This window comes from Phaethon aethereus (assembly GCF_964289735.1).
Source record: "Phaethon aethereus genome assembly, chromosome: 4".
NCBI classification, from domain to species: Eukaryota; Metazoa; Chordata; class Aves; order Phaethontiformes; family Phaethontidae; genus Phaethon; species Phaethon aethereus.
The window spans coordinates 49,544,997-49,689,175 of NC_138578.1; the positions used below are offsets into that span (position 1 = coordinate 49,544,997).

The 144,179-nt window shown below is 41.1% G+C and overlaps 4 protein-coding genes across 4 annotated transcripts; all 4 read left to right on the forward strand.

Moving 5' to 3' along the window:
* Positions 1-36,494: 36,494 nt before the first annotated feature.
* On the forward strand, positions 36,495-43,060 carry TLR3 (toll like receptor 3; the record flags this gene model as incomplete). The annotated part of the gene is made up of 4 exons (XM_081999289.1): positions 36,495-36,935; positions 38,744-38,935; positions 40,529-42,354; positions 42,832-43,060. The coding sequence occupies exons 1-4, from the start codon at positions 36,498-36,500 to the stop codon at positions 43,058-43,060; spliced, it is 2,685 nt and encodes an 894-aa protein (XP_081855415.1). The 5' UTR covers positions 36,495-36,497.
* Positions 43,061-58,265: 15,205 nt separating this feature from the next.
* Positions 58,266-76,458, forward strand: FAM149A (family with sequence similarity 149 member A; the record flags this gene model as incomplete). Its single annotated transcript, XM_081999319.1, has 14 exons — positions 58,266-58,333; positions 60,774-60,884; positions 62,670-62,802; positions 64,307-64,449; positions 66,490-66,615; positions 66,773-66,949; positions 68,806-68,996; positions 70,411-70,553; positions 72,581-72,684; positions 72,905-73,132; positions 73,449-73,569; positions 74,351-74,491; positions 74,882-74,960; positions 76,397-76,458. 14 exons carry the CDS (start codon positions 58,266-58,268, stop codon positions 76,456-76,458), a joined length of 1,827 nt encoding a protein of 608 aa, XP_081855445.1.
* Positions 76,459-83,347: 6,889 nt separating this feature from the next.
* On the forward strand, positions 83,348-96,107 carry CYP4V2 (cytochrome P450 family 4 subfamily V member 2; the record flags this gene model as incomplete). Its single annotated transcript, XM_081999025.1, has 11 exons — positions 83,348-83,558; positions 87,088-87,200; positions 88,071-88,156; positions 89,562-89,752; positions 90,140-90,209; positions 91,448-91,574; positions 93,384-93,575; positions 94,652-94,754; positions 95,108-95,242; positions 95,415-95,594; positions 95,801-96,107. 11 exons carry the CDS (start codon positions 83,348-83,350, stop codon positions 95,974-95,976), a joined length of 1,584 nt encoding a protein of 527 aa, XP_081855151.1. The 3' UTR covers positions 95,977-96,107.
* A 6,031-nt stretch (positions 96,108-102,138) lies between these two features.
* LOC309404867 (coagulation factor XI-like) lies at positions 102,139-118,742 on the forward strand (the record flags this gene model as incomplete). Its single annotated transcript, XM_081999492.1, has 16 exons — positions 102,139-102,232; positions 102,346-102,388; positions 102,960-103,018; positions 105,821-105,983; positions 106,657-106,763; positions 108,374-108,533; positions 109,090-109,199; positions 110,876-111,035; positions 111,825-111,934; positions 112,023-112,182; positions 112,310-112,425; positions 112,779-112,953; positions 114,891-115,066; positions 115,374-115,469; positions 116,805-116,944; positions 118,323-118,742. 16 exons carry the CDS (start codon positions 102,139-102,141, stop codon positions 118,476-118,478), a joined length of 2,025 nt encoding a protein of 674 aa, XP_081855618.1. The 3' UTR covers positions 118,479-118,742.
* Between the last annotated feature and the right edge of the window lie 25,437 nt (positions 118,743-144,179).

Sequence of the window (144,179 nt, forward strand, 5' to 3'; positions counted from 1 at the left end):
TAGTAGACTGGAACAGGTACTCTGTTTTAACACTGCAGCAACACCCATTAAGTTCTCACTGAGAAATTCCATTTCTCTAGGGGTTGTTTGACCTTTCCTTAGAGATACCAAAAGTTCACTTCCCTCATTCTGCAGAAAAGATAGTTAGATTATAGAAATTGGTGTGGCTCTATCTCAAGCAATAGCTGTACACCATCATTCTCCACACTATCTTAACCCCTCATATCACTACTAGAAACAAACTTTTAAGAAAAATGTAACAGGTTAGAAAATTAATGCTTTCTAACAGTAGCCAGTATTTTAGTCCTGGCACATGACTACTAAAGAAACAGTCAAAAAGTTGACAAAAGAAAATAAGCTGTCAAGTAAAGCAGTGTTGGAACCTTTCTATGAAGTAACAAAATACTCTCCAAAACAAGCCTTTACTGTCTATCATGATTGCTTCCTTAAAGCTATTATTATACCTAGTAAAGCAACAGCATAATAACAGTCATCAACAGGCTACTGATTCCACTCTGAAGTTCTTAGGTCTGTATTAAAAGTTTTGAAGTGGGAGGTGTGACACATTAAAAATTAATTATTAGTAACCCAAGAAACGGTGAGAATAAACAGCTGAATTGCTTGTTATGCTTTTTGGAACTACAGTTATTTTGCAACTGCACACAATGAAGGAAACAACAAGCCCTATGTAAATATTTTGCATTCAAGCAGCTCCTCAATCTCTTCAACAAGTTGGGTATTAAGATTCAAAACCCATTGGAAAAAAAAACATGGAAAACAGCTGCCTCTTTAACCAAAGAGTGTGGATTTTTAATTACAACTTTAAATTAGACCAGAGCTACAGTCATAGGGCTGTATGATTAAGGTAGCTACAAAAAGCATCTCTCCAACAACCATAAACATACTTTTACCAGAAATAGTTGGTCGTCTTTTCATATAAAAAAAAAAGTAGCAAGAGGAAAAAACCCAAACCAAGCTTTTTTAAATAAAAACACCTCAGACTGCCATACCTTTTACCACCCTGCTGTTGTGAACATAAAACACCCTACACCATTACAACCACATCACATACCAGCAAAAGCTCCCTGAGACTCCTGCAGCCGTGAAGAAGCCCACCCGAAGACAGACGCTAGCATAATGGCGGACCAAGCGACACCGACGACCAGCAGTAGTATGCAGCAGCAGCGACGAACACGCGCTGCCTTACGGCCTTTTAAAGGAGCGCGGAATCTCGCGAGAAGAGAGCCGTGGAGGCGGGGAGGCGGAGGCCGGATATAAAATGGCGGGCAGCTGTGTCCGTCTTTATTGCTTTGTGGGTGCATGTGGTGGTGCTGTGGCTGGCGGGCTTCTCGGAAACCGGTGGGGTAAGTCAAGCCCCACGCAGATGACTTTCTCCCAGGAAAGGAGTTGGGAGTATGTGGTAGGACTTTTGTTTGAGACCTGAGGAGAGTATCCTTTTTAGTGGGTTTAAACACCAAAGGTTGCAGTCTGTTAAGAGGGAGGTGTGGTGTTGGGGGTGGGGTGTGACATAAAAGTGGGAACATGTGATGCCATTTGCAGCTTGAATGCTTTGTGTATGGCAGTTGTCTGGGTGGCTTAGGGCCTTCTGGAAGGTGCCTTGAGGCACGAGGAGCCTCTGTGGAAGTGGTAGGTAACTTCAGGAGTGGTGCTGGCAGAAGGAGTGTGCAGTAGGGGTGTGGTGTGTGTGAGCAGAGGTTTTTGTGTTGGGAGGTGTTGGTGTGGGCTTGTGGCTCTTTGAGAAGCTGTCCTTGGTAGTAGCTGGTGGTGTGGGCACCTGTATCTGATCCTGCTTGGTGGGGGGAGCTGGGAGAGGGCCTCACTGTGGTTAAACCACAACATGTGGATAAATGAAGGATCTTCAGAAGGTCTTGTAATAATGCAAAAAAGTAATTTCTTCTGGTGGGTGCCGTAGAGCTCTGTCTCTGTTCACTGGGGTAAGTGGCAGAGTTGTATTTGGAAGGGCTTATTGTCATGACAGGAGGGTGCAGAGTTGCTTGTGAAACCTGCAGTTTGGCCTATGGAAGGCACCAGGTAGGGAGTGATATGAGGGTAGATCTCCTTATGGAGGGGCAGATGCATATAGGTATGTCCTATGTGCTGTGAGGGTGGTGGGGTACAGGGATTGTTTCGTAAGGGCGATGTTCACAAACAGCATGTCTTGTGATTGGGAGGTGTCTTAGCAGCTAGGATCTTTGCAAAAAGGGCCCTGTGGTGGGGGAGCCTTTCCCAGTGGTGGTCATCAACTTTGAGAGTGGTGCTGATAGAAATGGTGTGTGGCAGGGCTTGTGTTCTTGAGCTGAGGTTCTCTTGTTCGGATGTGTTGGCGTGGGCATGTGTTATGGGAGAAGGAAGCCCTAAGGGTGGAGGGCATTACCTAGGGCAGAGACCTGTGTGTTGCTTGAATCTGCTGTGGGGGTGGCAGGAAGGTGTGATGGTGTTCACAATTGAACTAAATTGTGGAATTACAGAAATAAGAAAAGGGAATGGAGAAAGGGAGGCTTGTCCAGGAGTTGTAGGTGTGTGAGGGTGATGCAAGAGGCAGGAGTGTGCACTGGTGGCAGTAAAGTCTTGGTGTTCTAGAAGGGAAGGTGGGGGAAATCTGTGAGCAGTGGTGCACACCTGTGCACACCTTGTGTGCTGTGGAAGGTGCAGGGTTAGGCAGTGGTATTCTAAGTGCTTCAAGTCTGGTGGGGCATGTAGTCTGGTGAAAGGGAATTTGTGGGGCAGCAGTGTCTTGCTGGATAGAAACAAATGCCTGTATGCTTTGTATGCTGTGCAGGTGGCAGGAGTGTCTAAATCCCCTTTGTCCGAAAGAGCTCATGGCCTTTTTAAAAGGAACCTCCTGGGTAGGGTGTAGCCTCCCCAGGGAGGAACAGTGCCTGTGTGCAGTTTCTATATGCTATGAAGGTGATGTGGAAAGGAGGAGTGTGTGATGGCAATGACCTTCATGAGCTTAAAAGCCTTGTCTTCAAGGGGAGCTTACAGTCTAGGGGAAAGTGATGTGTGGTGGAGGTGGGGGATATCTTAAGGATTGGCAGATACTTGTGTGGCTGTCACAGGTGGAAAGAGTGTATTGTGGTATTCATAAGGTAAGGGACTAGTTTTGGGCAGGCTTGCACTCTTGTGAGAATTGAGCTGCTAGTGAGGACTGCAGCCTTGCCCAAGAGTGCTTATGAGCAGTTTCTAGTTGCTGTGGGACCAGTAGGAGTGTGGCTGTAAGTGATGTTCAGAGGCTGAAAGTCTCCTGTTTGAGCAGACCTCTGGGCTGTGGAGAATGTTCCTGCTGGAGGAAGATGGGAAAGCTTTGCGGGAGGGGTGCACACAAGGTATATACCTTCTACTGGAGTGGGGTGGAGCAGAGTGTATGATGGTGTTTCCAAGTGAAGCTCCTCAAGTTTGAGAGGTATTTGGATGGGCTTAGTCTCCCAAGACAGGAACTGCCTGGGGCATGGGGAAAGCCTTTCCAAGGAATGGTAGATGCCTGCATGGTTTCCATGTTGTTGTGAGGGTGATGGAGTCAACAGGAGCATGCAGCTGCTTTTGCAGGCTGAATGTCTCATGTTCGGATGGCTTCATGTCAGAAGGGTACTGTTGCAGGGATTGGAGCCTTAGGTGGTGTGGGAGGCAGAAGCCTATCTGCTGCTATCATTTGTGGAAGTGGCAGGAGTTTGGCTGCAATCATGTTTGAACTAAATAGTGTTCGCATGGGTTTGTATTGTGAAGGTGTCCACTGCAGAAAAGATTAATTTCCCCAAGGAGGGTCAGGTGCCTGTGTGAGGCTTACATGGTCTGTGAGGGCAGCAGTGTTGACAGGAATGTGCAGTGGTGATGGTGTTTACTAGCAAAGTGCCTTGTACTAGAGGTATTTGTGTGGGCTTGCATCCTCTGGAAAAGGGATCTGTAGTGGGGAGAGGGAGATTTGCCTAGAAGGAGCAGAGGGTGGCAAGGTGAAGTGTGCTGTGGTGGCACAGGTTCATGGTCTGAGGTATTCAGGCAGGCTTGATTCTTTGTGAGAAGGCAGTTGTTCTGGGGGAGGGCAGCCTTCTGTAAGAATTGCACATGCACGTGTGCAGCTTCCATATGGTGTGAGGGTGGTGGGGGTGGCAGGAGAGCGTAGTGATGATATTCATGAGCCGAGTGCCTCATGTTTGGGTGGACTTGTCTTCTAAGACACTCCTGTGATGTGTGGAGTCCTTACCCATGAGCGAATTGCCTTTTTTGACAGGCTGTAATCTTGTGAAAAGTGGTTCTTTGGTGGGGGTAGGCACCCCTTAGTGGGGCAGGAGCCTGCATGTAGTTTCCATGTTCTGTGAAGGTGATATACGTGGCAGGAAAGTGTGGCAGCACTGGCACCAAGGGGCAAAGGGAGTGCTGTTTGTGAGAGCTTATACTCCTAACAGCAGACCTCCTGTCAAGGGCCAAATCTTTCTTCAGGAACAGTAAATCTCTGGAGGGTGATCTTAACAGTGGGGAATCCAGAGCATGTACTGGCAATGGTATTCACAAGCAAAGTGCTTCATGTCTGATTGTGTTTGAAGGTTTTTCTGAGAAGGGAGGGATCCTTGTCCAGCTGTAAATGCCACTGCACATCTTTCATTTGCTGTGGCCATGGTGTGGTAGCAACAGTGTTCATAAACTTGTATGCTTTCTATTTGAGCAGGCTTGTGGCTCTATGAAAAGGGGCCCTCAGGTGGGGATGGGGATAGCCACCTAAAGGAAGGGCTGCGGTTGTGTTGGGAGGAGCCTTGTCTAGCAGTGGCAGGGAGTTGTGAGGTGATATACAGAGGGCAAGAGATTGCTGTGATGATGGCATCATGAGCAAAGCAAAGCCTGTTTGGGTAGGCTTGTAGCTATTCAAGGCATGTTCTGTGGAGTAAGGAGAAAGCCTTATCCTGGAATGGCCACTGGCTTTGGGCAACTTTCATTTGCTGTGGGGGCCTTATAGGCAGGAGGAGTGTAATGAGTGCAGTGAGTTGTGTTTGAGGGAGTCATCTTGCAAAAAGACCATTCCAGCAAGTGGGGATGTGTGGTGGATGTACCCTTGCCTGTGAGTGGCAGATGCCTGCAATGATGGCATAAGCTGCAGGAGGGATGACTTGAACTTCTGTGCTCGACCTTCTTACTAAGGGGTAGTTAACTTCCCACTGGCCTTCCCACAGGTTTGTTTACATGGAGAAGCAAGCAACAACTTTAGCAACAGTTACCATCCCATATTATCTTACCCTCGAAGGGCTTTTTCAGTGCTGCTTTTCTTAGCTGCCTCTTAGACTGAGAGCTTAGACTGAGGCATCTTTCTCTGGAGCCTTCTACCCGCTTGAGCCTCTCCTTAAAATAAGCTTACAGCAAACTGCTGTAGCCCACCTCAGGCTTCAGCTTCTACTTGCCTATTCTCTTCTGACTCCCTGCTTCAGTGTGCCTGTTTTTTCAGCTGTTACACTTAATAATTTCTCTTTCTGATCCTTCTCTACTTTATTATTGCTTAGCAGAGGCACAAGCTCCACATTGCCCAGTCATCTTGCATCCCCTCTCAGCACCTACCTGTTTCCCGTCTCTTCAACTCAGCAGGGATTTTTGTTTGCTGTTGCCTTTAGGCCACATCCAGATGGAACCAGGAGGATGAACTTGAGCAGTTAGGCTTTTACAAGCTGATTGTTTGAAGCTGCAAGTACTTGTGGTGTCTGGAACGCTCTATTGGTGTTCTATGGCTGCAATTCCCAGTTTAGGAATCCCTGACTTTGTTCTGCTGAATTCTGGTGGACTTTCTAGAATTTGGACTGAGGTTAGTCTGGGTTATAATTTAACTTGATAGGAATGAAAATACTTTCATTCTAAACCTTGCCCACTGTGCCAAGCACCCTGTTACACTTAGGATATTCACAGTCAGGGCAAAGGTGACTGATTAATGTCCAAATTTTTGTTTGCTCTAGGGGAAAGAGGTGGTGGGCAAAAGCTAAAATGAAGGAGAAAAATCTGACAAGAAGGCCTGGTACTTTAACATCTAAATCCTCTTTACTTTAGACATGGGTTACAGGTTCATCCTTCTGAAAACCTACGCAAAATAATAGCACTGGAGTAACTGTCACAAAGTATCTTTACGCTGAAAGCTGCAATTCATAATTGTATGGATTTACTGGCTTTGAAAGATACTGTATGTGCTGTTATAACAGTTAGCTTAAAAGACAATTTTAAGTTACTTTTCATGGCTGTGTAGAAGTCTCTTGGATGTAACTACAGAAGTATGCTGCAGCAACAGGTAGGGATGTGACCTGTCTACTTTTACAGTCACTGATTTTAAGAAATGAGTTTCAGTGTTCTTGTCTTAACAGTACTATCTTGAAAACTTCTCTCAGCTATACTGTTACTCAGCTATGTTGGGTTTGTAGATCTACATTCTGAATTGCAAATAGTGACCCAGATTACTGAAGGCGACAACTGTCCTGTGAGGTGCTAAACTTGGTTCTGCCTGGTGTTGTGCAGTCTGGACTGCTGTGATTTTGGCATGCACTGCTAAATTTCTGTTCCACCAAAACCAGGTTTATCTTTAAATGCCTTAAGGTAATACTTCTGGGGCCTGTAATTGCCTTGGTAATTTTGCTCATATGGTAGGCCTGTGAATACACCTACACTCACATCTACTCAGGCAATTTTAGTGGCTGCAGATATAGTTCATGATATAGCAGTAAGTAGGAAGATATGCAATGGCTTTGTTAAAGTGAGAAATGTTCTTATGGGAACAGATTGTTTTCTTCATCTGGTGTTTTATATCCGATAAGGAGCAGAATGAACAATCTGTTGCCTTTATTAACTCTTAAGGTTTTCACTGAGTTGGGTAGAAAGCTGTGAGCCAGCTGTTGAGGGTCTACCCTTGCCTGTTAGGAAGATTGCAGTCTGTGAATGACTTGATTGGAACCACAGCAGAGAGGAGTTTATGAAAAGGAGGTATTGCTGCCATCAGCAGTCCTTGTCTCAGTGAACCGTTCAGAAGTGAGGTAAATCTGTAGTGCTGTAGATGCCTAAACGCTGCCTTAATCTGTTCCTAAATAGCAATCAATGACTTGCAACAAATACCTCTTCTCTCTGCCCCAACACAAAAATGTAGGAACTTTTACCTTTTTACTGTGCCTATGATGAGGCATAAGGTGCAGAGGACACCTTTTGAGGCAATTTAGAAATCTGCCATCTTTTAAAGGTATCTCTCTTTCCTTCTCAAAGCAGCATTTTCTTATTTTTCTTGTGCTACCATTGATTTTGTATTATAGTAGGCTCTGTTTTGTCTTTCTCTGTAGCTGTTTTGGTTTTGTTGATAACCACATAAGATCTAAAGAATCCTTTCTGAGTTGGGTGATATACACTGAGATTCTGTACATATGCAATAATATGGCTGCTACAGAAAGCTGCATTTGGGAAACTTCTGTTTTAACTGAAAGTCTCCTGTGTTCTGTCCTGCTTAATGTTTTAGCAGCATTTGGCTGAAAAGGATGAGTGCCCTCAAATGTATCATGTATTACTTTCAGCTTGATCTGTTTGTACCACAATTAGTGACTATCTAGTAACAATCTAGAGAGGAGTGACTGATTGTATTGCACTGTGACAGTTCTTGCTAGTCTAACCTTTCAGCAGGTACAGTGCCTTATACATACAGGATTTCAGGAGCCAATGGAATCAACAAGTGAGATTACATTTTGTGTTCATACTTACAAGTGTTTGTCCTTTATTAAAGATCTTATACAAATATTATTTAATTACAATGTAAAGTTTTATAACAAAGGAAGGATGCAGTGATGTGTTATAATTATAGATGAAATCTGTAGACTGTATTTAGTTACATGTTTAGAAAGTAATGGACCCTTTGCCTAGAATTCTAGATTCCTTTTCCTGCCTTTGCTACTAACTGTGACCTACTGTGAGCAGTAATAGGAGAGATACCAAAGGTACACAAGGGGAAAAGGTGAGTAAAGCACATGCTAATTTAAGCTTTGTGTTGCTATCACTTTTCTTTACCATGACTCCTTTAGTTGTACATTGCTTTTGAAAGACAGAGTAAACTCTAAAACAGACATGATGTTTGCCTAACAGCTGTAGTGCTGTGTTTTGATGAGGTATATCTGAAAATGTGGTACTTAGCAACAAAGTTCAGGGATTTTTAGACTAATAAGGTGAGTGACTAGTGGTGATGTATTTGAAGACAATTGACCTCACTGTGAAAGAGAAAGGTGACTTAAGTGTTTGTCTCAATAAAACCTTTCTATTGATAATGGATTAATCTTGAATGGTGGTTTGCAAATGTCCCGCTAAAGAACAATAGGACACTTTTAGTTCTTTTTTTTTGACGAGGTGAAGTTATAGTTTTATCTCTTGTCCACCTTGACTCAATTTAGCATCTCCTTTTGCTTTCTTTAGAAAACCTAGTGAGGCTTTCATATTTGACTTCTTCAATTTTATGAAGCATGCCCTTAGGCATGACTCAATACAATTTGAGAACAGTATCTTAAATTACCTAATAGGTAGCTTGACATATTATCCTCAAAATATTTTCCAGAATGATTGTTGGCACAGAACAATACCAGATGAATTGTTCACCATATGTTGCTTCAAAGCTGTTTTGACTCTTTCAAAGTGTTTTGTTGTGTTTTTCAAGTCACCTACCCAATGAGAACTGAGATGAGTTTCACTGAATAAAACAGTTCTTAAGACTTGCTTCTGGATGTAGTTGAATACCTTGAGACTTAGAGCAAGTATGTAAAGTTCTGGTAGAGTGAGATACCCTGTAATGTATATCTTTATGCATGAGCAATCTGTTTCCATGAAACTCTCCTTAGGCAAGATGTGATCTGACATCAAGCACTCTGAATTAAATACTGAATGAAATGTAGTGATCTTCAGAGATCGAAGTAGCAGGTGAAATATGACAATTCAGTAAATTTATGTTCATATGTTCTGGATAGGAAGCTATTTTTTGGTGGTTTTTGCACAAAACTTTTAGTTTGGTAGATGCTATTTTAGAAGGAAAAACTTGAAGTGCCTGAAGAGTAACAGAAAGCAAAAGCTTTTTAATAAGCTTCAGTACTAAAATCTGGAGTATTGTAAATAGTTTGGGTAATGGAAAAAACCAAAAGCTCTGAGTACAGCAAAAAGTGAAACATCTTGTTAGCTTTCACCAGGCTTTATGCACAGATACTTGCTTGCACTCCCTGCATCATGTTACACTTGCGTAAATATAGTGATGTGGGCCATATCTCAGGCTGCCAAGGCAATTCACCTGGCCTGCACCCTGCTTTTGACCATCCATGAATTTCTTGGCCTGGCAAAGGAATGAGCCACAGGCCAAATCAATATTGTGATGGTAGCTGTTTATTTTCAACTGCCATTTTGAGAGTATTGGTCTTCTCCCTGCTGAAGACCAAAAGGAAGTTGGAGTTCTGCGATCTGTGCAGTAAGTGCATTGCTTCTGAGAAGTATTATGCCTACTGTACCTACCTAGCAGTTTGTCATGATGGGAAACAAACTGAGGCGTATGACTGATCTCCATAAAAGGCAAATTTAGCAGGAAGGTGGGTGCTCTGATAGAACTCTTATCACATAAAAACTGTGTTCGGAGTAAGGGAATGTACCTACACAGTACCTTTGGGGTGGGGAGTTTATGCACATCTGACAGTGAAACAACTAATATTAAAAATTTCACGTTTTGACTAGAGTGTTATTCTGAAACCAATTTTTAACCTGCTTCTAACCCAACAGAAATCCATTTGAGTATCGGTGTCGGAATTCCACCATAAACTAGAAGCATTATTCTTAATGAGATTTAAAAAACATAGATGCCAGTGAAAACTGTTACACTAGTGAAGATAAGAAGCTGTAAGGCCAAGGAAGCTTCTACTGCCTTTCACCTAAATCCATGAGCCTAGCATGTTCTATTGGACATATCTAGAGTCTGGAAGCCAAACAGCAGGGAACACTAAACTACAGGAGTGGCAGTGAAATTTAGCCTGGGTGACATTGCTCACATATTAGAGCGACTGGAGAAAGTGCATAGAAAAACAAACTTCATCTTGTACCTTGTAGCAGCATTTTTCCTCATGGCATGGAAGCCGTCATGGTTTAGTCCCAGCCGGCAACTAAGCACCATGCAGCTGCTCACTCACTCCCCCTCCTGCAGTGGAATGGGGAAGAGAATTAGGAAAAAAAACCTTGTGGTTGAGATAAACATGGTTTAATAAGACAGAAAGAAAGCAGGAAACAACAATGATAATACCAACAAAATGTACAAGAACAAGTGATGCCCAATACAGCAATTGCTCACCACCCAGTGATCGACAGCCTGTCCCCGAGCAGCAATTTCCACCCCCTGGCCAACTCCAGTTTATGAACTGGGCATGATGTCGTATGGTAGGGAATAACTCTGGCCAGCCTGGGTCAGCTGTCCCGGCTGTGTCCCCTCCCAGCTCCCTGTGCACCCCCAGCCTGCTCGCTGGCAGGCCATCATGAGAAGCTGGACTGTCTTTGACTGCTCAGCAACAACTCAAAACATCAGCACATTATCAACAGTTTCTCATCCCAAATCCAGAACACAGTCTCACACTAGCCTCTGTGAAGAAAACCAGCTCTATCCTGGCTGAAACCAGGACAGAAGCCTATACTTAAAATATGGAGCAGGTGGTGCGTTTTGAGTTTTCAGCAGAAAATGCTATTAAAAAAATGGAAAGGGCTTTTCCCACAAATTTTGTTCTTCAGGGAGTGAGTGGCAAGGAAGAATGTCTGAGAGCCAAGATAGTACTGCAGTCAGAAATGAAATGATGGCTGATGAGGATATGAATCTAATTTCAAACTGTGTCCAGGAACCTGAGATGTCAAGGTCAAGTCATTCCTGCTGGGAATGTTTAGTAATGTGTACAGGGAAGTATAGTTCCAGGAAAAGACATGGGGGAGAAACCCTAGCCAAGTGTGGTGCATAGGATCATCCTCCTTTGTGGAAGGCACAGGTTGCTGTCCTAGGTGGTGCAAAAATTGAAGGAAGGCTGCTTCTCTCCATTTCTTCTGGTTTAAACCCTCTTTCCCAAAAAGACTGAAAGTCTGATTGATGCTTGTGCTTAATGAGAAGTTTTGGAATATGAAATATGAAGACATGACTTTGAGAGTTAAGGTTTGACAGCGTTCTTGGTTACTGAGAGGATTAGCATGAAAAATTACTTCTGAAATCCTCTGCAGTATTGTCTTTAAGCAGAAATTTGTCAATTTTTCAGACATACTTTTCATATCTGCCTGGCTTGTAATGTTGTACTTCATAACAGATACTGAAACATTTGTCAGGCTTATTGGGATCTTTAAACCAGTACAACTAAATATTTGTAAGCCTTCTTGCAAATAAAAAGCAAGTTGTGTGATATGTGCACTGTAATACCATAGCTGCATTGTTGGTTATCAGTTCTTTCTGTGTTTGGAAGTGTGTGAATTTCTTGAACATGCTGTAACTCATGGCTATTCTATATTGGTGCAAATTCCTGAAAGTCAAGCAAGCATGCTTTTTAAACAGAATCCTTGGCAACAAGAAGAAAGAAAAAAAAAAATCTGAAGGACTTATTTGTCTAAAGATCGACAGAGGCTTCAAGTTGAGAGGTGAATCAAGTAAGCTGAATAATGTCTAGAAAGTGAGATTAAGAAGAAAGGAAAGAATCTTAAGCTCAGGCAGCAGAATGATAGAGTAATTTTCTAGGACTTAATAGCTTGACACCAGTGAGCCTTTTAGTCCTGTCTGCGAGTGTATTTGTTATTTCCTTTCTAACTTAAGTTCAGTTAGCTTTACTTTTAATGCTGTCCCCAGCAAAAGAATGCATCACCTCTTGCAAGTTGATCCATGTTCCAGAGCAATGCAAGTTTTTATACATGAACTGAACAGTTCTCACAGTCAGGAGAACGCAGAACAAACAGGTTCTTTAGAGTATACTTGAACTGCTGTTGACAACTAAATAGTTGCAGACAGATCCTTTGCTGCTGCAAATAGACATAACCTACACTGATTCAAGTAGGGCTGTGTTGAGCTTTTACAATACAATAAGATACTGCATAGGGAACTGTTACCATTCTATTTCCATATTTTGTTGTAAAGGAGTGTTGCAGTATTTCCTGTTGAGTGTCTGTCACCATTGCTTGCAACAGCCTTTACATGCTGAATAAATGAAACTGTTTTAATTTTCCTCTGCTCAGTAAGTCTTGTCAGCCTGGTCAACACTGCCAGTCACTTGAAATAAGGTTCTTTATTTGCTGGAGAATCCATGAAGTTCTAGATCATCAGATCACACAAGGAAAGCTCTATTTCCTGTATTTTTATTCCCTGGTCTAGTGTACAGAGTTGGTAGCTAGTATCAACTCAGAAAAGATGGAACAGGAGATGTCCTAGCTGTAGGACTGAAGATAAAACAAATGTTAGATTTCTTATGTTCATGTTGGCTCCCTAGTCCTGTGTGGTAGACTGTTCAGAGTTAAAAATTCACTGTTGGCAAAGGCAGCACCATATTATGGTTGCCTGTGAAAGAGTTTATCACTTCACTCAGAATAAAAATTTACTTACTTGGAAGTAAGTAAAAATTTGAGACAGGTGTCTAAAGTTCAGTAATTTTTTTGGCTTTGTCAATATAGAGAGTGTTATTCAGTTACATGATTATATCCTACTTTTCCCATATGTGCGTCATTCAGTATGTATGATGGGCATAAGGAGGAATGTCAGAATTAAAGCTATTGCTCACAATTTATTTGAATACATTTGCAATGTAGCAATTTTCTAATTTTTTTTATTTTCACCTACCTAAAAGTAATAAAAATTCAAGAGTCTTCTAATTCTATAATGTTGATTTACAGTGGAGGAAACCTTCTTGCCCCTCACCTTCTCTAAGTACAAAAGCATTTAAAGCAAGACAATGACAGCAGTTATCTTCTACTGATATTAACTTGTGTGTCCCTAAACTTTTCATTGAATTTCTTTATTGATGAGTTTGAACACCTCTGCGTGGTGAACAGTATAAGGCAAAGAAAGTTAATGAGATCAGGCATTTGTACTCACAGCAATGTCCACTGAACAGAGCTCTTCTAGGCAAAGTAATCTTGGACCCAGCACTTCTGATAGATTAGTCAGCAGAAACCCTCATTTCATGGCTTTATGACTTTATGGTTAAGCCTCTTAAGATCTTTTGCTAATGAAACTCCAGCACTATATAACTTATTCTGTCTTCTAGTCCATATAGAGCTCTGTGAAGCAGAGGTCCTATTTCTGTTTCTTACCTGCTGATAAGCAGTGGAAGGAGTGCTTATTTTGCCACTGTAGGCCACTAGAACAGTTCAATACAAATGGTTACAGCAAAATGTCAGGCTCCTTTGGAGCATATGTTCACCCTTGATTTCAAAGGAACTGTTATACCTTGTTCATGCTGGAATATGACCAACTACATTGAAAGTCTAAAGTTTGGATATACAGAGACAGCATGCCTCAGCATCAATTCATTTTAGTCTGCTGCACTATTGCATAGTCTACACTATGTAAAGAGCTGCAGTTAAGGCTCGGGGCTTTCTAACAATATTATCAGTGAATGTTTTCTGGTATATATAATGTAAAGGGAAGCCAAAAATTTGCTTTCATTTTAAGTTGTACATTTAGTGCTTTCCTTTAATCGCTGAAATGTGACCAAGTGAAAACCCATTAAAAGGAAGGTAGGTTGGCCTGAGCTTTTCAAAATGGATTATGTGAAGTGTCATTGATTCTTTGTAGAATCATAAAATAGTTGAGGATGGAGGCAAGGACCTCTGGAGACTGTTTAGTCAACCCCCTGCACAAAGGAGGGTCACCTATAGCAGGTTGGTATGGGCCATGTCCAGATTGGTTTTGAATATCTCCAGGGATGGAGACTTTACAACCTCTGAGCAACCTGTTGCAGTGTTTCATTGCCCTAAGAGTAAAAAATTTTTTTGTCTAAAAACTTTCTGGTATTTCAGTTTGTGCCCATTGCCTCAACCTTTCACTAGATACTACTGAGAACAGTCTGGCTCAGATTCTTTACACTCTCCTATCAGATACTTATGCACACAGAGATCCTCCCTGATTATTCTCTTCTCCAGGCTGAACAATTGTAGTGCTTTCAGTCTTGTACAAAAAGCACTTCAATCCCTTAATTGCTTTCACTGACCTTCCTCTGGTATGTCTATATGTGTCTTGTGCTTGGGGAGCCCAGAGTTGTACACAGTGGTCCAGATGTGTTCTCAGCAGTGCTGACTGAAGGGAAGGAACTGCCTCTGTCAGCCTGCTGGCTAATGCAATGCAAGATGTTGGCTTTTTTCTGCAACGGTGCATTTCTGGTTTGTGTTCAGCTTGTTTTCCGTGAGGATCTCCAGGTTTTTCCCTACTGTGCCACTTGTCATCCAAATTGAGCCCTGTGTGTGGGTACATGAGTTTATTCCTCCTCAGGTGCAGGATTTTTGCACTTCACTTGGAACATGTTGGTTTGTCAGGATTAGCCTTAAAAAGTACTTCTGCTGACAACCTCTTTTTTTTTTGCATTTGCATTAGGTTTCATTGGCAAAATGGCTTGGATTTAGGTAAGACTGAGACTTAGAAAAATGGATCATGGCCTACCAACTCTAAGTACTGCAACCTTAAATCAAAGCTTGTGGGATAAGTACAGATGTAAAATGAGTTTGTATGGACTTCTAAACAGTTGCTTTGTCCCAATTTTGCCATGAATTTTCTTATTACTTCCTAGAAAATGCAGTTTTCATGTGAGGGCTGGTAGTTTTGTACTAAGTGTCTCTTCCAGATTTTATTTGCTGAAACTTTGTGCAGTGCTGTGAGTAGATAGCGTTGGTCGTATGTACTGTTGGATTCTTGCCTTGTCCCTGACAAAATCCATGTAAGCAATGGTCTTTGACTATTTCTTTCCAACCTGTATGATGGGCTTTTGGCTTCTGCAAAGGTTATATTTATCTAAACATCACCCTTAAAATTCCTTCCCCCAAAAAACAAATATCCTCTTTAGGATGTATAAAATCAATTTCTCGTGTAGGGTGTCTGCTTCCAAACAATGCTTTGAATAACTAGAAATGTACTGTTTGGGTATGCCCTAAGGACTCTTTCCTGTTAGGATTGACTGCAGAGGTTAGCTTCCTGTGTTACATTATATAACATAAAATGATGTAACTTCATAAAAAGGTTCATCAAACTTTTGTATAATCATGTTTTCTTTCCAAGCTGTTGATGGAACGATGTATGTTGTATTTAGACTTTTTCCTTTGGCACAGCCTGTTTTGTCATGCAGCTGTTGGTTATGAAGCTAGGCTATGCTTCTGGATTATTCGTTGGAATGTCACTCTTCTCCTATCTTCACTTGCTATATTTGTACTTAGGCCTGCTGGAAATTGTTCTTGCATACATGTATCTGTAGAGTTTTTTCCCCTTTACTAATGCTTGGTACAGGGTAGTGTTTCATTTGCCTAGTACGAAAAAAATCAGAAGTTACTTCAGTCATAAGTGAAAGCGTTCTTTGCTGTATGTCATTGCAAGAGCATCTACAGTGTCAAAATGAAAGTTAAGAGTTGAAATGCCAGCTAGTGAAGCAGGCTGCATTTGACACAACATGTATTTGTTGCAATGACATATTTGTGCAGGAATTTTGAGTAGATGGAGAAGACTTAATATGGCTGCATTGCTATTAAGAAATGGGATGGCTGTTCTTATCTAGGGCCCTAAATTCTTTTCAATGCGTTACCTATTGACAAGAGTATGTAAAGTTTGGTTAAGTAGCTATTCCTCTAGAAAAACTTACTGGTTGATTAAAAAAAATGCAGCCTCACTTACTGCAGTCCAACAAAACTCTGTAAAACACTGTACAAGCTGCATAGAAGTTGATTCTGTTACGTGGCTCTGTCATTGGCAGGCAAACATGGTCTCAACTTCTACGAAAGCATCTTTCTGGACACAATGCGAAGTCAACAATACCAATGGTACCAAGAAAATTGAAATGTTCAAGCAGTGTTTTAGATACAGAGGAAACTTTTGCGTTTCGAACAAGCTAGTGGTCTAGATTTACTTTAGTTATAAGCTCATTTACAGCATAAGGCTTACTATGATGGTTTTCCCAAGTAGACTAACTTAATGGTGCTGTGCTTTCAAGTTAAGGATGTGTAGTTCCATCCTTCTTGATCATCTGTAGTTCTAGAAGATTTGTTACAGCACAACAGGGTTGATAGAGGTGATAGCAGGGGTCTCTTTTCAGCCTGTCTCAGGGGCTTGCCAAAGATGATTGTATGCATTCCCCGCCACACTTGTGGGTACTAGAAAGGTTCAGTGCTCGGCAGGCCAGTGGGGTGAGGCAGCACTGAATGCCTGCAGGGCGTCTTTGCTGCAACTGTACACCCTGCAGTGTCCTGAACCCCTTTTTCCCCTTAGGCATGCTCAGTTGCCCCTTAGCCAAGGAGCATGTCTTCCACTCTCCTTCCAAAGGATTCTGATTTAGTCTGTATAAGGACTACAAACATAATTGCTCACACAAGAAGTAAAAAAGTATGTCAAAAGTAAACAAAAATCCCCATAAAATTACAAACACTGGAAGAAGATACATCTGGATATGTACATTGCAGTAAAAAATGAGTTATATCCAACAGTGTCTTTAGTGCCTAGCTTGTTTGCTTGTCTTTTACTGAACCTGAATAGCCACTGCATTGCATTAGCTTTCCCATTCAATATCATTTGACTTGGTCCAAGTGAACACTTTGGCCGTAATATATGTGTGTTCCTTAAACTAACATTGAAAAGTAATTTCATATTGATGAGTGATATAAGTTGATAGCTTAATGACTTTCCATGATTAAATTAATACATTTATTATGCAACAAAATAAGGAATATAATGTGAATATTGAAGTTTCACAGTCAAATTCTATTTTTGCTCAGTTCCAGCTACAAGAGCAGTACTGAGTGACAACTGTGTGCAGGGAGATGCCCAGGGCTGCCCTGCATTCTGTGCAGTGTCATTGCTATTTCCTATTTCACATGTATAAAGTCTGCTTTTGTCTTAGCAAATAAACATTTGGCTGGATTTAATTACTTACATTTATCAGAGCCCTTATACTTTTGCATAAATCATTAGGATTAATTTTTAATGTAACCTAGATAAACAGAATCTCATTGTACACTGTAAGAAATTTCAGGTTAATTTCCTGTTTCATGAATACCTGTATTCATAAGCTGCACAAATATAACACTGCTTGTCACAGTCATTACTTTCATGCTTTCAAAGACAAGTTTGGAAAGGTATGCATGAGAAACCTACTGCTGAGACTTGGGGTAGCAAGTTTCCCATAGCATTCCTGGAATACCGGAGGAAGAAATATGCAAATCACTTCAAACCCAGACACTTTGGGCACAGCTTACAAATTAGTCTTTTCGGCATAAATCCTAGTTCAATAGCTTAATTATTCAACTGTAGTTTTGCACTCCTGCTACAAAAGGAAGGAATTTCAAGCACATTGTTTGTGAGCTGCTTACAAGCCCTCCCCTGTGAACCTTGGACCTCTTTCTTAACTGCAGTAAAGCAGGCTGAGAACACACCACAGAGCAGTATGCTGGAATAGTTCTTAAATGTTAATGAATAATATGATCACTTTATTAGAGAACCCTTCTGTGATGTGTTTCCAGGCGCTGTACAAGAATGTATTTGTGCACACAATGTTTTATTTGCCTAAGAGAACAAATCACTTTTTTGATATCCTTTGACCTTCTTTTTTCCCCCTTTTCAACTTTTAAAGTTGTTGATGTAGAACTTCCGTGAAACAGGGCAGAGTAACTGGCAAAGAACTGTGTTCTAGTGTCTACTATAAGTATTTTTAAAGAGCCATGATGTATGCTGTATCTAAATGATTAAGGAGATCCTTTCTGTGCAGCAGCATTAATCATTCCTTCAATTATGTCCCGGAACTGCTTTCAGAGCTCTGATACCTCTTATTTCTTCATCTCGTATTACATGTGACAGGAATGAAAAGTGGCTGTCATTATATAAAAGTGGGCACTACTTCCCATTTTAGTTCACAGGATATAGAAAAGCATGATACTATTTGTATCTGGCACTAAAATTCTGGGCAACATTATATCCTCTCATGGAGAGGATATGACAGAATTGATGGGAATAATTAAGATGTTTTTCCTTAAAACAGGTTGGCAACTTGAAAATACGTGCTGTAAATTAAAACTGCTCATCCAAGTAGCTGTAAGTTGCATGACTACACTTACTCAGCAAATAACTTCCTGTGGACCTTGCTGACCCTGTCAATATTGTGAGGAGCATAGCTTCAGATGGAGAGAAATTGCTTTTTAATTGCTCTGAGAATGTACAAGCAGGCATCTCTGTAACAGGAGGCATGAGATAACTTAAAAACATGTGAGAAGTTTTAAAACATAGGAAAAACATACAAAAATTTTTTTGTGTATTTGTTCCTGTTTCACAGCGTTCTTGCTTGCCTCACTATTTTGTGTTTAAGGCTATAGCTTTAAGAATCATTCTTTTTAAAGCAATCCCAGCTTGTTTGGAGGGAAGGTCATTAGCTGTCATATTTATGTAAGAGCTTCCAGTTGTCAACTTAATTGGACTAAGATGGAAAAGTAATAAGGCTTTCTCACCCCATTTTTACTCTTGATGTAAGGTCAATTTAAAGCCAAGTTCAGGTTTTCTGGGAATCCAAATCATGTGTGCATGCATAATGGTTGCACTTGGGAAATACTGGTGAAATGTGCTGCTCTGCAGCAGCTTCTTTTTTGTACTTGTTTAACCTTATAGTAAAAATTGCCTATTGAAAAGATATTATTTCAAGGTGTAATGCGATTTAGTTTTAAATCCCTACATTCAGTGAAATTGATCCTTTTTTGCTGATCACTATTTGTAGGAAAAATCATTCAGGTGACTTAATAGACCATTCAAGTAAGATTTGAACCCCTTTACTTCATAAGTTTAAAATTTATATTTTTTATAAATTGATTTTATAAATTTTATTTTTATAAAGGCGCAGGAGCAGGCGGTCCCCATGTGCTGCAAGACGAGCTGGTGGGGAAGACGAATGGCCTGGCTGAACAGGGGCCTTCTGCTGTGACTCAGAAGTAGGAGAGTTTGTCACTTTTGGAAGAAGGGGCAGGCAACTTGGGAAGAGCACAAGGATCTCATTAGGTCAAGCAGAGACAAAATTAGAAAGGCAAAAGCCCAGCTAGAACTCAATCTGGCCGTAGCCATAAGGGACAGCAAAAAAATGTTTTTACAACTATCTTTACAACAAAGAGAGAGCCAAGGAGAATCTCCATCCCTTATTGGATATGGGGGGGAACACTGTCACCAAGGATGAGGAAAAGGCTCAGGTACTTAATGCCTTTGCCTCAGTCTTTAATAGCCAGACCAGGTATCCTCAGTGTATTCAACTCCCTGAGCTGAAAGACAGGGATGGAGAGCACAACAAACTCCTCATAATCCAGGATGAAGCGGTTAAGGACCTGCTAAGCCACCTGGACACCAACAAGTCTATAGGGCCTAGATGGGATCCACCCAAGAGTACTGAGGAGGAACTTGCCAAGCCACTCTCCAACATTTATCAGCAGTCCTGGCTAACAGGGGAGGTACCAGAAGACTGGAGGCTTGCCATATGATGCTTGTCTAGAAGAAGGGCTGGAAGGAGGATCCTGGGAACTACAGGCCTGCCAGCTTGACCTCTGTGCTGGGGAAGATGATGGAGAGGTTCATATTGAGAGTGCTCATAGAGCATGTGCAGTGCAACCGAGGGATCAGGCCCAGTCAGCATGGGTTCATGAGAAGCAGATCCTGCTTGACCAACCTGATCTCCTTCTATGGCCAGGTGACCTGTCTAGTGGATGAGGGGAAGGCTGTGGGTGTTGTCTACCTGGGCTTTAGCAAAGCCTTTGACAGTCTCCTACAGCATTCTCCTGGAGAAACTGGTGGCTTGTGGCTTAGGCAGGTTTACTCTTTGCTGGGTAAAGAACTGGCTGGATAGCCGAGCCCAGAGAGTTGTGGTGAACGGCATTAAATCCATTTGGTGGCCAGTCACAAGCGGTGTTCCCCAGGGCTCAGTTCTGGGGATGGTCTTGTTGAGTATCTTTATAGATGACCTGGATGAGGGGACTGAGTGCTCCCTCAGTAAGTTTGCAGATGACACCAAGTTGGGGGGTGGGAGTGTTGATCAGCAGGAGGGTAGGAGGGCTCTGCAGAGGGATCTGGACAGGCTGGATCAATGGGCAGAGGTCAACTGTATGAGGTTTAATAAGGCCAGGTGCTGGGTCCTGTACTTCAGTCACAACAAGAGGAGACTTAGGGGAGACCTTATCGTTCTCTACAGCTACCTGAAAGGGGGTTGTGGTGAGGTGGGTGTTGGTCTCTTCTCCCAAGTAACTAGTGATAGGATGAAAGGGCCTCAAGTTGTGCCAGGGGAGGTTTAGACTAGGTACCAGGAAGAATTTTTTACTGAGAGAGTGGTCCAACATTGTAACAGGCTGCCCAGGGAGGTGGTGCAGTCACCATTACTGGAAGTATTCAGAAAACATGGACATGTGGCACTTCAGGACATGGTTTTGTGGGCATGGTGGTGTTGGGTTGATGATTGGACTTGATCATCATAAAGGTCTTTTCCAACCTTAATGATTCTGTGATTTTTAAGTTTATAAACAGTTTGCCTCTTATTTTTTGCAATTCACCTCTGACTTGATCCACAAGGTAGACAAGTTAACTGAACTGTATTGTAAATTGTCTTGCTTTTTGATAGATGTGATTTTATTTGCAATTTCAAGGATTTGTTGTCTCTTCCTATTGATTCATGTGTATTTACAGTAATAGCCTCGGTAGCAGGACTGATTGGAGGTTAAACAGTATAGCTCAAAGCAGCACCATTTGCTTCAGACAGTTTTGCTATGGGCTTAGATATGTCCAACTATTATAACTTAGGTAAACCAGTGCAGTGCTTTGGATACCTTGAAGCGTTCTTGGGCTCAAGGACTATAGAATTTTCTTTCTGGACCTTTTGTGGATTTTTTTTTTTAATTTCAGATTTGAATCTTTCAACCAACATTAACACTATGGTAATGCCAGGAGTTTAATGTTGTCAGGTGCTGTATAATTTCAGATATTGTCTGTGCTAAAGGCCTTAACTTATTTCACACAATACCCAACTGCCTGTAACATCCATTTCAATGGAATGAGAGAGAATGGAGAAAATAGCAATACGGTAATCTGCTTAGGGATTTGTAGCCTGCTAAGGCTACAAATTTCATGGGCAGTTCATTTTCAGTACAGGTGGCAAAAAACTTAGAAAGAATTTATCTGAAAAACTAGTGATATTTTAGGCTGTTGATTCCTGATTGCATGCAGAGAGGCAGCTGATAATATGCAGTTTATTTCATCTGCAGATGCCCAAGTTTTCTCTACAAATGAAAAACAAGTTTTACCTCTGCCTACAGGGTAGGGAAAATGATAAAAGGGTAGTATAATAGCCTGGCTGCACTTACACTGTAGGGAAACATCAAAGGATAGAATTACTTCTGATTTGCATACTATTTGCAACACACTTTGCTCTTGCCTGCAGCTGCAATCAAACTAATAACATGAATCTCCTACTGGCATTGTTTGGGACGAAAGTATTAACCTAGAATTATTCACCACTGCTCCCTTCAATCCATGCCCTCTGAAATACAGAAATCTGTCTTGAAATCTAAGTCCAAAAAAAGTTCTACTAACTGTACTGCAAATTCAAAACAAATTACCATGTGTGAATCAATTCCATAACTTGCTTTGAGCACTGTAAAAGTCTAGATTCCAATACCAGTGTTCCTACATTGGGGACTTTCATATTTGGTGTTCAGACCTGCCTGCTTCTACAAATAAATGCAAGAATTCAGAAAGAAAACATGACAGAGGTGTTTTAGTAAGGCATTTGTCCCCATGGCAGTAAGCAGATGGAAGAGACACTTAACTGAATCAGGAGAGAAATTTTCAGCTACCTTGTCAGTTGCCAAAGACATCTTAAGTGCTTGCAGCTTTCTGTTTTTGCATAATTTTAATCAATCAGCCACCAGAAAATCCTGTGATAAATAACTTGTGGGCAGTCTTGGGGGAGGTTAAGGCTTGTATCTTAAGAGTAATGAGCCATGGTTGTCAGGTATCTTGCCACTGTCTTAATGATGCAATTCCATTTTATAGGAATTACTCTGTTATAAAACTGTTAAAATGCAGTTAGGTCCATATTTTACTAATACTATTTAGATAAAATTCTGGTAAATTCAGTAGCAGCAGCAGGCTTATAAGTAGTGATCACAGTACACATACCAGATTCTTTAAGGCTGTGGGCTTGGCTTTCTTAGCTGGAGATGAATAAAGTGATTCATCTTATGTGTATTAAATGTTCAGTTATTAAGAATATGAATGTGTAATTCCTTTGTAATCCTAAATTTAGTTCAACAAATTGAGCTGTGCCAGCCATGTAGTCCTGATGCTGAACCAATTGCAGGATCAATCTTTAGGTTAAATGTTTCCCTTAAGGAACTTTGGACTTCATGAGTTATCTTATGGGTTTGTGTTTACCCCTAAAGAGAAACTAACTGGTTCATTTGTATTTTGCAGAAAGTTAATGCTGTCATCTAGTGGTGGCTTTTTGCATGTACAAAAAACCTGACAAATTTTGTGGCTTGATGAGTGACTGCTAACCTGATACTTTGCTGCTGCCTTTTCAAAATTTAATAAAAGGTGGCTTTTTCTGTTATAAACTGCTTTATTGTGTTTGTGGGGGGGAAATAGTACTAATAACAATTCTATGCTTTTCAAATGTTTTTACTGTCTCATGTAGAAAAAATAAATTGGTGATTTAATGCATTACCCCTAACTTCCTTTTTATAAGTACCTAAAATATAATTTTTCTTAGTTCTGTTATTAGGTCAATTGCTAAGTAATGCAGTGCAAAAACATTTTAAAGTATTTGGGGAACATTTTGTATCAAGCTATTATAATTTCAGCTGTTTAGCCATGATAATGTAGTGACTGGTAGTCATAGCTCTCAAAAGCTACAGGAACTTCAACAAACCCATTCAGTATTTTACTTCTGTATTTGGCCATATAGTACCATATCTAATAATCTGCTGTCCTTGCCTCCTATAGTTTCTCCAAATGAAAGCTTCGCTTTTGTTTTCGCTTGTAATTGAAGTTGTTTTCAGTTGAGTCACACAAGGAATTCAAATCAGAAGAGATGCATAGTATCTACTGTCTGTTTAACAAAGTATAGTAAGGGAGATCACTTCAGAAGTAGATACTTCAGTTGTATAGTTTGGGGGCTATGAATAACTGGTTTTGAGACACTTAGGTTGATTCTGTATACACATGCATCTGTCTTCATTATAGATGCAGATAGATTAAAGGTGCTGAACTTCACTTGAAGAGAAATGAATTTGGCTTGTGGCCATGTTTCTGTAGTTAGGTGATGCTCATTTTACAAAGGGTTTCCCAGTGTGGTCAGGAACAACCTGGGACAAAGAATATCCTACAATATCAAACCTGTGTGGTGTAATTGAAAGGGAAGGTCACTGTGAGGCAATGCAACACACGTGCTTTACTTTCCCAATATGCATTATACCTTATGCTTGATATAAGCCATCCATGCTGAACTTAACTAGGTTACTCAAATGTACTGAAGTTTCATTTTTCACCTGAATTCCTAGATGTCCAAATAGTTGGAGCTATTAGCTAGACAAATGTATACAATGGCAGATTTATAACTGTGGACTCAATCTTTGGACAATCAAGCAGCAAAACAAGTCAGGAATTTTTTATTGGATTGGTGACTATTAAAGCAAAGATGTAAAATGCTCCTACTATCCAAGATAAAACTTTTAGAAGCTTAGCATATATTGTAAACTTAGATGGCCAATAATCTTGCATGCAATTAGTGCCTCAAAATCCCATTTTGATCAGAACCAGTACAAACATGGCAGCCCAGCATTGCAGAGAAACTGCACAGAAGTGAAGGTAAAGAAAAGGGCAGTATTCCAAATGGAGGGCCCAAGGAAGCTAGAACACAGGTCTGGTGCTTTGGCTAAACACCTGTTATGGAGTTTCTTTCCTTATCTTCAGTACTTATATTGTCTGATGTAAGAGCAGCGGGCTGTAGGGTGGTGAAAACCACTGTGTTCACACATCTTTCAGCATGCAAGATACATGTAGAATGTGCTACTTCAGAGGCTACTAGACAGTCCAGGACACATTGCTTGTGAACCTGCACTTCTTCCAATGTGATACTGTTTCTGTAGGCTGCCATGCGAACACTAATATGACCATTTTCCCCATAACTTTTAAATGTTGGAGTCATAATTTCCTGTTGCTGTCTGTCTCCTTATGTTTACTTTCTCAAGTGAATTCCAAATGAATGGCCTTGCTTTCATCACCAAATAGAAAACAGAATTGAAGCCTTAACACAAAAAAAACCCCACCCCAAACAACTAAATCTGTGGATTGAGAGCTTTTTTCAGGCTATCTTCACATCCAGGAAAATGAGTCCTAGTTTTTACTTGGTTTATATTGATCTGATTACAAGAAGCCTATAAAATTGTCTCTAAAAGGCAAGTTTAGACTGAGTATAATGTGAATAGCATGAATACAATCAGTAGGCTAATGTTTACATTTTCCTTTGGAGAAATAGCAGTATAGGTATGGTTATGCAAGTGTAGAAAATTATGATCTCCATTCTCAGTCGTGTTAAAAGATGTTGAGATGAAAATGAGAACCCACAGAAAGATTTCTGCATCTGAAGGGAATGGAAAACTAGCTAAGGCTACTGGCTAAGATTTGATGCAGAAATGGTTACTTTGTCCTGTGGTATGCAGCCTGACCTTTTAGTCATAATTTTTTTTGGAGAGGGGTTTTGGATTTAGACATAAGACTATGTAACTGTATATGTTGCATTTTTTATAAGCACTTGGAGTGACATGTTTCTTAAAAAAAATCCAACTCTAAAATGGGTTACCCCTGTTCCAGGTTACAATCATACTTCAGTTCTGCCTGAGGTCTGTGTGATACCAAGAAAAAACAGTTATACAAGTATCAACTTTTAATAAAATGAAATTCCTGATGAGCTGATAGAAATTACGTCCTTTGAGGCCAAATTTTTACCCACTGAATTTCTAATCAAACTCAGAACACTTCCTGGGTTTTTCTTTTATGTAGCAAAGTGGCAGTACTTCACATCAAAAGAGAACAATTTTCAAATTGGATTGCCCCCTTGCTATATATAGTTATATAGCAATATATAAAGTTAATAACTATGAATACATGCATAGGCATATTTGTTTAGATATGTAAATATCTTTCTAAAACCTGTTATTCTTATGTCAAAGAGACCTTTAGTTTTGGCTCAGAATTCATAGCTTTTAAATTTACATATTAATCTTTGTTAGGCAACCCAGCAATTCAGATTTCATCTGGTTTTGAGATCTGATGTGTATAAGCTTGTGGTGTGACATCTGTAAACCAAAAGAAGGCTGTACTACACAGGAGTCAATATCTTGTTCCATGTGACATTTTCTAATATTTTCATGTAGTTCAGAATAACTTTCAATAAGATATGTGTGGAAGCTTTTTACAAATTGAATGATTTTCAAGCATATCTTTAAACACTTGCAAACATTAGTTTTGTAGTAAATCAGGGTATGATTTAGTGATTCTTACTGTATTGCACATTTGTGAACAGTTGATAAACATAGTATGCAAGACTTAAACTGCTTTGAGCAAAGATTGCAAAACAGACTATTTTCCAGCAGTTATTCAGGTGACTTGAAACTGAATCTTTAAATAAAATAAACCACTTAATTCTCTGGTTACAAATGTTTCTACCAGTGAGCTTTAATGTTCACTGGAAGGAATGCAAAAGCAAGCTGCTCAGCAGCCACTGAGAGCTGAGGAATCTGAGGCCTCCTTTCTTCATTTTCTGGGTCATAACATGTGTATACTGAACTATGGGATCTTCTTGTTTCACTTTGGGGAGAAATATTTTAGTTTGAACTGAACATTAGGGCTTTTTCCTTCCTCTTGAAGCACTGTAGATATGTCACTCCTGGTGTTCAGACAGGATGCACTGTTTTCATTACATTATTAAGCCTTCTTGGGTATCAGGCTGGGGTGTCCCATTCATGTGCTCCAAGCTAAGCCATGTGGTAAGATGATTGGTGCTTTTGCCCTTGAGCCCTGTATGATAGTCCCATAACAAGTTTTCTTATCACAGGAAACTCCCACTGGCAATGTTCTCACTCCTGTACTTTTCCTGTGTAATGTTGTTAGTTTTTCAGTTTGTATTCCAGGTTTGAAGTTCACTGTGTGTAGTGGTTTGTGGTCTGTGACAGTGGCATGTGCAGATATTCTGCAGATCCTCCTGATGTAGACCATTTTTGAACAGACTGTAAAAGCAGGAAGCAGGTCTCAATGACATGGACTGTCACTTTCAGTTTTATTTGGCTGTGTTGCTTGGCAGGATTCTCTGCAGAATGTGAAATTATCTCTTGCAGAATCTTTCTAGCTCTCAGTATCTTTTTAAATTAACAATGATCAGCAATTGGTTGCATAATACAAAATTTCAAGTGGGTATTAACTCAGCCACATTAGATAGTCCCTGTGATGGTGTGCATTGTCCAGCCATCTCACATCTTCCCTGTGTTTCTATCTGTGAATGATAAATCATTATGTCTGGTAAACTAGGTCAGAATTCAGCAATGTAATCTGCTGTGGAGTAAAATGGCTGTCTTTGGGATTTTTCCATATGCTCCATTCTGATCCTTGGTCCTTAACGCTTCCTAGATTTGTCTGCCTGGGATGAAGCGTCATTACTGCACCATGGACCCATATTTTAAGTGTATAATTTGATATCATTTTCTGTTTGCATAAATGCATAACACAGGAGGATTTTTTCTTTCTCTACCCATTTATATCATCCTCAAGTACCCCTGATACTTGAGAATATAGAAACCTAACTGATAACCAGTTTCCAATGTCACAGGCATGCTGTTTTAGTTGTGCTGAACAGAGTGGTGACCCATACTTTCTTAACATTGTTCTGCAGTGTTAACTTTCCCTGATGCAAATCAGTCTATTTTTCTATTAAATTCCCCACTGGGTCAAAATTGTAGGCAAGTGACTGGTGCACAAGGTAATTAAATCCCTTTATGGGATGTCTAATGGAGAATAGTACAGCTATTACTGTGCGTGGGATCATATCATTTATGTGCAAATGTCTATTTGTATTGGCAAACAAATGTTTCCAAATGTATTTTGTATGCTCAAAGCATTAAGCTGTAGGCAAAGAGAAACTGGCCCCAGGGAATTTATTTTGTGCAATATCGAAAACATTGTAGTAGTCTCTAATTTCGATATGTTGAATCAGGCCTAGTGCTTTACATTTGCTTTATAAAATACTTTCTTGGATTTCAGCTTTTTGTACCCATAATTGGTGTCCAAAATTGTCATATTTCCAATACTTACATAAAACTTGCCTTACAAATTAAGTTAAATTGGAAATGAGTACCAACAGTTAAACCGTGTAATTTTTAGCTAGTTACAATATGACATACTTCTCTTTTCTGTGCCTTTGTTCTGGTTAGGAGAAGGAATTGAAAGACATTGTTCCACACTTTATTTATAGATAAAAGTTTTCACAATCTCAATTTTTGAATAGCAACAGATGTTTAAACTCTGTGGGTGCATTTAATAACAATCTAATGCACTGGTGTTGGGATTCAGTCCTCAGATTTTAATCTAACAAGGTTATAGTTAAAGCCTGATTGTTTTGATAGCAGATACAATTGACCTTTCTTGTTTTTTCTTTGTAAATGTTTATATAACTTTCACTGTACCTGTTGTAAAGAGTGTGGGCTACATAATGGCACTGTTGACAGTGGGCCTAAGAGCTGCTGATTGGATTCAAATGGCTGTTGTGTTCACTCCAATTTAGAATGAAAAATTGAAATTTAAAACACCTGTAGAACAGAATTTTTGTTTCAAGAACATTGAATCATGTTGCTTCATCCTATATGTTTATTCAGCCTCATTTTTGTTATTTGTTACATTTAAAATATATGGGTCATGTTTACTATTGCTAAAATAAATTACTTGCAGCATGTCAGCAGGTTTGCAAAAGACACCAAGCTGGTGCAGTGGACATGCCTGAGGAATGGGATGCCATCCAGAGGGACCTGGAAAAGCTCAAGGAATGGGCCTGTGTGAACCTCATGAGGTTCAACAAGACCATGTGCATGCTCCCTTACCTGGCTAGGGGCAACCCCTGGTATCAATACAGGCTGGGAGATGAAGGGACTGAGAGCAGCTCTGCCAAGAAGGACTTGGGGGTACCAGCTGGATGAGAAGCTGGATGTGAGCTGGCAATGTGTACTCACAACCCAGAAGGCCAACTGTATTCTGGGCTGCATCAAAAGTGTGGCCAGCAGGTGAAGGGATGTGATTCTGCCCCTCTATTCTTCTCTGGGGAGACCCCACCTGGAGCGCTGTGTCCAGCTCTGGAGCCCTCATCACAGGGAAGACAATGGACCTGTTGGAGCAGGTCCAGAGGATGGCCACAAAAATGATGAGAGGGATGGAACGCCTCTCCAATAAGGAAAGGCTGAGAGAGTTGGGGTTGTTCAGCCTAGAGAAGAGAAGGCTCTGGGGAGACCTTATTGCAGCCTTCCAGTACTTACAGGGAGTTTGAGAAAGATGGGGACAGACGTTTTAGCAGGGCTTGTAGTGATAGGACAAGGGGTGATGGTTTTAAACTAAAAGAGGGTAGATCTAGACTAGATAGAAGGAAGAAATTTTTCCCAGTGAGGGTGGTGAAAGACCAGTACAGGTTGCCCAGAGAGGTGGTAGATGCCCCATCCCTGGAAACATTCAAGGTCAGGTTGGATCTTGTTGAAGATGTCCCTGCTTGTTGCAGAGGGGGTGAACTAGATGACCTTTAAGGGTCCCTTTCAACCCAAGATTCTATGTGAAAATTAAGAAGGTTGAAATTATTTGATACTACTTCCTCAAAAGCATTGTCCAAGTAGTTGTTCCCCTAAAACATCTGCTTTTCTACAGACTGTTATAATTTCTTTGGCTATCTTGTGAAGCAAACCAAAAGCTATAGCTACTGAAAGCAACGTAATACAATTTTAGTTTATCTAAGGCAAGCTAAAAAAAAAATCCTCTTGGGAGCAATGCGTAACTAGCTTTGAATCCTTCACAATAAAACGAATCAGTGATATTTCTGTAAGGCTCACAATGAATATTCACTGCATTTAAAAGCATGTTCGTGGTTTGTCTGGTACCTTGTATGTAAAGTCAGATGCAGCAACTTGTGTATATGGATTTTGTGATACATCTTAGAAACTTTTAATATCTGGCAGCTGATGGGGTCATCTTTCATACCACTGAAATTTTGTAGGGTTGAAAATATTTACTTTGAGAATATAACCTGAAAAATAACTTATTTTTACAGGTTATCTCAAAAATAACGTATATTTTCAGGCCACTGTTTCCATAGTTTCATGAGAGACAATAGGGAATAGGTGTGGACAAGAGATGTACCAGGGGCCATGGTAAAGAAGTAATTTTGCATTTGAAGTCAGTTGTCAGCACAGCCAAATATTTCTTGAAGGTGGGGAAGAAAAAAGGGTGGACTGTGTGGGTGTGCTTATTCACTTCAGTGCATCTTGTCTTCTGTGAGCTCTAAATGAAACTAGGCGTTTAGGGCTCTCAGAACACATTGACTACTGAGGAAAATATGCAATGCAAGATATAACTATATAACTGAGTAGAGATTTTAGGAAATGGAAAGGTCAAATGCAGCTGTGATTGTTTTAAATACAGCTTACCTTTAGAAGCTTGAGATTACATTGCCTTCAAAGGCATAGTCTTTAGTGGGAAAATATTTGAGTGGTACACTTCTAGTGTTTGCTATCTGTGTTGCAAGCATGAATGTACATCAAATGCTGGCATTTCTACTCTGTCATTAAAGTTTGTGGTGAAATCACTTTGTATGGGGGTAGTTGTATATAATCTGCATTGGGATATAGATTTTCTATTGGAAATACACTGTCAAAACAAACAAGAAAATGTGCCAGAAAAAGGGGGAACAGCAAAAAAAGGAAGGGATTCTGAAACCAGACAAATACTGTGGAGAGATGCTGGCAAAGAGAAACTACTGCAAATCAAAAATGTTTAATATGCATGCTTAATTGAGAAAGCTGGATAAGAATAAGATTTTAAGGCTAACATCTTTTTGGGGAGAATTCTTAGAGGTAGAAATTGCTAAAAAAATTCCACAACATGAGAATACCCAAGTCCTAAATTCCAGTCTCTTTACTACTTAGTATATACAAAGCTAAAACATTTAATAGCAAAGTATATAAATACATAAATCCAGCAGTGCAAACATGAAACATTGTGAATACCTCTTCAAAAAAAAAGTTGAAATAATGAAATGAAGCATTTTGACTTTCTCTAACTGTGACTAAAGGGTTAACTTAAAAGTGACTGAGTTCTCTAGCTCCAGGGGTCTCTCCTTGGGATTAGAATTCTTGGGATGGGAATTAAAGGCATTAACATAGCACACATTGGTAGTGATGTATCCTTCTTGGTGGAGCAGCGGAAGATGCAGAGAAAAGGGTTGCAAGGGCTGCCTTTGTAACTATCCCTGTATAGAAAGGAGACATGGTTTTGAACAGGAATCCATCTTAGTTCTCTAAATTGCCTCCTGGCTAGGCTAAGTAAAGCAACCTAATTGTACTGAAATGAGTTTTTGTGAATGCTCTTACTGTGCCAGAATTTTTCAGATTATGTGACTTCTGCAGCTGTGCTTGATCTTTACAGTCAGTGCAACACATCAGCAAAGTGTATACCACAGTGTCAAAGCTGGTGAGCAAATGCTGTAGAGTTTATCTGTGCATGTCCAGTTGCATTTTTCATGTTATTTGCAGGTGACAAACAGTTTAGCCAGAGGCACTGCTTGTGGCTGGCTATTAGCTTAAATCCCGAACACTGGCTGGAGTACTCAGCTACCTGCCCTGGCCATGTTTTCAGCTAGGAATAAAAAAAATGCATAGAAGTGAATTCTCCTGTGTTTGAGCACCCAGAGGTTTGGGAGAACGCTAGTGAACATAGTCCACCTTACCATTGATCTGCCTGTCAGTCCTCAGATACCCTTCTCCACTTTTGTGCCCACAAAAAATGAATGTTGTAATTAAATTTTTACAATCTGTAAATTAGCAGTGATGAGTGAGCAGGAACTACAGAAACAATTGCACCCAAAAGGCACTGACCTGTTAGATTCCTCAACAGCACAATTAAACTTGGCTGGAGTCATGTAATTATAACAGAAGCAGCATGTATTCTCCTGTCTCAGGAGGTAAATATAAGCTTACTCTGCCACACTGTCCTCCCTTCTAGTAGCCTTGATGTTGCAGGATGTCCCTTGTCAAGACTTTCCTCTCATCTTAACTGTTCAGCTGTGTTCTTTCCTGCTTACTTTCTCCTGGTAGCTAGACTTACTTCCAGACATCTTTAAATTCTGTTTGCATGAACACATTCATTGCTGCATGGGGTGTCTGAATCCAACCACAACATACGGTGCTTTTTCCATTTGAGAGGCTGATAGTCATAGAAAGTGTCTGCATGTGTTCTGTCATTTTGGGTCTTCCCCCTGATGCTTGCAGTCTGAATTATGGTTTACAAAAACACTGTAATCCAATTAGCCATGTGCTAACTTAATATACTTCTGTGTATCTGAAGATCAGGTCAACATCGGTAGACTTCCTCTTTGCTTTCTCTTTTTTTTTTCTTTTTTCTACCTAAGTTTTGGTGGCATGTTTGCTCTGGGAGTGTTGTATGAGATACTGCACTTACATCCCCACCCTTCTGTGCTTATAGCCTGGATAAGCTTGAACTAGGTCTGTGCAGCAACTGGTCACTCTGCTCTTGGATACATGTGAAATGGCTACATCTCCAGAAATTTGCCTGACTGCCTTTAGTCACCATTCAGATCCAACTCAAGCTGCTTTCCTCAACCACCATGTGGGACCATTGCCTAGTTTTGCACTGTTTCCTAAATTATTCTCTGGACACATGGATTGCTTGATTTTCTCCTCCATTATGAGTTTGCTGTGTTCTTTCCAGCATTTGAAAAAATAAGTGTAAAATAAGCTACAGTGGACTTGGGGCAACTTGAGAGCCTGGTGTGATTTTACACCACTGAAATAAGCACAGATGTGTCTGCTTTGTCCTCTGCCTCAGAAATACCATACTTGCTGGACCTGCACTGGTTGTGCATGCCCTGGAGTCTACCTTGCACAGTGGTATCTGCTGGTTCTTGTAAATCACACTGCGGAATGTCTACGAGAGCTTTGTTGCTGAGAAATTCTCTGTAATAAATGTTCTTACCCCCAGTGCCAGTGCTCCACAAAAGAGTGGAGCTTTTGAGCACTTTTGTGCTCAGCACTCCCTGAGCCACTGACATTTTTTAAGGTGTTTGAAAGGCATTACTGATAGAATTAGCAGCTTCATCAGCATCAGATAGTTTTCCTCCATTGTGCCTGGACAACTCCAACAACTCCAACACCTCCAGCTTCCTAATAGTCCGTGATATCTATAGGGAAGAGATGATTGAAAGGGAATAAATTGAGGTGAGATCCAAGAGCACATTTTATCTGTAGTAGGAGTATGGTGTAGGGGGAGATAAGAGGCAAAATACCTGATGGTATTGCTATGCTGGAATAATCTGCAAGGATTGTTTATTATGCTTCTTTACCATCAATGTGATTTCTTCTGTTCCAGAGCAGCGGAGTTACAAAACACAAAGGGAAAACCCTCTTCAGAGTACCTTAATGTGACTTCAGGTGACTGTGCTTATGATCAACTTCCCTTATCCAGTGCACAAGCACACAGGGCAGCATGGAACACAAATTTGCTCTTCCCACAGCAAGATGAAAGGGAGGATCAAGGTTTAACTGTGAACTGTGAGCTTGGTTCTGGTCTCTGTGTACTAACTCCAAGAATAAATACTAATTTATATTAGGCAGTTGCTGAAAGAATTCAGAGAGCACGAGTAGGAAGAAAGGGCCCTGATGTCTTTGCTAGCCAGCCTACTTCCCCGGGCTCCACAGCAGATCTGTCAGTAATCTCAAATTTAATGAGATATAGGGTAGGAAACGGCACAGTCTCCTCCCCAGACCTCCTGGTGGGCAGGTGGTTAACACATTGCTACAGGCTGTAATTTCAAACATTTTAAATGAAGAATTAGAGCCCAGGTTGGCTCTTTTTCTGGGTGAGGCTGCAGCTTCCCATTCTCTACTTGAGGGATGGCATGACTACCTAAAAATGTGAAGTGAACTCAGTGGTGGTGGTGTGTCCGGAGTATGGCTGGATGAGCCCTGCAGAGGACCCGCCAGTGCCTATGTAGTTGAATAGTTGAAGCGGTAACACATTTTGTCACATCCAGAAGCTTGTAGCGAGGAAGTCCCCTCCAGGAAACTGATGGTTGTCGGGTCCCTGGGAAAGCAGGGATGCGAGTTCACAAATGGCGTTAAAAGAACATGCATCTAAAAGCTGTTCCTTGAACTTCGGAAAACAATTTATTGTTTTTAATACAGTAGAAAATATTTTATTATGTGTCAATTTTAATAAGTTACTCTCTCACATAAACTCCCTTGTAAAAAGGGATACTGTATGTGGCTCTGTAGGAACCCATTAGTGCTTCTGTCAGCGTCTCACAAGCCTCAGCCCGACTCTGAGCTTATGGGCGACCTCCACCCTCGGCGCCTCCGAAACGTTTCAGTGCCGGGACAGCCGCTGCGGAAGGGAGGAAGGACGGACGGACGGACAGCCGGTGCAGAAGGTAGAGCGGCGGCTGCCCCTGCTGGGAGGATGCTCACCCCGCCGGCTGGGGATGCACACCGCCCCCCCCCGCCGCCGCCGCCGCTCGCCCCGGTTTCGCGCGACGCGCCTCTCCGCTTTCGGTTTCACTTCTGCCGGCCCTGGCAGCGCGTTTCCCCACGGTTTTCGTGTGCTCAGAAACTTGTGCGGTCCCTGGATGCCCCCAAACTGAAGGTGATAAAGCCCACAGCGGTAAGTGTCTGCCTTTCTTCCTTCTTGGTAATACATGCGAATATCAGAGATACAAAGCCATAGTACTCTTCAGGAGTTTGGGCGATTTCCTTGGTCTTGGATTTCTCTGAACTTGCAAGTTAGCAAAGTCGGTGCCATTGCTGTTTGCTTAATGAGCGTACTTTGGTGCTTGTGCCTGGGTGTGGTGTCCCTACCTGGCAGGAGGTATTGCTGTGTTTAAATAAAAGGCACTATAAGTGAAGTGGAATGTTCCTCCCTGAGAGATGCTGGAGGATTCCCTGCTAAGTTCTCCATTTTTTTTAAAGTTCTTGCTAATAATACTAAAATTGTTGTTCGTTCTTTTGCAGTCCTTTAGTACCCCTTTGCAATGCTTTAGGTCCCTCTTGCGCTTGCTTGTATCCCTGCTCCCACTGGATTTTACTAATGTCTTTCCCTAGATGGCCAGGTTGCTCCCACAGAGGCACTTACAGGGTTCACCTCCAGCCACTCTAACGTTGCTTTTTGTCACTGGAGCAAGCAGTCCTTAATGTGTGCTCTCTGAAAAAGCAGGTCACCTACGAAGCCAAACTCTGCTGGTGTCTGACCAGCTGAATGCCTGTTTGGCTGCAGGTTGCAGTGTCAGTTCCTCAGAGTGTTTTGTTATGGTAGTGAAAACTCTTCTTTTTAAAAAATTGAAGTTTCGAAGGCTTTTTCTGTTTCTGTACAAATGTGCTGCTTAAATTTCTTGTTACATTGTTTGCTATTGAGCAATCTGATGTGCTCAAAGCTAGACTGTTAATTAAATACAGGTTCCAGGCGAAGGAGGCTGCAGAACTAAGAAAGCTCATATTCCTGGGAGTTAGTCTTTTGAGAAGCTCTTCTAGATTCCTGTTAAATCTAGTAAGGTTAAATTCTCTTCTATAGCGTGTTCTGTAGTGGGGCGCCCATAGTTTTCTCTACCTGAGAGCCATCAGGCTGAGATTTAACTCATTGTTAAATGGAGGTTGGCAGGTAGGTTCCAAATGTGTTGGCAGGAGGCCATACAGATGCGTGTATGTGGAGATTGCGGAGACATTCAAAGCTTCAGGGGAGAAAGTATAAGCTTTCTATTTTTTTTTTAAAAAGAAAAAATAGAAGCAGAGGAAGTGAAGCTTACTGTTCTCTGGTAAAGCATGGAAATATATCCTGGCAACCATTCACAAAGTATTTGTTCTCCCTCTACTAAAGATTAATTCAGTAAAGAAGGATATGGAAGATACATTGCACTCTTCTCTTGATTAGCAGAAATGCTATTTAATTAGACAAGCTGTATGACTCAGCAGGCTTGTCAAACCCTTCTGAGCTCTTATAGGTTTATTCTGGTCAGAACTTCTGCTGAAGTAATTTTCTTCCTTATCTAGTAAAGCTGTATTACAAAATCAACAGGTGAGTTTAAACCTTGTGGGTACTAAATTGAAACAGAGTAAAACATGAACAAGTCTGAGACTCATCAGTAATGTAATGCCTGAACAGGTAGAGCCATTAAAGATGAAAGCAGCAGTAGACAGAGATTGGAAATGCTCAAAACATATGGGGTGGAGTATATAAATTCTTAAAGGCGTAAGTTTTCCTGGAAGTATTTGGATAAATGTATTGAATCTTTGGACAGTGTTTTCTCTACACCTTGGCTCTTCTCAGTTTCTTTTTCTGATGAGGTTGGTACTGATTTATTTTGTCTGCTCTTACTTTCTCATACCCCTTTCTGTAGCCTAGTATTCCTTCTTTCGCTATGAGATGGAAAGACTGTTAGAATTTTGTGTGGATGGCTTGTAAAACAGAAACTGGAAGACCTGTAAAATGAAGTGGTATATTAGGCATTCTTACTGCATATAACTATAAATATTTTAAGTGTAGTTAAGCTCAGGGCATAGTAATTAACATTGAGGGTCCTGTGTGTAAATATTTATCAGTTTGGTTAAGCTCAGAGCTCAGTGATTAACATTGAGGGGCCTGTGTATAATTTGCTACATTTACTGTATGTTATGCATGGTAAAGCAATGCAAAATTAATCAGAAAAGGGAAAAAGGTTGAAAATCTGCATTGATAATAGATGAACTGTTGGTAGCTTTTTGAACATAATTATTTTTATGTAAGACAATAGTATTGTTTTTAAAGAAAAATCTTAATTTGGAGAGATGTAGACATACTTTTTCTGCAGAAAGGAATGCTACTTGATAGGTGAAAAATACTGTTTGCTCAGTACAGAACTACATGTTTTTTGAGCCTGGCTTGCTTAGCCTTCAGTTTAAGATATAAGTTGTGTCAAAACGATTGTAATTTGTACTGTGTTCATTTTGCCTTTGCAGATAAAACAATGGGAAGTGCTATTCTTTGGAACAGCTTATCTGTCAGACTGGTGTCTGTCTGCTTGCTGTGTGCATCAGTTGGAAAGCAATGTGAGATCCGAAATGAAATGGCTGACTGCAGTCACCTGAAGCTGACTCAAATTCCTTCTGATCTCCCAAACAATATAACGGGTTTGGATATTTCTCATAATCAGCTAAGACAGCTAGGGCCTGCAAATCTGACCAAGTACAACCAGCTGATTTACTTGAACGCAGGCTACAACAGCATCTCTAAACTGCAACCAGATTTGTGCCAAAATGTTCCCCTGTTGCAGATTCTGAAGTTAGAACATAACGAATTGTATAAGCTCCCTGACAGGGTCTTTGCTTCCTGTACCAACCTGACTGAGCTCAATCTAGGATACAACAGAATAGATATTAAAAATGATCCTTTCAAACCCCTGGAGGTAAGCTTTACAAATGCACCTTTTCGTGTAAATAAAGTATAAATGGGGAATTTACTGTGCGTGTTTGCAGCTGAAAATATCCAGCATATAGTCTTACTTAAATGTTTTTTCTAAAGAAAAGGCCTAGTGGCTTCTTGTGTTAGAGCACACCAGAGTCTCAGCCATCCTTATGAGTCAGTGCTCTTCATCCCCTTTTCTGTATTGCATACCATCGAGGCACCTCTCCATGCAGGATTTGTGCCAAGATGATAGCAGCAGATGATGTACAGGGCAAAGTTTATGGTGGTCTAAAAATGGTAGCTAGCCTAAATTGTCAAGGTGTGATTACTCAAACCATGAAGGCCAGTGCTTAGGCTGAATGTAGTGTCTCCCAGGACTTTGGGGACTGAGAGAATAAAAACAGTTTTATTCTACCTTTGTTTTCCCTGGTAGTTTACATGTGGTTAAATATTTTTCTCTGTAGCATCTATGAGGTTGGGGAACCTCATTGTTGTATAATGTTCTAATGAGTGTGCGTGTTTGTCGTGGTTTAGCCCCAGCTGGCAACTAAGCACCACGCAGCCGCTCGCTCACTCTCCCTCCCACAGCGGGACGGGGGAGAGAATTAGGAAAAACCTCGTGGGTTGAGATAAACACGGTTTAATAGGACAGAAAGAAAGAAGGGAACAATAATGATAATACCAACAAAGGAATGTATAAGAACAAGTGATGCCCAATACAGCAATTGCTCACCACCCCGTGATCGACAGCCCGTCCCCGAGCAGCGATTTCCGCCCCCCCGGCCAACTCCAGTTTATGTACTGGGCATGACGTCGTATGGTAGGGAATATCTCTTTGGCCAGTCTGGGTCAGCTGTCCCGGCTGTGTCCCCTCCCAGCTCCCCGTGCACCCCCAGCCTGCTCGCTGGCAGGCCAGCACAAGAAGCTGGACTGTCCTTGACGGCTCAGCAACAACCCAAAACATCAGCACATTATCAACAGTTCCTCATCCCAAATCCAAAACACAGTCTCACACTAGCTTCTGTGAGGAAAACCAGCTCTATCCTGGCTGAAACCAGGACAGTGTTTTGAACAAGTCTGAACTTCCCTGCTACACTCAGTATTCCAGTTCAGTTACATAAAATGTACTTGCTTGCATTGCAGGAGTGCTCGCTCACTCTCAACTTTTAACTACAAATGAGTACAGCCAGCTTAGGTGCTGGGAACAGAACCAAAGTTCTGGCTTTCCTCACTTTGCTGCTGCCCTGGTAGTGATGGAGGTCAGGCTTGAGGGGCTGCAAAGCACATCCTTTGGAGTCACCTTTAGGGTAGCATCTCTTCCCATGCAGGTGCGGGAGGAGTCTGAGCATCTGGGCATGAGCTGGAGTATTACAAGGCTTACAGCACTGATCTTTGTAGGCTGCCTCTGCACTCCCCTTCCTCACTTCCATTCAGTGGGGTGGAACACAGGGTTTAATACTGCAGTAATTGTAACTGCAGCCAGCTGTAGGCTTTTGCTTTTATTACTTCATCTGGAGCAGGAGGGCTTTCAGTGGATTAAGGAATTTTAGATAGTGTAATTCTTTGGTTTGCAGTAGATATTTTAGCAGGTTAAGACCATGAATGCAATGGAAGTTACAGGTGTAGAAGATACAGAAGGCTTCTTCCTGCAGGAGCTTGGAAGCTGCCATTTCTCTATTACAAATTTATTTTAATTGTATTATTGCAACTATTTTCTAATCGATTAGATTCTAATGCAACATTTCAAAATAGTTTCATATTATATAAAATAAAAAAATATATATTTTTCTGTTTGCATCTCCTCCCCAGAACTTGAATATTTTGGACCTATCTCATAATTCTTTGAAGTCAGCAAATTTAGGATTGCAGCAACAGTTGAAGAACCTTCGTGAGCTCATGTTGGATAGCAATCAAATCACTGAGTTAAAAAAGGAAGACTTCCATTTTCTTAGCAACACCTCACTGAATAGTCTTGATTTGTCATCAAATCCACTGAAAGAGGTAGGAAGCATTTCAACAGAAATTCAAGATATGTAAGTATAAAATGGAACTATCCTGATTTAACCTTTATGATTGTATGGCATTTACATTTTTGATCCACTGAGGTCCATTCTATTGCATGCAGCATTACTCCTGACCTCCAGTAGTGATACAAATAATCATTTTTCTCCAACTGAAATCAACAAGAGCTGGTTCCATGTAGCAGAGGTCTCAAGCAAGAGCTAGATCAAGTAGCTCTGTGAACCCTTACCAGGTATTTTCTATGCAAGATTTTTTTGTGTGTGCCAAAGATGAACAACTGACATACTTGGGGGAAAAAGTACAATATTATGCAAGGCTAGTTATACAGTCAAGGTCTTGCTTCCTAGTTAATGAAAGAGAAGGTTCATTTGTGCCTGTGGGGTACCACAGAGAAATAGTAATTGCAGAAAAGTATATTCAGTCTTTTTAAAAAAAAAAAAAGTGAATGTTTTCTCTGCCACCTACCTCACTGTTCTCTCCGACCTGCTTCTCAGCATTTCAATATGATTCTTTAAGAGTGATGGTAAATGTTACAGTTCTAAACTGGTTGACATTCAGCATATGAATACCGAATTTGGTTGGGTTTTTTCCCCCTGTTGATTGATCTGTAAATAACATGTATTGAAATTACAATAATATTTTTAAGTGGCATACGCTTGTACCACTGAGGCAATCCCACTGCCCTCCTTCCCTTGGCTGCTTCATCCTTCCCTCTTTCTGGTACAAGCTTTAATGAGGCCATGTACTGGATCACTGGACAAACTCTACAGATATTTTTTTTTTTTTGGCTTGGTGAGCTTGTAGGCAGGCTGGTTCCTTATCTGGTTTACTGTGTGACTGCATGTATGGCCATATGGCAGAAGGGTACAGCATGTGGATAAGTAGATGGGATTGCTTCCTTCTTGGGCAGTGCTACTTTATGCTAGTTTAACCTGCTCTGATTTTACAGTACTGCTGTCTGAAAAGCAGCCTTATGCATTTGAATTATTCTGACAAATGGAATATTTAATCATTCAGCTGATAACAGAATTGAGATGAGAAGCCAGCACTATGGTGGAGGCTTGTTATTTGTATTGTGGAAGCAAGTGCGTAGTATCACATTTCATGAGTGTAGCTTCTGCTTACACAGAGAAACTGCGTTTCTTCTTGGCTGTCTGAAGGCCTAAATAACTTTTTACAGTATACCTGGTTTTGCACTAGTATATTGGTATCCCTAGCAGGTAACCAGTAAAAGAGAGCCGAGGAAAGAAATTATCTCAATTTCTAAGACTAGTGAAAGAGTTTTATTAGTTGGATACAATATTGTAATTGCATCTGACGAAGCAACTCTCTTCTAAAAGAGTACTACTCAGGGTTATAATAATCATGTTACAAATTTTACAACTATTATCACAAGCAGTATTAAACCCCAAGAAATGTTTGTCTGAACTTGGCTGTGGAAAAATACGAGTTGTAGGAGCTGTATTCTGCTTGAAAATCTCGTTTGAAAACCTTTCCATGTTTTGGCTTTGTGGGGCTACTTTCTTACATAATCCCCTTCTTTAGATGAAAACTCTTTTCTTTTCCTTTCAGTTTCACATAGGATGTTTACATGCAATTGGAAATCTGTTTGGCCTCATACTCAACAACGTTGAACTTTGTGAAAATCGCACAAAAGGACTTTGTACAGAGTTATCAAACACAGCTATTCAGAACCTCTCACTGAGCCATGTGAAACTTTCATACATTGGCAAGTCAACTTTCCAGGGACTGCAAGGAACAAATCTTACAGTTTTAAACCTTTCCCAAAATTCTCTGTCTGTGATAGAAGATGACTCGTTTCAGTGGCTTTCAAGTTTACAATATTTAAACCTGAAGCATAACAACATTCATGTATCTTCACGTTTATTTTATGGATTATCTAGCCTCAAACATCTGAATCTGATAAATTCACTTTCTGGTAAAATTGAAGATTTTTCCTTTCATTGGTTATACCACCTGGAGTACCTTATAATGGATAATAACAATTTTCCAGGAATTACTGCTAATATGTTCACAGGGCTGAACAACCTGAAGTACCTGAGCCTCTGTAACTGCAACATAAACTTACAAAGAATAACTAATAAAACATTTTCATCACTTGCTAATTCCAGTTTGCAGGTTCTCAACCTCACAAAAACAAGAATCTCTACAATAGAAAGTGGGGCATTTTTCTCCTTGGGACACCTGAAAATTCTCGATCTTGGTCTCAATGAAATCAGTCAAGAACTCACAGGTCACGAGTTTAAAGGTCTCAATAATATACAAGATATTTATCTCTCGTATAATAAAAACTTGGCTTTGCGAAGTGAATCATTCATTTTTGTCCCAAGCCTTAGAAAATTGATGCTGAGGAAGGTAGGTTGCAGTAATCTGGCACTTTCTCCTTCGCCTTTTCATCCTCTACAAAATCTGAGTGTCCTAGAGATAAGCAATAACAACATAGCAAGCATAAAAGAAGACTTGTTTGATGGACTTCACAAACTTGTCATTCTGGATTTGCAGCACAACAATTTAGCCCGACTTTGGAAACATGCAAATCCAGGTGGCCCAGTTCTTTTTTTAAAAGACCTTCCCAACTTGTATATTCTTAATTTAAAATCAAATGGGCTTGATGAAATTCCAGTTCAGGCTTTCAAGGGTCTGTTTCAATTAAAAAGCTTGGATTTAGGATCAAATAATTTGAATTTGCTTCCAGCAACTCTATTTGATGACCAAGCCTCTCTGAATTCATTGAAACTTCAGAAAAATCTGATAACCTCAGTTGAAGAAGGGGTGTTTGGCACAGCTTTCAAGAGCTTGAGAACACTAGAGATGGATTCCAATCCATTTGATTGCACCTGTGAAAGCATTGCTTGGTTTGCCGATTGGCTTAATGTGACCCAAGCATATGTACCTAGATTGAGGACCCAGTACATTTGCAACACCCCACCAAAATATCATGGTAGTCTGGTATTGCATTTTGATAGCTCAGCCTGCAAAGACAGTGCTCCATTTAAACTTCTGTTTGTGATCACTACCAGTGTTGTGATGCTAGTAATTTTTATTGTTCTGATCATCCATTTTGAAGGGTGGAGAATAGCTTTCTATTGGAATATTTCAGTAAATCGAATACTTGGTTTTAAAGAGCTTGACAGACAACAGGAAGAGTTTGATTTTGATGCCTACGTTATTCATGCAAGACAGGACAAGAATTGGGTGTCCAAGAATTTCATCTCTCTGGAAAAAAATAACCACTTTCAAATTAAATTTTGCTTAGAAGAACGGGACTTTGAAGCAGGCATATCCGAATTTGAAGCCACAATTAACAGTATAAAAATGAGCAGGAAGATTATTTTTGTTGTGACTGAACACCTCTTACAGGATCCCTGGTGCAAAAAGTAAGATAGAAAATTTCATGTTTAAGGGAGAAAATTTCTTAACAGATTTTTTTGACAAGGTAATTTAATGAAAAATAGCATGTGAATTCTACTTCAATATATTTACTTAATATGTTGTAACTTCAGAATAATTTGTAAGTTAAGAAAGTTAATTTGTACATGTACACTAGTGGAAACTTGAGTGTATTTTTTTAAAAAGTCAAGCTGTCACCTGTGTATAGCGATCTTGAAATGAAAGGAACTTTGCCAAACAAGGCTACATCAAGACAGTAGACTTAGATTATGTTTTTAGAGGATGATTTTCTTCTTTGGTTAGAGGGTAACTAATTTAACTTAAGTAATGACAATTTTATAGAATAGACATTAAGACCTCTGAGTCTGCAATGTGCCATTATGCAAGCTATTAAAAGAACTGTTTGTCATTTTTTCCCTCTACATGAAAGAAAACATGTATTTTTTGTCTTATTTTTGCTTCAGATTTAAGGTGTATCATGCTCTTCAGCAAGCTATCGAACAAAGTCGGGACTCCATCATATTGATCTTTCTTCATGATATCCAAGATTACAAGCTGTATCATGCACTTCACCTGCGAAGAGGAATGTTCAGATCTCGCTGCATCTTGAACTGGCCAGCCCAGAAAGAACGAGTCAGTGCATTTCATCAGCAGTTAGTGATGGCACTTAAATCTAATAGTAAAGCGCACTGAATTTTAAAAGTACAGATTTGAATTATGAGGTCATTTTATTGCGTATTTTCTATCATTGGAAAACTATCAAGCCTTCAGGAAAACCTGAAAAACATTTGTCATGCTGGAAAGATACATAAGAGTCACTATTAATTTACTTGTCTGTATTCATGAAGGTTCAAACTTATGGGCTAGTAGCTTGATCTGGAGAGAGCTGAGAACAAGCAAAGTGTGCTCTGAAAGGATGTTCATAATGTTTGAGACTGGTTGCAATTTTATGGAGTGCTTGAGCACAATTTCTTGTAAATTAGACACTAGACAGTCATTTGTATTTTTTTGTTAATATTAATTGTGGCTCCAAGGACCTTATAAAACATTGTCATTGTCATAAAACATTGTCAAGTGCTGGGTCCTGCACTTGGGCCACAACAACCCCATGCAATGCTACAGGCTTGGGGGAGAGTGGCTGGAGAGCTACCCGGCGGAAAAGGACCTGGGGGTGACAGCCGGCTGAACATGAGTCAGCAGTGTGCCCAGGTGGCCAAGAAGGCCAACAGCATCGTGGCCTGTATCAGAACTAGTGTGGCCAGCAGGAGTAGGGAAGTGACTGTGCTCCTGTACTTGGCATTGGTGAGGCCGCACCTCGAATCCTGTGTTCAGTTTTGGGCCCCTCACTACAAGAAGGACACTGAGGTGCTGAGCGTGTCCAAGGAAGGGCAATGAAGCTGGTGAGGGGTCTGGAGCACAAGTCTTATGAGGAGCGGCTGAGGGAACTGGGGTTGTTTAGCCTGGAGAAGAGGAGGCTGAGGGGAGACCTTATCACTCTCTACAACTACCTGAAAGGGGGTTGTGGTGAGGTGAGCGTTGGTCTCTTCTCCCACATAACTAGTGATAGGATGAGAGGAAACGGCCTCAAGTTGCACCAGGGGAGGTTTAGATTGGGTATTAGGAAAAATTTCTTCACTGAGAGGGTGGTCAAGCATTGGAACAGGCTGCCCAGGGAGGTGGTGGAGTCGCCATCCCTGGAAGTGCTCAAAAAACGTGTGGATGTGGCACTTCAGGACATGGTTTAGGGGACATGGTGGTGCTGGGTTAGCGGTTGGACTTCATGATCTTGAAGGTCCTTTCCAACCTTAATGATTCTGTGATCGTCAATTTTTAGTAGGTGTGTGATCTTTCAATAGCTCAGGAATATTTTTTAAATTGCTTTTTTCCTAGTATTTCTCTCACCAATTTCAATACCACCGTTACTCCAAGAATGCTGTTTTTTACTGCTTTAGAAGGCAGCTTTCAGATAGTTCAATACTTAAATCATAAGAAAAATTATTAATAGTTTTTTGCATGCACCAGAAGACTGGAGAGGGTGTAGACTGTCTTTGCTTGCTCAGGAAATCCTGAGTGAAAACAAAAAAGGCTTTGTTTACAATTGAAGTGATAGATGATGATTCCCTAATTACAGTAATAGGATTATCCCCATTGTGATGCTTTCATCTCATCTTTCTGACCTTTTCAGGCGAAGTGACAAATTCTTTTCTTCATGCTTAGGCTATGGAAGCTGAGGAGGCAAGTCGGTAAGGATGGGGTGCCAGGTATGCACCATGTCAATCGTTCTTTCTCGTATTTAAAGACTAACATGTGAAAGGGTTTCTATGTTTTTTAAATCTGTAGTGACACATAGTAGCAGAATTTCTTGTTCCACATCAATATAAATTGTTTAGAAAATGTTGAGCGCTTCACATGGGTATAAAAATGACATAAAAATGCAGGGAATGCATGGAGAAATGCCGAGGTGAAATGTGTTACAAGAGGTCAGCTTAGATCAAATGGTCTTTTCTGGCCCTTAAACCCTGACAAATGACAGCATGTCTAAATTCTGTAAAGATTTTTTTTTTCTTCTTACTACAAATGCCCCCAAAATCGGTCAGAACCTTGAGAAAATGTGTTACGGATGTTTTGTAAAATAGCTAAGAATACAAACGAAAAGTACTTGCTGATGAGTGAAAGTAATTTTAAATGTAAAAATATGATGATAGGTTCTAAACAGTTACATTAGTACCTACATTCAGTTCAAAATAATTTATAACAGAAAAAGACATTATAAAGGCTCAGTGAGAATTAGACTAATGTTAAAAACAAAGGCACAAAAGCAATAAGCACAGGGCCAATGGTAATCATCAATTACACCTGACATAAAATTTTCATGTAAGTTTTCCCTGTTTGTCTGAAAGTTGCCCACTTCTGCTCTGCTCCTGTACATTTGTTTGACAGTATTACTGAGACTAAATAAATGGGTTTACTGTGGTGAAGAGTTGTAAGTGTTTTTGGGATTAACAGTCTATATCTGAGCTGGTTAGTTTCTTTGTAGTGCGCAGCATCAGACTATATTACGGTGATTTACTGAGGAGTTGGATAGCAAATAAATGAAAAATAGTTCCGAACTTGTAGTGTCAAAGATGTTACCTAGGACTAAAGAGGAATCATCTGTATTGAAAGCAGGATGTCTAAAGGACTTGACTGAGGTGGAATGCTCAAGTCTGTAGTTTTGTGGTAGAACCTGACTGTGGGTCTTGAATGACTGGGAGTAATGAACAAGTTAGAGTGATGATGACAACAGCTTCTGTTCCAGGTCTTCATGCAGGGTTGCTTTGGGGCTGCAGCTGAGATAAATACACCCGATGTCCTCAATTATGCTACTTTCACTGTGGCTCAGTCAAGGCTTTTTGGCATGGTGAGGAATAAATGCAGATTGTGCTGCTGTCAGGTTTTTGTGGGCCTATTCCATAAGGTTTGCTTGGAACGTTCTCATTTCAGGCCAAGAATATCCCAATTTCAGATCTCGGTCTTGTAGCTGGTGTCATGTGTGCTCTGCTCTGACAGCTCATGGCACTCCTTGATGTGGTAGGAAGACAAGGCAGGGATAAACTTCCCCACTTTTTACCCTTGGTTGTCACAATGCTAGCAGCTGCCAGCTTTAAGTTGGTAGTGCAGCTAGTTGCTTGATGTATGGTCCTGGGCTCCCATGTATAAGGGAACTGTACTATCTTTCAGCCTGTGCTGTTCTTTTGGATGCTGCCAAGGGCCATACCGCCTGCCGTATTCTGAGCCAACATGACGTTTGCCCTGCCCATAATACCAGCCATTACGGCGTCCCCGAACTGCTGCTGGTGTGACCGCTCTTCTCTCCATCCAGACAGACAACCCTACGCTGCAAAGCTAGTGCAGTATTTGCCCCGAGCCCTGCCTCACGCCTCTCCTGCTGCTTGGTATCTGTGGCAAAAGAGAGAAGGGTCCTTGATCCTGACTCCCGAGCTGCCTGGCACTGCTGGTGGCATGGTTGTATGTGGGGCGTTGCCTGACACGGTGTAAAAAGGTGCACTGGAGTGGGTTGGTCTCGCTCCCTCTTTTAAACCCTTTCTGCACACAGATGCGTGCACCGCACGGGGGAAGGCTGTGAAGCGGGGCCCTGCGACCCTGGCACGTGCAGTTGGCCCTTCCTCATACCGGCCGCGCCTTGCTGACCGCACCGGCAGGCTGCAGCAAGTCACTGCCCTACGCTTCCGGGCGACCCCCGGGCGCGCGGGCTGAGGGCGGCGCGCGCCGCCCCGGGGTTTGTTTGGCCTAGCAACGCGCCGGGGCCCGCTCCCGCCCCGCCGCCATGCAGGGGGCGGCCCTGCACCTGGGCGCCCTCCCGGCCAGGCTGCGCCGCGCCGCCGGCCCCCGCGCCCCGCCGCCCCCCAGCCCAGCCGGCTGTGTCCCGGGCAGGGCGGGGGCGCCGGGGGGAGCGGGCGGCCGCCCCCCGCGACCGGTAGGCGCCGCGGCGGAGGAGCCCGGGGGGCGGGCGGGTGCCAGGGCTCCGCTCATCAGTCTGCCCGACATCGGCGAGGAGGCGGTCTGCAGCCCGCGGCGCCCCGCGTGAGTGCGCGCCCCTGAAATCGGGGGTGTGCGGGCGGTGCGCGCCCCCCTCTGCTGCGGGGTTCCCCCCACCCGGCCTGTTCCGCCTGTGCGGGTACCGACTGTCCCCCCGCGCTGGCGGTGCCCTGCCCCGGGGCTGTGCTGGCAGCGGGGGGCGCCCGCCTCCGGGAGCAAACGCGAGGGTTTGCGCCCGGCGCCTGTCGGGAGCCAAGAGCTGGACGGTGCGCGGGGTCCCGCCTGTAAGGCCTAGGACCCCCTGTGTGCCGGGGGAACAGAGCCCGGAGCCCGGCCCCGAGGGGAACAACGACCCGGGCTTGCAGGAGCGGCTGAGCGGGGAGAGTGGGGCGTGCTGAGCCGAGGAGGGCTCGTAGAGGTACCACATGTGGGGGTGAGAGTTGTGTCCGAGTCCGTCCCGAAGCTGCAGCTGTGCATCGAAGCAGGCGGTTCAGTCAGTGCCTCGGAAAAATCTAAAGGGTCGGTAACGGGAGTGGGACTTGCTTTGGATGCTTCTGCGTTTAATCTGCAAACAACCTCGAAAGCGTTTGGGTTTTGCTGAAGATGAAGAAACCTGTTAAGTGCGTGTGCTGTAGGATTCCGTTGGTGATACTTTGCTGAAGCAAAGGCGTAGTAAAGCAGAGAGTGGTTTCTTCCCATATGTAAAGCAGGAGCGCTTACGAAAGTCAGTAACAGTTGTATTACTGTATTGGTAGGGTATTTTGTACTCTTGGCGGGGAAAAAAGGCTACTGTATACATCACAGGAAGATCTATAATTGCCGCTTTTGTAGTACTAAACTGTGCTAGTCTTTGATATTACTGGTAATCAAAGCCAGTAGTGTTTTCAGATGTCAGTAAGAATGACTATGTTTCAGAAAGGTAAGTTTTCAACTCTTTAGGACTGAAATCTCTTTAGTACTCTGTTAAACTTTCAGATGGGCTTTTACAACCTCTACTTTTAGTTTGGTTTCCATATAGCATAATATTTAAATGATAGTCCTCTGGCTTTTTGAATTGGTCTCTAGCTCTTCTCTGGCAGAGATATTGTGCTTATTCCCCAGCATCCTTGGTGATTAGAGTAGGTGTTAGAAGGTAAGCACTTATTTAGTCTTTTTGGAATCAGTTTACAGGCTTGATGTCTGCGAATGTGGCTGATCTGTTTTTGAATGGGCTGGTAGTGTTTCCTTCTGTAAGCTTTAGTAGCCACTATGTCTTGAAGGTCATTGCCTGCTCTATTTTGGGGTGGGGGGGAAGTGTTTTTCTTTTATGCCTGTTTAAACTGTTCTACTGATTTACTGATTTACTGATTTCAAGCGGTGTCTGTAGTTCTTGTGTTGCAAGGTGTAGTAAGCATTCGTTCATCTTCTAATTTATCTACCTCTTCTATGATTTTGTAAACCTCGAGCACCTCATCTCTTAGCCTTCTCCAAGAGTCCCAGCCTTTTTAGCGTTCCTTCTGGAGCTGGCTCTCTATTCCCTTAATCACGTTTGTAGCCCTCCTTTTACTCCGGTATGTCTTTCTCGAGACGCAGGGACGAGAACTGCACACAGCATTCTGCTTGTGGACACCATGAGGTTTTACACAGCAGCCAAAGTGATGCTTTCCATTTTTTGCCTCGGTGTCCTTCCTGATGTGGATGGGTGTTTTGTTGGTGGCTTTGGTTGTTGCTGTATATTGAGTCCACGATGATTCCAGGGTTGCTTTCCAAACTGTAACTGCCAGTCCCAATGTCGGCATCATGTCAAGGTGCTTTAGATTGGTTTTTTTCATGGATAACCATTGACAATACGGATTTGTAAATACATACTTTTATCTGGATACTTATGAATTTATTGCAGCAAATAGTAAATGAAGTATTATAGTTGGCAGGTAACTAAGCTATGTAACACTGTGAAAATAACAGAAGCTGGAACACAAACCCTCCCTGATGTACTACTTTTATTTCACCCTCCTCCCATCCGATGCGTTTGGTTTTGTTTCAGAATAAATTGTAAGCTCTTTCAGGCTTAAACTTTTTCTGCATTTGTGTAGAGTAGTAACCTTTCTGGAATAGGGGGGGTTTAATCTGGTTTGAAGTGTATTGGTGGAGTTCTGTTTAGAAGGTATTTGATGTTTTATATAAACAATGTCAGAACCAAATCGGTGGTGTTTGCCTATAATTTCCCACTAGTAGTTTCTTTTTTTAGTACCAAAAATAAAGCCAAGTATAATGCTGTATGAGACAGTATTCCTGTTGAATAGCTGATGACTTTTATAATTTAAAAAAAAAAGGAGAAAAAGGATGACAAACTGGTTGTATCAGGATGAAGAGTAAACACTATTACATTAAAACTGGTTTTGTGCAGCAAAATCCTTATTTTGGCTTGCTATTGAAACACTTCTAGCTGATATCCCCTAATTATCCCCTAACTGTTAGACTTTTGTATGCATGGTGGCATTTCAGATATTTTATCCATAGCACTCTTATAGCTTATTCTGATAAGGTATTGTCTGTCTTCAAAAAAAAACAAAACCAAACCAGAAAGTTGTAGAAGGAATAAGATACATCACTTTGACAAGGAAAGTCTATACCTCCACATTAGCATTTTTTAATTAGATGGTTCCACTTAAGCTTTTAGAAGAAGCATCTTAATTAAATATTGAAAACTTTAGTATTACTTGCGTAGAGTTCAGATTTGAATGTGTGAGTTACAGAATACAATATTATATTAGTGATAGTTACACATAGGAAACTTTTGCTTACCCAAACGAAGTTCCTGTGTGACAAATTTTATTGGTGTTTAAAGTGTTTTAGAAGACGTTGTCAATGGCCAGTGTACTTTCACTAACAGCAATATCGCAGAACCATAGAATCTTTGGGTTGGAAGGGACCTTTAAAGATCATCTAATCCAACCCCCCTGCCTTGAGCAGGGACATCTTCAACTAGATCAGGTTGCTCAGAGCCCCGTCCAACCTGACCTGGTATGTTTCCAGGGATGGGGCATCTACCACCTCTCTGGGCAACCTGTACTGGTCTTTCACCACCTCCATTGGGAAAAATTTCTTCCTTCTATCTGGTCTAAATCTACCCTTGTTTAGTTTAAAACCATTACCCTTTGTCCTATGGCAACAGGCCCTGCTAAAAAGTCTGTCCCCATCTTTCTTATAAGCCCCCTTGAAGCACTGGAAGGCTGCAATAAGGTCTCTGCGGAGCCTTCTCTTCTCCAGGCTGAACAACCCCAACTCTCTCAGCCTGTCCTCAGGGGAGAGGTGTTCCATCCCTCTGATCATTTTTGTGGCCCTCCTCTGGACCTGCTCCAACAGATCCATCTCTTTCCTGTGCTGAGGGCTCCAGAGCTGGACGCAGGACTCTAGGTGGGGTCTACCCAGAGCAGAGCAGAGGGGCAGAATCACCTCCCTTGACCTGCTGGCCACGCTGCTTTCAATGTAGCCCAGGATACGGTTGGCCTTCTGGATTGCGAGCGCACATTGCCAGCTCATGTCCATTCAACTAGGAGTAACTGGTTAATAAATGAAAGTATCTATTTTATGTCTTACTATTTTTTTTCTTAGGTGCTGACAAGTAGATAACAATCAAAATACACTGAGAGCACAAAACAGTGAAAATCTGCCACTGATTTCTTCCTATCTTTCCCAGGTACTTTGAATTTTGTCAGCTCCACAGCTACCAACAACGGGTCTTTATACTGTGTAGGGCTAAACTATAGCAGTACTTCGTAGGATTTTACATTCACTGTTTATTTACATAGTGATTTCGTATCCTTCCAGTCAAATTGAAGGAGTAGTAATGAACAAATCTCTTCAAAGGGAGAAAAAAAAAAATTCCACTTTTATTACTGTTGCTTGAAAAAATACATTCTGCTATATAAGATCATTACATTCCTTGGGAAGATAATATGGCTACACTTACCACAATATGCTGGTGACACAAAGATATAGATTCCTTTTTTTAAGAAACATTTTCATTGCTATCCTAATGTGTTGCAATAACTAGAGTGCATAACCACCCTTAGGTAAGCTAAAGGTAAATTGCGCAAGGCTTAAGTTATGTTGTTTGGGAGTGGATAATATTTTGTAGAAATTAATTGCGCCTTTCTCCATTTCAGGATAGTTCTAACACACGGAAAACTTGTTTGTGAACTTGGTATGAGAAGGGTAGCTTTATCTGCAGTGTAAAAAAGTCACTGTCTACTGCCAGCTGTTATTTCACAGTAGCTCAAGCTTTGGCCTTCAAAATGATTAACTTTGAAAATGTGGGTGTAAGTGTAAGCTGCAGAAGAGGATGGAAACTTGGATTCCCTATCTCCTGTTTTAACCACTAAAAGCAATAGATCTCTTTCACGCTGTAATGCATCCTAACCTAGATAGAGCCTTGCAGTGTTAGCTGCTCGCTTTCATGGTTGTACTGATCTAAAAGAGGAAATGTGGTAATGTGGTGTTTGCCATGGTCTGTTTTCTTCATTGCGAGTAAGTGTAAAAGAGCTTAGAGGTGAACTTTAATTTTACATGGTACTATAGAAGTCAATACTCCTCTAGATGGATGGAACTAAAAGTAATTCCTAACATTTTATGATATTATATGTAACATAAGGTTTTTGGTAAAATTTTACTAAGTTTCTAGCAAGTAGCTAATCAGCTAGAGAATAAACGTCAAAAGAAGAAAAAGCTAAAAACAAAGCTTCCCAATTTTCCTCAGAGTGCTTTTATTACTTTCAGATACTAAGAACTATTCTTCTGTACTTTTAGTATTAGTCTGTGTTGTTTATAGCAAGCTGAGGTGTTACAGGAAGCTAAGGTAATATGTTTACAAGCAGGCATTTTATTTCTGATTCAGTGCTCCGTGAGCGGGATCACTAGTGTTAGCCATGGAAGGGAGGAGAGGAAGGGCCCTGGGCCCATGGTGTTACACTCGATTGTGAATTCCTCTAAAATATTGTGAGTTGGGGGCTAGAAATGCATTCTACTTTATAATGTCTGTAGTGGTTTTTTATTCCTCATTAGTGTGGAGTTTGTTGTGCAATGGTTTGTGGGGTCACACTGTTTAGTTTTGCTTTGGCCTGTAGCGGCATCAGGTGAATATTTTTTTGCCTGATATTTTGTTAAGGTAGAAGATTCTTGGGTCCTGCAGTAGTTTGTTGGAAGTTCATGGTCTTTTCAGCTGTGGAATTGCTCCTGTCAGCTTGGTCAAGTTCTAAAAGAATAAGAGATTTCTTGTCTTCACAAAATACTGAACTTGGGACTGAATGAAACAGTCTTTTCTAGCTGTTGCCAGAATCTTGTTGGAAAATTTTTGGAGTGGTGCGTATGTGTACTGGTGCATGTGTGTATGTGAACGCTATATGGATCATAAGGGTGGGGATTCCTGTGCTGCTTTGATTCCTTCACTTGAAAACACATCTGCGTAATGTGCACAAGTTGGCACACAGGTTATTTTTACCAGCTAATTTCTTCTGAAGAGAAAGTCTTAAGTAAGCAATACAAGAAGCAATTGCTAAAAGTACTTTTTCCTTACCCCTGTATTTTTTACGAAAGCATGTTCTAAATAGTTCTTAAAAGCTCTGAACCATGTGAGGATTAATGTGTAAAGCTTTTTAGCTAAAAATATATATATACACACACACTCTATACTCCATTCAGAGAGTTTGGAATTTTTTTCTTCCATAAGCTGTAAAGGTTAAATCCTAAATAGCATGCTTTGAACATTGCAGTGAAATATCTTGCATTGAGCCAGTTTAACAATCTCTGAGAATATTTAGTTAGAGTGTTTTAATCTAGACAGAAATCTTCATAGTGAGGCAACATGAAACACACAGCATTCAGTTCTATGGTTAGCAAATAACTGTCCATTGGTAAATAAAACAGAAGGACATAAAGTGCTTCACAATTTTAGTAGATTAAAAATATGTGATTACAAGTGTCAAGGTTGAACAAGTTCTACCTCCATAACCTCTACTTGCCACTCACTAAAATGTGTCCCAGCTACCTAAGCAGGGCAGAAGTAAAACGTTAAATAAGGCATAGGTGCTGAGATGGGGCACAAGCAAGCCATGTGTAGAGTTTAGAGAATACACGTTAAGAATTCAACATATCTTTACAAAGTATGGCTGGTTTGTAACCAAGGAAGACACGTTCCGGTGAAAATATTTAATGTGCCCAATTGCCCAAAGCCATACCGATTGATTACTTTAATATTTTTAATGACATGACTATGTGTTCCAAGTCCTTACAAAGAGCATACTAGGAACTTTAATTTTCTTCACCATGTGTAAATGTAAATTCCTGTGGACTGTTTACTACAGGTTATTACGCTACAAGGGGTAATACAGGAGAACTAAAAACATGATACAAAGAACCCAAACCTTTTGTCTTGCTTTCTATTTTACCAACCTATTTCTACTTGCTTTCATGTTCTCTCCATTTATTTCATGTTATTCCCCCTCTTCTTCCTGCTCATTGCCTTTCACAGTGCTTTCTGAGTGAGTGAGAGTTTTCACATCCTTACTCTTCCTGAAGTCATCCTACACTTGCTGAAGTTTGATACTGAGTGTTATTGGCAACCTAGCAGATTAAATAGTGTGTTGAACATTATCTGGTAGTTTAAGTGGGAAAAAAGTGAAAGTACATCTTTCGTCGTGTGAAAAGCAGACTAGATGCAGTGGCTATATATGTTTTTTTGATTTCATTTTTTTTTTAATATTATAAACTCAATCTCTTGACCTCACTGCAAAATTTTGTAAGGTATTTAAAACAGAGACTTAAATAACATTACTACTTGGAAATGAAAGTTGTTTTGATCTCTCTGATGTTATGCTGATGGAAGAAGTTTGTTGTGTAAAAGATACTAACTGAATTTCCAAATGTACATCATTAACAAGAATATAAAGGGAAAGGCCTTGTGGGCCACTTCCAAGCGTTTTGTTAGGGTGCTACTCCCTCCCTGCCTGTTAAGACACTTGATATTGCAGCAGTAAATGCCTCGTATCAGATCCAAAGAAATGAATCACCTTCTCTAAGGCACTAATTAGCATTCTTTAGTATTGCAGTTAATTAAGATGATCATGTTTTTCTTAATGTTAATTCATAATTTATATTAAAGAGTCAGATTTACTTCTATAAATGGAAGAGGTACTTAATATGCATATCTTGTTCTCAGAAATTGTTTATATTTCCTAGAACAAAGTATTATAGTTGTGTTTCCATTTTCACAGTGAAACAATAAATAATTAAAAAAAAAAAATACTCAGCAAGCTCATGCTGTCTTAAAGGCTTCGTAAAGTTTCATAGAGAATATGTAAAGAAGATGGGAGAATGGAGAGAAAGAATTCTCTTAGACAACAAGACAGCAGCTTTATTAGAGATTAGGGTGTTATATGTTGTTGGCAATGGAGTGATGTCTAATAAATATTTTTAGCAGAGTCAGTGGCTAAAAAATAGACTTTTACTCATCTGTTAGAGAAGTCTCGTGCACCCACGATAGATAGTAAAGTTAGTGTTTTTCTTTGTTCATTGAGTTTTCTAAACTCCCCTGGGTGAATGCCTTTTGCCATCTCCTTTTATAACACTCTCCAGTTCCAAATTAGGGTGGTGGAAGTAGTAGTAGTAATAGTAATATGCTCTCCCTTAATTAATTATCCATAAAATTATCACTGCCTCAGTGGGAAGGGAGGAGGAAAGGGCTTGGTTTAGTGTAATGCAGTTGCTATTGTACGTTTTCCTATTAGCATTTTTTCTTTAACTTGGTGGTAGGGTGTGAGGGGTGACCAGTGACTATTTCTTGCAGTTGAAATGACAAACAAACTTTCCAAAAAGCAAAAACGTTGCACTAAATCTAACTCTTGGTCTCAGTCTTTACACTGAGCGAAGTAGGAGGTGGGAGATGAGTTTAAGAGTGGATAAATAAAAATAATGTATTTAGGGGAATAATAATCAAAACCTACCTTATATAATGCTGACCTCAAAACTAGCAGTTTTGACTCAGGAATGAGATCTTGGCAGTGTCTTTGACAGTTCTGTGGGTGATTGCCTCTGTGTACAGTGGTATCCAGAAAAAGTAATAAAAACTTGCTCCTCATCAGGCAGGGCGCAGAAAGCACCATTTCACTTGCAGCGTTCTACATCTAGTGTGCTGCATGCAGTTCTGGTGTCACGTCCCAGGAAAGACAGCTGGGATGTGTTGGGGGGGAATAACTACCTGCCTTCAGAAGTGAGATTATGAAGTCAAACTCGCCAGTTTTGAGAGGAGGAGGCTCAGGACGTTCTTGCCACAGATGTGGTGCTTACAGAACAGTGCGTGTAGCGTGATGGACAACCACCAGGACAAGAACCTGTTAACCCTGAGATGCTGCAATACTAGAATCAGAGGTCATGCATGGAAAACTAGTAGATTTGTCAGAAAAATTTAGGGGGAAAGATAACATTTGGGGTGGTGGTGTTTGTTTTACATAATGGGCAGTAACTTTTGGAATTTGTTGCAGCAGGATGTTGTAGGGGCAAATAGTGTCAGCAGGTTCAGAGACATTTTCAGGAAAATGAGGGACAAGAAGTCCTAAAAGGATGTGAAAGGATTGGGCAGGGATGTACTTTCCTAATACCTGTTAAATCATGAAAGTGGATACTGCTGGAGACAGATGAAATACACCATAGATGATGGCCAGATTTATGGGCTTCCCCTAAATAGTATGTCCTGTTACTGCTGTCACACAAAATATTCGAGTAAATGGAGTATCATTTTGATCCAGTAGGACATTTCTTAGACTCTTGCATGACTTAGGTAACTATTACAATAAAAGACTTTGTATGTGCATTTGAGTATACATAGAGGTGGTGAAAGGACCTCATGAAAGCAAATGTTTCTTGCATGTTTTGCAATGAATATATAAATGTAAGATGGACCAAATTTAAGACTGTGTTACTGCCCACGAGGCTTTACCCTGCCCCATGCCCCCTTACAATAAACAAATATGAAAAAAGATCTTAAAATTTGGCTGAAGACACAAGCTGCTTCATTTACTCAGGTCTTCTCTCTTCCTGTTTTGTGTTCTTATTTTGCTCTATTTCAGTCAAGATCCTTTTTCACATTGTTCAAACTCACAAGCAGCCTTATATTTTCCTTTATTTTGACACGGTTTTGTTTGAGACTGTTTTCTTTCCTGTAAGGAAATGTAGTGACTTCCAAGCAGTCTGAAATATTTCAAACAGCATGCCCAACAGTTTGATTGAGGTTAATTCAGCCTAGTGTAGGACTATATTTGTGCATTGGCTCTGTGCCGTGAATGTTTTCAGACGAAACAAATTACATGCAGTTTAAACATGCTTCATTGTTATGTTTTGTGCCTATTGATTGATAAACTGTTATTGGAAATGGCTGTCCCACAAACTTTGGGGACTTAGGGAAAACATCACAGGGTTTCCTCCTCCTTTTTGCTTTCTTTTGTCTGCACTGTGCATGTGCTGCTTCTCACTTTTTCAGCTAGAATAGACTATCCCACTAACATGCTTGTGCAAACGTGTTCCTGTTCTGATGCCTTTTGTTGAGCTGAAGTAACAGCCAGTGCTGCCTTCAACGTTTTGTGCTTCTGGAGGTAACACAAAACTGGAGTTCTGCATTTTGTTTTTGGTTTGGGATTTTTTTTTTTTTATATTTTGAAGTGTAAGTTGTAAGGCATATTGAAGGGGGAGGAAGCTGAGATGACCACAGCAATTCAGCTGGGTGCAGACAATTACTGTGGATGTCAGTCTTTCTCCTCATAGTGATTTTGTAGGATAATTAGTAGTTTTGACATCCATAATGGTTACCCTTGACACAAGGATTTAAAAAAAAGTGATTGATGACTTTGTATCGGCATTTTTGCTTGCCATCCTCTGCTGCTTGCATATGTGAACAAGAGAAGTCTGCAAATAAGTGTTGTCCCTGGACTGATAGCGTAAATCTTTGCTGCAAAGCTTGCCTGCTTGGACTTTATGTAGGGCTGTGTGGTCTTGGCCCTTTGTTAGGCAGCATGTTGCCTTCCTTCTAATTGGTTCTAGCAGATTAGAAAATAGGAAAAAAAAAAATAGCAAAATACTCTTAAAGACTATTTTTGTACATGTGTGGGTAGGTCTTCAGGACAGAAGTGACCAAAACAGCATTTCAGGGTACGTAGTTTGAAATAAGGTACAGAAAATCTTCAGAAGGTTTCAGAGAAAGAATTTGCTTTGTGTTCTAAATACTCTTGGAATTGCAGTTGTAGTTCTCCAGTGTTCTGTTTGTAAAAATTGCATTCCATAAACACATGGATGTGCTGTGATTTAGAGTTAAAATTGCATTTTTCCTAACCTGGACATAACTTGCTATTCCAGATCTTCAGCTCCTTGTTGGGTACATGTAGCTTGAGAAAGAACTATGCTTTTTTTGTGCGTTTGAGATTTCAGACGAACTTACTCTTACGGAAGAACGATTGCTAAGGACAAAGCGAGCTGTTACAACACATGTAAAAGCAAATTCTTTCTTAACGTTTTACTGGATCAGAAGAATGTGGAACTTTTTTTTTTTCAAGCTATTTGGCAAGAATTCTTTGACTATCCAGGGAAAAATGCATTGTCATTTTCCATACACCTTTCTTAGTGTGTAGGATTTTGCTTGGTTATGAAACTTTAAATATCATATGAATGCTGCTGTTAGTTTTCCTGTAATGAGAGGTTTCATACACCATACTTCTTCAGTCTTAATTTTCAGCAATTGTAATGTTGCCTTTCTCCTTTCCTGGTAAGAAGACTTATTTTTTTCTTGCTGATGAGCAGATGTACTTTCTCCTGGGAGAGAGGCTTTCAGCAAAATACGTAGACACCAGGATTTATGTGCTGTGGCTGGAGATGGATGATCTGGTGTAATCTGCGGCGGACAGGCTGTGCCGTGCTCTACCGTGCCACGGGGCTCCGGCAGACCGAGGCTTTGCGCAGGGCTCCTTCGGAGGGGAACTCCGTTAATTAACAAGGACAATTCTTTACTGGGTTGTCCAGCTCCGCCTAACTGCTAATCATCTGTAAAGGCGAGGGAAACCCTCCCTGGGCGTGAAAGACCGTAAATGGAGCCTTTTTTGGCTGCGTGTTCGGGGGGCGGGGAGATGTGCGCCCCTCCCGCTCAGGGTGAGGTTTAATTTTGCGGGCGCTCTTTTGGGTCGGGAGCGCCGGAGCGTGGGGGGATCCGCTGCGGAGCCGGGCGAGGCGCTGCGGGGCGAGCACCGCCGGGCTTCCTCCTCCTCCTCCTCCTCCTTGTCTTCCTCCTCCTCCTCGCCGGGGGCGGTGCGAGGGGCGGTGCGGGGGTCCCCACCGCCCCCCCATGCGCAGGGCGAGGGGCGCCGCCCCCCCGGGCGGCTGCTGCGGCGGCCGGGGGCTCCTCGTCGTGGGGTGAGTGTGGGCGGGGGGGCCGCGCCCCGGTGCTTGCCCGGTTGCGGGGGGGGGGGTGAGCCGGGGGCGACGGTAGGCGGGCAGCGTTGTTATTTTGTACCGTCACCGCTTGGTGCCTGCGGTCGCAGGGACCGCGGTCAGGGGTGGGCAGCGGTCGGGAGCGGGCTGCTGCAGTCCCTGCCCGGCGCCGGGGGAGTGCTGGGCTGGGAGGGGGGGTTTCCTGTCGTTTTGTTCTATTGCAGTCGTTTCTTGGCTCATCTTCTGATGGCACCTGGTCCAAGAAGTCAGGAAGAGTAGTACTGCTGCATGCAGAGGAATGATGTGTCAGAAACACTTTTTTTTTCTCTATCTCACGTTGTGTATTACGCCGTTAAGTGTAAGGCATATGCTTTGTTTCACAGAGAAAGTCAGTGGAATTTTATTGGTGATGTTTCTGTTTTTTCATGTTTGTAGGTTCAAGTTTCCTGCAAAGCCATAACCCCCTCCCCACCTGGAGCTCTTTGAGAAGTCAGAAAGCCTTATAGATACAGGGGATCCAACCAGTGTAGTTAGCTTGGGTTCCCAAAAGTCTGTCAAGTAAATGAAGCAGCTGGAACACAAGAGGAAAGGGTTCTTGCACAGGCAAGTAACTATAGTAGGAAACCAAGGGTAGCAGTAGATGGTTTCTTCCTCCAGTGGTGTTTCACAGGGCTCTGTCCCGGGCAGTTCAACCTAGTTGACTGGGTGAAGGAGTGAGCAGTGAAGTGAAGCTGCTTGGTGGTGATATTAAGCTGTGGAAAAATACTAAGGACAAGGGTCAGCTATGAAAAAAATTGAGAAAGACCTTATAGGGCTGCCTAGGCAATAACATGGCAAATGAAATGGCAGAGAGGGATGTACCTAACAGAAGGAACCAACTTTCTGTGTAGAAGATGGGCTGTGAGCTCACGGTTATTGCCTGGGAGGTAGATCTTCTTGTTAGGACAAAATGAAGTCTTCAGGGGACTGGACTGTACCACTTCTCATTCTGACAGTGGCTGAAAACAAATGCTGAGGGAAGAGGGAGGAAATTCAGAGTAAACACATAGAGGTGCTTTCCACTGCTGTTGTACCAGCCTCCAAGAATTTGCAATTCAAGGTCTTCCCTGATGAGAAGTTTAACTTGTGGTAGGTTTTTGGTGGCTTATTAGCTAAGGCATAGGAGTAGGATGTGTGATGTGATCCATTTGAGTGGGGAGTTAGATTTTGACATATGTGTTGTCATAATCTGCATAAAGGCAAGAAAATATCAGAAAGGATAGGAAGAAGGTGGAGCAATCCTAACTGTTGCAGGGCCAATCTACAGTCCTTGGCAAAAGAAATCAAGAAAATTCTTGAAATGTGAGCTGTTTCCTTATAGTTACTCATTCACAAATGTACTTTGATGCAATCATGCTGCTATTCACGGTTGTGACCGGAGGATTTTATGGGATGAGAATGGTAACTTTCACAGATTAAGTGATCTCTTGCTGTAGAAGCATTTCTGATAAATGCTTTGACACACCTGTATATATTCTGTAGCAGTAGGTTTAATATATTAATGACAGAACTTAGTGGAATTATAGAAATGTGTGATTACAAACAATTTCTGTTTTTTAAAAAAAAGTCTCTTCCTTCATTAAAAGGTATTCTTTAAAGGCTAGTAATAAAAGTGCAGGCATTTTTGTGCCTTACTGTATCATAATATTCATGGTTTGTAAGAGATGGTTTTAAAGTTTGAGCATGTGTTCAGGTATTTGGTGAACCAAAAAGGGCAAGTTCTAGCATTTCTTATGTGGGAAGCGCATAATAGTAGAAAGTTTGTGGCTTGGTTTTCAATATCGGGTTAAGGAGTCTTTGGTACTGGAGGAACTGATGTTTTGTGGTCTGTAAATGTATTGAGATTGCGCCCCAGTTTCTTGATGTACTAATATCTCAGTTCACTTAGAACAGCCAAGTTGAGAGTTCGTTGTTTTAGTAAAGGCCACTGTTTGCTTGGCACCATATCTGCAACTTCTTTTTATGCAGAGAGATGTCTGAGAAAATGGGCTTTATGTTAATGATTGAACAGAAACACAGCAAATAATTACTGTGTGGGCAATTACTGGTTTGTGCCTTTGTTCCTGCAGTACTGAGGTGCTGCTGTGTTGATGTGCGCTTCATGCAAATTGTGAAGTGCAAAACTGAAGGAGGATGCCTGTGGAGTAAAATAAGTCTCAAATTAAATGTACGTTTTTCTGAAAAATATTTAGGTAAACAAAAACTATTTTAAAATGAGGTATTTTGTTTCAAGCAAATGTTTGTGTTGATAGATAGGATTGAAAAATTCAACAGAGTTGTTGTCATCTTTCTTTTTTTGTTTGTTTGTTTTGTTTTTCCCTCCAGTGGAGGTGTGAGTTAACCTTATTTAATATTATGGAATTATGTGTTTCTGTGTTTATAGGAAGGGACTGTCCAGAGGTTCCACAAATCAGTGTGTTTCCAGAAAAAGTGGAGAGTCTTTTCCAGCAGGTTTTGAGAGAAATGTGCAGGAAGCTATTAACAATTATACTCGGTATGTATTCACTTCTGAAATACTACTTCATTAATGGAGTCTTGGCTTAACTAGATATTTCAAGATTGTTATTAGTTTTCACTGGTCATGCTTCTAGTTATTATCATGGATGATAACTATTGCAGGATATAATGCAGAATATAAATTGACCTAATAAGAGGGTTTGAACTTTACTCCTGGTTTGTTTTATGGATTTGCGTATTTTCAGAGCATAGTGAAGGGCACCGATTAAGCCTGGAAGGGAAGTCAGACTTCATAGTTAGATGGAAATAATGCTCACCAGCGTTGCAGGTCAGTTAACTTTCAAGCAGTTTCGTTCCAACTGGCACTGGTTAGGATTTGCCTGGTCTGTATGTCTGACTGCCCTTGCTTTCATTGAATCCCAGGGTGGGTGGTAGCTGGCAGGGACCAGCTAGAGCTTTCTGAAAGCTGGAATCCCAGAGCTCAAGGTTTAAAGTGCACCAGGTTGAACAGCGTAGAAGACACTGTGTACAGATATGGAACTCAATGCTGTTTGAAACGTTCATAGAGATGTTATGCTTAGTTTTGCATAATTTTCTTGTGATAGCTTTTAATAGAGTTAGTGTGAACCTCATGAGGTTGAACAAGGCCAAGTGCAGGGTCTAGATCCTGGGTCAGGGCAACCCCTGCTATCAATACAGGCTGGGGGATGAAGGGATCGAGAGCAGCCCTGCTGAGAAGGACTTGGGGGTACTGGTGAATGAAAAACTGGACATGAACTGGCAATGTGTGCTCACAACCCAGAAGGCCAGCCGTATCCAAAGAAGCGTGGCCAGCAGGTTGAGGGAGGTGATTCTGCCCCTCTACTCTGATCTGGTAAGACCCCACCTGGAGTCCGGCATCCAGCTCTGGAGCCCTCAGCACAGGAAAGACATGGACCTGTTGGAGCGGGTCCAGAGGAGGGCCACAGAAATTATCAGAGGGATGGGACACCTTTTCTGTAAAGAAAGGCTGAGAGAGTTGGGCATGTTCAGCCTGGAGAAGAGAAGGCTCTGGGGAGACCTTATTGCAGCCTTCCAGTACTTACAGGGGGTTTATGGGAAAGATGGGGACAGACTTTTTAGCAGGGTCTGTAGTGATAGGACAAGGGGTAATGGTTTTCAACTAAGAAGGGGTAGATTTAGACTAGATATAAGGCAGAAATTTTTTACTGTGAGGGTGGTGAAATCCTGGCACAGGTTGCCCAGAGAGGTGGTAGTTGCCCCATCCCTGGCAATGTTCCAGGTCAGGTTGGACAAGGTTCTGAGCAACCTGATGTAGTTGAAGATGTCCCTGCTCACTGCATGCAGGGGGGTTGGACTGGATGACCATTAAAGGTCCATTCATACCCAAACTATTCTGTGATTCTAAAGAAGGCTTATGTTATCTTTAATCTATAGTTTTGATGTGCCCATTAGCTGAACTGGAGAAAACAAAATAATTGTTGAAGGTGGAAATACTTGGTATGTGTGTTTGTATACGTGTGGATATATTCTAGGGTGTCCTTACAGTTGCAATGATATACATACATAAAAAAGCGTAATGCTGTAGAAGGAGTTGCCTTTAAGGCAGTAAATGGTACAAATAGGAGCATGTATTCATTGCAGTTTCCTTAAAAACATACAGTTGCAACTCTTCACGTTGACTCTAACAACACGTTTTGAAAATCTTGAATCCAACAGGAATATGTATCAGTGTCCAGTTATGTGATCAATTGCGTTATTTTTGAAATGTTTATACAGAAAGCCATTGTGGTGTTCATTTGAATTTGTTGTCTTTTCACAGTGAAACTCTTTCACCAGTTTCATCTAGTGGTCGTACAACACCCACGGAGTTGAATAATTCTTGGTCTGGAATAAACAGCTATACTACTAGTTTGTCTACTGAAAGAAGTTCAGTTTACTCCTGGAGGGATGATGTATGTCACAGAAACTTTTACAGTATGCTTTATCTAAATATTGTAGTATAGATTAATTTTTACAGAAAGTGGACATGCAGCACGTCTTGTAGAAGTTAACCACTTTCAGTCATCATAGCCTAATGATTAAGTGTATTAATTGACTATTTAAAAAATAGTTCTGTTTGCAAGTTGATACTAGTGCAGCTGATTTGTAACAAAGAGAAATGGAATAAAAATATGAAAGGATGAAATTTGGGGAAAACAAACCTGTTCTACCAAAAAAGGTAGGCTTAGGTTTCTGAGTCCAAGAGAGTGATAAAATGTTTTCTAATACTGCATAATGCAGGCAGTATCTAAATTGAGCTATTTTTAATGTTTAGAGTCATAAAGTATATTCATGAGCATGCATGTAAATGTCCCAGTCTGAGTAAATATTTAGCTCTTACCTAAGCTCAGTTCTGTTTCGTGGATGATGGAGAGGAAGGTTAAACCCATTACGGAGGCTGACTTCTGAGGCATACCTGGTGCAGGCTGGCAGCATTGAATAAATCCAAAAGCATTGCGGTCACTGCTACTTCCATTTTAAAAAGCCATCCATGGCTGGTAGTGGTAGGTCTGTTGTATCTTTTGCATAATACCCTAATCTTCCGGGTAGTGACCCCATCTGTCACTTCCAGCCCTCCAGATGAGAGCCTGACCCTGGATCATAACCTGGGTGAGAGTTACTTTCCCATTCCTTTTTGGTGTGATCCCTTCTGAAATGGTTGGGCACTCAGCTGGAAGTGAACAGATATGATTTGGGCCCTGAATATTACAACTTTTTTCTGTGTTTCAAAGTGTCTAATAGTGGCCAAGTGGAGAACTGAGGTTATGACCAGTGCCCAGCCGAGGAATCCTCAGCCAAGTGCTCATTTCCACATCACTGGATAAAGTCAGGCTCTTTGCCCCTGCACTCGCCCATTTCTGGTTGCACTGGGTTGTAGCTTCAGTACCCCTTCAGTACGCCTTCCTCACCTTCAGCTGAGGAAGGCGGTTTCTCACCCTGCGGGTTGTTTCCTAACCACCAGACTATGTTGTGCAGAAGGAAGGAGTCCCCTTTTGGCCCTCTTAGCTGTTTTACTCAGGAGAAGTGCTGCTCAGAAGAGCAGGGAGCTTTGGTGCGGTGGGTCGCAGAGGTGCAATGTGGATGCTTCACTCCATATCGGAGCAGGGAGGGAGCCAGGAGTCAAGACACCTTACAACTGATGTTTTCTGTCAGCTAATCCTAGGCAGCTAGTTCCTTTTTGCTAAATCACCTTGCTCAGGCCGGCTACCTGTTCTTTTTTTATTGCTGTTGTTGTTGTTTGTTTTTTTTTTTTTTGCACTGCAGCATATGAATTGTTTCCAAAGTAGGTAGTCTGAAGATCCATTCTGAGATGCTCAGCAAGTTGGTCCAAGTTGTCCTGTTCTTTAACTATGGTTGAGTTTTTAATATAAATATGTATGCATATTTGCTAACAACTATTAATTTTATAATATGTAGGACTTTGATAAAGCCAACACACAGAGAGTTCATCAGTTGTTTTGGGAGATTGATGAAATGCTGTTTGAAGGAAAAGTGACCTCCCAAACTCAGAGCCTGCAAGCAGAATGTGCCGACTGGGTTGAACAATTTCCTCATCTAAGGTAAGGAAATTTCTTGCTGATACTAGTTTTAACCAGTTATCACACTAATTTGAATTTTTGAGGTACCCTCATATGAATTGCTCTTGATGTATGGCAAGGTATCTTGTAAAGAATTTTTTTTTTTTTTTTACTGTAAGTGAAGACATACTGTGAAATTCCAAGAAATTCAGTGCTCATTCTGTTACTGATTCTTCTAAACAGAACTTAAAAATTAAAGTGAACACATGCTTCACATACACTGTACAGCCATAATGTCTTCCTAGGCTACGTAAATCAATGTAAAACAGTGTGTGATATTAACCTGATAATAACTAGTTGAACAGATACGAGAATGCACACATGATTCATGAGAATTGTTTTGCATAGGTGTATGAAATGTCCAGGCAGCCTGATGACTGCTTCTTATAACACAGGGGAGAGAAGTCAGTGTTGCATGGCATTATACTGTCCTGCCTTTGTAAATGATGGCATGTTATTCTTAGTGAGTTGTCGTGGCGCTAAGCTATTCTAAACATCGACTTGCACGTCTCTCTTCTAGTCAGTAGTTTAACACCATTAAAAAGAACACTGTCAATAATTGTGGTATGTTTTCAGTGCTTTTGGATAACTTGAAGAGGCTTGTTACTAGTACATATAAACTGAAAATCAACTAACAAATCTTGTCACGCTTTGTTGGGAACAAGAGAGAATTGTTAAATAAAACTGAGGCAATTTTTGCTAGTGTTAAGGCATGCTTTGCCTTTTTTAGCTACTGTAAAAATTAATAGAACATGCATAAAATGGAGACAGGTTTTTGTGGTAATTCATTCAAAATATTAAGTCATTTCACTATATTTTCAGATTATTTTTACTAGGTGGAATTTTTAAGTAAGTGATTCCCGCTACTTAGGATTTTTGATTCAAATCTAATGCTGGCAATACCAGCCAAGTCCAAGAGGTTGAAAGTGATCTGAAGAAATCTGTGGGGCTCTTTGTCATTTGTCACTAAGAGATGTGGTACATCTGTGGTTTAAAAAGAAAAAAAAAGTTATTTTCATTATTAAGCTTAAACCTTATTTTGTGTTTGTGTTGACTAGTTGCTCAAAAGAATTGCTTCTGGGATGCCAGATTTATTTCTGAGAGTTGTGCACCAAAGAGCTCACTGACTGTCCTTTTTAATTTGTAAAACAGCTATGTTGATATATGACTACTTAGCTCAGCATATGGGAATAAATATATTTGAGAACTGTCATCAGTAAGAGAAAGCTTTTTGTTCTTGGCTTACAAAATAAAAAGTAAAAAAGGGTATTGCTTAGAGTTTCATGTGGCATGCATAAAGTTCTGTTCTGTAAAAGGTAGTCCCAGGGAAAATGTGGTCAGGTGAGTACAAGCATTGCTGCTTGCAACTACAGCTGCAACTGGCAAATTCTTTTGACGTCCCTTGTGAATTAAAATGAAAAACAGTTCAGTAAGCAGTGATTATTATTTAGTTATACTGTGTTCAGAAATTGTTTTATAGAGTAATTTTGTGTACCTTTAAATAGAGTTGCTTTTACCTTTTCTCTCTGCCTCTGTGCATTACGTGTGTTGGAGTCAGTGCATTTTCTGCACATTAATTCTAGCCTTAACTATCCATGTAAACATTTTGGATTGGGACTTCTGCTCACATTGATGGTTACTGGAGTTGGGTAAGTGAAGTCATAGCAGATGTTATTTGTCTTCTGCATCCCTTTTTAAACATTTCTTATAGAGTTTTGATAGGAAAGGAAGTGTGTGTACTTTATCTGGCTTAAGAACTATCTAACAAGTTTGACTATTTGCTCTTTAAAAAGATAAGCTAGAATCTAATCTTGCGTAAATCAGCTTAACTTTAATGACTTAAATACTAGGCAGTGTTAATGTATTACAGAAGACCCTGGCCCCTCCGTAAATTGCTTTTTTTAAAGCAAATGCAAGGTGTGCTTTCACATTGCCTACTGTTTGCAGGTATTTGTGTTCTTGATATTTGCATATGGAGTGGATTCCATCTAAGATATCACTCGTCTTCTCCTTTTTATTCAGGGTTCTAGGAAAGCAGCTCCTATTGCCAAAGGATGAAGGCTTTCAGCATTTTCAGAGCAGAAGTGATACCTGTGTGGATATTAAGTGTTTTCCTGGCCTCCATGAATGTGCTAGTAATAGAAAAGAGTATGTAATTTTTTTTTAAGTTTTCTCTTTAGTCTTCCCTCTTCAGAAATACGTACAATATTACTTTTGTATTATGGAAATAATTCAGTATAATAAAATACGCACTTTCTTCTTTCGTTGAATATTTAATTCTCATTTTGTCAACTTTTTTTCCCAGACTCTGCATTTCAGGCTCTAAACTGATCCCAACAGCATCTCCAATACATAAATCACTAGATTCAAGTTCTGCTAGGATTTCTGCCTCAGACTCTTCACTGTATTCATTCCTGGAAGAAGAAATTTATGATGTGGATGGAAAAATAGAAGAATATCTTGCCTTTGACGACAAGGAGCCGTAAATAACAGATATATGTATTTTTGAAGAGTATAATGAAAAATTGTCAGTGAACCCAATCAGGGTTCATAATCTATGTTTCTCTTCTGTAAAATACAGTTCCTTCTGTCGCTGTGTTCGGTAGCACAGTGGTCAGAGCACTCACTGGGCATGTGGAAGGTTAGGTATGTTATCTTTCTAGTGGTTCAAAACTCACACCTCCCGTGTCAGAGGAATGTGTCTTAACCACTAGTTGCTTTGAAGTGTTCTGTGCATGGAAATGCAATAAAATGAATATTTAATTTTGACACAGGGAGTAGAATGAAGGAATTGCTTCTCAGGTGAGTGCCTTGACCACCAGATTGTTTAAGGTCATTGCACTGTATGTGCTCTCATTCTCTGCCCTAAGGAATCTTAAATTCTTGCTGTGCAGTGTGCAGCAGCTTTGTGAGGAGAAGTGCAGGATGCAACCCACATTTAGAGCACTCTTGTGAGTCACAGGAGTCATGCAACTGTCTTCTTGACAGCGCAACCTAGGTTACCCATGAGCCAGCAGCTAGGCTATTGGGTGGATGAAAGACCATAATGTGCTGTTTTCTAAAAGGCCTCGATGAGGGGGAAATTTCGGTGGGACTATCGGGGCACAAAGTATAGCTTTCTGTTCTAAAGCTTGGTGCACTTAGTGATGCACTTATAGGAAAAAGACATGGTTGGTCTCAAAAACTGAGGAACCAGACCGAGACCCTTTCAGTGCTGTTTTTGAAGGAGATGGCCTGTGTGGCTGCATTTTTTGGTAAGGGTTTGGGTTTAAGAATCCTCTTATGATTCTTTTCTCTTTGTTTTGCTAAGTAAGCAAACTGAATTTGGGAGAGAGACTTGACTGAAGATGTGTTTCTCTCCTTTTGTGCCTCCTTGAGATGTTGTTTCTTGTTTCCTTCAGTTCTAAAATACCTTGTTCTCCATAACTAAGACATTAGGCATTACAAAGCCTGATAGGAGAATATCTTGGTCATTTTGTGATGGACCATTGGACCATTCAGCCAAGTCTCAGTTAGGGTAAGAAGTTTGCAGTCTGGTTTGAGGAAGAAGTGAAAAAGTGACTGAGGAGAGAAAGGGAGATAGTAGAAACCAGTATGAATTTGGGATCTTCCTTATAATCTTCTTTTTAAAAAAAAAAAAAAAAAAAAAAAGCGTTTCCTAAGGAAGAAATGTAATGGCATTAAAAAAAGAAAAACGTTAAAACTTTCTTCCTGAGAGGTGTGTTAGAAGACCAAGTTAGGAACTTGTTGCTACACTGTGCTTCCCTAGGTAGGCGGGGCAGAGGGGTGGGTAAAAAAAATTAAAAATGTAACTGTCCACACAGTAGTGGAAGGGAAGGAGGTTAGCGTAAGGCTATGAGCGCTGCTGTTCTTAGGCTGCAGAAATCCTTTAAAGTTGTTTGGCTTTGATCAGTTGTGGAGTGTTGCGGGTGTGTGCAGGTACACAGGATGTGATAGAAATGTTCTATGTGATAGTCATTTGAGACTAAATCCTATGCTTTCTACTGTAAGGGAACTATTGTCTGTTGCATTTGGCAGGAGGACTAAGTGCCATGTATAAAGCTGTTCCTTCTAGAGCTGCAGATCTTTCTGTTGTAATGCCCCCACTGGATTTTTTAAATTTTTCACCTGAAAACAAAAGGAAAAGGAATCATTATATGTATTTGATTGGTTCTGTTCCCATAGGTACTCTGTACATTTGAATTCAAATTTTTTGTGTGATATACATCTGACTGGCTTGTCTTCCATATGTATGGTTCTATTCATTCAGTGTATTAGAAGGAGGGGGGAAAAAGTCAAAACCCATGGGAATTCACTTGAATTTGCTTCCTTTATTAGTGATGATGAGAGTTGGGAACAAAAGAAAATGCGTCTTGCTGAGAAGAGGAGTGAGCGTGGCATTCCCCCTGTTTCTCCCAATGCCTGTATTAAAGATGCCGTGGCTTCTGAAGTATTTGATCGTATCTGGAGCAATGTAGTTGGAATATTGGAGGAACTGATTAAAAAAAATTGGGAAACTAGTATCACAGGTATTTGGTATTTTTGTATATGATATTTATTGAATCTAACTTTGGAAAGTTGTGTGGGTTTTTTTTTTTTTCCTTAAAGCTTGGGAAATCTGGTTATTTTAAGATAGCTGTGTTGGTAGTACAGCATTATGAGATATGTAATGCCTTGCCCTGCATGTGTGCGCACACACACACACTACTGCCCCTAATATATACGTTCCTACTAATTTTCAGGGAGTTTTGTATGAGGTGTAAAAAGAAAAAGGCATGGGAGAGCTTGTTTAAAAAAAAAAATCTTAATCACTGTCTCAGGATGCAAATTGATTCTGTTAGCAGGGGATCACTGGTGATGTGATCTGAATCTGGAACCTAGGAATCAAAACCTCCTAGTCCTCGTTGGTTGAGCTTTATTAATAAAAAAGAACCCTTAGGTAGTCAGATTGTTAAAGCGAGATGGCGTTGCTGACAGTGCAGGAGTTCATGAGTTTAATATAGGGTGAATAAATGGTGATGCATGTAATCTTATCTTATTTTATTTTATGTTTTTGTGTTCTAACAGACTGTAGTGAGGAAAAGCAAAAGCTAGGAAAGTTAACTAGAAATGAAATTTTATTTTGTGTGCATGTGTCGTCTTTGGAGGCTGAGGGAAATGTCAGTTCTTTCAATGTATTTTAAAAGGACAGTAACAGAAGAATACATGGGGGTGCATTTTGGACATTACCTCAATTTAAGGTGTGTTCAACCTCAAATGTAAGTCTACAACAAAGTAAGAAATGGCAAAATTTTGCAGATAACTTGTAGCATCAGAACTTAACATTTCAGGCATTGCTGAAATACAAAAGGGTTTTTCACAGCACAAGTGGATTGTTTAGCTCAACATTATAGTTTAGGGAGGATAGCTTAGCAGTTTTATCATAGCTGTGCTCTTTTCTCTTTTTGAACAGCATAAACTTAAGACAAATAGATAGCTAACCAAGGTATTTGAACTAGGAATGTAAAAGAATTTGGGTTTATAATAGAAATAAGATGGTGGTATATAGCCAAAATGAAACTGTGTAGTTGCTGTAAGACAAAGATAGGATCAGTAGACTCTTTTTTGTATATATATCTTTTTTCTGCTTCAAAAAAAGGAAAAAATATTTGGGAATTTTTAAGTAACATTCAAAGAGTCTTAGCAGTATTTTCTTAAACAAACACGAGCCTCCAAGTCTACTTGTATAGACCAATTTGTCAATGTCAGAGAAAGCATAAACAAATGGGAACGCTTTCAGAAAAACATCATTTATGGTAATTTTTTAAATGTCATGGAAACTTAAAACTGTATGAAAGTCTCTATTTATTGTGAAGAGCAAAATTGTTTGAATCCCAGCAAATGATGGCTGGTGAATATACAAAATACCTCTTATTCCCTTTACTTTTTTTTGCTGTTCTGCAGAGGGTGACAAACAGGTGGAAAAACTGAAAGCTGTTACAACAAAGCTGCCACATTTGCCAGTTGTTCGTATTACGGCAGATGCTGGTAGTGTTCGTCTTTCCAGAGGCATTGAAGCACGAAGTGGATCTTTTGTTTACTCACAGGTAAAAATAGCTTTCTGTCAGACGGTGTTCTTTTTTGGACAGAGTCTTGGTTGAAGCTAGAAGAGGGTCTTTTTCCGTTTCTCTGTTTTTCTTGTAGTTTGTTCCCCCCCCCCCTTCCCCCCCCCCCAATTAGGTATACTTAAAATATTTAATCTCATTTAAAATTAATGTTCATTAAATGTGCATTTCTTCTTTTATTCTTTGGTAGTTCTTAAAGGTGCTGTTTACCACGAAGATAATGCTGAGGCTGGTTTACAAAAATACTTAGGAGACTGTATTCCCTCCTTAGAAAATAATTCTGCTTTTATTGTAGCCCAGTCATTTCCTCTTGGTAGAATTAAGAAAAAAAATTCTTCCCTGGACTGCAGGGATGTGAAGTTGCAACTTGAAGGGCTTTACAGAATCACAGAATCGTTAACGTTGGAAAAGACCTTTAAGATCACCAAGTCTCAACCGTCAACCCAACACCACCATGCCCACTAAACCATGTCCTGAAGTACCACATCTACATCTTTTTTCAGCACTTCCAGAGATGGTGACTCCACAACCTCCCTGGGCAGCCTGTTCCAATGCTTGACCACCCTCTCAGTGAAGAAATTTTTCCTAATACCCAATCTAAACCTCCCCTGGTGCAACTTGAGGCCGTTTCCTCTCATCCTATCACTAGTTATGTGGGAGAAGAGACCAACACTCACCTCACCACAACCCCCTTTCAGGTAGTTGTAGAGAGTGATAAGGTCTTCCCTCAGCCTCCTCTTCTCCAGACTAAACAACCCCAGTTCCCTCAGCCGCTCCTCATAAGACTTGTGCTCCAGACCCCTCACCAGCTTCGTTGCCCTTCCTTGGACACGCTCCAGCACCTCAGCGTCCTTCTTGTAGTGAGGGGCCCAAAACTGAACACAGTATTCAAGGCGCAGCCTCCCCAGTGCTGAGTACAGGGGGATGATCACTTCCCTGCTCCTGCTGGCCACATCAGTTCTGATACAGGCCAGGACGCTGTTGGCCTTCTTGGCCACCTGGGCACACTGCCGGCTCATGTTCAGCCGGCTGTCAGCCAGCACCCCCAGGTCCTTTTCTGCCGGGCAGCTCTCCAGCCACTCCTCCCCAAGCCTGTAGCGTTGCATGGGGTTGTTGTGACCCAAGTGCAGGAGTTCTTCAGGAGTTCAAGTAACTTCATTACTTGCAACCCTGTGAATTTCAGACTCTCTCATTCCTTTTCCTTTCCTTTGCCTCTTGTAAAAGGGGACTCTGCTGTACATCTACCAGCAAGCTAGCACTTGGCCTTACCTGTCTGTGTGGAAACTCATGTTTATATTGATAAAATGCCTTTTTCTGTCCTGCTTGCCACCTCATCCCTCTGTCCCCGGCTCCTGTTATGCACATTTTTCTTCTTTTCTAGCCACTACTTCTGGTTTGGGGTTTTGTTTTTTGTTTTGTGGGTTTTTGTTTGTGTTGGTTTTGTGTGTGTGTGTGGTGTTTTAGTGTGTTGTTTTGTTTTGTTTTGTGGATTTTTTTCTTTTTCCCTCTTGTCTCTCTCTATTCAGTTCAAGTAACTTCATTCTCTTCCATCTGCTCTTTCCCCATGCTTGCTAGGTAACAAGATAAGAAATGTGGAAAAGAGAACACAACAGTCTTGGTGCTTCCCATTGGCACACTTGGTTCTGTAGTGGTCCCAGCAGCAAAAGTAAAATGCTTAGATAAGTAATGCCCAGGCTCTGTGCCCTTGGGCTGGCCTGTGCTTGAGGGAAAAATTGAAATTTTGGAGAATGAAACTCTAGCCTCAACTGAAGCTTATTGCAAATTGAGTTCAAATTCAGTAACTAATTTATCTAGGTTTTGTTTGTAAGAAACTGTCTAAAGTAAGCAAAACAACCTATTTGCCCCTTCTACTACTGAGAATTCTACTGAACCATCTTAACATAAACTTTTCTAAGAAACAAGTGAAAGATCTTCTAACTATGGGCTTTTGAGGTCTTCCTTCAAAAAAAAAAAAGTTAAGGTTAATGTATATTTGTTGCTTTTACTAGGGTCACCATTTTTCCAGCAGCTTCTGTAGTGATTTGAATGGTGTGATGACAGTTCAAGCAAAACCGCTCCAACAGAGGCATGTTGCCACAGTGGAAAAAATACAGTAGGTGTTGGTGTTGACATTTTTAAAATGCGGCATAACTCATATCGTACAAAAGATGTTTTACAGTTATAAAAAGACAATAAGACGGCGGTCATCTCCTTTGTGTGTATCACTGATGTGACAATGATTTGTAGAGGTTGCAATGATACTCTGTTAAGAAATACTTTTACTTTTTTATTCATCCTTATTCCCTATCTCATTCTCCTTCCTTTTTCCCTAGGAATGAGCAAGAAGACAAACAGCATAGCATTGGCTCCAGTGCTCCAAATTCAGTGCACACTAGGTTGGAGAGGATTGCTGATAACAGTGTTCTCTCATCATCTCGGGTACTGCTGGCATCTTCTAGGAAGCTACTAAGCCATCGTAGGTTACCATCTCTCACTTCTGACCAACTCTCCTCAAAAGCTCCTAATATATACAATGATGAAATCCTTAGGGGGACTAAATTGTGAGTTTTTTCATTTTATTCTTTGCTTTCCTCAGAACCTTACTGAAACTTTACCAGTGAAGGGTTTTGCAAAACACTTGAGAATTAATGTGAGATTTACTGTGGATTCTAGAATTCAGAGAGGAAAAACAAGAAAGCAGAACAATATGGTTTGAGGAGGGGCATTTGTTTAATTTTTTTGTTGCTATATTAGGTACTGTTACTTTCTGCAGCTGAACTCTACAAAGAAATGTACTGCTTAATAATTTCATATTACTTCAGTGAAGAATTCTTTAATATGAATTTTCCTAAAAGAGGAACCATTAAAATTCTGCAGGGGTGCCAGCTCAGGTCATTTATCTTCTGCTCGTGCACCTGCAACCTGGAACAAGTTACCACCAATAAACTCGGAGGCTGTTGAACAATATCTTTCAGTACCTCAGTTGCAACAGAGCTCTGTAAGTTGTGTTCATTTTCGTACTGGTGAAAAACTTCAAGCTATCTGGAAATAAATTGCTCTATGTCACTGGTTGAAATGAGCAATTTTACAGTTTTTGTTGGTTTGTATATAATACATGGCCTTAACATGCTAACGTGTGTTACTTTGGGTTACCATTAGAATGTAGAGAAGCCAGTTTAAAGCCTCAGGTCACAAACAGATCATGGTGAACAGACTTTCTTCTGAAAACAGAAAAATCTGTTTTTATAAAAAAAAAAAAGAAAGAAAAACAACTAACCAACCAAATAGTGACCTTGCACTTACATGCACCTGGATTTAAATAGCTCTTTTCAGTGTTTTATTCACTAATATTAGGTTATAAGAAGTAGAAAATTATGCTGACTGAAGTAGAAAAGAATACTGACTGAAAAAACCCCCAACATTATTGATACTTCACTAGTTTTGAAGGATAGGGAGGTAATAAATCACCATAATGAAGGTAAATTGGTATTTTGATACTATTTTGCCTCTGAATAATGTTTTGAATTGAGACACATGTAAAGCCTGTTATTTTAATTAATGTAAGCCTTTGGAGATTATAGACTAATATTAGGGAACAGTCTCAAATCTGTTTGAGAAACCTGAGTACCCTTAAATTACCTTAAATCAGTGCTTTTGGTTAGTGAAAACATATTTTTATTTTCTTGTGATTTGTTGTTTTTTTGTATGGCAATGGAAAAACTATTACTTTAACCAGGGCAACTGCTGCATTCTCTCAATGTTCTTTTTAGTTCTCTCAGCGTCGAGGACGATATGCTTACAGCAGAGTGTCAAGTGCAGTGCCTGGTGGTACAGAGCGACAGCCACTCAGAGAAAGAACTGTTATTATTGATCAGTTTTCAAGGCCCAACACAACCCATACATTCAGGGTACGTTACAATGTAAGTAGAGACGTGGAAAAATGAAGAAGCTTCTGTTCATGCCCACTGTTGGTCTACAGAAGGTCTCATTTACTGGGTCTTTCCTGACTTCTGGTTTACAGGGATTCCTGCTACCTGTAGAGAGCAGGATGTTAAAAGGCTTTGAGAGGGTGTGGGCCCTTGAAAAGCATGATTAGTGTATGAGGAAGAGATTTTTTTTCAAGTCTAATGCATCAAACAGTTCTTTTGAGGATGTCGGTGCCCTAGAAGTGTGCAGGGCATCTATGCAAAGCTTAGAGCTTTGCCGCTTGGTAGGACTCAATCTGCTGGACTATATCATAAAAACTAATGTAACCATGTCGGTAGGTAAGTATACCATAGTAGCTAATAGTCCGTCTTTCCTTTTTACAGACAGACACACCTCAGAAGAGATCATTGACTCCCATGGAATTTGCTAACCACAGAGGGACGGGTCAAGGATTTTTAATAGGTAGGCAAAGTAAGAATCACTTGGAAGGCAAAAGGCCAAAAACACCTGTTAACTCACAGCACAGTCAAGAAGTAAAGTGCTCAGTGAGAGCCGTCTCTGCATAAAAGAACAGGTGTGCTTGCCAAGTTTTCTGAGTTTGATTTTGAAGATTCTTCTCATTTGGTCTGAGATAACAGTCAGAGTTACAGCTAGGAACCCTGCAAAGCTGCTTTTCATTGTTATTATATGGAAGGTGTCCTGGTTTCAGCCGGGATAGAGTTAACTTCCTTCATAGAAGCTAGTGTGAGGCTATGCTTTGGATTTGGGATGAAAAAATGTTGATAACATACTGATGTTTTCAGTTGTTGCTAAGCAGTCAAGGACTGTCCAACATTTCATGCTGGCCTGCCAGCAAGCAGGCTGGGGATGCACGGGGAGCTGGGAGGGGACACAGCCAGGACAGCTGACCCAGGCTGACCAAAGGGATATTCCATACCATGTGACGTCATGTTCAGTATATAAAGCTGGGACAAAGAAGAAGGAAGGGGTGGAGGGACGTTTGGAGTTCTGGCGTCTGCCTTCCCAAGAAACCATTACATGTGATGGAGCCCTGCTTCCCTGGAGATGGCTGAACCCCTGCCTGCCTGTAGGGAGTAGTGAATGAGTTCCTTGTTTTGCTTTGCTTGCGTGCGTGGCTTTTTCTTTACCTGTTAAACTGTCTATCTCAACCCATGAGTATTTCGACTTTTACTTTTCAGATTCTTTCCCCCATCCCGCAGTGGGGGAGTGAGTGAGTGGCTGCATGGCACTTAGTTGCTGGCTGGGGTTAAACCACAACAAAGGAAAAGGATTCCCTGTCATCTGAACTTTTTTCTTCTTGTGAAGATTTCAGCATATTTACAATTATGGCAAGAGTATGTGGTATACAGGCTAGATGTTTTGCAGCTGCTAGAGTAGCAACACAAATAGATGTTTGTGAACTGTTCCATGCCCTCCTGTTTCATGACATGAATTTTATTTTAGCCTGTGTATAAATTCCCCAAATTAGTAAACTTTTTACATGGGGGGAAAAATAGAATTGGAGATGTGCTTTTTTAACATAAATATAAGGCTCTCTTAAATAAATAAAAAATCAATATTCATTTGCAACTGTGTCTTCCATTTATAACACCAAAAAAGGGAGCAGCCCTATGTGGCGAATTTAGTTCTGTTGTTACAGTAAAGCTGACTAGCTACTTCCTGGGGTATTTGAGTGCATGTACATAACCTTTATTTGTTTAGAAGTTCCTTGAATTTAAAATAATTAGATGATTGTCATAATTATATAAAAGGTGATGTAAGAATAAGGGCATGTTAGCAAACATTGATCTGAGCAGGCTCATGGAAGTAACTCATACATAATTTTGGAGTCTTTCAGATTCTGCCACAATTAACAAACAATGTTTTACCTTTTCTAGGCTCACAGCATTACCACAGATCCTTTCAGAGAAATCTTCCAACCTCAAGAAAGAGATTTTAGGTTGCTTCTTAACCCATCTTAGGAAGAAAACAGAACCCCCCTGCATTGAGTGGAAGACTGAAGCACTATATTTTCCAGCTAGTGCCTTGTGTAACAAAGAACATGTGCAGTATGCTGGTTTCTGCTGAGCCTTGCAATCCTCCGGAGGCCTGCATTGCCTTCTTTTAAAGTTGTCTGACCAGAGGTTAGATTAAAAATTAGAGTAAAATTAAATAAATGCTTGAGGTCCCAGAGTTTTGGGGGTGTCTTCTGTTTGCAGAGTCAAGATGCTGCTGCTGCTGCACTTTCTTCTCAGGCCATCCTCATTTTTATGTCTTTCCTTAGGGAATTGTTATTCTACCTATAGCAGCAAATAAGTTATGTTTAGGAAATGAAGTCCTGTTACCACTTCTTTGTGTTTCCTCAGTGTTAAAGGCGTTCTAGTCTGTCCAAACATATATAAAATCTATACTTTTTAACATTTTCTCTTTAACTCCTGTTTTAACATTTCTCCAGTTTTTCAGTCTGTCTGCTTCTTGCATTTGCTCTCTTGTAAATATTGTCTGTCCCTACCTTTTCTTCTTTTAACTCTTTTGAGATGGAATTCATTCATTGCTTCTACTTACGTTGTTCTGTTCATCAGTTATAGTGGGAACTGCTGGGATAAACTTTGTATACAGGAAGCAATGTTTTCCTTGTCAGGACAAACATGTTTATAGATCCTGAGCAATTGAAATTGCATGCTGACAAGACACCAAGACCATTCCCACTTCTTGAGATATCTGATAAAATATTGCCTGTTACTGTAAAAATCAATAATATTTTTTAGTATCCAAGCTTTTGAAGTTATAACGTGAAAACATGTACATAACTGATTAAAGCATTATTTCTTATCTTTTTGTGTAGACCCAAATAGGAACATCAGAGAGGAGATTGGCATTGCGTTCTGCCCAGAGATCACAGCCCTGATCAGGTCCCTGGCTACTAGTGCTGTGTGCATTTGCATTCAGGGATTCCCCCTTCCATCAGAGCATGGAAGTAGATGTGGTTGAAGAGCTGTTGAAAGGGAAAGGGAGAAGGAGAAAAACTTAATTATTTGCCCAAATTGTGAAGTTAAGAATAGAATCAGTTTCTTCTGCTTGGGAACTAATAGTGAGTTCTCCTCACTTCTTTTTATGAATGTTCAAGGATTGGTAATCCAAGGCAAAGCATTTGTAATGTATATTTTATATGTGTAATGTTTATCAGAGTTCTGGTTTGTGTAAATGGTCATCAGACATTGCATTCTTTTGATTAAATTAAAGCATTTTTAAATTACTTGCCTTTGTATTTTTCTCCTTTGGCTACACTAAGTTTCTTCACTGGCAGTATTATGGTGTAGTATTTGAGAAAGCAGAATGCTTTGCTTTGGAGTTACAGGTTGATTTCATACAGTTGCAGGTAAATCTGCTGTTTCTTCAGAACTCTCAGGTCAAAGATGACATCATGTTCAAAATTGACATTTAAGTTGTCTTCAGAGGTGTGTCCAAAATGTAATTTTGATCTTGTGAGTGCTCCCTCCTCTACTCTATAGACATTGACAAGAATTCAGAGAAATGATGGCAAAATCTGTCCCTTACCATCTTGTGGCACTTCATGGCAAGCCAGGTCTTATACTGCGGATTAAATGAAAAGATTAATATGTGCCAGTTTGCTTCTATAATGCAAAAGTGGGAACCACATAGCGAAGAGAGGTTCATCATCTGGTACTTTGTGAAAGAGAGAAGATTGCTGACCTCTGCAGAGCTATGGAGCTCTGTTACTGGATTTCTGAATGGGGAGAAGAACAGATGCAACAAATATCTGCTTCTGAAGCTGGAAAGGAAACATCTGCTAATTACTAGAGCTGCAATGGAATGCTCTCAGGTGGCAGAGGAGAGGGAAGAGGGGTGTTTGCTGGCTACCAGAAGTACTTTAACACTTTTCCTGTTTGGTCAGTTTTCAGGCACCTGACAATCACAGGTCATCTTACATCCTGACAATCAAAAGAGTTGGATAGAGTTCTTCACTCTTGATTTTTGTTTTTCTCATGGTGTGGGACTAATGCACACCTAAGTATTTACGAAGCCTACTTGTGCACAGGAATGGTGTTGAAGTGAATGTCTTTGTAAATCTGGACCTCTAGGGCCATGATACAACAGCAGCTGTTATGATACAGCAGCTGTGCCCGCTACTTGGACGTAATTTGAAGCCTAGAAGAACATTCACAGAGAACTAGACAAGGTGTTTGGTATGTTTTCCATTCCTCCTTTATCAAGGTTGAAGAAGTGAAGGTAGGAACGTGTTTTGTGGCCATTATGGAGCTTTATGTAGCTAGAGGTGGTTGGGATGGGTGCTGGAAGGTCTGCAGGAGAGAGTACTGAGAAGGTTTTCCAAGTAAAGGGTGGGGGTTTTCTCTTTTTTACTGTGAAGCAGTTTATAGAAAGTCACTTATTTGCTGTTGTTTTGACTTTTCTTCTCCCTTTCCCTTTTTTTTTCAGGAGGGTAGCAAAAGGCACAAATATTCTTGTCATAACTTATGCTCTGCACAGAAACCCCAAGATCTTCCCCAGCCCGGAGAAGTTTCTGGCCTGAGCGATTCTTCCTTGAAAATTGCGAGGGAAGGTATGCTTTCCAGATATTTAACATTGCTGATGGTATCCATCCCTTGGTAGCTGATGTCTCTGGTCTCACTAGGGGGCAATGTGAGGAAATTTACCCCCATTTTCCCTGTTAGTCTTGCAATGCTTTCCACAGTAGGCTTTTCAGCTGGGTGTAAGTGTCCAGGTGTTGGCAGTGGTGATGCTGTTGGGGTGGCCTCTGTGAGAAAAGGCTGGAGAAGAGAACACAGCTGTTTCCTGCTGGCTCCATAATGGACCTGCTGGAGGACTTAGCTGAGCCTATCAGCCAAGCTGGTGGCACATCTGTGAAAATGTATTTAAAGGAGGAAAAAAAAAAAAATGCCAGACAGGTAGAGTAGGAGAGGGGGGGAAAGAGAGCATGAAACAGCAGTGTGAACACCAAAGTCAATGAAGGAGGGGGAGGAGGTACTCCAGGCACCAGAGCAAAGATTCCCCAGCAGCACATGGAAAAACCATGCTGGAGGAGGTCTGTCTTCAAGGGCTGTAGCAGGAGCAGGAGAAGAGTGTGAGGAGAAGGAGGGAGCAGCAAAGAGGAACTTTTTTGTCTTTGTTTCTCATTTCCCAACTCTCTGGTTTTAATTGGCAATAAATTGAATTTCACCGGGTTGAACCTGTTTTGGCCATGATGGTAACTAAGAAGCCATTTCCCAGTCTTTATTGTGACCCATGAGCTTTGTCATCCTGTATTCTCCCCCTGTCCTGTTGAGGAAGGGGAGTGAATGAGTGGATGGGTGGGTGTCTGGCTGCTGGCCAAGGCTAGCCCACCACAGCTACTAACAGGCTGGTCAGCTATTGCTGTGTGTATGCATGCACATCAGATGTGGACAGTGCATTTCCTAGAGCAAATCTCCTGTGTTGCAGGAGTGTATGTGGGCAGATTCGCAGTCTTGTGTGTTTCTGTGACTCACCATCACAAGTTCTTCCAGATGTTAAACTGAAGCTTTTATTTGTGTTCTATGACCTCTGTCTTGCTTTATGTAACGTGCAGCATGCTGCTAAATGCTTTCTTTAAATTTGCTAGAGTTTTGCAAGGAAGAGGTCCTGCAGGATCTAGCCAAACCACAGAACAGTGGGCAGAAGCTCCACCCATGACCTTGGAGTGGGTTGTGGCCATCCAACTTGGGAATATGCTTTTGCCTTGACACACAGATGGAATGAACATACATGTGATGCTTTGGTAGCTACTTAGTATTAATGGCAACATCACTGGTACGTTACCAGAATTGCTTTACAAGAGTGTAAAGCTGTGTTCTGGGGGATGAGCGGTGACCCAAGCTGCAGCCTGCTTTGTTGCAAGCCATGTTATAATCCTGACATATTATCTTCCTGGCGTGGAAGATTTTGGTTTCTTAGAGAGGCGGCAAACTTGTGTATTCTGTTAGAGATTATTCATTCATGCAAAACTTCACATTGTGTGAAATGTGGCTGCAGAACAGAGCAGTTGTATCAAGGTATGCTTGATTGCTGGGATGCTCACCTCAATCAGTCTGTCTCTGAAAAACATAGCTGTGGTCTCTGTTTCTCAAATGCAGTTAATCTCCTTTACCTGTGTGAGGAAAGATAATCCACAGAAGGATTTGAATTTGGAGTCTTCCTCAAGTTTTGGGCTTTGAAGCCTAGGTCTTTGGGCTACAGTGGTATGAAGTTCAGCATCAGGCCTTAAAATTCTCTGAGGATGGGGGAGATCTCTGAGCTGTTCAGCACTGATGGTGTCTTTTCAGATGGAGACATGCTGTGGTATATTTCCTTTGTGCAGGTGATGGCTGTTGCGTACTACAAATTGACTTCTTTTTTTTTCAGTGCAAGTAACTTTCTACATAAAGTTTAATAATGTTTTAATTGTGTATGTTGAGAAAGAGGGAAGCTCTTCCTAAGGAAAACCTTTCCTAATTGCAATCACTACAAATCATTTGTGAAGTTAGCAACTGGTTAGTCTTTCTTACTGTGGATGCTGTGTGTTTGCAAGAGATGGCAAAAATGTCAGATATGTCTTGGCTGGGGCAAGGGACTGGTGTAGAGCACACCACAGTTTTTCAGAATGTGTTGTGTACTTCCCTCTTGTTTCTGTGGTATCAGATTCATTTTAGCCTTGCTTTGCTTTGGGTTTTTGTTTTTCTTGCTGGTAACGATGATTGTATGGATTTCCTTATTGAAGAATCCAGACCTGCATTCTAGGGACCAGAAGAAGTCTGTCTTACTACTGTGCTTGTGGGCTGACATAGCCGCCTTACAGGATGCCTGCCTTCTGTCAGCACAGGCAGATCGGTGAGAGGCTTTATAATAAAAGCCTCACTTAGGTGGGAGGCTGAGTAAAAGCAGATTTGCACTGTTACATGCATTTACAAAAGGGAAGATTCACTTAACCGGTGGAGTGCCTACTGAAACACAACACTGAGCAAATAGCTCTCGGGGTGAAAAAGGAATTCTAATGGCAATCTGGTAGAAAACTCCTCTCCTACAGAACATCCTCCAAGATTCATAATGATTGCAAATCTTAGTGACATAATTAGGCCTCAGAGATGCCAGACCTCTCATTTCTTCTTTCTTGGATATCTTTTAAGTCTCATTCCAGTGTAGCTGCTGGCTTTTGTTAGTAGCAGCATCATCATTGCCAGCGGCTGGTAGGATTTTGCAATGCTTGTTTTGTTGTGTTCCCTACCGCTTTCCCTGTGTTTTTTCACCTTATCCCTGCTGTTTCACTGTTTCTCACAGTCTTTTCTGCAGAAGGAATTACCAGCAGTCAGAAACACAGATATTGGCTCAGTCACAATTTGCCGCATCATCTAATGATCAACTCCGTGAAGGCAACAAACTGCAAGGTTTTTATAAAGAAGAGGGTATAATTACCCAGCTCATTTCCATGTTACAAAGATAGAAGTTGAGCTTTTTAATCCTGCACGCTTGCTTCCTTCCTGGGATGTCACCCGAACAAAAGAGGGGACTGATGGCAATGTAGCTTGCCTTATCCATTTACAAGACAGAGTACGTACCTGCTACTTTCTGTCACAAACCATTACAAATAACAGCAAGAGTAGCAAAGTTCACTTCCAGCTGTTTACCATGCAGAAAAATGCAATGGTCAGCATTTATGATAAAGCGTTTGCTAGGAGACTGCAGGAACAAAGTGCCAGAATTTACTCCCCTCTGCTGCCAAGGGCCATCAGCCCTTCCTTAGCCTCTGATGTTCTGAGCTTTCTCTGTTTGTGTTTCTTAACTTAGTTGCTTTGTTTATGCTGTTTGTTGGTTTACTAAAAATGCTGGTGAATTTTGGTACAAAACAGAGAGGAGAAACATGGCCATGACTATAAGAAGCTTTTGTGGTATATTCAGGGGGTAGGTTTTGCAGGTTGAGTGTGAACTGTGTTGTCTTTTCACCAAACTTCTGTTTGACAACAAGGTTTCTGAGCATTGGAGGCTTTGAGGAGCAGTCGCTCAGCAGCCCTGCAGCAGCGGGAAGAAACCCTGGCTGCTCCTGAGGCAAGAAGGGCAGCAGCGTTTATGGTGGGTATGGCACCACTTCTATCCAAGCACTTTGCAAGTTGTGACACAGGTGGTGCTGCTGCCAGTTGTGTTACTGGCACCCATTAACCTGTGACTAAGCATTCAACAGTGGGATCAGCAAAAGACATTTGAGCAGAGAAGCATCAATGTGCTTTGTGGTGCTGCGCTTGATTGTGGGTCCGTGTGGGCTCTGGTTTGTGTAACCCCTTTGAGCCATCAACCCAACTTAAAGGTACGTCCTATCTTGAAGCACTTGAAACCCGTCATGCATTGTGTTGGAGAGCACTGGAGCAGTTCTGTACGGCGAACCCGTGTTCCCTGAGCATCTGAAAACAGATGGAGAAAGGCAGTCTTGCAAAAACCCATCCTCTCCAAATCAGCAAAAAGATGTTTCTTCTCTTGCCAGTGGCTTGTGTCTTTTCCTTCTGAGGTATTGCACAGGCCTGCGAAGAACTTACTCTACGCTTCAGTCAGAGGAGTCAAGTGAGGGCAAGGAAATGGCACCGTTCCCTGGGGCTGCTCTGATGTCACAAAGTGCTTGCAGGCAGCCTCTGTGTATGTATGTTTTTTACATCCTTATTTGTTTTCCTGGCAGGAAGCTGCGTCTCAGGCCATGTGATGGCTCCACCTCCTGCTCTTGTGGCCCGGGTCCGGGCACACTGTTCGCTGCAGTGCAGCAGCAGTAGGTACAGGCAGTGCTGGTTTCCCAGTAGGGACCACGGCTTGTAGCAGGAGGCTGGGAGGTGGCAATGGAGGTTGTGCAGGAAGCCGCAGTGGGACCCCAGCTGCTGCATTTGGGGGCTGGGGTCGTTGCTCTGCTGTTGACAGTTGTGGCTGCCTGCTCCCTGCCGTGCCTGGTGGATTACTGGAGGCAATGGTGGGTGACGAAGCCGATCCCAGGTATCAGCCCTTGCTATCCCGTGCTGGGAAATGCTCTACTCCTGGAGCGGGAGGGACGAGGTAAGGGCAGCTTGTGCTGTAGCCCAGCTGTGAGGTCCCTGCACTCTGGGGGGTTTCGCTGGGGGAGCCAGCGCTGGTGAGGTGCTTGGGTGGTCAAGCTATGGCTGGCTGGGGCGGGTTGTAGGGTGAGCCACAGGCTTTAGGTCTCTCTGGGGCTGTGGGTGACCTGCAGAGGGGAATTGCGTGAGAAGTGGGCAGTGGAGAGAAAAGGAGAGGAACTGTGTAAATGCAGGGTTGGTATCAGTCAAAGATTAGCTGGAGGGTCAGTCTGGCAGTGGCTTCCAGATGCTGATGCTGGACTCGAACCCGTTTCCACTTGTTGGTGAGGTGGAGCATGAATGCTGTGGAATGCATTTCTGCGTCAGGGAGGCATGCTGGATGCTCTCACAGGAAGTGCAGTTTCAGGACACAGAGCACCCTGTCCCCATGGCAATTAGCTGTGATCCAAAGAAACCTTTTCACTCGGGAAGGAAAAATAGTTCTTTAAACAATGATCTCCCCTCAGCTGAGCATGTGCAAGGGACTTCAGCATGCTGAGCTGCTGCATTGTTTTTGGAATTAGCTGTGCCTTAGATTTATGCATTAGGTACAAAAGAACTTGCTGAGTATTTGCAGTACCTCCCTCGAAAGCAAACTTTTCAATGCTCACGTTGATCAATGGTACTTTTTTCCAGGTGCCTGAGAGAGCAGAAGCGCGCTTACACATTCCATTCCCGTTAGTTACTCGGTTGTGCACAGGAGCACATTTCTTGAGGAGTCTGTGGTGTGAAGACAGCTCTGGCTGTGCTGTCAGTGGACCAGCAGACTCTTCTGAGTGTGTTTCTGATGCCTGGTCTGCTCTGTGCACATGTGTTCCGGGCTGAGCTGGCAGGTGTGCTGCCAGAAGAGTGTGCAGCTGGGTCATGGGAGTGTGGTGAAGCCAAGGACAACTGCAGCACGGGCATTGCCCCGTGCTGACACTTGCTGAGACATGAGCCCTCTGTTCATAAGGGCACACAGTCACATCTTTCCTCAGGATCCAACCCTGTCTCTCAATACAGATGTGAGAGATCTTTCTTTGGTGGAAGTGAGGGCAAGCAGCTTTCCCTGAAGTTGGCTTTGGGGAAAAGCAGTAGCAGGATCATAGGATGTGTATATGAGCCTGACTGAGTGACAAATCTTTTTTCTCTTTTTTTTTTTTCCCCTCCTTCTTTTTAAATCTTCTTAAAAAAAAACAAACCAACCAACCACCCAAAAAACCCCCAAACCAGAAAAACATTGCTTCTCTTTCTCCGGAAAACAATTTCATGGAGACTCTTCTGTTCTGTGGAGTCTCATAATTTCCTCTGTGAGTGAGTCACATAACCCTTATGCTTTAAAGTCCATGACCATCCATCTTTGTTCTTGTTTGTTTATGTAAAAATGAGTGAAGTTTGTGGTTTATAATCTTTTTCATTAAAAATGTAACAAAAAAAGATAGCTTTTAGAAAAACGTATAAGCAGAAAGAAAAATGGTTTTTCATCTGATAGTGATTTTATTTGTTAATATTAGTAGACAAATGCTGGAAAACTGTGGTATTTTAATCATGGTGCTGTTAGGAAAAAATATTTTAAAAAATCAAAATAATCTGACACTCTTAATCCTTTTGGATGAAATGTCATTAGAACTTTGCCTAAGACTAGGGAATGCTGTATTTGGGTATCTATTGGATACTAGGGGTTTTTTTCCATTTTTTTCTCCCTTTGATTTGAGGACCTTTGGTTTTTCAACTCTGCAGAGGCCTTGGAGGCAGTCATTTCTTGTTTAATGTGGTTTCTGAAAGGGCAGAGGCGTGTTTAATCCTTGAACATCCTGACAGCGGCCACCTCCTCTAGAACTGCAGAATGAACCGGCTTGCCCTCTGTGGTATCTGGATCTGTGAGCAAGGGAAGAGCAGTAGGTAGTTTTTAATTGGATTCAGTGAGGTCTTTTATATCATCTCCTGTGCTTTCTGTATAGCTAAACTGATGAGATGTGGATAATAATGTGAGTAGAGAATTAGCTGGACTGCTGAGCTCACTGGTATGAAGTCCAACTAGACAATAAGTGGTGTCTCTAAGGTGATCCATGGCATGAATGATCCTATGAGTCTTTGTGCCCTTAGAGGTGGGGGCATCTGAATTGACAACTCCACAGTGGGTCCTGTAAGCAGTCACTTACCCTTCAGTAAGGTTGCTAAAAGGACAAGAGTGAAGTCTAATCCTGGAGCAACTAGCTGTCAAAAGCCCCTGCTAGAATTGCAAACTGTCACTGATGATTATGGCTGCGAGAGCATGAGGCAATTTAAGCATGTTGCATTAAGAAGAATTTGATGGCAGACAAACAGTAATGGTGTAAGGGCTCCAAAGATTTTCTTTACGAGTCCAGCTATCAGAAACTAGACATTTAAAGTGATACTGGTTCCTGCGCAGTGCTTTGCCATTACTGTGCACAGCGTCCCTTGTGTGTGCACCACAAATGTAGTACCTGTTACCTGTCAATGAGGTCTCAGCGGGGAAAAGGCTCAATCCTGTACTTGAAAAATAAAGAAGCATCTTGATAATAGCTTTTTGGCTAGTGTCAGATAAGCCACAATGTAAGCATAGCCTTGATAAAATTTGATTTGGCTCTAATTGTTAACGAAGAGCATTGCAATGCAGAAGGCCTGTGCTGCAGTGTGTTGAGACTGCTTAAACCAAACTGCCCTATTGTCGTGGTTAAACCCCAGCCGGCAACTAAGCCCCACGCAGCCACTCGCTCCCCCACAGTGGGATGGGGGAGAGAATTGGAAGAGTAAAAGTGAGAAAACTCGTGGGTTGAGATAAAGACAGTTTAATAGGGAAAGCAACAGCCATGCATGCAAGCAAAGCAAAACGAGGAATTCATTCACCACTTCCCATCGACAGGTAGGTGTTCAGCCATCTCCAGGAAAGCAGGGCTGCATCATGCGTAATGGTTTCTTGGGAGGACAAATGCCATCACTCCAAACATCCCCCCCTTCCTTCTTCTTCCCCCAGCTTTATATGCTGAGCATGACGTCATATGGTATGGAATATCCCCTTGGTCAGGTGGGGTCAGCTGTCCCGGCTGTGTCCCCTCCCAGCTTCATGTGCACCCCCAGCCTGCTCGCTGGTGGGGTGGGGTGAGGAGCAGAAAATGCCTTGACTCTGTGTAAGCACTGCTCAGCAATAACTAAAACATCCCTGTATTATCAACACTGTTTCCAGCACAAATCCAAGCCATAACCTATGAAGAAAATTAACTCTATCCCAGCCACAACCAGCACATTTATCTACAGCTACGAGGGGTTTCTCTAGAATAGAGCACCTTCAAGCGTGTAGCCATAAAGAAATGCTCCTGCAGTACCGCTGAATAGCTAGGTGCAAAATATGCTGCATGGTCATAGTAGCAAGCTAAAACTACAACAAAAATATAATTACAGGGCATATGGTGGAAAACAGTTCATTACAGAAGTCTTACTTATTCAGCAAAACCCCTTTTTTAAAAAATTCTACTCTTTTTTCATTCCAGCTTTTTTTAAGCAACTACAAGTTTACGTTCAAGAGTTCAGGAGTTTGCCATTGTTCAAACTTTGGCTAGGACCGTTGCCTGTCGTGATTTTGTATCACCCTGACAATGTGGAGGTGAGTGTGCTTGTCTCGTTGTGTATTCTGCTGTCATGCAAAGCAGTGTCCAACCTGTTAGTTTCTATTCTGTCAACGTAATTTTTGCTATAGGGCTTGGACATTTTACTTGAGACTATCCTCTGACCCAGTGCTAAAGAAAGAAGGAAAGCAGAAGAATATAAAAAGCCTTAGTTTTGGAAAAAAAAAAATACTGAAGATGTCCAGGAAATGAAAGCAGTGACTCAGTATGTTTTATACAAAGAAGCATCTCCTTCAGCTTTGTTTTCGCATGTGTGAAAGCTTCTGCTCCCAAGATCAGAACAGACAAGCAGATAGCAGGGAGGATGGGACCCCTGAAACAGGGGTAGAACATTGTGGAATGCAGGTTGGAATGCTTGTGTCTGAATGACTTTTGCATTAGAACTTGGTGGGTCTGCCTTGATGCCACGAAGTGTAGTTGTTAGTTTTGCTACTGGCAATGATTGTCCCTGAACTGGGAAGATAGAGTTGTTTCTTTGTTGGAGTGTTTATTGAAGAGGTGGTACTTCTTGTGAGTTTGGTTAAAGCTGGAAACCACTGGGTTTTCTTTGAGGTCTGCCTGTTACTTTGTAACACAGGTTTTTCTTTTTCAGGAAGATAAGGGGAGTGGGAGTGGTAGTTTTTGAGTATTTCATTGTTTCTCAGGATTGGGATACTTACTGAAAGACTGAGGGTGTGAACTCAATGTTCCCGCTGTGTACCAGCTTGTACTGAAATATTGTGCATTTTACTGGGGCTCGGGGCATTTTTGTGGAGAAACTGAGGTTGTGTGATGTAATCTCAGCTGAAGAAATCTCTCTCCATCTAACAAGTGATGGTTTTTTTCCTTTCCTTTAATTTTTCTGGCAGGTTATTCTGAGCAGTTCAAAACATATAGAAAAATCATACTTGTACAAATTTCTGCAGCCCTGGCTGGGTACTGGACTTCTGACAAGGTATAGTGAAATGCAGGTGCATTGCTGTCTTTTCGAAATTTGCAGGGTATATGATAGGAACAGGGCTTGGAGGCAGGAATGCTGTGTGTATTTCTGAACAGAGATGTAGATGGTAGTTGTAGAAGACCATTACATTCCTTGCGATTCCTTCCTCCACATAAGATGCAAGACTGGGTAAAAGTGGAAGTCAGGAGTGGAGAGAGGGAGGAGCAGTGATGTAAGGATTTGGTGTCCTCCAGTCTTGGGAGAGTCAAGGAAGGTTTGGTCTGGATGATGCAGATATTTGAGTCAGAGTAAGGTGAATGAAGAGTGGCTTTGGTGCCTTTGTGCCTCTTCTGTGTTTTTGCGAGAAGGTCAAGGTCCCCCTGTTAATAGTGGAGCTTTGTTTGTTCGGAGCCCTCAGAGGTGAACTCCTCAGGCTTCATGATGGGATCATAGTGTTGTAAAAGCCAGCTGTGATCACATGGTGTGGGATGAGCAAATTTATGTGAGAGGTTGAGGAATGCCTTTTCTCCTGAGTTTTGTTCTTGGCCCTTAAGAAGGCAGTAGTCAGTAGCAAAGTGCAGAGAGTTGAGGTTTGTGGGCATCAAGCCTGGTGTATCCTCACTGTTAGTCTTCCTCCTTACTGGTTGTTTTGTCTCCAGTACACTTTTAGAGGTGTTTTGACTTCCTTATGCTTGCAGAAACATAACGGAGGAGAATATTCCAGTCTCTGCTGATGAAGGGCAGCAGCAGTAGACAGCAAGCAGATAAGCTGGCCTGAGGAGGGCCCCAGTAGCAGGTTAACAGGAGAAGTGGTGTGATGGTTTACCCTGTAAGCAGAGCTGCCAGCTGTGTGCCAGTGGGCCATGTAATTCAGAAAAAGCAAACAAGAGTCCCCATGAAGCTGGTATCAGCTGCTGTGGCTCTGTGCTCTTTCACTGACATGTGGGAAATGGTTGCCTGCCTCCAAGGAAGTACTTTGTAGCCAGACCTTGAGACAGTCATTTGCATAATGTCTGTGGACAATTCTGCAATCCTCATTTCCTAGTCAGCAGATGAAGGTGAGCATGGGTGGCGGTTCAGAGAGACAATGTGATGAGTTGAAGCATTAATGCTGAATAGCTTATAGATGGTTTCTGCTCCATCCCTCTGATGTGCACTGAACAACCATGAGGCTGTATTGCCTGAAGGCTTTTTGGCATCTCCTTTTGTTGCGAGCAGCTATAGAATGGTGAGAGAGAGCGCTGGAGCAAGAAATATTTCCATTTGCCCCTTCTGGGGAGTGCAATGGACAGCTTGAAGAGTCATCTACAGCATATCCATCTGTGAAGGTGTTCCAGGCTGCACTGTACTCCTGTGATGGTGAGGGTTTTATTTCTGACTTGGTGCTTTTAACCCTTCCTTCTTCCTGTTAATTTTGCAGCACTGGAGGCAAGTGGCGGTCACGGAGGAAGATGATAACTCCCACATTCCACTTCGCAATCTTAACTGACTTTCTAGAGGTTATGAATGAACAAGGAGGTATTTTGTTGGAGAAACTTGAGAAGCATGTTGACAAGGAACCATTTGATGTCTTTCTGGACATCACTCTGTGTGCCCTTGATATCATCTGTGGTAAGTCCTTTTCAGTTATTGTGGCAGGGCTGTGAATGACGCAGAGGCTTGTGAGTGCAGCTGTGTTGTGTGAGGAGATGGTTTGAAGAGGAATGTCCCTGGGTATTGTGTGAATGCATTTCTATCTTCCAAAGGCCATCCTTTCTCCTTAGGTGTTTTGTGTGCATCTGAGCAGGTGAGTTTGTGGGATGGGCAGGGCCCAGGTGGCACTTTGAAGTGGGGTTGTGTTAAGGAGCAGGGTTCTTGGGCATGGAAATGTAAAGTGAGCTCATCACCTGGAAAGGGATGTGTGGTGACAGTCAGAAGCTGGGAGCAGTAGTAACTTAAAAGCTGCATTTAACTCTGCATTTCACTTCGCACATGTGAAACGTTGACTTCCTCCTCTAGAAACAGCAATGGGCAAGAATGTGAGTGCTCAGAAGAATAAGAATTCTGAGTATGTTCATGCTATCTACAGGTAAATGGACATTTTCCTTGGGTACTTTGTAGTTGGGCTGGAGGTGGTGCTGCTGGTGTGAGGAGTTAATCTGCTGTGGGCCAGGAGGGAGGGCCACAGCATCACAGATGAAGGTAGAAAGCCAAGAAGGTAGGGAAAACTCCTCCAGATTTTGTTGCATTTTGTGGTATGTGTATATGCAATGGGAGGCTGAGGCTTTGAATACTTGTCAGCTGCCATTCAGTGAATCCATTGGTCCAGGAGGTTAAAAAAAATAAAATGGAGCTGCAGCATTTCATATCGGCCTGGACAGCAGAATTGGGAGGATGCAGGTTTAGGGAGCATGTTAAAGCTGAGGCACTGCTGCTGTGCAGTTCACTGCAGTACTTACCGCATTCAAATTGTATGTGACTGTCCAGTGGATTAGGAAAAGCATGGTCTATATTCTTATCACACTGGTGTGTCAGCCTAGATGAGATGTAGCTGCTTGTGGCACCTCACCCCTAGCCTTAGATGGGGCTTGTTGAGACAGGTGTATTACAAAAAAGGGGTGGAATTAGAGGGTTTGATTGTCATCTGTTCCTTGCTCTTTCCCAAATTTGTACCACAAGTGGACCCAAAGTTGGCCTAAGTGTAATAATTGCTCCTCAAAGTCCCTTCTGCAACCAAAAGCATGTGCAAGAGCCAAATAGCAATGACAAGCAGCCCTTACAGTTGTACTCCAGTTGTGTTTGAGCATACTTAGTCTCATATTCTTTATTTTAAATACTTTTCATGTGATGTCTGGCACATATGGTATCTGGACAGTGAAGTAGGAAGGTAATGCTTTCAGATGGCTGTTAGAGGTCTCAGGGCAGACATTTTGGAACCCTGGCTTGGGTAGTCTTTCAGGATATCCATGTCTTTTCAGCATGGTCAATGCTTTACTGATGTGGAGTGGGACTGGACGGGATGACTTAATATGTCTGTTTCAAGAGGATTACAACTAAATGAGAATATGCTCTCTCCTTCTCAGAGATGAATACTTAAAGATATAAATCACGGTGATCCTGGGACAGGTGACAGAAATTTTGAGATGGTTTAAAATCAGGAAACAAATTTGAACAGCCTTCCCTTCAGATGAATGGGCTTAAACCCACACAATACGTTAAATTCTGCTTCACTGGGGGAGGTAGAACTTTTTTTTTCATTCTTGAAAGTGTGCTGTAAATTTTTTTTTTGTCAAGAAATGTTACATGATGTTATTGTTGTTCCCCTAGGATGAGCGATCTAATACAACAGCGACAGAAGAGCCCTTGGCTTTGGCCTGATATTGTATATATGCTGTTCAAGGAAGGAAGAGAGCATGAGAGGAACCTCAAGATCCTTCACAATTTTACAGATACAGTATAGATTCTTTTTTAATTCCTTTTTTTTTTATGGTGCGTTTTAGTTTTTGGAGCAAAGTCTTGCACTCAGTAGAGAGCTTCCAATGTGGAGAGGTTCACTGATATGCATCTATTAAGAGGAGAATTATCTCTCTGTTGGAATGCCAAGGAATTCCCTGAAAAGAAGACAACAGATGATTTCCTTGTCAGGAGCTCGGTTGTATTGGAGGGAGTGTACTAGTCCAAGGGAGTAACAGGACTTACAGGTCCAGGACAACCAAAACAAACAACAGGAATTCATTGAACTCTTATTCTACTCCAGATACTCAACACCTGAATCACCTGCAACAGCTCACTGCCAAGTTTGTAGCAGTAAGCATAGGGCTCTGCTTGGTTATGCCACCTGGTCCAGCCCTCAGAAATTGAAGTCTGTATTCATTTTTCCGTATTTGGAGCAGAACTGCTGAGATGAGCAAACACGTGCAGGTCCTCACATCAGCAGTAAGACACTTCGACACAGAAACCATTAAGCATACGTCAATGACTTGGCATAAAGTGCAGTGTTCTCTCCCTGTGTGAGACACTGCAAGTAACACCCTTTTCTGTCACCAAATAGCTCCCATGCCATTCTTGCCAATGGTTGCCCTCCCAAATCTATTGTTAGGATGCTACCAGAGAGGCTGCTTTCCTTGAAATAGATGTTATGTACCCCACGATGCCGTTGTGTCAATGCCCATGACAAAATAAATAATCTCTGAACTTTCACTACATGTAATGAGCCCCATTGACTCTGCATTGTTTTTAAGTAGTTCATGTTTTGCTTCCTTTTATTGTGCATTGCAGCAGTGAGGCATGAGAGAGGCTCTTAAAAGGACCTAAGGAAACAATTGCTCTCTTCCCTTGCTGGGCTGGTGCACTGAATATAAGAAGCCCAATCTTAGAAGATGACAAAGGAACAGTAAATAATATCACCTAGTGTAGGCGCTGACAGAAAGCGGTTCAAATATGTATCTTTATATGTGTATGTTCAGTGAGCGAAACAATGTGTGTGTATATAACTGTGTTGGTTTTTTTCCTGTTCAGTGCTTCCTCTGAACAGAATTGCATACTCTACAGACTTTATTTTTAATTATTTTGTTGTGGTTGAGAGCAATACCAGTTTATTGAAGGGTTCTGCTATGCTGTTACGACAGACAGAAATCTCTCTCTTGTCACTGGGGCTGTGCTTTGACCTAAAAAAGGGAAGTTCAACTATTGCTCTCATACTGAAAAAAATTTGGGAAGCTTTAGGATAGTGGTTCCAACCATGCTATGTGTAGTCGTGGTGCAGGGTTGTGGGGTGCCTTGGCTTCTTGTCAATGTCTTGGGTTTCCCAGAGATTGGAGATGTGATCCTTTCCTTAGTTTTTGGATAGGGTAGAGAATATCTTCTTGGTGATCAGTCTGTTCAAATGATGGTCATTTTTTTGATTTGCTGTCACTATTGTTGGCATTCATGATTGGTTTGTTTCAGATATTCTGAATGTTCTTACACTTCTTGATGATCAACAAGTTATTTGCTTAGTTTGACTATCTATTTTCTTCATCATACAAAGGCTATTCAAGGTTCATTCTATTGCTTGGGACAAGAGGGGTTGGTCATATTTCACCTACTAACACAAAAAGTCAGTTAAAGTTCATGAGCTGATGCTGAGAGCTATGCTGACTAGCTCATGTAAACTGCTACAGATGGATGTTGTTTAATAAGTTGTGACAAACTTATGTGCTATAGATGTACCCATGCACAAGTGCCGTGTGCATCATAGCTAACGTAATGGTTCTAATCTCAGGTCATTGCAGAAAAAGCTGCAGAACTTGAAAACACCAAGCAAATGAAATGTGACATTGATGGCAACTGTGAAGAAAGTGGCTTCAAAAAGAGAAAAGCTTTCCTGGACATGCTGCTGAATGCAACAGATGATGAAGGGAACAAATTGAGCTACAGGGATATTCGTGAGGAAGTGGATACTTTCATGTTTGAGGTACCTGAGAAACCTGTTAGTTTTTTGGGTTTTGTTTTGGGGTTGGATTTTTTGGTGGTGGTTTTTTTCCCCCCAGAACCTGAGAGTTACCATTTGCAGGTAGTGACTCTTCCTTTTCTTAGTTCAGGAGATTGCTTTTTGAGTTAAGTTATTTTAGCCCTGGAAGCCTAAGAGGAAATCTCTGTAGGGTAGGAACTACGGAAGCATAGAAACATTTGATCCAGAATTGTGTGCCCTGGCAAAATGTTGGGCAATACACGTGGCAGACCCTGCCTGTGTGAAACAGGCTCTACTTGTGAAAGCAGGTGAGTAATAAGAGTTTAATGGCTGGTGTGGGCCATGGGCTCTCAGCTCCTGTTGCAAATCTCATTAATGGGGAAGAGATCTCTAAATGGTTTCAGTGTTTTGCCTTGCATTTTGTCAGCTCTCTTCACATTTTGTCCCTTGCCGTGTTGGCTGTAACCTCCTGGTTATGCCATCAACTGTGCATTGGTGTGCTGTCTTCTCATGTCTGGTTCCTTGTCCAGTGTAGGATCTAAATAAGACTTTCAGGTGCTGATCACTGTAGTAGCTGATCCCCTTCTCACAGGTAACCAAGAGTATTCCCTCCTACGGCCACTGTACTGTGTCTCATTAGATGCTTTTTTGGATAGTTTTGTAAAGGTTATAGATCATGTCTGTTGTATCTCTCCTGTGGTAGTTGTTGATGCCTCCAGATGTTACGTTGTTGACTGGCCAGTAACCAAAAAGATGAATGTATATCTGTTTCTGTTGTGTAGATACTGATAGCTCATGCAGCTTCTGGGAGGCAGAGGAGAGGGATATTTGCTTGGGTTATTTTCAACACTTTTCCTTTCTGGTCAGTTTTCAGGCACCTGATGGAATCATGTGTCATCTTATATCCTGATACTCAGTGTGTTGGATAAAGTTCTTCACTCTTGATTTTGTTTTTTGTCATGGTCATGAGACTAAGAAGTCTCACTTTCCATACTACCAGCACACCTAAATGTTTACAAAGCCTACTTGTGCCCATGAATAGTGTTGAAATTAATGTCTTTGTAAATCTGGACCTCTAGGGCCATGACACAACAGCAGCTGCTATGAACTGGGCCCTGTACTTACTTGGACATAATCCAGAAGCCCAGAAGAAGGTTCACAGAGAACTGGACGAGGTGTTTGGTACATTTCCATTCCTCCCTTTGTTGGGGTTGTGGTGGTGGTGGCATTTGTGAGTGGGGATGTTGTACATTATAAGCCTAGATATAGAAGAGGAGGTAGGAATATGCCTTGTGGCCCTTCTGGAGTTTTCAATAGCTAGAGGTGATTGGGATGGGTGCTGGAAGGTCTGTAGGAGAGTACGGCCAACCTTATGTCTTTGGGGCAAGGCATGTGTGTTCAATGTTAAGTGTAGCGCCTTCTCCTATGTGGTCTTGGTGCATGATGAGAGTTCCTGGAGGGAGCTGGGATGAGTTTTGTTTAATCAAAAATGGGGAGTTTTGGTCTTGCTCATCCTCCTATTTGTTTTTGGACAGGCAACACTGAGCGTCCTGTTACAATGGAGGATTTGAAGAAGCTTCGATACCTTGAGTGTGTAGTGAAAGAAGCCCTTCGGCTCTTCCCTTCAGTTCCGCTCTTTGCCCGTGCCTTGAGAGAGGATTGCTGTATTAGTAAGTAGTGTCCTGTGTTTGCAACTTCCTATCCTGCTAGCATCTCTTCAGTGGAGGTGTTTACCAAGTGAAGGGCAGCATTGTTTTATTTTCTTACTGTGCTGTTGTGTGTAGAATGTCACTTACTTGCTGTTGTTTTGACCCTGCTTCTCCCTTTCCCTTTTCTTTTTAGGAGGATATCAGATACCAAAAGGCACAAATGTTATTGTCATAACTTACGCCCTGCACAGAGACCCAGAGATCTTCCCTGACCCAGAGGAGTTCAGGCCCGAGCGATTCTTCCCAGAAAATTGTAAGGGAAGGCACCCATATGCTTATGTGCCCTTCTCAGCTGGTCCCAGGAACTGCATTGGTAGGTAGCTGAGAAAAGTGTTAGTTTCAGTAGTATCCATATGACCTTGATTTTGGCCTAAAGCCAGTTCTGTTCTCAAGGCAGATGCATGGTCCTTGCTGTCCTGTGTTCCTAAGGGTATCACTGTGAGCATGCGAATGCAACAACTGTTGATGCAACCTGACAATAACATCTTTTTTTTTTTTTTGCTGCCCTGTAATGCATAGGTCAGCGCTTTGCACAAATGGAGGAGAAAGCTCTTCTAGCCCTCATCCTGCGGCGCTTTTGGGTGGACTCATGTCAAAAGCCAGAAGAGCTTGGTATAACTGGAGAACTGATTCTTCGTCCAAGTAATGGCATCTGGATTAAGCTGAAGAGGAGGCCAAACATTGGATCAGAATGAAAGGAAATTCAAGATTTTATTTTTCCAAAAACTTCCAAGCTCTTTAGGCTGAGATATGCTTTTAAATCAGATATTTTGATGGCAGTGCAGCAACTTGTTGAAACTAAAGTCGTTAATGACAGAAACACTGTATTATTACAAATTTTGAGAGTAAACTTCTACTATGCCTCAATATGGAATTAAATTATACCTGTAAAAATTACATGCCTGGGTGCAGGTAAATTACTGATGGATAATTGTTTCTTATCATCAGTTCCTCTGAGGTGATCAGTCAACCAGATTTTATTGTGTTAGTCAAAGCTGAAACAATGAGCCAGTCTGCTCTTGCCTTTTAGGGTTCTGAAGACAACAAAGAGAATTTCTTCCTAATTGATGTTAAAGAGGAATTACAGTGATGCAATGAGATGCCTGTGAAAGTTTCTGACAGTGTGCACCTTCAGGACAGATCAAAATCTGCAACAAGCCACACAGAACAGACTCTCCATGACTTTTGTAAGCACTGAGAAAAACTGGGTGCTAGACCAAGCTGAGGTCCTCTAGTTGGTCTGTCCTTTACTTCTGCTCTATGCTTTGGCACTTCTTTTGGCTGGTGCGTGTGTTACCCCAGCATGACCTCTGGTACAAAGAAGAGTGCACACCACTCACCACCTGTCTTTATCTGCTGATGCAGCAGTTGCTCTTGGTATCGTGGCTGGTGGTGGGGCTTTTAGATGTGCTATTGCCTCAAGGTTGTTCTGGGGCTGTGGGCGACCTGCAGAGGGGAACTGGATGAGAAGCTGGAGGTCAGAGCTGATATGGCTAATATGGGCTGGTCCACCTCTAGTGATTAATGTGTTACAGAGTAAGAAAGGAGTAATCTCTCTTCGTTGGTTTTGTTGACCTTTACAGATTCTTTTCCTTGTGCCCTTTTAACAACACTTGGTATTTTAATACCTGGGATGCTGCTCTGCTTTGTAGAACATCAGAATAGAGAGAAAATAATTCCTATGTTTTCCAAGTAAATTAGAGGTTTCCTTGAACCTGCTGAATTCTTTATAATTCTGGTAAACCTAGGTTTTACCATTTTCTGAGGATCTTCTAAGAAGTAAGGATTTAACTTCTTAGTTTACATAAATGAAATCACAGACCTTGACAAGTAGTTTATTGTAATTGCTACCTTTCATTTGCCATTAAGAAAACAAGTCATGTAACAATCATAATATGGTTACATTCCTCAGCCTTCATTTTCAAAGGCAGGTTTCATTGCTAGATAATTATGAGAATTTCAGATTACAGGGCTGATTGTAATAATTGTTTTCTTTATAATGAGATAACTTTTGAGACTACTTTCTTACATTAATACACATAAAAGAGATGAGACATGTTTTTCAAGGAGACTCTAAGCTAAGGAAGTATTTAACGCTTTTGGGTACTTGGTAATGTGAGTTCTGCAGATATACAAGGTTCAAATCCAGAATACGTTTTCTCAGGACATTTAGTATGTAGTTGAAACCTGGAGAGATACCTCATGTGTTTTGTTAAACTGTGTCCTTAATTTGATTGCTATCAAGACAAATGAAAACTAATATTAATTCCTCTTTTTCTGTGGTATCTATTTTGTGGAAACAGTTTTTAAAATTGACCAACTATAACAATTCTGTCCATAAGGAGGTCATTTTTGTGACATCTACCTACAGTGACCGATATTTTTGCTTGCACTTTGTTTATGTACCATACTCTTTTCATATAATGGCATCTCAGAGAAATTCTTTATAATCTCTGATGGGAACATGAAAAATAATTGAGACAAAAACTGGATAAAACTATAATGAGAAACTCATTAAAAGTGCATGGGCTCAAATGCTGGCACAGGGTTACCACAGTGGAAAATCCCTGATACACATAGTATCTTTGCCAAGATGAGCACTGATGTAATCCCGTAGTCTTTGTGTTCAGAGCTGTTCTGAAAAGGCGGTGACCTCTTGTCTTTTCTTGTGGAAACTGGTTCTGAAGATGATCTTCATAGTTTGCATGGATTAAAAACTAAATTAACTCACTTTCTAAAAAAAAAAAAAAACTTAAAAAAAATCTAATGTTCTTCTGAAAATGGGAGTTCTCTGATAAGTATAATTCCATCCTTTGCTCAACAAATGGGCTTTTCTGGTCCATGCCTGGAGTTTAGCTTGTGGAGATGGAAAGCATTCATTGAAAATATAAGTTATTTTGAGCAAAGAGAGGCAGGCAGCAAAAGACTGTATGCCCAAACCACCAGACCCGATTCCAGGCTGGTAGTTCAGGGACACCTATAACTTGCTCAAGAGTTACTGTTTGACAATTTACAGGGTCTGGTCCAGACACCAGAACCCTTGAGTACATTGAAAGGTTTTATCTTCTCTAATGTCTAACAATAACTAGCATCGGGTGTTTTAGCTGCAAGAAGCAAGGCCTTGGGCAGTTATGTATATACCATATATGTATATGTATATACCATTTATAAGGTGGGGGGGGAATCAAAGAAGTCCTCTTACAAAACAAACCCAGTTGTGATTTGTTGCTTAATATTTGCACTTGTCTTTATTTTTTTCTGTAATCTTGAACTTGGTCTTCATTGCTTTCTTATTTGACATCTGGTGTGCAGTTATTTCTGGGCTGTATTTCTAGGAAGACTATTGTTAACATGTAATTACAGGATATGGAACTACTCTATGGCTTTTATTTCAATACAATATGCAATCCAGCACTTTCCACAAATCAGTGAATAAGTTATTCTAGCCATCTTTTTGCAGCCATTTTGGATAGAACCAAGTCAAACATGAGAAGACTTTGGCCTAGTGAGAGAGTGGATTCTTCACTCAGTTTCATCTGAACTCAGATGAAAAGGCTCCAGATTGTTCACTGTAAGAATGAAAGATCAAGATTTAATTTTTAGAAGTTGTTTTAGCAGCATTTGGTATTTCACTCTGACCTTTGTCGTATACATAATGATAACAATGCAGAATTAAAGATACACAGAGAATACTGTAGAATATTTGGGTGTTTTCCTACTGGAGCATTCAGAACCAGGCTTGTGATGTTGTTACAGCATCCTCATTCAGATGGAAGGATGTCCACACAGCCATATCGAAATGAGAACTTGTGTTGTTCCTGTCTTACTGGTACCTTCCTTCCCTCGTTCCCTCTGAGATGCTCTTCCTCTTGTTCCATGTCATGACTGGTGGGTGTCTCATCACAGAGAGTAGATCCTCTCCCATGTTGAAGCTGCCTTTTGAATAGGATTGGGGTTTTGTTTTGGCAGGCAGAATTAGACCTAAATCAGAGTAGACAGACACTAGAGCAGTGTCCAGTCATTCATTTTCTGAGGTGAAAATTCGGTTGTTCCTGCCACCTTTGGGGATGAATGAGATTTTGTGTAAGTCACAGTGGATATCGGCAGAATGCAGTATCGAGCTAGTAGGCAATTGCACTGCCAGAGAGAGATTACATCTTAAAGAACTTGCTGACAGCTTAGGCTGAAGCAGGTTTTGTTTTATTTTTAAGTATCAGGTCAAAATGAAACAGAGTCAAAACAGAAGCGAGCACTCCATTTTGTTTCAGATGTTTAATCTAAATTTTGTACTTGTATCATCAAAAAATGTTTCCATTTTATCAAAATGTTTTGAAGAACTCTTCTTTTAACCCTGCCATCTTTAATTACTCGATGTTAATTACAATATCCTGAATTAGTTGCCAGAATATTACTGATGGCTAAATTAATACAATGAGGGAATTGAGTCATCAGTAACCTTATGTGTGGAGTCTTTATGAGCCTAAGGAGTGATAGATGGTTTTGAATGCACTTCAAATTTCTAGCTCTCCTCTTAGTTTAAATGATGTAATCTCTTTGAATTTCAGTGAAGTTCATTAAACTGATACTAGCTGAGAATTTGTCTCAACGTATTTTATAACTTGTCCTATAATAAATATGTCCTATAATATAATAAACAATAATTCATTCAGGAACATAGTGTTCGTAACGCATTCTTTCCTCTGTACAGACGTACAACTCTCTTGATTTGAGCAACAGTGCAGCAGTGTAAACATGGGCAGCATTTGTCATGTGGTAGCAGGCCCACTGAAAGAAAATGTATTTATTTTCCAAAGTGAGCATGCTCATTATGATTCTCTTTGAATAACATTGCTGCATTATTTCTCAGCTTCACCATCAAATCCAGTTGCTGCCCATATAGATGTAGTTAAAATGATGTATGCCTTTGGAAGGAGTGTGATATATAAATTTGATAACTGCTGCTTTAAGAAATTATTTTTTTCTTTTCCACTAGTTTGCTTACGAAACAAACGGCCATCACCAAAAGGTTCCTTTTCCTGAGACAAATTTCTAAAATAGAGATAATGGATTATAGAAATGAAATCTCACAGAAGCTTGTGATGAGCGGATATGACTGCATATTGTATGATGGCACACATGATCTTGGTGAAATTTATGATGGATCTGCCCTCTTTTTTCTTCCAATTTGAACTGTATACCTTATTCTTCTGAAAGTATGGGGTTGGAGTTTTTTGGTTTCTATTTTTTAATAAGACAGTAATGAACTGGAGTAACACTGCCCAATATCTTAGCTGGAAAGCCCACATGAGAAATGAAAAACGAAGAAATTAAAAGTCCTCGGAGAGAAGTTCTAATGCCTTTGTGCCACCAGGTGAAATGCACACACACAAGAAAAGGAAAAACAATTATTTTAATTGAATACTAGTGCAGGCTGAGCAACGCAAAAACTTGTAAGTTCAGCTTGAGTTTTTTATGAGTATTCAGATGCGTGGTAGGTTTTGTGATTACTTTCAGGATTATGAAAATTCTGTAATTTGAAGTAAGGGTGATAATTTTTCACAGGTGTAAAAGATCAGCATCATTTTATAGAATAGAAAAGAGAGACTCAGTGGCATACCTGTGGCTACACAGGAAGGCTTCAGTGGTGTTGGCTGGAGATGGTGTGCTGTACTTTCCCAGGGCTGTACTCCCCTGAGACCTCTACACCCCGTGGCCAATGGAGAATCTCTTCTGAGCTGAAGGTCAGAGCTGTACCGGCATCTTAGTCTCAAAACACTTCATGTTACAGGAGTAAGCTATCAACATGCTTTGCAGTAAAGCCTTCTAACACTCTCCCTTGTCACTGTTACACACTTAAAACAGAAGAGAGCACATGAAAATGAAAGCTGCTGTACTGAAAACATTTGAGTCCTCTCCTACAAGCATGTCAGGGCAAAACAAATTGATACACAGGATACTATGAAGACTTTGAGACAGTTCTTCCTTTGTGAGGAGGAGTTGGAGACCTTGCTGGCCCGTAAGTCATGGAAAAGTCATTTCAATTATCATCGTGCTCAAAAGGGTCACAGTTGGGTGGAATGTTTTGGTTTAGATATTATTTGAGTAGAGCATGTGTATCTCTCTTTCCAGCATACTCAGTCTAAAAAAAAAGAGGAAGAAGAGTGGGGAGGACGGAAGAATTGCCCTTATGGCAATTTCACAATGAAAAGAAACACCTTTTTTTTTTTTTTTTTTTAAATTTGAAAGAATTTTTTTGTCTGAAATTTATTTTGCTTTGGTTACACATGCTAAAAAGAATTGTAGAAATCAAAACAAGTGCTTCAAGTCAGCTGTAAATTAAGTTTGACTTCTTGTTGTTGCATTTACATTTCATATATCTGCAAACAGGTTCAGGGTTTTTTCTGGCTTCTGGCAAACTAAAGACACTTAGTTGCATCTAACAACAAAATAGGAGTGTAGAAAAGGCCACAGTAAAACTGCTTGGAAGATGTAGACAGGACAATTCCTGCAGAGTATTGAAAAGGAGAAATAAGAACTTGAACTGATGTTAAAGAAAACAGAGCACAGAATACATAGTTGAACGTAGCTGCCTGTGTTTGCCAAGGGACTGCCTCAAGAAGATGGTGTAATAGTAAGAGAACATAGGTGACAATTCTGCCCTTGGTTACATAAGTTTCATAATGGAGTCATTTACCTGGGGGTGAGTCACTAGTCTTACTGATTTCATGTGGAATTCCTCCGCGCCCCAGCTCAGGATTTACTCTGGAGGTGAATCTCATTCCCCATTTATGTGTGTTCTTGTGCTAGTAACAGACACTCTGCCTGTTCTGAACCAGGGATTCGCCTTTTATTTTAAAATGTCATCAACAGGTAGATGCTCAGCTGATGTAAAACCTGGCCATCAATTTCAGTGCGGTCTGGATGATGCATGCTCTGAAAATGTGGCCCAAGGTCGGAAACAATATTGACAGAAAGGGTACCCATTCAAAGTAAATATTAAAGATAAGTTAGCATTGCAGGCACAGTAATATTTAACACAAACTGTTGACTTCTTTTTTTAGTAGAGCATAAACCTTATCCATTCATCCAGACCTACTGTATGTTCAGGTATGTAATCATTCTTGCAACGGATATTCAGTGGAAGTTTTTTCATAGCAACAAGACAGTGCATGTTTATCTATTTATGGATTGTGTTGTGTATTAATTTATTTGATTCTTTCACAGCTTAAGTTGTAGCATGTGAAGAAAAAAAAAAATTTGTTTTACATTCATATAATGTATATGAGAAGCAGTTAGTGCAAGTCTTTTGTTTGCTATGTTGATAATAGTATCCACTTAACTACCAGGACAGAGTCAGGATTAATAATGACATTCTGATGCAATATTGCTCCCTGTCTAAGCAAGAATAAATATTCTGCTGTGAAACAAAGCAGAAATTCTCTAAGTGCTTATAAGCTTTATTGCTTCGTGCAACCATAAGTAAAGGACTTGTTGCTCTTTTATGCTACTTCATATATGCCATAACTGTGTATCACAGCTGTAATTTGTAACTCTCAATGCCATTTTGAATTAACGGTGTAACAAGTGTAAGTCAGTTGATACACCTTGTGATACTTAGTAAAACTAATTATACACCCCTTACTAAACGTATCCTAAAGAATGACTTTGTGTTTTTTAGGATGATTCGGATTTATCAGACTTTTTATTTCATTTTCTTACTTGCTTCCGTTTACAGCGGTAAGTGAATATGTAGTTCCTAAGGTGGGCACCCAGAGTCACGCAACTCTTCTAGAAGGGGCGATGGTTAGGAGCTGCCGTCTGCTCCCGAGAGAGCTGTCGTGATGCTGCCGGGTTGCGCTCTGTTAAGTTTTGGTAACTCGCTGAACCCTGTTGCCTGACGTGGAACTTTCTAACGGGGCTTTACCGACGCTGTCCTGCCACCCCCGCCATGCTGTCCCCTCGCCCAGCAAGGCACGGGGCGGTGCGACGGGCGCTCTTCTCGGTGGGGCTGAGGCCGCCCTCAGCTCGTCACGGTGCGATCAGTGCGACGCTCCGTGTCCTGCACCCAACGGCAAGGTTAGCGGCGTAGCAAGGGAGCCCCTTCGCGCTCGCTGGGGGGGTCGGGGCGGCGGAGCGGTGCCCCGTGCTTCTCGGCGGACGTGGCTCTAACCTGCTTCCCCCCAGCACAAATCGGAGCGCGCTCAAGTCCGCGGCGGTGCCCGCTGGCCGCCGGCGGCCCCCGGCCCTGCGCGGCGAAGCTGGACACCTCCTCCCGGCGGCGGCGGAGCCTCAGCCCGCTCCCCAGACGCTGCCCTTGGGGCAGGAGGCAGGGCCGATGGCCACGGCGGGGGAGCCGCTCAGCCCGGCAGCCTCGCTGGGGGACAGCAGCTGAGCTTCAGAGACAACACCCTTTTTTTTTTTTCTTTTTTCTTTTTTTTAATAAACAAACCCCACCAACCTTCGGTCTTATTCGCACATTACCTTTGCGTGAAATTACGCGTTTAAAAAGTGTCTGTATAACACTTACATAGCATTGTGCTTGAAAGACTATTGCAATCAGTGTGAATAACTCCAGAACCGATTGTTTTATTGTAAATTATTTTTTAGAACTTTCTTGTTATGCTGGAAAATTAGTGATTGTGGATGTTTTTCAATGTCAGTCTGTGTTAATGATTTACCTTGTTCAGTTAGCAAAAGTCAGACTAAAAAAATTGCATGGCATTTCCCTGAAGTTCCCTGTGCTGATAAATTATAACTAAGACCATAAACACAGGTTTATGTTCAGTAATGTATTAACTGTTTTCTTGGAGGACAACTAGGTAACACAGCTTTTTAGCAAAATCTGTTTGATAAATGTAGTATTATTTAAGGAAATGTTTTACATGGGTTGAAACCTCAGCTCAACTGAAGTCTTGTAACATTTCTGAGGCCTAGGAAACATATTTTTATTAAAGTGTTCAGAACTGGCATAGTTTTACATGATACATAGTTTTACAAGCATAAATCAATTTTTTTTGTGTGTGTTAATTTACACTAGAAGAAGGTAATTAAGATCCAAATGTCTGATAGAGCAAAGAATTGCAATATTCTTCTCTTTGACTTTAGAATTCACGTAGAGTGCTCTAAGTTATAGAAAATGCTTTTCTGTTAACGACAAAGTTGGGCAAAGAAACTCTACTGAGAGTAATAAATACTAATTTTTAGAGAAAGGTCTTGAAAGTATATATACCAGAAAATGTAGATGTTTATAAAGTACAAATCTTGTATTAACAAGAAATTAACCTTTAAAAGATATTAGCATATCTTGCACACATGTCTAATATTTCCTTAATTTTTCCTGGTTTTGGGTAAATCATATATTTTACCCATGTGCAGGAAAAAGAATTACCTAAGTATATTTTATAATCACAGTAACAAATAAAACCGACTTGTAATATTTTAAACTGTACGATCCAGTATGATAGTTCCATTGGTTTTCATTTTAAATAGCTTTTGGAACAGTGCGATAGCTCTATGGTGACAGATTAAGCAGCTAGATGAAATGTTTTCAGTTGGGTTTCCTCCCATTCTGTAAAAATAGAGTATTTTCTCTTTACCTTTTAGCTAAGAAAAAGCACTTTTGTAGATACAGGAGTAAAAATCGGTGTATTTGCCGCTGTGGTAACCTGTCTGGAGGGCAAAATATAAGAAGAGAGCGGGCTCCTCTGCAAAGCCAGCCCTCTTGTGCGTTTTAACACAGAGATCTTACAAATGCCTTTATTTTGCAAGACGGGAACAGATTGCTGCTCAGGTATCTTCACTGCATGGCCCTGCAGCGTGAGCGGGTTTAATTCCGGAGTTCAACATGGGCTTGGCGATGAATTCCTGCAGGTGGTAGGTGAAGCGGTAGTTGAGCTCACGTTTATTCTGGATAGTTCCTGAGACGCTGCTCCTGTAAAATATTTTCTTCATTGTAAAGCAAGTCAGAAGGGGGCTCAAGGTGGGGTGTGAGGGAGCAGAAGGTTTATAAAATGCTGGGGAGCCACTGAAGCTATGCGCAGCGGCCCCGCCTGCGACTCTGGCCTCAGCATCCCTAAGAGATATGGGACTGTCTTCACATACAATGTTCTAACTCTTTGAGGTCTCTGCCCTTCCTTCTCCTGGTTTTCCTCTTACTGGTGTCTGTACTGGTCTCTCTCGGAAGATGCTTCTGCCGCTCCTCAGACCCACCATGAGAAGGTCCCTTCCCTCTCTGCCGTGCAGCTCTGCCTTCCATCCTGCTGCTTGGGCTTCTGCCTCGGCTCAAGCTGCCCTGCTCCAGCGTTGGGTACGAAGCAGGGAACGGGGGGAGACACTCCAGAGAGCTTTATTTCTGCGAGACAGCAGAGATGAGGCTCTCAGAGGAACTCTGCGGCTCACCCCCCTCACCCTATTCTCCTGCCAAAGGACTGTCTTAAAAGCAAGGTCAACAACAAAGAGGAGCAGCGGCTTCACCCTCTCCTGGTGAACTCTGCATGCTCCCATCTCTAATAATTCATGCATTTTGTTATTCTGTATCAGAATGTGTGACTCAGATCTATGAAAATACATACTTCCAAGGAGGAGACCTCACTACGGTTTTTACACCGAGTGCCAATTACTGCCAAGTGGTGTGTACTTACCATCCTACTTGTCTGCTCTTCACCTATTTGCCAGCAGCATGGGCTAAAGACCCCGCAAAAAGGTAAAAAGTTCATGTTCGTGTGGCTTTTGCTGGTCTCCTGTGATAATTTTAGGAACTTGTTAACATTTTGACAGAACACCGGCACGCAGGTAAAGCTACAGGGTTGCCATGGAAAACAATGTCATGTATCTTTGAAATTGGTGATCTGAAAGAGCATTTGCTTAAATTCGAAAGATGAAATTTGGCAGTGCCCCATCTTTCACGTTCGCATACCAGCCCTTTCAAGGAAACGGAGCTGACTGTGCACTTGCTCCTCTGTGCCACGTATTTACCGTTGAGGGACAACGCGAGCAATTTCACCTCTCCAGTGGTCCCCTCGACTGTCCCCCACCTTCTCTCTCTAGCATACTCTTCTCACAATTCAGAACTTCAGTAGCCTGAGAGGACGAGGTTGTCCTCCTTCTCTACGCCCAGTGTGTTTCTGTCCTCCAAACCCTGGGCTCTGCTTTTCGCTTTAACGAGACCTCTTGGAGCTCCCTCATACACCGAGTGATCTCATCTGCCACCAGTGCCAAAAAAGCAGATGCATCTCTACCCTATCTTTCTCCAAATTGCACTTATTGTCTAAATTTTAACATTGAGGGACATTAGACAGCCTGTATTTCATGTGAGACACAATTATGGAAGTCTGTTGTACTGCAAAAGCTGTGAATTTCTGCATTTTAAAACACAGATTTTCCTGCTACTTAAAAGATAGTGATACAGAAATGCTGCCGAAAGTGGATATGGAAGGAGCTATCTCTGGACATTCCTTAAAACAGTGTAACATCCAAATCAGTGGTAAGATATTATTCACAGGTATGCATTTTATGCTCTGTATCATGTAGCAGATGTTAGAAAATTAGCATTTTGAAAACAGGAATAGAATCAGGGAAGCCGCCGAGCAGTGATTTGTATGTCCTTTGCCAGATTTCTTTCCAACACAGCTTGCAAAATCTTCCAACTGGTTTCACACGTGTTTCATCCGTCAGCCCCAACTACCCACCACTGAGGTTCCCTGGATGAGGTAACAGGGAAATTATGCTCCTGCAGTCGCTTTTCGTTTCCTAGGGGCAGATGGGAGCACATGCTTTAACCGGTAGCTTTGGTTCTAAAGGTTAATTTACCACTACAATTCCACTCCATCAAGCTGCTCACGTGGCGTGCGTGACCCCGCTTTATAACTTTGGAGAGCAGACGCCCAGCAAAGAAGTAGCGCATAGTCACAAAGTGGTGTTGCTACCCTCGTGGTTCTTTGTAATAGTTTATTAGCAGGTTATCTACCAGGTCCATCTTTTAGTGTACGTATTATGCACAGAGTCTTAGTGTCAGCATGCCATGAGTTATCAGCAGGTGTATTTAAAGGCTATTAAATAGGTTGTTTTAAATAAGTTTTAAACTTTTACCTTCATAATGATGTCATTAAGAGGAGATCAGCTTTAAGCACAGCACGATACTGCAGAAAAACAGAATAAGGAAGAATATATTTATTCACTTCCTGACTTTGAGGCCAAACAACATCTTCTGGATGTTAGGCTAATTCTTTAGTTTTATTGGTATAACACCTCGATACGCCAGGACTGAATGAGTCTTACTTTATGCGAGTTGTCCATTGCAGCTATTGACAAACCAGTTGTGCTTGCTTTTGTTTGTCACGTGCCTTTCAGAGCAGTCAGGACTTTTAAAAGCCCTTTCCTGCCAACACCCTGTCGCATTTATATTTCTGAGTAGCTTTGGCCCAGCGAAATAGATTTCAGTAGGATGTTACTCTTTACGCTATATAGACTAATGGATATCACTGGAGTTAGTCTAGAATCAGGCTGGTGTCACTAAAATGAGAATCTACCCATATATATTTAAAAACCTCACCAATGGTTGGCTGACTCTTGTTCTGTGAAGAGACCCCACGGACTACGAGGCAAAACCTGCATCCTGCATGGAGGAAAGCTATTTCAAACCCCACAGTCCAAATTCCCCCTCTGTGGGGCGTAAATGAAATCTTCTGACTCAAATGGGAGATGTCAGTTGCTTGGACAGAAGGACAGAATTTGCCTTTTAAACTGCTCCATGAATTTGGAAATGGGGAAGTATGTTTTAGTATTAATCCTGAGCTCTTGCTTTGATTAATGTCATCATGGTCTCAGCCGTGGTGGTTAGAGCTCCTCTCTCATGTAGGCAGAGACACGGCCAAAGTCTGCCAGTATTTTCCTCTGCCATGTGGTACTATACTACACCTACACTTCTTATTTTGTTAGTTAGAAGTACATGTGAAGTATGATGTAACTGAAGTGAGCCTGGGATGTGGAATCTGGGTTATGAGGGCTGTGTCATACTTTTGGGCAGTTTGGGGTGCAGGGTGGGGAAAAGAACAGAAGCATGTTTTTGGAACTTGGTCTCTCTTTTTGTTACAGCTTGCAGCCCAGATGTCCACATAGGACTGGATATGGAAGGGAAAATTTATGATGTTACTATGGCTGACAGCTATCAACAATGTCAAAAAAGGTGTACCAATGACAACCATTGCCATTTTTTTACATATGCCTTGGAAACATTTCATGATGCAAGCTTTCGGTAAATACAGGCTTGATCCCTTCCCTTGAACAGCGCTGTGCTTTAGTAGAGTAAATCTCAGAGCAGTCTAAGGTGTGAGAATTTAGTCAAGTAAATAATTTTTCCTTGACTTGTCATCCTTGCAATGTTTATTCAAACTTACAGATAGGAAAATGTCTGTAGTAAATTCACTTTCATTTGTCTATCAGGGGGAAAGACAGACTTGATTATCATAGTACTGAAAAAATGGAAGTCCTCTGGAGATACTGAAATGCAAATTATATTGGTAGGTGTGCAGCATTATTGCTCTGTTAAATCTTGCTCTGCTTATTGCTCTGAAAATAGTATCATCAGAGCAGCCAGAGAAATTCTTTCATTTTTGAGCTGTCGATCTGCTCAATTTTACAAGTTAAACATTGTTCAGCTAGCTCTGTTCCTCATTGGAAGATTGCTCTGGAGATTGCTCTGGCCATGGACAGAACATGCACCGTGGTAGGAATCACGGGGCCAGGAGGATGGTGTAGACCAAGGAAGATGGCCTGTTGTCTTACCACTTTCTTTATTCTTTGTCGCTCAGTAAAAAATGCTTCTTGAAACATACCAGTGTAGGAACTCCAACCAGCATAAAGGTGCTTGATGAGGTTGTGTCTGGATTCTCTTTAAAGCCATGCCAGCTTTCTGAAATAGGTAACTATTTAAAAATCTCTGATTCAGTTTAGTTTTAAGGGTTATGGATGACGAGGTGCAGTCTATCCCTGACGTGTATAAATGTTTCATTATGTAAAATAATTAAAATATAAACTTATTCTTGCACATATAGTTAGTACTCTCAGGCACAAAGGAGGTTCAGATCTTTTTAATTTTTCCATTTTATCATTTGTCTTACAAAAACAGTTGCCTGCTTTGAAGATCTAAAGAATTCTTTCATAAGATTAGCTTGATGAAATTGCATGATACCTTTGTAGCGTGCATACAAAAAAGAAAGATAAAATCCCATCAAAGTCAAAGATCAGGAGGAATATAAAGCTTTCTAAATTCTGTTTGCGTATTCTGTATGCCCTTAGAAATGTATAACGAGGACCTGCAGCTTTCTAATACAACTGGCTAATATGAAGGGATGTATTCTGTGTTTTGAGGGTGATTTGTGATGCAAGCAGTGTCTGTGCTTATTCTTGCAATCATTACTCAGGCAAAACTCTCAAGAGTGCAAGATCAAACGCTGTGTATTATACCTTCTTATTCTCAATTGAAACATCTTTTGCTTTTTTTTTTTTAAATCTACCTCCACCTTCTCTTACTATGTGGTATTTTCCCTTCTTAATGGTGATGATGTTCTGCTTCTGTATGGTCTTATTTTAGCTCACAGATAATCTAGTTTCCCCGTAGAAATCACATTTTGTAGACACTCTGCATCTTTTTTTCTATATCAATATATTTTCTTCAGACTCTGCTAGTCCTACCTCTCCCTTTTACCGTTTTTCCCTTTCTGTAGTAAGAGGTTCCCAGTATGTTTCTATAACTCATTGGGTAGTGTCAACCTGGCTGCTGTACTTTCTCCACAGCTGAAGTTCTCTGCTGTCACCAGGTCCTGTATTTTGGATCATTTCACTGTTTTTACTGTCTTTACAGTTCGACAGTTTCAAGAAACATCACCCATGCTGGTGCTTCGTTTTTTCCTCTTTTTATTGTTGCACTGGGATTTTAACTAGGGCTTCAAGTACCTCTTTGGAGAAGGCAACTCATTCTTCTCTTTCTAAACGTGCTGGTACTTCCTTTAACTTCTCTATCCGTGGTCTGGTTGTGTGAATTATCCTGCCAAGCCTCTGTTACGTTATTTTGGTCATGTCAGAGGGCAGACTGTGCATTACTCTGGCTTATTCTCCCTACTTTTCAAATAGCATTTAATAAAGCGTTAAGAGGACCATCACATTATTTTTCTTCTAGTTATCCCATGATCCTCTTAGGTATTCTCATTCCTTACAATTATTTTAGGCTTTGCCTCGATTACCATGATTTATTCCTAACTGTGGGTTTGTATACTGGTCTCCACTGTTTGTTTGAACAAACTCCATTTGTTCCTGCTTTAAAGCCTTCCCTGTTAGATTAGCAAATCTGTATTCTAACATGTCGTTGCACTTTTTCTCTGTGTGAACCTTATCCCTGGTCAGCAGTCCTCTCCATGAGTTTACACACTCAAAAATGTTCTCGAGAAATAGGTTTTGGTTCACATGTGCCGTTATCTTTCCAGCTTCTCGGTCCCAAAGGAAGGAAAATGTGAATAAGGATAGAAATTAATAACCTTAACATTCTGATGACATAATAAAATCTTTGGAATTTTGATATTTTGCTCTTGTTTTATACAGATTGTCAAATGGACATTTTTGAAGATCAAGAATTTTCAGGAATGAATATTACAAGTTTTTTCACTCCCGATATCTCTGTCTGCCAAACTATATGTACATATTTTCCAAAGTGCTTGTTCTTTACATTCTTTACCAGGGAATGGCAAATAGACTCCCAAAGGTGAATATGACAACTAACTTTAATTCTCTAAGTAGATGTATTTTTTTTTAAAGCACACAGCCTTTTTTTAACCGCTGTTTTCTTATACTTATGGAAATTTTTGTTGAAAGGTTATTTTCAGTAAAGCACAGTGTTTTATGTTTTGTATTCATAAGTTTATAATTTCCTGTGGGCATTTCATCTGTTCTCCAGCGTGATCAGGGGTTTTGTATTGCCACTGCATATCTGGTGTTTATCTGAAGAGAGTTATACACATCAAAGAGACAGTGAGCCTCCAGATTGCTTTAATGACTCAAACCTGAATGGTATGAAATTATCAAAAGAGTCATCTGATCTCCTAGCAGTATTAAGTTATTCACTTGAAAAGATTTTTGATGAAGTTAACAGGCTTAAAAATGTTTCTATTGAACTTCCTTCTTTCATACTTTTAGTAGTGAGGATAGTTAAAAATCTACATTCCACACAAACCAAAAGAGTAAGGTTTCAAAGGAATTTCAGTGAGAAGCAGAGCTGAGATGGCATATATCATCTAAAGTCACCTCTTCTGTGTACATATAAATACTGTATGACCATTAGTAGAACAGTCATATGCCATTTCACAAAACTACGAACAAGTCCCCTCAATTTAGTGTGAACTTAATGAATACATTTACCTATGAAATACTTTTACAGATAGAGACTTGGGAGAAAAAACACATTTAAGAAAGAACCTTCCCTTACCAGTACCTAAACAATGAATTTTAGGATGTGAGAACAGATTTGGTTATTGTAAAAAAATCTTCATTTTAGAAATCTTTGCCTTCTGAAGACGTCAACAAGTGGGATACCAGAGGCACTTATATCACGAGAAAATGCTGTATCAGGCTTTGGTCTCCTAAATTGCAGAAGATCTTTTCCTGGTAAACAATAAATTACAATAAAAATACTAATTTCGAATTAATGAGATTAATGGACTTTCTGATGCCTGGAATGCTTTCATTCTTACAGCCTGCAATTCTCGTACTTACATGCATATGAATTTTTTGGGAGATGAACTCAATGTCACTTATACTAAAGGACACAGAGCCTGTCAGCAGGTTTGCACAGATGTGATCCGCTGCCAATTTTTTACCTACTTTCCTCTCCAAGATTCATGCAATGAGGAAAGGTGAGATATATTTTTTTAAATGTTCAGATATTGCCACAATAATGATTCTGCAGACTTGGTGAGGGGGTAATGTATGTGTTCTGCCTAAAAAAAGTACAAATGAATCTCTGCATTAATTTATTGGCAGAAAGTGTGAGTGTCACCTAAGAATGTCCTCGAATGGGTCTCCCGTGGAAATAGTACATGGGCCAGGAAGGATCTCGGGATACTCACTAAGATTGTGTAAAAAAAAAGCCAGTACTGGTAAGTAAAACCTCATTCACGTAAAAGAGACAGTGCTTAACTGATTTCAGTACAGGAAGCCAAAGCCTCCTTTTTTTAATTTTTTTTTTTTTTTGTAAATTGAATTGGTTTCATTGTGCCAGTGGGACGCCTTGTGAAGAAGTTGGCCAGGTCTGCACGTTGTGAACGCCAGCAGTAGCACTGTGAACTTGGGTTTAATAGACTTTGTGACCATAAAGGGATTAGAACGTATTGTGTATCACCTTCTTTGCAATAGATCGGTCCCTGTTCGGGGATCAGCAGTACCCTCATCTTCATTTTTTCACTGGTGAGCGCGAATTACCTTTAAGCGCCGTTTTAAATTACTTCTGTAGTGTGTATGCAGCATTCTGCAAGAACAATTAGGATCGTTGGAGGGACGGACTCTTCCCCTGGTGAATGGCCGTGGCAAGTCAGCTTGCATGTGAGGTTGTCTCGTCAGAGACACCTCTGCGGGGGCTCGATCATCAGCAACCGGTGGATCCTCACCGCTGCTCACTGCGTCATGAGGTGAGGCCTAAACGTCAGTGTGCAAATAAAACCAAAAATTTCATCCAGCGTGTGAGATAGGTTGAGTTTTGCCTTTCAGAAAAATAAAAATGAGGACTAGAGTAAAATAAACTGTTTTAATGTAACCCAAAGGCAGACTATTCATATACTTAATGTAAGTGGAACGCCATACTTCGTCCCTTTGTAACATAGTATTGTACTGTTGATGCTAAATTATTTTAATGCATCTAGAAGATGAAATTCTAAAGCAGACACCAGATACCTACAGAAATGTAGACATTCTCATGAGAGAAAATCTTTTTCTTACTGTAATACCGTATCATCAAGGAAAAGCTGTTGCTAGGTTACTCCATTTCATAAATTTCAAGTGATTTATCTCAGAGGTTTCTCCGTGGCACTTAAGACACAGTACTAATCCGATAGCTTCAGCAGCAGGGAGTTCAGCCAGTTAATTTATTTGTCCAGGACACGAAGAAAATCGCTGTGGGGGGTCCAGTTAGGCTGCTTCTGGTACCTGAGCTACCTATCTCTCTGTTACGTGAAACATCCAGATCCCAATTGTCCTGGCTTTCCTTTAACAGTTGGGGGTTTTTTCAAAATTCTATCAGTCAATACCCTATTTTGATGCACATTTCAGCTGTAAGAACAAAATTTAAAGCAGCCGATACCTAAGACTTTGCTAATTTGCACTGACCCATATAGTCTCTGTTGTTAATCAAATTGCCATCAGATTCGGGTCATGAAATTACTTGCGTTGTGAAGAGCTGACTTAATTGTCGTGCAGGTGATTAATTTCCTTCTTTAGACTGCCATCACCTGTAAAGCAGGTTATGCTGCCGTTTACAGGGTGAAAGTGTAAGGCTATAATGCAGTCTGATGGGAGAAACGGGTCCGGTAACAGAGAAAACGCTTCAAAGAGGACGCTGACCCAGCAACATGGTCCAAAATCAGGCACGTTTACTCCCGCAGTGTAGTACGTTACCCATTATTGGTTTTTTCCATGTAATAGTAGTGCCAATATTTTGCCTTCAGCGGCAAACTTTATAAAAGTAGTTGAAGTCTCTAAAAAACCCTACATAAGAAATATCTTTCCCTACCTGGTATCCTGTGTAGAAGTTACCAGTATTATAAAAGGCAAAAGGGAGAAGATATGCTTGGAAAATAAAAATTTAAAAATAGACTTTGGAAATTATTAAGTCTAATGGATACTTATAAATGCATATATAAAATCTTCACAACTTTTGGAAAGTTTATTTAAACCAAGTTTTGCATCTTCTTCATTGCATGTGCCAAAAACTTGTGGGTTGCCTTAATGGTAGAATATCATAATGAAATATCCCTTAAATTTACTCAAAGTAAAGTTGAAATCATAAAGATTTTCTGGAACTTTTCATATAGGTCTATGATATTATACTTCCTAATCTATATTTACATGGCTAGTGTAATTTTCCTAACAAATAAGTGTCAGAACAGACTCTACTTGAATTTATATTCCCAACCTTATTTTCATTACTAGAAAATCTGTTGTATTGGAATGAATGGAAAGAATCTCACTTAACTACTTCAGGGCTTGCATTAGGCCATTAACAAAAAAAAAAAAAAAAATAGGAGAAGAGAAAATAAAAGAAGGCAGAAGGGGAAGGAGGATGAAGGATCAGGATAATGAGAATGAGTCTGAACATAAAGGAGAAAGAAAACTGGTGTGGGGATGAAAATATGAATAGGGAGAGGAACAGAAAGAAGGAGAAGCGGAGGGAATAGACACAATGAACCCTTCTTTGGTTTTGAGAGTGTGAACATAAGAAATGGGAAGAATGACCTTAGTGCTGCTGTTCACTGTACACTCGGGAGTAACGGAGGATGTTGGCATCTGCACACAAACTCTACATCAGTGCAAATCTTGTGCCACAGACTGACTGTTTGTCTTTTTCCTCCAGTCTTGAGAATCCCAACATTTGGCGTGTTTATGCTGGTATTTTAAAACAATCAGAAATAAATGAGGATACGCCCTTCTTCAAAGTGGAAGAGATTATTGTTCACCCTCAGTATAAATACGCACAGACTGGATATGACATTGCTTTAATGAAACTTGATAAGCCTATGAATTTTACTGGTATGTAGTGTATTTCAGAGGAATTCTGAAAATGTGCAGGATGACACAGGGCTGGCATTGGTATGGCAGTGCATGACACCTGGGCTGGCTTCCTTTAACATGCAGTTACTGGGGTTTGAAGAGAGTCGTATTCTGTTGGCTTTGAAAAGAAAATGGGTGGCTTTTATTTATGTCACTGGAACGATATGTAGTGTGAGGGACAAAGCATAACATGGAGGCTATCATCAGGGGTTGTGTAGGTGCCCACAAAACCTTGATCTTGCACTTGTCTCTGCTGGTCAAACTAATATTTTCAATAATATTTTAGATCTTCAACTACCTATTTGCCTGCCATCAAAAGAAGACGCTAACGTACTTTATACGGACTGCTGGGTAATTGGATGGGGTTACAGAAAAGAAAAAGGTACAGATAAATATCTAAATAGTGAGTTCTTGTATTTGCAAAATTCACGTGGTTAAAAAAACCAATCCCTGCCTTTTTTTTTTTTAAAAAAAGAAAAAGAACTCCCCCTTCTTTTTTAAAAGAAAGTTCTACTATGTTCTTGGCTACCATTATTGCTATTGGGCCAGCACTGTAATATAGTTCTTAATTAGAATCTACTTCTATGAAGACATCATAAAACATATATGAAAGGTGTATGAAATTATCATTAAATAACTCCATGCTCTGGCACAAAAATTAGATTTTAGAAATCATTTGAAATATGTAAGAATGCAACCTTCAATATATCCTGTACAGCCCTCAAATACTTTTCCTCAGATTCTAGCTTAATCTACTGGCAAAACCCAGTGCATATCTGGAATGCAGACTCCTTTTGGCACTCCCAGCCATAAAAAGCCAGCAGACTTATCACTGAAGTGTGAGGTTTTAATTACAGTCTGCACATAACCCATGCTTTTTTTTTTTTTTACGTGATTGTATTCATATGACTTTGGAGATTGAAGTATGCTGCTTTTATGATTCTGAAGGTTGATTATAAACAACCTCAATGACTGCTGTGTTTTGATAATGGGATTTAAGCTCCTCTGATTTTATCTGGAGGTACGCCAAGTAGCTGTTAGTTATCGAAGTCTGTGTTACATGTATTTACTTCTATTTTTATATGTGGAATATTTACGTGTGTGTGTATATACAAACGCCCCATTTAAAGTGTCTTTTCCTGTATATACGTTCCTATTTGAAGGTTAGAGTTCAACGTGAAATCTAACAAATCTAGGCAGATATTGTATAGGCTAATTTCTTCATTAATTAGTTAATTCCTAAGAAAAGGCTGCTCTTGAATACTCTTACTAACTCTATGTGCAAATTTCTCCATCCTGTAAACTGCTGGGGCATGGAGCAGCACAGATTTTGCAACTAGGAGATTCCAAACCTATTGTAACACATTCCTAAGAAATAATTGTTAATAACACAAAGCAATGCTCTTAATGGGAGGACAGGTTCCAAGGGCCAATGCCCTGAAAGCCATACTCATACGAGGATTCATTGCAAATCATGAGGGAGTTTTGAAGCTTGACCAGTCATGAGACATAAAATGGCATCATAAAAGCATTCAAATTAGCAGAGAATTCACACATTAAAAAAAGGAAAATTGGTGTCGTGAACATCTAGCAACACTCTAAAAGCAGTGGCCTCCAACTTTGTAATATCACTGTATAGGGATTTCTAGAGTTTGATTTTTTAACTTTTATTTTGCTAGAAGCAAACATTTCTCTGTTCATACCACCTATTACATAGGTCGTGTAGAAGATATTCTTCAGAAGGCTACCGTTCCCCTCATGTCAAAGGAGGAATGCCAGGCAAGGTACCGGAAGCGCAGAATAGGTGACAAAGTGATCTGTGCTGGCTATGATGAAGGTGGAAGGGATGCCTGTAAGGTAATGAAAGTCATATAGTCTGACCATTTGTTCAAATACATAATTGAATACTGTAATTATTTTTAATTGCCATTGGAAAAATATGGCTATCAATAGAGCTGTTCATTGACTTGTCACTTTTGCGTGTCAAAAGCACTGAAAGTCAGGGTATATGCATTGAAATCTTTAGGGATCGATTCCATGGATAAGAAACTCTGTGTGTGTATATATCTCTCTCATCCATTTAGGGAATAAAATGGTATTCCTTCAGAGTATCAGAAATCCAGAGAGAGCAGCAAGTCAAAGCTGCTCAAAGCTATCGCAAAGCACTTCCCCAATAAAAGTGGATTTCCTATGTGATGTTTTTATTTCTTGACATGAAATACAGTACATAAAAGCTTATTTTAAACCATCCACTGTGTGGATGCACCCAGAAGGGAGGGTGCTGGAGATGCTGTTAAATGCATGAGGAATGGAAGGCTAAAGACAACCTGAGCAGACTGGTCTCTTCGTTGTTAGAATTTAAAACGTCGCAACAGCGCGAGTTCAGTGAGCCAAGTTCTCTGCTCGAGTGTAAACTCATGCACTCCCGTTAATTTAAATATTCTAAGCCAATTTATGCAAGAAGAAAATAGTCTGATTAGCAAGATTAAATTCTCTACCAAATACGGTATTTTCACTTTAAGCATTTAAGAGTTAACGTTCTTATGTGAAAATGTTACTGTTACTATGATGGGTATTGAGTAACTAGGAATAAAAATACTTGGAGTTCGGAAGTAATTTTTCCTCTATTGCCAGTGATGCTTTCTTTATCTGATACAGTGTACCAGAACATGGAGATGCTGTCTTAGAAAAACAACGCACTTGCTATTGTCTCAAAAACTCATAACAGCTGCACTCAAGAAGCTTATGTTCAGAAAGATCAGTTAGGAACAGGAAAAGAAAACAGAGAGGTGTTTAATCCTGAGGGGAACAGAGTCACTCAAACAAGATAAGCCACATAAAGAACTGAGGTTTGCCTACTAAAACCAAGGCTGTAAGAGAAAACATGGGCAAATTTACTGTTTTTCTCACCTGTACATGTAGTCTTCACTGGGTTTTAAATCCATGTATGTAGATAAATTAAAAGAAAAAAAAAAAAGCCAGTAGTTTTGAACCTTCATGGGAAGTGGAAATTATTTGCAACGACTGGAAAATATTTAGAAGTCAATTTACTAGAAAAACAGGAAACCTGTTTCAGTAGCCTGTTAATTAGCTTTAAGCGAAAGCGATTGAAATCTAGGCAGTTATGCTGGTGTTAATGCTGAATGACGCTGATTTTAATCAAGGCTTTCTTTGGGAGGGAAATACTGACAAAGGCTCCTCCTTGCGTGCTCTGTCTTTTTCTCCCGTGGCACAGGGAGATTCAGGAGGGCCGCTGTCATGCAGGCACGAGGAGGTGTGGTATCTGGTGGGCATCACCAGCTGGGGCGAAGGGTGCGCTCGCCCCAGGCAGCCGGGCGTCTACACGAAAGTTGCTGAGTATTCCGACTGGATTCTAGAAAAAACCACGTAGCGTGAGAGTTACCTGCTGGCTCGAAGCGATGGCGTGGCACGGTAACCCTCGGAGCAATGCGATGAAGTGTATTAGCGTTTTTTTAAAGGGTGTTTCTTGTTAGCCTGGAATGTGAAAGAGTTGATTAAAAATGTAGAAGAGCAGTAATGAATGCACTTTGCCATTACTAAATAAAAATAAACTCTGTGGTCACTGATTTGGCAGAAAAAAACCCACCGTGTCTGAACCATTGATTCCTTTTGTCCTTGCTAGTGTAAAATGGGAGCGGAGGAGGTTTTGCAGGGCACGTATGGACCTGGGAGCTGGGAACTGCTTCTGACTCCTGAGGTCTGGACACAGCAATGGAGATTTTCCTCCAGCCCAACCAGTTACAAACTTACTAAGGGGCTTGGGGAAGGGAAGCTGAGGCAGGGAGAAGCCTATACAATTGTTTCCTTAGGGAATTAGCCCCAAAAGTGGCAGTCCTAGCCAAGAAAACAAAACCAGAGGCCTTGGCAAGCTCTTCAGTAACCATTTTGCAGGTATAGTAACAGCGCTGTCTTTGACTTACATTATTCTAATTTCTGTGGAAAGTTTTGTGGTAAGAATGATAATTTGGGTCTACTTCCTTTGCAGCAGGATATCCAGAAACTTGATAAAAGAGTCATCCCCTTTAGAGACATCATACACCATTAGTCTTTAGCACAATATATTTTTATTTTCCAGATCCCTAACTCTGCTTGATTAAAGAAACCGCTTTCTCCTTTTCCTTTATCTCCTTTTTTCCTTTTATCCTTTCTCCTTATTTTGTGTCAGGTAGCAAACACATTCTAGTGTGAGAAACAGGAGTCAAAAATGTATTACTTGCCCATAGTAAGAGGCAGCAGTTCAGACTGAATCAGAAAGGAAGGCACAGGACTTGGCGTTGTCTTTGCCAAACTTTGTGAACTTGTTTCCTAATCATCTACATTACCTTAATTGCTGAAAGTATGTTCTGGAGTGTTACTGATAATTGTCACGCACCCATACAGGGTACGTTGTGGAGCTAAACAGCAGGAGTGGCTTTACAAGTAAATGAGGACATGAAAATTAGAAATAAAACCTGTTAAATTTATGGGAGAAAACAATCAGGCTGCTGAAAATTACTTCTGTGTTTAATTTTTTTATGCTTTATTTGCGAATAATACTGAGGAAAAATGTAATTCCACAACTACATGCTTACAAACGGTTGTATCTGTGTCCAAGTGTCCAAAGAGCCGCTGGAGTCAGAGTGCTTCTCGGGGTGTGCAGCTCTAAGCTGGCTGCAGTCAACACACCTGAAATGGCACAGCTGTATTCAAAGGCTGGCGGCTTGGTTTTGTTGGGTTTTAAAGGCTCAAAATTCAAAGCAGGGATGAAAACAGTCCAAAATGTAACAGGAGGAGAGAGGGAATGGGGCTGCTGCCGGCACGTCTTGGGGAAATAAGGGCGCTGCCTTCCCTCCGCCCCGCAGTGGGCTCCCGGGGCCGGGGCTGGCGCCGCGGGTGGTGCGCGGCGCTGAGGGTCGCCCGTTTTGGGAGTCCCCGTGCAGGCTGTGGGCGTTCGGAGAGGCAACAGGCAAAGGCTGGCGTGCGGTTGAGGGGACGGGATCAAGGGAGAGAGGGAAGGCACGTCACTCTGCTGGGACTTTTTGCCAACACCGCAGAAGCAGAATGGGAGATAAAGATGGGGGCTGATGTCCTTTTCATGCTCTGTTTAATCCACAACTGGTTTAAAATGCCAGACATTCCGTCAAAAACCTAGAGACTTAAATAAGGGACTGAGAAAGAGTAGTAAAAAATAAAAAACAACAGAAAAAGAAGAAAGATTCCTGTCATTCAGATGTGCTTCTGCCCTCATGGGGAAGGAATGAAGACAGGTGGAAAAGAGCTGCTGAACAGACAAAGGATTTGCTTCAGTATGAAAACAGAGATTGAAACTCTCTAAAGAGAATCATCAGGAGACCATCCGAAATACCCGTCTGCTAATACTCAAGCTGTGTGTTTGCTAAAGAGCAAATGAAATGTCAATCTGATAACCTTTAATACTTTCTCATAATAATGCTGGCGTCGGCTGCTTTTTCAAATGCACACAAAATGCATGCGCTTTTCTTTTTTTTCCCCCTCTTTTTTTTTTCCCCTTTGTTTTGTTTTGTTTTCTGCTACAGCTTTCCAGGTTGTGGCTACTGGAGTAATGAAGAGGAATGGCAGCTCAGCAGTGCTCTGTAGACCACCAGAGCTCCATGTTTTGTTTCTCAGGGCCATACCTGGTGACAACAATACGCTAAAGAAAACCTAGCTGTTCCTGTAGAAAAGATAAGGGATCTCAGTGACCGTATATATCCTTCATGAGCAGCTGTTGACCAAATGAAATACCATGTTCCAATATATTTTCACCTAGAGCAGGTATCCTTCAGTGAAGTTTTACATCAGTTCATGTAAACTAATGGCAGTAAAAAGAGCACATCTGTTCGTCCATAACACATTCCTGATAGCTGAAAGTGAGTAACAGGAATAGATACTATGTGGAGAATGCAGGAGTTCCTGGTAGCTATACGAAGTCCTTATGACTTCATTTAAGAAGAAGTACATGAAGGAACATCTGACCTTTCTGTGGATTTATATATCAGCATAATATGTAATTCATTGAGACCTTTAGACTCATAGATAGAAACATATTGGTGTTACTAAGTGTTATGTTGCTTAGGTTTTCTGGTATCGATAGGTAGCTTGCACTGAATGAGAGGCAGTTTATGACCTTTATTTATTCTCCCTTCTCATCTACCTCCCTGGGGAAAAATAATTTTTAAAAACCAATAACCTGAAAACCTATCTCCATATCATTAAAGAAAAGCCTGGCCTTATGCTTTAAATCTGCCTCTGTTTATGTTCGTGCAGAACATAAACATCAGTGCTTTAGTTGTTACTTTGAATAATGGCAACTGTCTCTGGCGATGTCTTATATTCAGCTCTTTAGTTACACTGAAAATCAACAAAACTCATAATCTTACTTACACTAGAGAGGCAGAAATCTTGGAAGGGGCAAGCACCACTCTTGATGTACTGAATGGCAGCGTTAATCTGTCCTGAGTTTTTGTACAAATAAGGTCCCTGATCCCAGACATTCCCGTTCAGGCACAGGTGAAACACTTTATATGTGCCGTGGTAGTCCGGAGAGCAATTACCGCACAGAAAGTAAGGCATACTGTGGTGCTTCCTGCCACTGCGGATGCTTTGCCTAATGTCTGAGGCTGAAGTACGTCTTCTTGAAAGTAACCTGAGCTGGGAACGGCATGACATGAAGCTTCTCATTTCTTCTGCCTGGGAGAATTAAAAATGCTTAGAGAAGATGTACAGAGATCACCAAGTATGCCCATTTTCTCTGCTTCCCCAGCAGAGGGTAAGGGAACAATTTGGTACAAGTTTTTAGTGTAAGTTTTATTTATTCTGTGAAAAATTATTATTCTGCCGTGATGAAAAATGCATCTCAGATGCTGAAAAATAAGGATATGGATGGAATGAAAATAATTCATGGTGGCAGTCTTCATAGTAGGAGAACTCAGTTAAATTAAAATGTGTATTCTTATTCTCTAATTGCCAGTATGTATGGAGGATTCTTTGGAAAATTATGGCTAGCTCATTTTGTTTATGAAATATCTGCATTATAACATATTAACAATGCATTTCCACTTCAAGTAGAGAGCAATATTAATTTGCCTTTGAACAATAATTGCAGGCATGAAATATTGCATATTTAGATTCAAACGTTTCCTGGAATAGTAAATTAATTGTTTTTTCTGTGGTCTTTGTGTTATAAATCATGTTATAGGTAAGTATAGGTGTATTAGAGTTACTGTGGAGTGTTGTTTGTTACAAGACATTTTTTCATGAGTTACACAGTGGAGATGTGAAACAGTTGTTTTGCATCTTCTTAATGTTTCTTAATTTTCCTAGGATCCTAGAAAAGAAATCTCAAAGAAGGTCTTTGGAGATTAACTAGTGCACCATCCTGCCCTCGTGCACAATCAAGAACCCCTGTATCATTTATGACTAGAGTTTTTCTAGCCTCTAGCAACAGCGGTTCTGCAGTCACCTTGTACAAGCTATTCCAGTGCTCAATGCTCTTTACCACTACGAAGTTCTTCATTGTCACTGACTTAAATAATCTTTCCTGCAGTTTATTTCTAGTACTTCTTGTGCTACCTGCCATGGAAATGGAAAATGGGGAGGGGACAGGTTGGGTTTTTATTGCTGTTGCTTTTTTTTTCATTTTCTGTAGTCACCCTTCATACCTTTGATACTCTTTCCATATCACAATGTGACGTTAACCAACGTTGAGTCAGTTCCTAAGTCTCTATTAGCTGGTTTGTTTGTAAAGACCAGCAAGGGGGAATGACAATGCTGAAGGAAGAGGACTACATGCATGGGGCATGCAAAAAGAGATTAAAAGGAGCTGATTGGAACTAAAGCTGATGTGAGGTTATTAAGAGAAGAGTTGAAACAAACAAAACAAGAATCAGTGCAAGATGAAGAAAGACCAGCCCGAATTGTAAGATGCCCATCTAGGTACCTGGAACTGAAAACATGATGGAGCACCTAGACATCCTTTCCAGGTCCACGCAACCGTACTCCAGGACTGAAGATTAATGAGGTATGGTACAGAAATGGGCTAATTAGCTCTTTGTGTGCTAGGAAGTTGTAGAGTCGGCTGAAGGGCAGTGCTGCCCTAACATGACTGTGCTGCACTCAGACCTGAGCTTATTGCTACACAGCTCTCTGCTATGAGTTGCTGCTCTGCATGTGTATAGCAGCCCAAATTATGTCTGTACTTCCACACCTTTCTCCACTGATCTTGCCATCTGGTAGATTTTGTCTCCCAATTATCTCTTTACTCATTTTTGCCCCCAAAGGTTGTGTACGGTGATGTGAAGAATGATCTGATTTTAATTACCATAGGAGATTTAGAGAAATCACTATTCTGGGATGTTAACAGGTGATCTAGCCTCCCTGATGTTTATTGCACTGTATGTCCCTAGTACAGCACTGCTTTTTCAATAATGTCTGTTGGCTGAGTGCTGCTTATGGAAAGGTGCCTCTTATGAAAACACCATGTATAGAGCTCCTGAAGCTTTTATGTTTCTGCGCTATGATTGACTTGTCCTGTGCATGGTCACCATTTAAGAACTTTAAGCATGAATATTTTAGTTTTGAACTTGTGCCCAACACATTGAGTAGGGACCAAGGCATACTCAACAGATGATCCAACGTGACTGGGAGAGGAGGGAGGAGCGGTGACATCCCATGGGGGTATCCTGGTTTCAGCCAGGATAGAGTTAATTTTCTTCACAGAAGCTAGTGTGAGGCTGTGTTTTGGATTTGGGATGAGAAAATGTTGATAAGGTGCTGATGTTTTGAGTTGTTGCTGAGCAGTCAAGGACAGTCCAGCTTCTCGTGCTGGCCTGCCAGTGAGGAGGCTGGGGGTGCACGGGGAGCTGGGGGAGGGGATACAGCCAGGACAGCTGACCCAGGCTGGCCAAAGAGATATTCCATACCATATGACATCATGCCCAGTATATAAAGCTGGGACGAAGAAGACGGAAGGGACGTTTGGAGTTCTGGCATCTGCCTTCCCAAGAAACCATTACGCATGATGCAGCCCTGCTTCCCTGGAGATGGCTGAACCCCTGCCTGCCCATGGGGAGCAGTGAATTAATTCCTTGTGTTGCTCTGCTTGCATGTGTGGCTTTTTCTTTACCCATTAAACTGTCTTTATCTCAAACCATGACTTTCCTCACTTTTACTCTTCTGATCCTCTCCCCTGTCCCACTGTGGGGGAGTGAGCAAGCGGCTGCGTGGGGCTTAGTTGCCGATTGGGCTTAAAACATGGCAGGGGGAAGGTGTAGAAGGGGAAAGAGAAAGGTAAGTCAGCCTTAGAGCTGCTTCTCTCTCCTGGGTTTCCTGGGATTTGGCTGTTTTGGCAGATGACTTGAAGCCATAAACTCATGGGCGACCACTGAATGCAGCTACTTTTCTGAACTCTTTTGTTGGAAGAACTCTAGTGAACAGTTAATAAACAGTTAATAAAAAATTTACATGGCTCGTATTGGATGAGTCCACATCATCCAAAACTTTGGACTTCAAAGAGTCCAAAATTTTAAGATGGTCAGAATGGGGTGGTGGGAGCACTGAAATAACTATAAACGTGAAAAAGAAATGGAATAAAGAGGTTGTATATTTCTTTCCAGTAAAGGTATTCGGCTTATCTACAGAAAGGTTTCTATGGTTCTCAGTAAGCCTCTGATTTCTTTAACATTCAATGCATGTTTGCCTGCATTTCAGATGGGGAAAAAAAATGTTTTCATGTATTCTAAAATAACTTTCAGTGATTTTGTCAGTAGGTGGCACTTTTGCTCTAATTTGTCTTGTGTTTAATAGCTATGGTGAGAAAAGGAACTTGTGTAGCTTTGATAAGAATAGTATGATTAGTAAATCTCAAAATGATGTTTTTATTCCTATAGCTGGTAAATAATAGTAACTAACTAAATTAGCATCTTCATTTGTAGAACTTGGAGAATTCGAAGACATTGGATGTGTTTAGCTTCACTTTTCTGCGCGGCACAGGGTCATTAAGAGACAGTAGGACATGAAGGCTGGCAAAATCAAGCTAAGCAAGTGCTATTTGCCCACCGCTCCCTGCCCATGGAACCCTGTGGTATTTCACATTTTAATAAATGTGCATCAAAACCACTGAAAACCACTGCCAAGGCCCAGAGCACATTGTCTCACTCTGGGGGGCTCGACTTGAGGCCGCCTTGGGCCTTGCGCACTTGTCTGGCCCTGAATCAGGGACCTGGGGGAAACCTCAGCTTGGGGAGTTGTGTTTAAGCCTCGCCCCCACATCCTACAGCACATTATAATCTTAAATCAAATTTAGACTGTACTTTAATAATGTATGACTGGTTCTTACCACCAAAAATACAAGCAGCTGTTAAGAATTTCTCTGTCAGATTTTCTTGTCTGAAAAAAATCTATAGTGAGATTGTCTGAAATGGATAAATTGCTCAGGATTGGGCAGAGATGAAAATCTGAATTGTTAGTCTCCAGCATTTGCTCTGGACACGACCAAAGGGACCATGCAGAATGGTCTTCCAGGTACCACAGGTTCTTGAGAAGCAGAAGGGAAAACAACATCTTTCTGCTCTGCTACAACTCTATTGTCTCAAAGTGGTAATCGATCTTAGTAAAGTTTACACCAGTCAGGCAGGAGGAGAGAGAGGTTCTTTATGTGCGTCGGTGAACTCATGAGGTAAACAAACCAAAGATTTAGAGATATTTGTGGATTGAAGAAGAACTAATGGCCTCAAGTTACAGCAAGAAGAATGGTGAGAAAAACTGTCTGGGGTAGAGAGACCAAAGCAGTGGGTAGGCGACAGTTGAGGATATTGTGGAACTTCCACTACTGGAAGTATTCAGGGACAGGTTACACCCGGGTGTAACTGGCCCTGCCTTGCTCAAGGGAGTTTGACTGGACAATCTTCCTTCCAGCTGCTGCCTGTGATCAGCAATGGCAATAAAAAATCATGAGTTTGTTTTTTTTTTTCCTATAATACATGTGGATTTTTGAGCTTGAAATATTATCAGAAGAATATTTGTTTATTTGTTTTTCTTACTCATTCTTTAGCTAGTCCAGTTCTTTCATTCTCCTGCAAACAACAGAATTCTTTACTATGGACTTATTTTCCTTACCTGCAGTTTAGTTAGTTTAGAAAGCTCAAGTCCATTTAAAATCATAATAAAGTGAAAAGAATCAAGAAAAACACGAAGATAACATAGGCCTAAACATGACTTTATATAAAGACATGAGTTCGTTGTGCCAACCCGGTCAATGTGATTTTTGCCGTGACCAGGGGAAAGCAGCAGGCTTTGCCCTGACCTGGCACTGCAGGGACCCAGCGCTTGTCTGTGCCTGGGCCTGAGCTTGGTTTAACACTTGTGCCGTGGTCAGCGACTGCAGCCTGGCCCGTTTCGGCCTGAGCGATGGGAAACCGCGCGTGGTAAAGGCCAAGGAGCCCGAGGCAAGCGGTGTGCAACAAGCAACAGGCGTTGGGGGATAACAGGGCTGGGGGGGCACCTTTCAAACGTCAGCTGGGAAGCGGCGAGAAAGAAGCAAACTGGGATAAAAAGCATAAAAAGATAACTTCAACCGAATTTTTGGGATCCCCATCATGAACATCATACTTCTCCCAGCGTAGGACTGAGGATGCTGATGGTTGCTGTACATACAACACCCCAACACCCTCCCTCCCCCCGAGATCCTCTCAAGTAAGCCTGAAACTATTGACCTTGGGACCCAAGGGGACATGTGAAGAGTAAACACACACCAGAGAAAAGGGGTATGTAATAGGAAAGCCTACTTTCTTTCCATAGCAATTCTTCCTCTATTATTAATTAAGCTTGTTAATTAGCTGGACTAGCAATAAATTTTGAACGAGCATTTGTGGTGCATTCCCTTTTGCCTACAGGAAAATTTTTTCACTGTGACGTAAAGTAAATGGAGAATTACCTTGGGTTATGGAGGGATGCAAGGAAAAACCAGAAAACCATCCCAAGGTGGTAGCAGAACTTCAGTTTGGAGTATTGTCAGCCATTGATTGAAAAACTAGAAAACCACTCCTTTCGCAGCTCTTTCTGTTGCTTCTGAACTCTTACTTTACTCTGCATAATACAATGGAAACTCATCTCAGCCTCCAGGCACTACCCAATGAAAAAACACTGGTAAAATAAATAACTCATTGCATCCTCATAAATACAGTTGTTATTGACATACAAAGATTTTGTACTCGGTTGGTATTGATTATTTTTAAATTTTCTACAGAATGTTCTGTATTTGGTATTCCTTTTAAAGCAGCAACTACTAAATTCATAGGACTGGGTAGGAAGGTCACCTTTATAAATAGAAAGTACGTTTCTGTCTCTTGTGGTTGCAGGGAAAAAAGCTGAAAAACATGACCTATGGCCATCCTAGAGGCTTGCAAGCTACCATTAGTATTTGTAAGCAGTTTTTCTGAACAAAAATCCTCCTGATATTAAAGCTTTTTTCATTATGTTCAGAGATCTGACTCACAGCTGTCAGGCGTGTGGCACTGACAATACTATGTAAACCTTCAGACAAGACAAAGGGTAAATCTCCTGAACTGGAAACATAGGCAAAATGTTCCACCGGAACTTAAATTCAGCAAAATCTGACCTGAACTTCTTGCATTCCCCTTTATCTATAACAAAGACTTTTGTATATTATTTAAGTTATTGGCATCGGTACTTCAAAGGTCAATGTGCACTGCTGAAATACTCCAAATCTGAGAGCTCCTTCGGTAGGCAAGCTACAGATGATATGCCAGGACTTGCTATTACTTCTCCATTCCAGAAGTGAACTTTCTCTATTAACACTATCCAGATCTACAGGTATAGATAAAATTACCCTGGGAGTAGTACACTTGGAAAAGAGATGGGTAAGGTAATCTTGCAATTAAAACCAGGATTTGAAAGAGCTGATTGTTTGGAGCATGTCACTTATACTTTCTTTGCTTCAAGATTATCCCTTATGATACCTCTCTACATTTCTTTGCTCTGTCCTGACTGGGGGAAGTCTCCAAAGAAAATAATAATCATAACGTTTTATCATTAGGAAATTATAGCAACGTTTGCAGCCGCTGTTTCTGTGCTTTGATTGATGGAGAGACTCCTACTTGTGGTGTTTCACGGGCACACTTACAACGCTGCGATGACCATCTGCAATACTTTAGGGCAGACAAGATTATAGAGAGATAACTCATGTTTCTTAAATGCATTGTCTGAACACAAGAGATACCCACAGCAAAATGACTCACGCCTGCCTGGTAAGTGAGACACTTATTTTTCAATGAATTTATTTTGGAACCTTATTACTTGCAGTCATAGGTGGCATCAAAGCAGCCTGGTTTTTGGTGTATGTTTTGATGCAGTGCAAAAGGTTACTTTATAACACATCTAACACGTGCCATTTGATTTATTCAACCAAGAATCTAGATTATACCCTGTGAACTTAATGGGAAGGATTTAGTATGCTGTTAAGGATGTAATTTCTTGATAGTACTAAGTATTGCAGGATAACTGCAATAAGGTTGTTATGAATGGACTAAGCTTAACTGTTGGACTTTGACCTCATATGGAGGACATTGCCCCATATCTGAAGAAATCTAGGTCTGGACCTGACTTGGGTACTCCATGAGTAGAGCTCCCTTCACTAATTCTTATCACTTTGATTCTTGCTTTGTTCATCTCTAGTTTCAGCATTGCAAAACGCTTTAAAGCCAGCTGGATGGGCAGTCATGGGCTGACCCTGGCTGGAGGCCAGGTGCCCACCAAGGCTGCTCTGTCACTCCCCTCCTCAGCTGGGCAGGGGAGAGGAAGTATAATGAGAAGCTTGTGGGTTCAAATAAGGGCGGGGAGAGATCACTCACCAGTTACCATCATGGGCAAAACGGACTTGACTTGGGGAAAAGTTAATTTAATTTATTACCAATCAGATCAGAGTAGGATAATGAGAACTAAAACCAACTCTTAAAGCACCTTCTCCCCACCCTTCCCTTCTTCCAGGGCTCAACTTCATTCCTGATTTTCTCTACCTCCTCCCCACCAGTGGCACAGGGGGATGGGGAATGGAGGTTGTGGTCATTTCATCACACGTCTCTGCTGCTCCTTCCTCCTCAGGGGGAGGAGGAATCACACTCTACCCTTGCTCCAGCGTGGGGTCCCTCCCACGAGAGACAGTCCTCCATGAACTTCTTCAATGTGAGTCCTTCCCACGGGCTGCAGTTCTTCATGAACTGCTCCAGCCTGGGTCCCTTCCATGGGGTGCCGTCCTTCAGGAACAGCCTGCTCCAGCGTGGGTCCCCCACGGCGTCACAAGTCCTGCCAGCAAACCTGCTCCAGCCGGGGCTCCTCTCTCCATGGGGCCACAGGTCCTGCCAGGATTCTGCTCCAGCATGGGCTTCCCACAGGATCACAACCTCCTTCGGCATCCCCCTGCTCTGGCGTGGGGTCCTCCATGGACTGCAGGTGGAGATCTTCTCCAGCGTGGAGCTCCATGGCTACAGGGGCACAGCCGGCCTCACCATGGGTTTCCCCAGGGGCTGCCGGGGAACCTCTGCTCCGGTGCCTGGAGCCCCTCCTGCCGCTCCTTCTGCTCTGACCTGAGGGTCTGCAGGGCTGTTCTCTCACATACTCTCACTCCTCTCTCCATCTGCAAGTGCTGTTGTGCAGGCTTTTTTTCCCCTTATCCCAGAGGCGCTGCCACTGTCGCTGATGGGCTCAGCCTTGGCCAGCGGTGAGTCCGTCTTGTAGCTGGCTGGCACTGGCTCTATCAGACACAGGGGAAGCTTCTAGCAGCTTCTCACAGAAGCCACCCATGCCCGCTCCGCCCCCCCCAACCTTGCCACGCAAACCCAAACAGCAGTGAAGGGCTTTTGAAGAGGTAAAAGTGATGTTTCAAATAGAGATGCAATTACATTTTCTTAAGATAGATTGCAGAAACAAAAGAAACAAGTAAATTTTCTAGACCATCATAAAAAGACAATTCTGTAGTGAAAGGAATTATTTCTATGTAGATGAGAGCAGTGACAGATGAGTGTATGGGATAAATGAACAAGGTTTTCATACGCATGTGTTGGTTTCTTTTTCAGAAAATAACTAGCCTTTATTTAAAAATTTTTTTAGGAAATAGGATAAGAATGTACAGTGAACTATCAATATTAAAATCAGCCACTGGCACTTTTTACTGAGGTATAATGCTGAGGTGGATAATGGCGTTTCCCATGCTATGATTGCTTTTGTAAATAATAGGTCTCCTATTTTGTTCAGCGTTGCTTATGCATCTTCTTTGTAATGTACAGTCAACAGACATTTTTGACTGGTTGGGATCATTCAATTTTCCATTTCATTAATGTTTAGTGTATGAAACATTCCCCATGAATCAAAAGCTTTTCTAAGCATTGCAGAGAACAGCAAAAAGGGTAATGGTAGAATGAAAGCATAGCCCAGACAGCTTTATAACAGCTGGAGTAATTTTGCTTTGAGAGACTACCTATTAAATTTATAAGCACATGAGAAGGATGATGAAAAGAATCTTTAAGTAAAGACTAAGTACCAAAATTAATATTACCTGATAACCTGATTATCATTACTTGATAACTCTTCTAGATAGGACATTGTAAGAGCTTTTGCTGCTGTGTTCTGCAGTTATGCTAGTAAGGCAGAAAGTAAAAAACAAACAAACAAACAAAAAACCCAGCAAAAAACAAAGTGGATTTTTGGATGTTCTTCATTTTTAGACTGCAAACATTTCTATTTATGATTATGATATTTATTATGATCCATTAAGAAAGCATTTATTTGAAGTTGGTTTTCTTAACATTTCAACTCAGTTTTATTTTAACTATTTTTAATTTTTCAGGCCACTGGACAAATAAAACAATTGACAAAAAATATCATATTTTTGACTAATTTAATTATTTTTTTAAATTTTGATGGCATTCATTAATTTCTCATTATTAAATGCAGATTTATTTGTACAAAGACTCCAGGTAAAAAGAAATTGGAATGTTTTATTCATAAATGTGAATTATATTTTTAAAAATTTTGTTTATTTTACTTTTTTTTTTTTTTGGCTGAAGCAACTGGATGGATTTGACCCTCTCACTCCTTAAAAAAAAAGAAAAGGAAAAAAGGAGCACCTGACTTTCCACACTAGCACTGTGTACTTGCTAGTGTAGGAAATATTTGCCATTTTGAAAATGCCATCCAAATAGTGTTTTAAATCCACCTTGGCAAATTTCCATTATTTCTCAAATGATTATTTTCCTGGCTGTATCCTTAAGTCTCCTTAAGTCTCGAGTGAGCGCATCTGGCGTACACATGAGCCCTCTAAGGGGTAACAAGAAGCACTGAATTTTCAATCACAACGTAGCGTCATAAACAGTTATGTTTCCGAATGCCGTACCACGACGCGGCTGCCCACGGGTGGGGGTTAGCCTCTTGCTTGTGGATTATCTCACAGCCGGCTTGAGGACCGCTCTCCCCCGGGGCATGGCAGGCGTAGACAGGGATGCTATTGCCGGCTGACTTCTGGCAAAAGGAGAAAAAAACCCCAAAACAAACCACCAACCCACACCTGGGTGGTGTGTGTGGAAAGTCAGATTCTCAGTGTGTCTGTCAGGTCTCAGCTTTGGCTACCTCGTTTTTGTTTAGTTAAAAGGATTCTTAAGCTGTTGTGGTCTCTGATAAACTCCTTCACTCCATGTTGCATGCAGTTGTGAGAATACAAGCCCAGATAACCACATTAAATAACCTTTCAATCTTCTATGCTTTTACTTATCACTCTTCTCCTGGCATCGACACCCTCACCTCAAAGACCATTTTTTGTGTTATCAGAAATGTTCTTTATACCAGAGGGGCTAAGTTGCTTTCCCCCCCACCACATGAGTTTACAGAGAAAGTAAACAGCGTAGCAAAAATCTGTGTGTGAGAGGATTAAATAAGCATCTGCTGGAATAATTATTTGTTAAGGATGAAGTGGGGGGTCAGCAGACCTCTTGGACTTCAGGGAGGAGTTAGAAGGAGGATGTGCTGGCGCTAGGCAGTACACGTAGAGAGACTGGCCCTTCCAGTGCAATTTTAAGCTGTAGAAAAGATTAAAATTTATGGCTCAAGGGAAGAATGAAAAGAAGAGCTTACACAAATAAATTACTGATGAGAAAAAAGAACAGGGGTAGACTGGGAGAGCTAAATACACTTCAGCAGTTGAAGCATGCAAACATACAGTAAGGCAAGCAAGAGGGGAAAATGAAATACTGCTGACTTGTGGACTTTTAACTATCGCCTAAGCACGAGAAAAAGCAGTATTTTAAAAAGAGAGGAAATACAAGGCCTAGTTCTGTCCATCAACACTACAAGGTAATATATAAAAATATGTAATACAGAGAGAAAATGAAAGAGTAGCAGGACAAATTATACTTTCCTGATGGATATTCAAAGCTCAAGGAAGCACAATGAGGAGCACTGCCATTTGTGGCTCCTCTAGCACTTTTTTGATGTACACAGATGCTAACTTGAACTGTCTCAGCTATATTTTATCCAGGGCAACATTTACATTCTCCTCATCTACCTTTTACTTGCAGTTTCTTCTGAAGAATTTTCCTTTTCTTTCCTGTCTGAAAAACAGCCTTGAGGTGTTGCAAGAATGAAATGGATGTCATGGCCTCCCAATCCTGAGGGTCAGAGCATTTCAGTCGTGGCTGAGATGATGATCCATACACACTAAGTAAAAAATCCTAGCCCCGGTGAACTCAGAGGTAAAGTCTTACAGCTATAAAAGTAGCTGATGCTGAGCTGAACAGCTTGGGACTCACCACAAGGGAAGGGAAGTTCTGGCCCTCTTCAAGTAGGCGGGTGGTTCACCTCTCCCGTTAGCCAGGCCAGGGCTTCCCCCTGCAGGGTATCATCCCGCGGCTTCTCTGTGTTGCACCCGCAGGCCTGCCCAGCGGCCTCGACGGGATGATTTGTAAAAGCTCTGCTGAGTTCCAGGAAGGGGCTGCGGGCTGCAAGGGATCCCCGAGCCCGCCATGCCACGGGCTCACCAGTGTGCTGCAGAGGCCCTGCCGGGGGTCCGGGGGCCATTCAGTGCTCTTCCCGAGTAAATTAGCTCTGCTGAATGGCAAGGCTAATGAACCTGCATTCAGCGTAGTCCTAAGGCAACAGAGTTCTTGCTCTTTTTGCTTTGGTGCTTATTCAGAGCGTGGGTGCTTATTTGTGGTGCTACATTGCAGCGTACGGGCACGCCTGCAAAGCAGAACCTTCCCCGCGGCCGACTCGGTAACCAGGACCTGTGCCTGGTAAGTGTCTCTCGTCATTCCTCAGTGGTTTTGTCAGTTGTCTTTCTCAGCACGTGAACTTTCATCACTGCTTATTCAGCAAAGGTTCAGTCTTTCATCTGGCCTTGTCTGTGGTGGTCGAGGACCTTGGATATTCATTTAGCTGAACGAACGTTTGTTACCTGTTACAGTACATTTAAGTGCAAGAAATATTTTGACTAATTCAGAGAGCCACGAATTAAATCTGTGCCTGGGTGATATAGCATATGTCCTCAGATACACATTCTTTTATTATCTTTTCTTCTTTACAGCCTAACTTGCCTTTGGAAATTAAGAAGTTTATATCAATGACCATGTTCGTGGCTACAGAGGGAACTAGCTCTAGTTCACCAGGATAGATTAATAGTACTCAGAAGTAAGCTTTAAAAGTCTGTTGTAGAGTAAACACTTCACTAGATATGGTATAACTGTTCTCTAATGGGTATTAGCTCAAAGTCTCCACATCTCCCCAGGGCATTTTATATATCTGACCTAGGACAGCCATCTTCTCTGAAAACCTAACTTCAGAGATTTTGCTTTGTCGAGGGGATGACTCTTATAAACTTTTCTGAGGTTTGATGCATCGTTAAAAGTAATGATGCATGTGTCAAGGCTACCTCATCTTCAAAAGCATGAAGAAACATTGAACAAGACAGAGTGTCCTTGGACCTGAGACTGGGACCAGGTCCTGAGTAGGTGGGAGGGGAATGGTTGGTCCTTGAGTCTCACCCTGACACAGGCTGAACCAGGGCTGTGCTTCCTGAATGTCGGAGCTTGGAAGTGCTTGTGGGTGCCTTGGCTCTGATGTAATATTTGCTTTACAGGCTTATCCTTTACCTATTCTTATGCCTAAAGAAATTTGTGTGCTAAAGAGGAATGAATAAAAAAAAAAAATTGAGACTTGTGATAGTTTAATGAGATTTTTAAAAAATTAAACTGAAAATTAATTAATTTTCACTGAAACACAGGATTGTGAAACATGGATGTTTTTGAGGGTTTTTGGTGAATTCGTTTCACTAAGCATGCTTAAAGATAATAAGTAATATAATTCAAAAATGTAACAGGTATGATAGTATTAGAAAGAAATCCTGAAGATCTATTTGGTTACAAGACTACGTGAGTTATCAGGTGGTTACTTTTTAAACTTCATTAGAACAGTGGCTTAGTCTGGAAAAACTCATCACACGGGTGTTCTTATTCTATATTCTTAAAAACTACATTTTGAATAATGTATTAGCACTGCTGTAATGTCTTGTTTAAAACTCTTTTCCTTTGATAGATGTCTTGGAAACAACCACCCCAGTAAAAAGACCTGAAGAATAAAATATTTGTCTTTAAACTGTTTGAATCTAGGGACCTTTCTTAAATAATTTATACGTTAATACCAGACTGATTTTTAAATACCTAACAATTTTGGATGGCTTATTTATGCCTGTTTACTTTTTGAGAGTTTTTCACTGGCTTATTGGGGCTTTGGGGGGGTTCCTTATTACTTTTCACAGCAAATGATTGTAAACACTTGAGTAAATGTAGCCACAGCCATGTGATATATGACACAAGTTGTAACTTCAAGGTATACTACATCTTACAGCTATCTAGTTTTCTCAGTGAAAGTACTTTTCCCTCTCTCCCCCACTCTTTTTTTTATCAGGGCCACACTCTTAACATCACCTATCCCCAACTCTGTCTCATTTATCCCCCCCCAATCCTCCCCAGAAGCCAACCGGTTCTGCCTGCACATTTCAGCTTTGAAAATTACTTCATAGCTTTAAAGAAAAATTGTCTTCCTTGTCAAAAAGTCCCCATCTTTTCTCAGTCCTCCGAAAAGAGTTTTATTTTTCAAGAAAGCTCCACCACTGTAGTGCTAAAAAAGAAAATCCTTTTGAGTAAGTTCTCTCCTGGAAGAAATGCAGAGGCAATCGCATGAACATTGGAAAAAGGTTTGCACCTCTTGCTACTGATTTCCCCTCCTTCTTCGCACAATCCTGTGGCTTGCCAGCATGTCTGACATCCTGGTGACATTTGCACAGGCACACGGGACCCGCCAGCATAAGCACTGAATTACCTTTCCTTTTGCGTCAACACGGTAATAAGAGTTATGAACGATAATACAAAAACTATTGGATGCCAGGACTGCAAATCAAAGTGATTCCAATGGACGTATTTCGTTTGCTTTGTTGTCTTTATATAAATCTACACGTACTAAAATAGACGTAAAATCTAGACCCGGTGCTTTTTCAGAACAAGCAATGGTTTATATGTGTGTTGGCTGTTCTTTCTGTCGCAGAAGACCTGTGGACAAAGAGCAGCTATAAGAAGCACTGAAAAAGAGGTCCGGATGGGCAGGGGGTTTTTCGTTTTCTGTTTACTCATGTGAGTGTTTGTTTTTGTAAATGAAGTCGGAGGTCTTGCATCTGTCAACCATGAGTTAAGCAGCCTGCTTTCCTCTGAAGTCTTTCTGACCACATGAGAGAGGAACCCAGATGGCAATCCTCAGTGTGACAATTTAATTCTCACTACTTAGATACCCTTTTCCCTTACAAATCCCTGTGAATTATAGCTTGTGCAATTAGTCTATCTGAATCTTCCCCAGCTACAGAGTACAAAAATCTGTCCTTCCACTGATGGATTCACGTTTTATTTGCCAAGTGTGGGATCAGATCTGAATTACAATTAAGCATGTTTACTTAGAAAGGAGTAGTTGTATTCAACTAGCTATCTATTTACATATACACACAGGAAGACACAGACTTCCTTTCCTTTTTACTGTCTATCGCTCCTTGGATTCCTAGGTTTCCTTCTTTGATAGCAGAAGAAACAGACAGTTACAAATTTTAAATATCAGAGTTGTTTGTTCCTTTCTTAACCAAATCTTAATTGACGACGATAGGGATCAAATGTATGGAAGAACTGCCTTTTTTTCAGCCTTTCTCGATTTCTTTGACGTTTCTGGAGTCTGTTTTAGCTTGAAAGTGACACATTTTCTGAAAATGCTTTTGGGGATGTAGGAAGTCCTTGACTATTAGAACCTGGAGTAGAAAATTTAAGCTTGGATAAGCATGATTTTCAAGGCTACCACTTAAAATTATGTTCTTTTTCATAATCCTACAGACTGGCAGATTAAGGCAGGCTGAAAATAGGGCAAATGATTCTTTCATTTCTTAGCACAAGGGAAAAATGACACCGAAATACTGAAGTTGGTTTTAAGATCAAATACTACTGTTTTCTTCATTTTGAATCTGGTTAATTTGCAGCCTTTTTAACGTTTGTGTTTATATGTTTACCTGGTAACTCTCAACGCTAGGAGGTACTTTTGCATTGTTTTTATGGAAGCAGTTCTCACACCAGGACTGCAGCTTTCAGAGGAACACCAAGTGTTGAGCCACCTGCGATTCGGGCTGTGAGAACTGCCAATAGTAGATCACAGTTGTGGTAGGATGCATCCTGTGCACTTATTAATAGACATCTTTTTGGATATAATTAAGATTCTAATTTATATAAAAAATCCTGACAAATCACACCCTGATTCTGCAGTCTCAAATTCAGTTGGATTTTGGATTTAATTTCTGTGGCTGGAATAGAGTGTTTCAGCTAAGCAATAGTAATTTAAATCCCTTAATTAATCCACCTCGAGTGCCTTGATCGGCAAATAGCTTCTTGAAAGTGTAACAGACAAAGGAAAGATGTATTCTTTTGCAATTGTCCACTGAGAAACAAAACTTTCCTACTATTTAGCACAACAAAAAAGGTTGCCGAAATGTTTGTGAAAGAGGTTGATGAGTTGTAAAGCAAGGTGGTGCTTAACTAAAATTCTGAGAGCCCAGTAAAATGCTTTACAGAAGAACAAACGTCACACTGAGAAACTCAGAACATGAGACTTTGCCTATACAAGAATACTGCCCAAATGCATATCCACAGGGATGGATGGAAAAGATTTCCCGTTGCTTACACCTTGATAAACTAAAATGGAGTGTTTTACAAGCCCCTCTGTCCTGACTGAAGCTGAGGGTCCCTCAGCAAGGCTTAGGTTTAACAACAAGTCTAGGCACATGCAAGAAGACTTATGGGCACGAGGAACTTGTATCAAAGAACTGTGGAAAAAGTCACACTTAAAGAACCTGCCTGTAGATACAAATTCCCACTAGAAATTCCCTGGTCACAAACTGGGATTGTTGCTGCTTCCTGCAGTGGCGGTGATGGATAACAAACTTGTGACCAGAGCACCCTTCTGGAAAACGGGAAATGGGATCTAGTTAGATCTTCTAGTTAGAAGGGGTTCAAAATCATGTGTCCTATTTCTGTGAGGGACATCCTAAACATGTCACGGGAGAAATGCTTTCTCTTGCTCGTTGCAGCTGGTCACTATGAAGCAAAGGGTGTGAAGGAGAAGAGATGAGAAGCTTCTCTCCTTAGGCCGGTGGGAGGCAGAAGGAAGTTTTTGGTTCCTGCCCTTGTCTCTTGTTTACTGGTTGTACACAATGACGGGGTAATGTAAAAGAGGTGGGATGTCTGGTAGACATCCGAACAGATGTGCCTGAAAAATATGGACAGACTTTCAGGTATATAAGCCCTTTGTCACATCTGACAGAGAGAGTAAATATCAAGCTAAGTAGGACCAAGTGTCCTGGTTATAAACAAACTGCATTAAATATATACGCAGTTTAAGGTAGGAGGAGGAACTTAGGATTGGGAGGGAAGGGGGTGGTTTAGTAGAAGTGAAAGCAAATGTGATGGGCATAAAACACAGTTTTCCTTCTAGTGCATGCTATTTCGTTAGAAATTTTTGCTCCTAGGCCTTTCTTTAAAAAGTTCTGTTAAACCTCTGGGGAGGTCCAATTCTGTGGCTCTGGTTTGAGGTCCTGCCCTGGCTGTGCAGTCCCATCTCCGTGATGGAGGCTGCGTTGTGAGCAGCATTGAGAGGCAGTAACGAGAAGAAAACAAGAAGACAGAGGCAGAAAGAAAAAAAGCGAGCAGAGGGGACTGGGTGGGTTTGGGGTCATGTAAGTGGGGAACTGGTATCTGGGAGGTCAAAGGTGAGGTGACTAATGTCTGAAGATTGTTCTTCTGGCAATTGGCTGTTTGGTTGCTTTACTGGGCTGCAACAATTTGTTATTTGTAGTACTTAGTCACTGTGTAAAACAGATATATTACCCTGGGAATCACTCAGGAATCGGAGAAGTGCATGTTTCTCATGAAATGTGGGGGTATGTCAGGTCTTTGGAACTGAGGAAAAAAATACTTCTTTTTTGTTTTTGGAAAGGTAATCATGCATTATGGTGACAATGAAACTGCTTTGAGTAAAGCTGTATGAATAATTGGTTTTATCCCTTGGCAGATGAAGCAAACTTAAATGAATATTCAGGTCAAACTTCAGCGTAAATTCAGCAAGTTTCTTTGGTAGATCAAATATTTTTAATGCTGTCCATTTTTAACCAAATATGGAAAAAAGCCAGCTGGATGCAAAAGGATGAGCTGCTGAGGAAAGCTGCTGACCTTTCGCAGACAGGGAGGAGCAGAGACCTGACCTTCTTGGAAGGGCTCCCATATCGCTAAACGTTGTCAGGGTAGGGCGGTCTCTGTCACCTCAAGCATACCTACATGATATAAACAAGGGCATTGGCAGGGAGCAGTTAGAAAACCTGATTAAGGATCTTGCCGGTGGCCTGACCTACCGTGCTTTTTCTGTTCTCATCTCTGAGTTTGAATAGATAATAACAAGGCATTCGCACCTTGTGTTACATTATTATCCCCAATTGGCTTGTGTGCAAGTGTCCTGTTTTAGTGAATCAAGCTTAGAGAGATACTGAATATAAGCAAGGAGGCAGTTTAGGGGAAGAATTCTTTCTGTCTTCATGGCATTTCTGGGTTATGGTGTTCCTGCTTGCTTTTTAGATCAGTTTTCATAAAGTTTTAAACATTTTTATAGACATTTAAGCTCCTAAATCTGTAGAATTTATAATTTCTTCTAATGAAACCAAGGAAATCTTGCTCTTACAGGCTCAAAGATTTTTTTTCAATGTTTTCCTGAAGTGAAAGAAACATGGTGTTATTTTTCACAAGCATGTAATGGTTATAGATGCATTCACCTTAAACTGTGTCGTCATCTTCAAATCTATATTATGACCAATTTCAGTTCTCTGGGGATCATGCCTTCAGTATTATATCAACTTTTTAAAATTTATTAAGTCTTTAGTTAGTATTTGGACAGAAAAAAGGTATTTCATTTGGTAATAAGAATTTTCACTTGCTTTGTGGAAAAAAATCCAATGTCTTATTAATCCTGGAAGTGCTGTTTCTGTTCACAGTCTGGTGAAACAGCTTCAGATTTATTTCATACCTCACAGGCACAGCTGAAGTGTTAAGACTGGAGGAGCTACCATCTTATTCTGTAGGGCTCAGCCTGTCTCAACTGCTATATCAAGGATGTGAAGTGGCTGCTGCTTAGACTGTTTGTGTTGGGACTGAGCAAGTAACACATTTTCTCAAGCAACTGCGGTAGTTTGGATAATGAACAGTTTCATTTTTGAAAATCAGCAGGGAAGGATTTTAAATACTAGTTTTACAGTAGAGATATTTTTTTTTTTTGTGGAGGAAGGGTGAATATAAAATCTTGCATTGACTCCTTCCTTGGATTTTAGATGGAGTTCCCAATTCCATGTCACATTGTATCTTTCATTTCTCTCACAACAAAGCATGAAAGAAGGAGAAAATGAATCCCACAATTTTTACTTCAGCAGTCTTGAGGAACCATGGCCTGGAGATTTTGGGAAAAGAAGATTCTAAGACTCCCAGCCACTCAGCCAAGCAAATGTAAAATTGTCTGGACTAACCTCACACTTCTCAGTCAAGTTGCTTTCAGGACTGACCACACAGCTGTGTTTCAAAGGGAGCGTAGCTTAGACCTTTATGAACAGCGTAGCTCACAGCACAAAGATCTCTGAACTTGTTGAATTAAACGTTCCTTCTCACCTCCTCTCCAAGGCTCTGGATTCAGCAGTTTTCTGCTCTATTTTATTCCTTGCTACTTCTCTTTCTGCTGCTTTGTAACAGAGAAGAGAGAGATCTAACCTTTGAGGACACCTTTGTGCTACTATGTGGGGTTGATAAAATGTATTTTAAATATTGCAGAATTGCATATTGGGTGTGTCTGGATTTCTGGTTACTGAGTGGAAATATTATGCAAGAGGTAGTAAAGGAAGCGCATGTGTTCGCAGTTTTAAATATTAGGAAGTACTTAAGCTGTGGGGGTCATAGACTTGAAGTTATTGAACCATTAACATTTACAGAATTTCTTCTGTGAGAGAAGATAGTCATGCTAGAGGTGAAATCCTACCTTATTCTGGAGCCAGGATTTTGACTCAGGATGTTACCTGAGGAAACAGAGCGCGCTCTGTTGCAGCTCACTCCCTCTAACACCAGGTGAAGTGGTGCTCTGATGTCCAGCTGGGTAGAGAGGGACGAGGATCAAAGGAAATGGAAGGGTTTGCATCAAAGATGGACAGGGTCTAGCACACAAAGCTGACGCAAAGCCAGGATCAAGAGAAACCTGAAACTTGAGATTTTGATATTCTTGTTTTATCTGACTATTTTTAAGGCTTGCATGGTCTAAAGCCAGCTTTAGTTGACTTTCCTGGAAAAAGAAGCTTCTTGTTTTGACCCCTAGGTGGCCAGAGTGCTACTTGCTGGATACCGGGGACGAAAGCAAAGGTGACATATTTCTGTGAAGATCAAAGCACACTCAGTGTATAATCCAACTCTGACAAAAGCTGGCAGAATGCATCACTTTCTGGCCAGGACTTTTTCTATCCCTGCATCAGAGAGAAAAATAATGGAGAATTTTATGGTACCGCCTCCTTTCCCTACATGAGGATTGTCTGAAGCCTCCCCTGTGAAGAACCATCATGCTGCTTTCTCAGTTATAGGCACAATGCATGAAGGATTTAACAATGACAAATTTAGCCCTCTAGGTCATTTCTGGTATGAATGCTCTAAAATTCGTAAAGTGCCAGAGAAGACTCAGGCTTAGTGCTAGTTTGAACCGTCAATAGATGAAATATTCAAAATGTGTGTAACACTTAAGACTGTAAGTCTTGGCTTGAATGATTAAAAGACCTAAAGAAACTGTAATTAAAGTTTAATAATTCATAGGCTACAATATAAAATGGCAAGTTGTTTCATTTTGTAATTTTCCATTAAATTAATTGTGGTAAGAAATGGCAGTTCCCCAAGAGGTAAGTACATGGAATCTCAGCCAGCACCGATACATGCACTTTTAATTCATCTCAAGTAATTAAGAATATTTATGCAAAAGTAGGACAGTGAGGAATCAATTTAAGTAAAGCACTTTGTTGAATAACTGTGTGCTTAAGGTTAAGCAGGTACCTAAGTGTTTGCTGCATCCAGACCAAGGGTTATAAGGATATATTTGATGTTGATCTTCAGTGTAGAATCTAAGAAAGTAACCTTTGCTACAGGAAGAAAAAGAGGGGCTATTTTTGCACCCCCCTTCCCCAGCAGCTAGATTTTTTTCAGTGCAAGTCACTTTGCAGTGCAGGCTGTTTCCCACAGGTTTTGTGGAATTGTGATGCTCATGCTCTGTATCCTGTTTTAAAAGTGGCAAGGCCACCCGAAGTTTAAATCAGAACTGAATCTGATCAATGGAAGTTATCCTGGAAGAGTGGAAGACAAAGGGAAAGGGAAAGGACTGGGAAGAGGAAGAGGCATATAAAAAGAGTGAAGAGAAGAGAGAAAGATGGGGAGTGGGGTGGGTTTTGTAAATGCTTATTTGGGAAATAGAAAGATACTTTGTAAAATATTCCAAGAGCAAATACTATTTCTTTAACCCTGTTTTGGGGTTGTTTTTTTAAGATAAAGTTTGCTACAATTTGCGGTCAGTGCTTGAATGGTGGTAATCAATGAGCATTTTTTTTTTAGGCTGGATAACAGATATTAATGTTACAAATGCTTATCCTGTTTTCTGGGAAATCAGAAATGAGGATGAGTCTAAGAATTTAGACATTAAATATATATAATTGCATGGCTTTGACCACAAAAAGGAAATTTTATTCTATGTTCAAAAGAATATTTTTAATGCAGTAAGGTACAGATAATGCAAAAACCAGATTAATAGCCTTTAATCCTGGTGAATAAGTGAGATTATGTACTCTCTTGTCCTTCTTTGCCTTGCAAGACATCTACTGTATTTCCTGAGTGAATGGAGACACTTCAGTCCTCGGTAGCACTGTGTTGTTTGTTTTCCTTTTGTTTTTGCATTAAATGCTAAAAAGGCAACTGAATACTAAATAGCTTTTTAATGAAAAAAAAAAAGGACTAATTTCTTATGAGAAAGATGAACTACATTTTAGTGGGTTACATTGGGTGAATGCTCAGTAAAACAGAGCTGTGATCACTGACTGAGACCTCTGCGTGGAAGTGCAAGGAAAGTCAACATCATGATGGGAAACGCAGATCATTACGTATTTCCTTTCTGGAACGTGGGGCTGGGTTATCCTAGAGAGGGTGAAGAAAAAAGTCACTTGCAGAATGACTCCTTGAAGAGTCACTTGGATGTTTCAAGCAAATATCATATTCTGGTCTGTTCAGAGGTTTGCAAAATAAATAAAACCCTAACAAACAGGACATTGTAAAGCCTCTGATGGTGCCAATCAAGTCAATCAAATTCTTAAGACAAACCCCCATTTCGAGTTTGAAATATCCACTACAAAATGGTCTTTTTGATAGCTCAATTTCCTCAGTGGGAAGTTATGGAGGGCAACATATGCATATGTGTAAGAGCTGTATGTGTGCAGCAGTCAGTTTTCTTGTACCTGATTAGGATAGGTCTTAATTGTCACGTTTCCCAAAGCTGGCAAATGAGATGGTTCAGTTCATTGTGCATCTGTCTGAAAATGTCTGCTGTTAGGCAGTCAATTTTGTCATTAGAGCTCAACTTTCCATTTTATTTTACACACTTTTACATTTTTTTTTTGTCTTTCAAATGCTGTTGGAGGAGATACATTGTGGTTATCACTGCAGTTGTAACTCAAAATTCTGAATATTCCTAGTGAAGGTAATTTTACAGTATGTGCCATTTACTTATTTACTGTGTGCTGGTTTTGGCTGGGATAGAGTTAATTTTCTTCATAGTAGCTAGTATGGGGCTGTGTTTTGGATTTGTGCTGGAAACAGTGTTGATAACACAGGGGTGTTTCAGTTACCGCTGAGCAGTGCTTACACAGAGTCAAGGCCTTTTCTGCTTCTCACCCCACCCCACCAGCGAGCAGGCTGGGGGTGCACAAGAAGCTGGGAGGGGACACAGCTGGGACAGCTGACCCCACCTGACCAAAGGGATATTCCATACCATATGATGTCATGCTCAGCATATAAAGTGGGGGAAGAAGGAAGGGGTGGAAGGGACATTCAGAGCTACAATGTTTGTCTTCCCACGTAACCGTTACGTGTGATGGAGCCCTGCTTCCCTGGAGATGGCTGAACCTCTGCCTGCCCATGCGGGGCAGTGAATGAATTCCTTGTTTTGCTTTGCTTGTGTGTGTGGCTTTTGCTTTACCTATTAAACTGTCTTTATCTGAACCCACGAGTTTGCTCACTTGTACCCTTCCTATTCCCTCCCCTGTCCCACCGTGGGGGAGTGAGTGAGTGGCTGGGTGGGGCTTAGCTGCTACTTGGGGTTAAACCATGACACTGTGATTTAAAAAAAATAATGTATTAACTGACTTTCAAGAATAAGAAAATCCTTATTG